This window comes from Scyliorhinus torazame, chromosome 29, assembly GCF_047496885.1.
Source record: "Scyliorhinus torazame isolate Kashiwa2021f chromosome 29, sScyTor2.1, whole genome shotgun sequence".
Taxonomy (NCBI): domain Eukaryota; kingdom Metazoa; phylum Chordata; class Chondrichthyes; order Carcharhiniformes; family Scyliorhinidae; genus Scyliorhinus; species Scyliorhinus torazame.
This window is the reverse complement of record NC_092735.1, coordinates 19,565,478-19,709,656: the sequence shown is the minus strand read 5'-3', so window position 1 is coordinate 19,709,656 and position 144,179 is coordinate 19,565,478. Positions and strand designations below refer to the sequence as shown.

General features: G+C 50.1%; 2 protein-coding genes across 2 annotated transcripts in view; both read left to right on the top strand.

Annotated features, from left to right (window-relative positions):
* The window catches only part of LOC140403737 (interleukin-2 receptor subunit beta-like), a 109,721-nt gene extending 75,564 nt beyond the window's left edge, over positions 1 to 34,157 (top strand). The window contains exons 5-11 of the mRNA XM_072491898.1: positions 549 to 666; positions 9,057 to 9,241; positions 12,637 to 12,782; positions 15,653 to 15,848; positions 17,481 to 17,565; positions 21,267 to 21,357; positions 31,594 to 34,157. Of these exons, the coding sequence (XP_072347999.1) occupies positions 549 to 666; positions 9,057 to 9,241; positions 12,637 to 12,782; positions 15,653 to 15,848; positions 17,481 to 17,565; positions 21,267 to 21,357; positions 31,594 to 32,466 (1,694 nt within the window). The 3' untranslated portion in view covers positions 32,467 to 34,157. The remainder of the gene's footprint in view (positions 1 to 548; positions 667 to 9,056; positions 9,242 to 12,636; positions 12,783 to 15,652; positions 15,849 to 17,480; positions 17,566 to 21,266; positions 21,358 to 31,593) is intronic.
* A 33,283-nt stretch (positions 34,158 to 67,440) lies between these two features.
* Positions 67,441 to 140,329, top strand: tmprss6 (transmembrane serine protease 6). Its single transcript, XM_072492157.1, has 18 exons — positions 67,441 to 67,865; positions 79,919 to 80,030; positions 94,160 to 94,302; positions 95,083 to 95,150; positions 96,122 to 96,279; positions 98,154 to 98,195; positions 105,241 to 105,445; positions 106,797 to 106,933; positions 109,552 to 109,664; positions 114,771 to 114,880; positions 120,053 to 120,195; positions 123,256 to 123,354; positions 127,921 to 128,034; positions 129,359 to 129,475; positions 132,968 to 133,133; positions 133,295 to 133,566; positions 136,550 to 136,686; positions 139,848 to 140,329. The coding sequence occupies exons 1-18, from the start codon at positions 67,782 to 67,784 to the stop codon at positions 140,004 to 140,006; spliced, it is 2,379 nt and encodes a 792-aa protein (XP_072348258.1). The 5' UTR covers positions 67,441 to 67,781; the 3' UTR covers positions 140,007 to 140,329.
* Positions 140,330 to 144,179: the final 3,850 nt, after the last annotated feature.

Genomic DNA, 144,179 nt, shown 5'->3' with positions numbered 1-144,179 from the left:
GAATTAGGCTGGTGAACCTTCGCTGGACACCCTCAATCGCAAGAATGTCCTTCCTCAAAGTAGGAGACCAAAACTGTACACAATACTCTAGGTGTAGATTCTTGGAAATGTTATGTGACTATCGGCCATCCATCGTTTGCCCGAGAAGGTGGCATTGGGTCTGTTCCTGGGGTTGTTGTAGTTAAGGTGGTGATCGGGCATTCTCTGCCCATTACCAAGCCCCGTGTGTTCGCCCATTACCATCCCAAAGCCATTGTTTACCTTTGCACTGACAGTGGCTCGCGAGCTGCCCGGGAGGGGGCGGGGGGCTGGGGGCTCCTACCACATTGGAATGAGGTGCAAAGCCCAATATCCTTGGCAACCAACGGCTCACCATTGGCGCATGGGGTCCGTTCCCAGCACAGGGGATGAGCTCTACCCCCGCCACCTCCCATCCCCACTCCCCCACCCCCCAACCCGCCCGCGCCACCTCCGTCTCAGATTGAAGTGACTTTGCAGCCCCTGGATAATTTTATTTTCTCCTCCCCCTGCACTCCGCTTCGGAATAGGGAAAGAAGATTTGAAGTGCATTGTGGATTACCTCTTTTCGATGACATGCTGCTGGTCGCACAAAGTTTCCCGCAGTGCTCCTCTCTGTGAAGTGTGGGTTGATGACCCGGACGCTGAGTAAGTGACCCTTTATTCTCTAAACTAATCACAGGTAACGGGGACTGACGCGCATCGCGCAGAGTGATGTCTTCGCAAAACCCTCCATCAGATCTTCCTTCGTTGTCGATGCCCTCGTCAAGTAATTATGGCCACATGGGTCCCTGAAAGGGTGGCGGAAGCAAAGTCAATGGGCGGGATTCTACGGCGGCGGGATCCTCCGCTTCCCCGGCAGCGCTCTCACGCCCGCGGATTTCACGACGGCTTGGGGGGGGGGGCGCCCACAATGGAAAAACCCCATTGGCCGGCTGCTGGGACGTCTGCCAGCGGGGGCGCACCGCACCAGCCAACGGGACGGACAATCCAGTCCAGTAACTATCAAAGGGAGATTGGATAAATACATAAAGTGAAAAAAATCTCAGGTCCCCTAGCAAAAGAATATTGGGGATAATTGGATATATCTTTCAAAGAGCTCGCACAAGCATAATGTGCTAATAGTATGTTAATTCTACTGTTAGGATTCACTGATCAAGGGCGCTGTTAAATTAAGCACTTGAGGCACACATAAACAAGGGAACTGGCACTATCGAAGCCTTCCGTGCTCAGTGAACCACAGGGACTGGGATACTTTATTGACCCCTTTAGTCACATTTTGGTTTGATGATTTAAGTTTCATTTGTGATTTGCTTTTGTTTAATGCAGTATCCCTTTCAGGGGCCACCCCTTTTAATTTATTCCTTAGTTTATTTGATTTAGTTTGATTCGTTCGCACGTAACAAACCAGCAACCTCCCTGTTCCTCTTCCGAATTGTGGGATGTTATTGAGGGGAAATGACTGTTGTGTTTGTCTGCAAGTGATTCCTTGGACAAAGGCTCCTCATTATAAGGTGCTGGCCAGAGATGTTGCCATGAAGTACTCATTTCAAAGCAGCGAGGGGGCATGGGACTTTAGAATCGTCCATCGGGAGTGTAAGCAAAGGAGGAGAGAACTGAGTGAGTGCAATGATGTACATAGAGGTGGTGAGCACAGATCACTAGTCCGGGTTGCCATGGTAACATCCACTTTTACATGCATGTCGTCATCTGGAGATATGGCTAGTCATAGTAGAGGCTCCGAATTCTCCCTGGCTTGAATTTCCCACTGGTGTGCGTTGGGAGGATTTACAAGTTGATACTCAACCTGTTTGGCCACGGGCGGTAAAGTGGCACAGTGGTTAGCACTGCTGCCTCACAGCTCCAGGAACGCTGAAATCGCGTTCGGCGATCGGCCAAAGAATCCACGTTGGTGCTAAAACCGGGGGCAGGGCCGCTTTTGCGATGCTCCGCGAACACCGACGAACACCTAGGAGTACGCCTCAGGCCGCATGGACAGCCTGAGGACGTTACCTGAGGCCCTACCCCGGATGCTCCGCTGCCCCCCCCCCCCCCCCCGATGGGCCGAGTTCCTGATGGCGTGTGTCTCTCATGGCTATTTCGTTTCGGGAACACGGCAAGGAGGCTGCGGACTCAGTCCAGCGCCCCCACGGTCGGGGGAGAGCCGATCCGCGGGCAGGGAGGGCATTTTCAGGGGCTGGGGGAACTGTTGGGGGGGGGGGGGTGGTCCGGGGCTGGCGAGCCTGGCCAAAGGGGGTCTCTATTTGGCGGGCTGGGTCCGCGCACGGCCGCCGCCATGTTGCACGGCGCAGCTGCTGCAGGCCACCGCCCTGCGCATGCGTGGCCACGGACCCAGCAATTCTCCGCCCGTATCAGCAGCAAGAGCTGGGGGCTCTACGCTGGGTGCCTGCTAGCCCCCCACCAGACGGGGGATCCGTGGCCATTTTGCGCCGTTTTTTCAGTCGTAAAAGACCACCGTTCCCACGCCGCCGTCAGCACCTAGTCCCAGGATCGGAGAATCCAGCCCAGGGACTCTGCCCACTGTTCCACAACACCTCCTATACATGATACCTCTGGAGGAAAGGTGATTTTAATTCCCTTAGGATTGAGACTACAATCCAAAATTGGTGAATTGGCCACGCTAAAATTGTCCCTTAAGGGTTGGGTGGGGGCCCAAAGATGTGTGGGGTTGCATGGATGGGGCAGGCAGGGAGTAGGCCTGGGTGGGGTGCAGAATCGATGGGCTGAATGGCCTCCTTCTGCACTGTAGGGATTCTCTGCATTCCATTCCATTCCATTCTGTAGAAAGTTCTTTCCCTCAAATGGCTGAATTTGCAGGTTGATACACAACCCGCGTGGCCACAGTATGAACGCACCTTCCTTGATTATCAAGTCCTGGGGTGGCACTTAACGCTGGAGCTTCTAGTTCAGAGTGAGAGATGCTACCCTCTTCAATGCAGGGACTTCATGAGTTGGTGCTTTAACTCAAGCCAATTGGAGTTTGAACAAAGAACAAAGAAATGTACAGCACAGGAACAGGCCCTTCGGCCCTCCAAGCCCGTGCCGACCATGCTGCCCGACTAAACTACAATCTTCTACACTTCCTGGGTCCGTATCCTTCTATTCCCATCCTATTCATGTATTTGTCAAGATGCCCCTTAAATGTCCCTATCGTCCCTGCTTCCACTACCTCCTCCGGTAGCGAGTTCCAGGCACCCACTACCCTCTGCGTAAAAAACTTGCCTCGTACATCTACTCTAAACCTTGCCCCTCTCACCTTAAACCTATGCCCCCTAGTAATTGACCCCTCTACCCTGGGGAAAAGCCTCTGACTATCCACTCTGTCTATGCCCCTCATAATTTTGTAGACCTCTATCAGGTCTCCCCTCAACCTCCTTCGTTCCAGTGAGAACAAACCGAGTTTATTCAATTGCTCCTCATAGCTTATGCCCTCCATACCAGGCAACATTCTGGTAAATCTCTTCTGCACCCTCTCTAAAGCCTCCACATCCTTCTGGTAGTGTGGCGACCAGAATTGAACACTATACTCCAAGTGTGGCCTAACTAAGGTTCTATACAGCACTACGGTTCTATACAGCTGGGTTTGGGTTGAAGCATTGTCTGTGACTTCAGACGATGGGTCAAATTGCAAAGAGACGGATCCACTGACTTACACATACTCATTAATCAGTGAATAAATTGATTGTTTCAAATCTCGAAAGGATTACCACGCCCCATTCAGTACACACACCCCCCACGTGCGCTCCAAAAACAAGAAGAAAAATATGTTTTTCAGGACATGAGGTGGTTTTTCTGGTGAACACATTTATTAAAATTAACCACTGGGAGAGGCACATTGACAAGTTCAGAAATACCCCAAATGGCATCAACATCTCACACACATCTTTCTAGCTCCCCAACAGTGTCAGAGAACTATCACAGCCCCCAAACCTCATATGCCACACAGACGTGACATTCACACGCATACAGACGTGAATCAGGACCGTTACACACTGATATTAATGCAGTCGAAAGAACGGCCGGACACAAACACAGCCGAACTCTGACAGAAAATACATTCCCACCTCCCGAATGCTGAGATGCAAATTCCAGAAACCAGCAATCTTTTGGAGGCATGCAGCAACTTCAGCCAACCGAGCAGCAAAGGAGGAGGAGTTAGACCCGGTATAAAGCAAGCCTGGTGATGAATAGGATGCTCCCTGCCCGGCCAGACTCGGGTTCCTCTTGGATCCATTGGAAGCTCTCTCAGATGGGCAGCATGGTAGCACAGTGGTTGGCACTGTTGCTCCACAGCGCCAGAGTCCCGGGTTCGATTCCCGGCTTGGGTCACTGTCTGTGCGGAGTCTGCACGTTCTCCCCGTGTCTGAGTGGGTTTCCTCCGGGCGCTCCGGTTTCCTCCCACAGGTCCCGAAAGACGTGCTTGTTAGGTGAATTGGACATTCTGAATTCTCCCTCTGTGTACCCGAACAGGCGCCGGAATGTGGCGACTACGTGATTTTCACAGTAACTTCATTGCTAGCAAATCATTATCATGCACATAACACACTTACATGCAATCGTACAGTTACGTGATTCCATATACTACCCAGAGACATGCCGCAGGAAACTGTATTCACTTGAGGTTTAAAACTATTGTCGGCCTTATCAATGTACTGGGCATGCCAGGGAGCTTATGTCAAGCAGCTAAGTTGGGATGTTGTAGCACGAGCATTCTGGACCACCGGACTAATCTTAAAATTCAAAACAGGCCAGTCAGGGTGATGTCAGCAAGCACTTTTCTCACAAAGATTATGACGTTGCTTCCTGCTCCCTGGCATCTGCTTCCCAGGTGAGACCTCTGCCTCACCTGACCTAGTAATCCAGAGATCCAGGTTCAAAGCCCACCATGGCAAATCCATAGAATGCCGATAGTGCAGAAGGAGGCCATTCGGCCACTCGAGTCGGCACCGACTCCACCAGGAGCACTCTACCTAGGCACACTCCCCCGGCCCATTCCCACAACTCCACCCATCTTTAGACTGCGGGAGGAAACCGGAGCTCCCGGAGGAAACCCACGCAGACACGGGGAGCACGTGCAGACTCCGCACAGACAGTGACCCGAGGCCGGAATTGAACCTGGGTTCCTGGCGCTGTGAAGCAGCAGTGCTAACCACTGTGCCCCCCCCCCCCCCCCCCCCCCATTTTGAAATTTTAAAAAATAAATAAATTTGGGATTGGAAGGTTGAGATTGTCGTCAGAACACGGCGTCAGGGTAGCACAGTGGTTACCACTGTTGCTTCACAGCTTCAGGGATCTGGGTTCGATTCCCGGCTTGGGTCACTGTCTGTGCGGAGTCTGCACGTTCTCCCCGCGTCTGCGTGGGTTTCCTCCGGGTGCTCCGGTTTCCTCCCACAAGTCCCGAACGACGTGCTGTCAGGTGAATTGGACTTTCTGAATTCTCCCTCTGTGTACCCAAACAGGCGCCGGAGGGTGGCGACTAGGGGCTTTTCACAGTAACTTCATTGCAGTGTTAATGTAAGCCTACTTGTGACAATAATAAAAACTATTATCAAAAAATCATCTCATTCACTAATACCCTTTTAGGGAAGGAAATCTGCCGTCCTTACCCAGTCTGGCCCACATATAGTTCCAGATCCACAGCAATGTGGCTGACTCTTAAATGCCCCTCCGATGGCAATTAGGGATGGGCAATAATTGCTGGGCCAGCCAGCGACACCCACACCCCATGAAGAAACTGCTCCGGTTGGCTAAAAGGTGGGGGGGGGGAGGTGCGCTAAAGGCAAAAAGGAGTCCACTGCCTTGAGAGTGTGGCAGAGGCCTATTTCATCAAGGCTTTCAACAGGGGATGGGCTAAAAATCTGAGGGGAAAGGATTTGCAGGGTCACGGAGAGGAGGCAGGGGAGGGGGACTGGGTGAGTATAGGGGGGGGGAGGCGTGACGGGCCAAATGGCCTCCTCCTGTGATTCAATGCTTCATTCACAATGCACAATGCACAATGGTGCACCTCATTGTGCACCAATGAGGTGCACAAAACCTCATTGCGCCAAGACAAGAGATTCGTTGGCGTACAAAACAGCGCATGTTTTTGTTTCGAGAGGCACGCCATATCTTCATGCATAAATATGGGGAGGGGGAGACATGACCTGGGTGCCCACCTCCAGCCACACACGACACAGATAAACACCACTGACGTCTTGAGGTGCTAAGTCTCTTCGCGATCGTAAATACATTTTAAGCCTCACTCGTCTATTTACCGGCTCAAAACTGTGAAGCCACTTCCTGACTTTAATAAAACAACAAAATGTTCTGAGCCAAAAGGTCGTTCGAAACCTCCACAAAGCTGCCTTTGGCTAAAGGCCAAAGAAAAATCATTGGTTATGCTTTGAATAGATCCTGGTTGGCGGATTGGCGTGACCAAGATTAAAATTGGCATTAAAACGACAACAACTTGCAATCAGGTAGTGCCTTTAATCTCTCGAGATACTTCACAAAAAGATTATCAAACAAAATTTGATGCCAAGCTCCGAAGATTTGTTGTTCTTCCGACTTCCCCTTACTAGTAGTGCACAAGACGGGCGTTGTCCGTTTCCATAGCGAGGTTTTTCACGGAACAGGTAGCTAGACTGTCGCCAGAGGCTTATAGCTTTGGGGGGGGGGGGGCACTCCGCATCAAGCATGGTCTCTCCCACTCTTACCACCAACCATTGGCGTGTTTGGGAGCTTGCAGACTCAACCTGGTTGCCGGGTTCCTTGGCCATCGACTCCTGGGGTGGGACGTGAGCCCAGAGTTCCTGGGCCAGAGGCAGGGATGCTATCCCCCGTGCCACTAGGCCTCCCGCCAAAGACGAATATGGTGACAAAAAGCTTGATCAAACAGGTAGGCTTCAAGCGCTGCCCTAAAGGAGGAAAGAAAGGTGTAGGGGGGAGTGAATTCCAGGGCTTAGGGAGTAGATAACTGATGGCAGGATGACTAATTGGTGTTGCAGTGAAAACCAAGGAAGGTCTAAAGGCTTGAATTAGAAGAACGCGGGTAGCTTAGAATCATAGAATTCCTACAGTGCAGAAGGAGGCCATTCAGCCCATCGAGTGTGCACTGATTCTCTGAAAGAGCACCCTAACTAGGCCCACCCTGTCGCCCTCTCCCGTAACCCAACCTAATCTGCACATCTTTGGACACTAAGGGCAATTTAGCACGGCCAATCCACCTAACTGGCATACTTTCGGACTGTGAGAGGAAACCGGAGCACCCGGAGGAAACCCATGCGGACACAGGGAAAACGTACGAACTCCACACCGAAAATCACCCAAGGCCAGAATTGAACCCGGGTCCCTGGCGCTGTGAGGCAGCAGTGCTGACCACCGTGTCGCCCACACGTAAATAGCAGTGGAGGGTTGGAGGACTACAGAAAGTTTCAAAGGAGGGGAGGGTTGAGTCCATGTGGGGATTTGAAGACAAAGAGCAGGCCAATGAGTACAGGGGCGATGGGGAAATGGGACCTAGTACAAGCTCAAATACAGGCCGCAGAAGTTTGGATGAGCTTTGTTTTATGTAGGGTGGAAGCTGGGAAGCTACCAGGAGGGCACTAGGATGAAGTTACACACATGGGTGGGTGTTTCAGATGAGCTGGGGTTGATGAGGATGAAAAGAGCAAGCGATGGATGAACACCAGGGTGGGGTTTACACATAGACTTATCCTGACGGCTCAGGAGAGAGGTGGATGCACCAGCTGGTGTTTTGAGCCAATGCGGAAGCCCCTACACATGCAAATTCCCTGGCGTTGCCAATATTGGTGGATGGACAATGGGGCACCCACTCAAGCATACATGGTTGCCCACTGCTGGGGGCACAGTTCGACTTGATCGTCCCCTCTGGCCGAATAGTTGGATGACCGATGAACCTTGCCGTACCTCCGTGAGGTGAATTCATGTCACCCTGGCGTTTATGTGCCATGCGACAGAACATTGAGGACCTCCAGTGTTCCGATGGCTGGCAGTAGCTGGCACATGTATCGTCCATCTCGACAAGCACCAATCCTATTTATCAGGCCCGAGGAGCCTGAAATGAAGATTAGCTTTGAGGCCAACTTCAAATCATGCAGCGCACAAGGAGGCCATTCACCCCACCATTGCTGTACTAATTCTTTATAGGGGCTATCCAATTAGCCCCATTCCCTTGGTCTTCTCCCCATCTTTCATCCGTCTACATCCTTCACCTCTAAATCCTTTTGAAAGGGTCCACCGCCTTTGCAGGTAACGCGCGCCAGGTCATGGGAATCCACTGCCCGGGGAAATAGTGCTTCCTCGTTGAGGCACGATCAATTTGGCTGGAGACGAAGTTGAATTCAAACTGAGGCTTTATTAGTATCAGAAGTGTGGCCTCGTACAGCAGCTGACGAAATGGCTGCGAGCTGAAGGTCACGCATATTTATAACCCGACTCCTGGGCGGAGCTAGCATGCAGGGGCCCAGGTGAACCTGTAGTGCAGGTTCTACCGTACAACCCTTAATATAAGGACACAGTGGTTTACCACACTCATCACCCTCTGGTCCTTTTACCATTTATCTTATGTCTGTCTCCCCCGGTTACTGACCCGGCTGCCAGCAGAGATAATGGCCGAGATTCTCCATTTCGAGTCCCGCCCCACCCCACTACCACTCCAGGCGAGGACGGAGAATTTGATACTCAGTCGAAACCGGTGAATAACGCTGCCGTGAGCCGACAGAGAATCCCGCCCGACATTTCCCAATCCTCCCTGATTTGGAACACCTCGATTAAATTTCCCCTCGACCTTCTCTGCCAGAGGTGCATCTGCCCCAGTCTCTCTGCCCGACCGAAGTCCATTCTTTCGAGGTGCCCCACCCCACCTTTGGCCACACACCCTCAGCATTCTCTGCGGGAGGCAGCATCGAAAGACCCATCCAAAGCCCTGGGCTAGTTCGAAAGGACAGTTGCAGTTTGTTGGTGTTTGATTTTTTGTCCCCCGCTCTTACCTTCTTAAACCCTTTTGTGTCTTGTAGTATTGGTTTCCCCAGAACCTGCAGCCCAAAGGGTGAATCGCGGTCAAAGAGACAAGACAGAAGGTGCAACCTCCACATTCCTTTCTTTGTTGCTGCACAGATCTTCAACGTCACTCTGACATGCCCAAGGCATAATGTTCCGATTCAAGTTGCGAGGATTCCAGATTTTAAACCACTGCACAACAGTAGGTGGAATTAAGCTTTCTACTCTAACAATTCATTCTCTTCTTACAAAACACACCAACTAGGCTGTATACGATATGTTTACGATATGTATGCTGGCTGGCACCAGGGTGCCAGGTTGGCACTGTCGGGGTGCCAAGGATGGCACTGCCAGGGTGCCAGGCTGACAGTACCAAGGTGTCTGGGTAGCACCAGCAGTGCCAGGGTGCAACCCTGCCCAAAGGCCGACCACCCAGGGACCTCCGATCACCTGGGAGACCCCCCCCCCCACCCCCCTCACCCCCCCCCCCCCACCACCCCCCCCCCCCCACCACCCCCCCACCCCACCAAATACCGTTCCATCTGTGGGGACCAGCGCTAAACGGTGCCTGGTTGGGGTCTCCTCAGCGAGGCCAGTAGAGGCTGCGTGGCCGTAAGATCCGGCTCAGTGGGTTTTTAAACTCCCTGAATCGTGCAAAACTGGGGCACGCCCATTGTGGGCGGGATCCAGGTCACGGCATCTCGTTAGATCTCTCACGAGACGTAACGGCCGTCGGGAATCCCAGCGGAGGCCTCTCCCAGGATCTACCAGCAGCGTCCCGCTCCGATTCCAGCAGGACGTAGCCGCTAAATCGCACCCTATGTTTCAATAAGACCATCTCTCAATAATCTAAGTTCCAATGGGTATAGGCCCAGCCTTTCCTCATAAAACGGCACCTTCATCCCAGAAATCAACCGAGTGAATATTCTCTGAACTGCCACCAACTCAATTACCACTCTGTTAACGTGGCCCCTTTAAGGAGCAAACCTCGACCACTTAAGGAGACTGACACTGTACACAGTGCTCCAGGGCCTGGTCTCACCAATGCTCTGTACAGTTGGAGCAAGACATCCTGATGTTTATGTCCTTTGCAATAAAGGCCGTAACTCCATTTGCTTTCCCAATCGCTTGCTGTACCTGCAGTCTAGCGCTTTGTGATCTATGTACCAGGACACCCAGATCCCTCTGCACTGCAGCATTCTGTAGTCTCTCACCATTTTAAATTACATTGGCCAGGATTTACCAGCGGGAGTGACAGGGAAAATTTGACGGCCATTGACTTTTAACGGCGCCCCAAATTCTCCGTTACGCCTGTAATATCCCGCTCGGGACCTACGGGGTGGGAATGATGATCTTCCCCGTGGTTCTCGCGGAGCACGGGCTCCCCCGCCCCCCCCCCCCCCCCCCCCCCCCCATTACTTAATACTAGAAGTCTCTAATTTGAAAGGTTGCAGTTTCAAATCCCACTTGGGGGGTTTGAGAGCACAATCGATGCTTACACTCTCATCCTCCAGCGCCTGAGGGGTCTCTGGGTGGATGTAAGAGGTTCCACAGTTTTATTTTGAAGAAGAGCAAGGGATCGTCTTCCCTGTCCCGGAGTCCAGGCCAATATTTATCACTTAATCAACGCCATAAAGACTCGGATCACACGGTTGTTATCACATTGCTGTTTGTGGGATCTTGCTGTGTACAAATTTAGCTGCCTACATTACGACAGTGACTACAGTTCCAAAGTACTTCATTGGCTACCAAATACCTTTTTGTTGTCACGAGGATGAGAAAGGTACTATATGAATGCACTTCCTTCATTACACTGAGTCATCTGAATGGACTATCATTCGTGAATTATATAGCGGGTTTCAGATCCCATGTTGGCCCATCGTACCTGCACGGACACTCTGAAAGAGCACCCTCCCTAAGCCCACTCCCCCACCCCATCCCCGCGACCCCTGAACCCCACCTAACCTTTTGGGCACCAATTTATCATGGCCAATCCACCTAACCTGCACATCTTTGGACTGTGGGAGGAAACCGGAGCACCCGGAGGAAACCCACGCACACACGGGGAGAACGTGCAGACTCCGCACAGACGGTGACCCAAGCCGGGAATCGAACCTGGGACCCTGGAGCTGTGAAGCAACTGTGCTAACCACTGCCGCTATCGTGCTTCCCCCTATCCCGAGTCCCTGGGGCGCTAACCGCTGTACAGCCCCGCCCCCTCCCCTTCTCTTTCCCCATGTCTTTTTACAACTTTCCTTTTCGAACGTTTAACCAATTCCTTTCCAAATGGGGTACTCGGGTAATAACTCCCTCTGTACAAAATTCAATCTTTTAACTTAACCATTTGGAATAGTCTGTGACTGATTCCCCCCCTCATTCCCAGTGCACCAACTGGTGTAAAAGATTTGTCACCATTTACCAACTCAAAGCCATTCAGAATTAGAAGCTCTTAACCTCTCTGCTCCAGCGAGAGAAAAAGCCCCGGGTTTTCAGAATGGCGTGCCGTGTTTTGACTGTGGCTCAACCACCATCAGGTACAAACTCAACATAATTTCCTTGCTTTCACCTTCAATGCAACAGCATTGAGAAAAACTGAAACCCTTTTGACTTTTGAAATGCCCTTTTCTACCTAGTAGTGCTATTTTCAAAGATCTACGTGTCGACGTAGTCATAGATTTCTCTCTGCTCCCTCCACCGCTCTGTTCCTCTTGCCCAGTTGGGCTAGTAACCCAGAGGCAAGGGCTAATGATCTTGATATTGAATTGATTGAACATCTGGAATTAAGCTCTAGTCTTGGTAAAGGTGACCATCCCTCCACATCCCCACCCCCACCAATATCAAGTTTGGAACTTGCTTTGTCAAACCGCCTCAGATTACCTCGACAGATTGCCTCAAAGACTGCCTCAGAAAGTGGCCTCCAAAAGAATTGCCTCAAAAACCACCTCCAAAAATAAAAGCCTCAGAAATGAGCTCAAATTGCTTCAAAGAAAATGCCTCAAATTGCCTCAAAGAATAGAATCATAGAATTTACAGGGCAGAAGGAGGCCATTCGGCCAATCAAGTCTGCACCAGCCCTTGAAAAGGGCACCCTACCCAAGCCCGCACCTCCACCCTCCCTGTAGCCCCACCCAACCTTTTTGGACAATAAGGGGCAATTTAGCGTGGCCAATCCACCTAACCTGCTCATCTTTGGACTGTGGGAGGAAACTGGAGCACCCGGAGGAAACCCACGCAGACACGGGGAGAATGTGCAGACTCCGCACAGACGGTGACCCAAGCCGGGAATCGAAACCTGGGACCCTGGAGCTGTGAAGCAACAGTGCTAACCACTATGCTACCGATTGCTGAGATGACATCCAAACATTGCCTCAGCTTCCACCACTGGGCTTCTTTTCCACCCTTTCAGTCTTCCTGATATCAATTTTTTACCTGATCCCAAATGGTGAGGGCGGTCGTGTGCCCCAGGCTTTTACCTGGCAGGGGCTAGGCCCAAGCCTATGGTGCTCCCTGTCAGCCTGCTCTCTATTCGCAAAGTGAAAGCGGATTTCAGCAACCCGTGAAAAGTGTACGTCTGATGTTCTTTATCCTTCCTTGTAGTCAAGCTGACGCCGCCCTACAACTTGACGGTCGTCAATAATTCCAGAATCAGGACAGATTTTGTTTGGCTGACGCACCATGAGGATGACTTTGCGGACAAACTGAAATTTGAAATGAGATACAAAACTGAGGATGAGCAGTGGCAGGTAGGTCGATTTTTGATTTTAACATACCGGGCACAATGGTCTGAAAACCTGGCCTATTTTTACACAATGACTGGTACTGACCTGGAACTCACCGCCAATGAGGGTGGTGGAATTAAGAATCAAAAGGGAAATGTGATGGCCACTTGAGGGTAATCCAGGGAAGGAGCCGGGGAACAGGACTGACTGGAAAGTGGGGTTAACGTGAGCTGCCAGTTTATTTTTTCCTCTTATTTTGGCTGGCGTAAAACGTGACGGACTGAGTGGCCGCTTTCTACACCATAGCGTTTCTATGGATTGCTCCAGCATGGGCATGAATGGGCCAAATGGCCTCCTCCTGTGCTGTAATCACTCTGCGTCTTTGTATTTGCATATTTCTTAGAAGCTCCATCGACCTCCTTATGCACTTCATTGATTTAAAGCATTGATTAGGTTACCGAAAGGGCAGGACTCTCGGTCAGCCAACGGCAAAATCAGGAAAGGAGATTGTGCGGAGAATCGGCTTTGACGCTGAAATCGCTGCGGGAGCCGGGTTCACGCCCAATCGCGATTCTCCGGTGCCCCAACAGCAGCGTCAATGCGCTCCACTCCACATGCACAGTAAACGCCGTCTGCAGCTCATTAGCGGGCCTGACCCGGTATTCTCCGGGCCTCCGCGATTCTCCGCCTCCGATGGGGCGAATTCCCACCGGTGCGGTTCACTTGTGCATTCAAAAATCCTGAAACCGGCGCCGTGGCTGCGGAGGGAGAGGGAAGGGGGGTGGGGGGGGGGGGGGGGTGTCCAACGGAAAGTGTCCAACATCGCCATAGTTTGCTGACAGTTGTGCCGCTGCCCGGGGGGGCTTCTACCAGGGCCAGGGCGCATAGCAGTGGGGTGGCCAGGAGGTGGACTGTGGATTCAGGGTGGACGGGCACGGAACACCATTGCTGACTGCCCGCTGTGAACTTAGGGCCATGGATGGTACGGGTGTCCCCCCCAGGCCACCACTTGTTGGCTGGGATGAGTGTGTGTGGGGAGTGCAATGTGTATGTGCGGCTGCAGCTTGTCAGCCTCCCGAGTGTCAATCACGGACCCGGCGAATCCCGCACCATTTCCCGTTGGAACTGATTGTGTTCCACGTGGTGCCGGTGCTAGCTCCTTGACGGTAGCTGAATCGGTGCAGGAGCGGCGCCAGTTTTGCTGTCAAGGAAGTCCACAAATCCTGCCCCGGCATCTCAGGAAGGGAGGATCCCGCCCATGTGATTTTAGCAAGCTGAGGGTGCAATACAGTGGGTTGCGCGCGGTGTGTGGAGGAAACAGGTTTTGTAAACATAACAAATAGGAGCAGGAATAAATCATTTGGCCCATCAACCCTGTGTACAATTCATTCTTTTGGGTGGGGGCAGGGTGGGTGGGGCAGGGAGGGTAATGTGGACCAAGTTAAGTTAACCATAAGAACACCTACCTTCGATATGATGGTGCAATATCTACCCCAGTCACAAAACAGTCCCGTTCCCTCTTTGAAGGCATGAGGCGGCACTTGACGCAAATGCTTCTAAAATTAAGTCATGTGATGTGGTTATCTTTTGGCCTTCAGCAATGGGATTTTAAAACACATTCCGTAAGATCATGGATGATCTGATTGTAACTTCTGATTTCCGATATCTACAAAATCGGGTGGAGACAAAGAACGTTCCCACACCCCTCCCAGTATTCTTTAGTGATAGAACACAGCTTATCGTTCAGCACCACTGTAGGCCTTACCACCAGTGACGCAATGGTATTGTTGCTGGACCAATAACCCAGAGACCCAGTGTGCTGCTCTGGGGACCCGGGTTCGAATCCCACCACGGCAGATGGTGAAATTTGAATTCAATAAAGAAAGTCTAAAGTTGACCATGAAACCATTGTCGATTGTTGTTAAAACCCATCTGGTTCACTAATGTCCTTTAGGGATGGAAATCTGGGCAGCACGGCGGTGCCGTGGTTAGCAGTGCTGCCTCATGGCGCCAAGGTCCCAGGTTCGATTCCGGCTCTAGATCACTGTCCGTGTGGAGTTTGCACATTCTCCCCATGTATGCGTGGGTTTCGCCCCCAACAACCCAAAGATGTGCAGGGGACGTCAATTGACCACGCTAATTTGTCCCTTAATTGCAAAAAAAATGAATTGGGCACTCTAAATTTTTAAAAAAGGGATGGAAATCGGGGCAGCACAGTGGTTAGCCTTCCTGCTTCACAGCGCCAGGGACCGGGGTTTGATTCCGACCTGCACATTCTCCCCGTGTCTGCGTGGGTTTCCTCCGGGTGCTCCGGTTTCCTCCCACTGTCCAAAGATGTACAGGTTAGGGTGGATTGGCAGTGCTAAATTGCCCCTTAGTGTCCAGGGGTGTGTAGGTTAGGTTAAGGGGTTAGGGCAGCCACAGCGGCACAGTGGTTAGCACTGCTGCCTCATGGCGCCAAGGTCCCAGGTTCGATCCCGACTCTGGGTCACTGTCCGTGTGGAGTTTGCACTTTCTCCCCGTGTTTGCATAGGTTTCGCCCCCACAACCCAAAAGATGTGCGGGATAGGTTGATTGGCTACGCTTAATTGCCCCTTAATTGGAAAAAATGAATTGGGTACTCTAAATGTATTTTTTAAAAAGGCTAAGGGGTTATAGGAATGGGGCGGGGTGGTGGGCTTGAAGTGGAGTGTTTTTTCAGAGGGTCGGTGCAGACTCAATGGGCCGAATGGCCTCCTTGTGCAATGTAGGGATTCTATGGTGACTCTTAAATACCCTCAGGGATGGGCAATAAATGCTGGTCTGGCCACAAGCCATGAACGAATCAAAAAATGTCTCTGTGGTCAGCTGCAGCCAGCGCAGAGTTGCTAACTCGCTACACTTTCACTTTCTAGAGCGCCGAGGGATTTCAGATTATGCAACACGAACGAAGGGTGTCGATCGATTCGGCTAATTTAAAGCCTGAGCGCATCTACAAGACGCAAATCCGCGTTAAGATCAGCGATGAGCCCCCGGTGTACTACCGGAGCACGTGGAGCGAATGGAGTCACCCGGTGAAATGGAAATCAGAAGTACCCTCTCCCTCTGTTGGTAAAGACTAGATTCCACCATAGATTCTGTAACGTGGCAATGATAATGTCGGAGGCGTGCTACTGATATTCAAACGATCAAATCTTGTTGGAACATTTCCAGTGCATTCACAACATGTTATTAGAATTTCCCAGCTCAGCCAGAGCCCAGGTCTAACCCTCCAGTGACAAGGGGTTCAAATCCCATGGTAGCTGGGAGAATGTCAACTCAATTGATCAGTAAATCTGGAATAAAAAAAAGTCATAGAATCATAGAATTTACAGTAAAGAAGGAAGCCATTCGGCACATCGAGTCAACATCGACTCTTGGAAACAGCACCCGACCCAGGCCCACATCTCCACCCTATCCTCATAACCCAGTAACCCCATCCAACACTAAGGGCAATTTTGGACACTAAGGGCAATTTATCATGGCCAATCCACCTAACCTGCACATCTTTGGACTGTGGGAGGAAACCGGAGCACCGGGAGGAAACCCACGCAGACACAGGGAGAACGTGCAGACTCCGCACAGACAGTGACCCAAGCCGGGAATCGAACCTGGGACCCTGGAGCTGTGAAGCAATTGTGCTAACCACTGTGCTACCCGGTAGCATAGCAGTGTTCATAAAAGTTTTGAACTTCCACCTGGGTCACTAATGTCCTTTAGGGGAGGGAATCTGCCTTCCTTACCCGGTCCGGCCTACAAGTGGCTCCAGATCCACAGCAAGTTGACTCTTAGCCACCCTCCGCAATGGCCTCGCAAGCCACACAAATCGAGGGCAAATAGGCCAACAAATGCTGGCCTCGCCGGCAACACCCACATCCCGGGAAAGAGCAGCCTCTCAAGCCCAAAGAGGGAACGGTGCAAGCCGTTGCTCTCATGCCCACATGTCAGTTCTTGGCCTGCTGCAATTCTGCAGTGAAGCTCAGAGCAAGTAGGAGGAGCAGCATCGCATCTTCTGGTCGGGCACATTGCAGCCTCGGGACTCGATGTTAAGTCCGGCAACTTGGGATTTTGACCATTTTCCTCCATCTTAAACCTCCCCTTTCCTATTTGTTTTTTCAGTATCCCATACATGCATTGTCTCAATGCGACACGCCCTCCCTCTCTCACACCGGGCCACCTGTCTTCTGTCCTTAAAGTTGCAACTTTTTGTTGCAATTTCTACAGCTCTAACGCAGTTCTGTCAGAGCGGGGGGGGGGGGGGCAATCTGTGAGCCCGTGTCAGGTATATCTAAAAAAATAAATCCCACGCTACTCTCTAAAGGAGATGGGAGAGGGGAGAGAGAATCTCCTGGTGACTTAACTGTTTAAAAAGTGTACATGAACTAATCTCTCCACCTTATCTACCATTGCTGCGACTTAGCTCTTCATCAATTGGATGGTGATTAAATGTGCTTTTAGAAGGTCATGAGAAAATGCTTAATAAATACATGGGCGGGATTCTCCGTCCCGCCAGCTGGGGTTTCCCATTGTGGGCACCTCCCCCCCACGCCGTCGGGAAATCCGCGGGCGTGAGTACGCTGCCGGCAAAGCGGAGGATCCCGCCGGCGGAGAATGCAACCCATGCCTCCTCTTGTCAAGATGTTATCAGCAAATGGCGCAACAGAAACTCTGACTTGTTAATCTACCTGCTTTCTCAATTTCCAGGTGTAATGAGACCCGTCCTGGTTAGCTCTCTTTTGTTTGCTGGAATCCTGGTTGCAGTTGGCATTGGGCAGTTCACCATCCAGAGGTAAGAATCTCAGAACCCCAGAACCCCCGCCAGTGCAGAAGGAGCATCCGAAAGAGCATCCGTCCTGGGCCCGCTCCCCCGCCTGTATCCCCACATAAACCTGCACATCTTTGGATGCGAAGGGGCGATTGTAGCATAGCCAATCCACCGAACCTGTACGTCTTTGGACTGTGGAAGGAAACCAGAGCACCCGAAGGAAACCCACGCAGACACGGGGTGGGGGGGGGGGGGGGGAAACGTGCAAATTCCACACAGGCAGTCACCCGAGGCCGGAATCGAACCCGCGTCCCTGGCGCCGTGAGGCAGTAGTGCCGCCCTCAATGTTTTTAACTAACTTCCCATTTGGCAGCGAAAATCCAGAACCCAGCATAGACCGAAGAGTCAACGTTTTGAGGCAAATTCCAGTTTAAAGGAACATTCCAACTCTCCATAGAAAAACAGGCCAAAGATTTAGCCCATTGCCCTTTCACCTCAATCTGCCTGAAGTCTGGAATGTTTTTAGTTATCTCCGTGGGTTTGGTAGAAGCTGTTGTGCTGCCACGGGTTAAGTTTCCTCTTTACCATTTACCACCGGGCCGTCAACTCTTCCTTCCTTCACGTGTTTGCGGGTGCCGCTGAAGAACACAGAGGATGAAAACCTCGCCCTGTGATTGGCAGCCTGACTCACGTGTCCAGCAACTAAGCTCCTCGGGGAGGAGAATGATCGCTTCATCCTAACCCACACACCTCTTAGCATCTCGCGCTGCCATTGGTACCAATTGTCAAGCTGTCATTCTGTGCATGATATTCCCACAGATCTTGGCGATAAACCTCACTTAAATCATGTTGCCATGGTCACCGAATGCCATGCAAGATCCCATCCTCACTTTTTTTTCTCCCATAAGCGATAGTCTCTTGACTCCTGAGCTTAACCATCAACTAATCATAGATTATCATAGAATTTACAGTGCAGAAGGAGGCCATTCGGCCCATCGAGTCTGCATCGGCTCTTGGAAGGAGCACCCTACCCAAGGTCAACACCTCCACCCTATCCCCATAACCCCATAACCCAGTAACCCCACCCAACACAAAGGGCAATTTTAGACACTAAGGGCAATTTATCATGGCCAACCCACCTAACCCGCACATCTTTGGACTGCGGGAGGAAACCGGAGGAAACCCACACAGACACGGGGAGGATGTGCAGACTCCGCACAGACAGTGACCCAAGCTGGAATCGAACCTGGGACCCTGGAGCTGTGAAGCAATTGTGCTAACCACAATGCTACCGTGCTGCCCTAATCCTTCCTTTCAACTTCCCTCATCACCTTGATAAAAAAGGAAATTATCCGTTCATGAGATGCGGGCTTCGCTGGCTAGGCCAGCATTTGTGGCCCATCCCGATTAGCCCTTGAAAAGGTATTGGTGAACCGGCATCTTGCGCCGCTGCAGTCCATTGGTGTAGGTAGACCCACAGTCTTAGGGTGGGAATTCCCAGATTATATTTCCAAATCAGGGGGGTGACTGACTTGGAGGGCGACTTGCATCCGTTGCCCTTGCCCTTCTAGGTGGTAGAGGCCGTGGGTCGGGGAGCCTTGGTGAGCTTCTGCGGTGCCTGCTGCGGGTGGTACACCCAGCTGCCACTGTGAGTCGGTGGTGGAGGGGGTAAATGTTTCAGGCGGTGGTTGGGGTGCTCATCAATCGGCTTCTTGGGCTGGTGTCAAGCCCCTTGAGTCAACTATCATGTCCGGTTGCTGGGCCTTGGCCCTCGACCTAGATTTGATGGAGGGAAGAAAAGAATAGTCACAGGTTTGGAATCCAGTATTGCCTCGCTTAAATTGACCTACCTCAGTTGAGTAGGCCTCACATGTTGTCAATTAGACTTCTTTATGAGGCAAGGGAACACTCAACATTGGGCGGTGGATAACGCAAGACCATTGGGAATTATTGTTCCTGCTTGTTGGGCAACAGTGTTGGTTGAACATTTATTTCGAGAGTTCTATGGAAAACCGATGGACCCGGTTCACCGCATTCCCGCCTCCCGCCCCCCCTTTCACAGCCTGTTTTCCTTCCCATATTGCTCAGGGAGATGCCAAAATAGGTGACCAATCTGATCCCATCAGTTCTTTGCCACGTGGGGTTAGGTTAAGTTTACCCCCTGTGGTTCAGACAGTGAAAACTGGCAGTGGGTCAGTGGTGATCAGTAACTTATCTTGTAGCGTAGGAAAAAAAATGTTTAAAAAAAGCCTCTCAAACTATAATAATAATCTTTATTGTCACAAGTAGGCTTACATTAACACTGCAATGAAGTTACTGTGAAAATCCCCTAGTCCCCACATTCCGACGCCTATTCGGGTACACGGAGGGAGAATTCAGAATGGGCAGTTTACCTAAAAGCACGTCTTTCGGGACTTGTGGGAGAAAACCGGAGCACCCGGAGGAAACCCACGCAGACACGGGGAGAACGTGCAGACGCCGCACAGGCAGTGACCCAAGCTGGGAATCAGAACCTGGGACCCTGGCGCTGTGAATCCATAGTGCTAACCACTGTGCTACCGTGCTGTCTCATTCATTCCAACCTTTCATTCTAACTCAAGGACATTTATTAATATTTTGTTCTGGGTCAGCCTAGGAATTGGCAACTGACCAACATCTCAAACTCACCATAGTTAACAACATATGCTTATATATTTTTATACTTTGCTATTTTCTCTTTTTATAAAGCATCTCTCTCTCTTTTTGTCTCTTTACTTCTCTCCCTCTCCTTTGCTCTCTTCCTCTTCTCCATGAAACTCTCTCTCTCTCTTTCATCCCCTTCTTTCCAGTGTCAGCTATAGTTAAGTTGGGAGCTTTCTCGTTTCCGAGCCAAAAGGTTGTAGGTTCGTGTCCCATTCCAGGGGATGGGATTTTCCTGTCCTGCCCACCCCAAGAAGGGAAATTCCCGCCCGAGGTCTGGTAAATTCTCCATCCCGGCCGCGACGATTCCACTGGCAGGCAGACGGGGCAGTGACCTCACAGACCTCACCCAGCCATTAGCACCTTGCTGTGTGCAAATTGGTTGCCGCGTTTATGACATTAAGACAGTAAGCACATGAGGTGTCCACTAAAGGTGCCATGTAAATGCAATTCGTTCTCAATTTAACCCTCTCTCCCTTTTATCCTTCTCTGTATCCAGGCCGGAATTGTCCGACCATTCGCTGGCGGAGGGATTCTGAGGTCCCACCGGAAGCACACGCTCTCCCGCGGGTTTCCCGCGGTGTGGGTCAGCTTCAATGGGAATCCCCATTGACATCGGCAGGAGCAGAGAATCCCACCGCCCAGACACCACCTTACTCTTCCTGGAGTGGAAGCAGGCACGTCGGCTCCTGTTGGGAGCACCGATAAAATTCCAAGTGTATCCCTTCGCCACTCACTTCCTCGATGTGCAGCTGCCGTGCGCTCCAGGACGTTTTTCATCCCCCTCTGCTGCTTACCAGCCCGCCTGCCCCCTGGCATATTGCTGTTATCCCTGCCATCGTGGCATATCTGCCAACGGAACAGTTGGGATGATTGTTACCACACACCATTGCAGCGGCAGGTTTCGTTAACCCCCCACCCCCACTCTCCCTGCAAAGTCTCTATCCACCCATTGAGGGTCCACAGATCCCGGTTTGAGAGTCACAGCCTGACAATGCTACTCCTCCAAGCGCAGCCCTAATCAAGAGGCTTGTTTGTTCCCCTAGGTCCAAAGTGAAGAAACTTCATTGGCTCTCGATACCAGACCCAGGAAAGTTCTTTTACGAGCTGAACTCAACCTATGGTGGTAATTTTCAGGTGAGTCAGAACATTTCAGCACAATGTCATCAGCCTATTTTCCTTCACAGGAATATAGAACATTCAGAGCGCAAGAGTGGCCATTCAGCCCACCTGGTCCCTGCCAGCCAAATAAGAGCTATCCCATCTAATCTCACTTTCCGTAAACCCTGTAGGCTACAGTGCCCGTCCAAGTGTTGTTTTTAATGTGATGAGGGTTTCTGCCTGTGCCACCCTTTCAAGGAGTGGCCTAGTGGCAATATCCCTGGATTAGTAGTTCGGAGGCCCAGGCTAATATTCTGACGGACATCATAGAACCATAGAATTTACAGTGCAGAAGGAGGCCATTTGGCCCATCGATGCTGCACCGGCTCTTGGAAAGAGCACCCTACCCAAGGTCAACACCTCCACCCTATCCCCTATGACATGGGTTCAAATCCCACCATGGAGGATGGTGAAATGCGATTTCAATTAGTAAAATATGGGGCGCGATTCTCCGATCGCGGGACAGCGTGCCCGCGCCGTCGTGAACGCCGTCGCATTTCACGACGACGTGAAACGGGCGCGGGCACTAGCGATTCTGGCCCCCACAGGGGGGCCAGCATGGCGCTGGAGCGGTTCACACTGCTCCAGCCTCACTTCCTGCCGCGCATTGGGGGCGGCGCCAACCCACGCATGCGCAGTGGCAACGCGCCAACTCGCGCATGCGCAGTGGCAACGCGCCAACCCGCGCATGCGCAGTGGCAACGCGCCAACCCGCGCATGCATGGTGGCTTTACGGAACGCACCGGCCCCGATGCAACATGGCGCGGGGGTTCTGGGGCCGGACGCGCAACAATGTAGGCCCGGGGGGGGGGGGGGCCATTGATCGGCGGGCCCCGGTCGTGGACCAGACCCCATCAGAGGCCCCACCCTACAGGCCGCCCCCCGACCCTTCGCGCAGAGTTCCCGCCGGCAGCGACCAGGTGTGGACGGATGCGGCGGGACTTTGCTTTTTCTGCGCGGCCGCTCAGCCCATCCGGACCGGAGAATCGGCGGTCCAGTCTCGTACAGCGGCCCGCGACCGGCGCCGCGCCCAAACGCGCCAGCGGAAATGGCGCCGATTCTCCGCACTTCAGAGAATTGCGCGCCGGCGTCGGGGCTGGGAGAATCACGCCCCATGGAATTAAAAGCTAGTCTCAGTAATGGTGACTGTGCATTTGTTATTTAAAAACCCATCAGGTTGACTAGCGTTTTTTAGGGAAGGAAATCTGCCATTCTTAGAGGTTTGAATCAAGGCTCCTCTTACTCTTCTAACCTCTCCAACCGTTCCTCAGAAGACAACCCACCCATTCTTTGATTTAGCCTCGTAGACTTTCTCTTAATTTCTTCAAATTCATTTACATCTTTCCTTAAAGAGGGAGACCAATGCTGTACACAGTATTCCAGATGTGGTCTACCTAATGCCCTGTACAGCTGAAGCATAACCGCCCTACCTTTGTAATCAAGTCCTCCCCCTTCCCAATAAACGATAGCTTTCCTAATTACTTGCTGCATCTGGATACTAGCTTTCTGCGATTCATGCACTCTTCTTCAGCGATCATTCTCTAACGGGTATGACTGTCCACCTAAGAAACTCCATGTCACTCGGCCAGGGGTTCTGTGGGTCCTTGCCAGGCTGATGTCCCCTGGAGCCTTATCTTTGACTGCACACTTGGCAGGTGTTTCCGGGAGGTAGGATTGATCCATGGACTCACGGTCCCTGGTATTCCTTTCTCAAGCTCCTTTTCCAGGCCTCCTCTTGCCATCGGGTGTCCTGGAAGAATTGTGATCCTTAGATCAGTAGGCCTCTTCTGGGCAAGGGTCTCCCAGGCGTTGATGTCTATGTTGCATTTCTTGAGGTAAGTCTTCAGGGTGTCTCTGGAGATTATTGCCCTAATTCATGCTCGAGGACACCCCACCCAGATCTTTCTTAATCTCAGAGCTCTGCAAACTCTCACCGTTTGCATGTTATAGGATGGCACAGTGGTTAGCACTGCTACCCCACAGCACCAGGGACCCGGGTTCAATTCTATAGATATGTCAGGAATAAACGAACGACTAGGGTAAGAGTAGGGCCAGTTAAGGACAGTAGTGGGAAGTTGTGCGTGGAGTCCGAGGAGGTAGGAGAGGTGCGAAATGAATATTTTTCGGCAGTTTTCACACAGGAAAAAGACAATGTTGTCGAGGAGAATACTGAGATTCAGGCTACTAGACTAGAAGGGCTTGAGGTTCATAAGGGAGAGGTGTTAGCAATTCTGGAAAGTGTGAAAATAGATAAGTCCCCAGGGCCAGATGGGATTTATCCTAGGATTCTCTGGGAAGCTAGGGAGAAAATTGCCTTTGGCTTTGATCTTTAAGTCATCTTTGTCTACAGGAATAGTGCCAGAAGACTGGAGGATAGCAAATGTTGTCCCCTTGTTCAAGAAGGGGAGTAGAGACAACCCTGGTAACTATAGACCAGTGAGCCTTACTTCTGTTGTGGGCAAAATCTTGGAAAGGTTTATAAGAGATAGGATGCATAATCATCTGGAAAGGAATAATTTGATTAGAGATAGTCAACACGGTTTTGTGAAGGGTAGGTCGTGCCTCACAAACCTTATTGAGTTATTTGAGAAGGTGACGTAACAGGTGGATGAGGGTAAAGCAGTTGATGTGGTGTATATGGATTTCAGTAAAGTGTTTGATAAGGTTCCCCACAGTAGTCTACTGCAGAAAATACGGAGGCATGGTTGTCAGGGTCATTTAGCAGTTTGGATCAGAAATTGGCTAGCTGGAAGACGACAAAGGGTGGTGGTTGATGGGAAATGTTCAGACTGGAGTCCAGTTACTAGTGGTGTACCACAAGGATCTGTTTTGGGGCCACTGCTGTTTGTCATGTTTATAAATGACCTGGAGGACGGTGTAGAAGGATGGGTGAGTAAATTTGCAGATGACACCAAAGTCGGTGGAGTTGTGGACAGTGCAGAAGGATGTTACAAGTTACAGAGGGACATAGATAAGCTGCAGAGCTGGGCTGAGAGGTGGCAAATGGAGTTTAATGCAGAAAAGTGTAAGGTGATTCATTTTGGAAGGAATAACAGGAAGACAGAGTACTGGGCTAATGGTAAGATTCTTGGCAGTGTGGATGAGCAGAGAGATCTCGGTGTCCATGTACATAGATCCCTGAACGTTGCCACCCAGGTTGAGAGGGTTGTTAAGATGGTGTACGGTGTGTTAGCTTTTATTGGTAGAGGGATTGAGTTTAGGAGCCATGAGGTCATGTTGCAGCTATACAAAACTCTGGTGCGGCCGCATTTGGAGTATTGCGTGCAATTCTGATCACCGCATTATAGGAAGGATGTGGAAGCATTGGAAAGGGTGCAGAGGAGATTTACCAGAATGTTGCCTGGTATGGAGGGAAGATCTTATGAGGAAAGGCTGAGGGACTTGAGGCTGTTTTCGTTAGAGAGAAGAAGGTTAAGAGGTGACCTAATTGAGGCATACAAGATGATCAGAGGATTGGATAGGGTGGACAGGGAGAGCCTTTTTCCTCAGATGGTGATGTCTAGCATGAGGGGACATAGCTTTAAATTGAGGGGAGATAGATATAGGACAGATGTCAGAGGTAGGTTCTTTACTCAGAGAGTAGTAAGGGCATGGAATGCCCTGCCTGCAACAGTAGTGGACTTTCCAACACTAAGGGCATTCAAATGGTCATTGGATAGACATATGGACGATAAGGGAATAGTGTAGATGGGCTTTAGAGTGGTTTCACAGGTCGGCGCAACATCGAGGGCCGAAGGACCTGTACTGCGCTGTAATGTTCTATGTTCTATGTTCTAATTCCAGCCTTGGGTGATTGTGTGGAGGTTGTACATTCTCCCCGTGTCCGCGTGGGTTTCCTCTGGGTGCTCCGGCTTCCTCCCACAGTCCAAAAATGTGCAGGTTATGTGGATTGGCCATGCTAAATTGCCCTTGAGTGAGATAGGGCAGGGAAGCCGGCCTAGATAGGTCTTTCAGAGGGTCGGTACAGGCTCGATGGGCCAAATGGCCTCCTTCTGCACTGTAAGAATCCTATGATATTCAATGAATAAGGGCAGCACGGTAGCACAGTGGATAGCACTGCTGCTTCACAGCTCTGGGGTCCCAGGTTCGATTCCCGGCTTGGGTCACTGTCTGTGCGGAGTCTGCACGTTCTCCCCGTGTCTGCGTGGGTTTCCTCCGGGCGCTCCGGTTTCCTCCCACAAATCCCGAAAGACGTGCTTGTTAGGTAATTTGGACATTCTGAATTCTCCCTCTGTGTACCTGAACAGGCGCCGGAGTTGGCGACTAGGGGCTTTTCACATTAGCTTCATTGCAGTGTAACAATGTAAGCCTACTTGTGACAATAAAGATTATTCTTATTATTATAAGTTTCTTTTCTATTCTTCCTGTCAAAATGGATCATTTCACATTTTCCCACATTGTACTTCCTTCGCCAGATCTTTGCCCCCTCACTTCACCTGTCTATGTCCCCTTGTAGCCCCCTTACGTCTGCTTCATGATTTACTTTCCCACCTATCTTTGTGGCATCAGCAAATTTCACAATCACCCCTTCAGTCTCTTCATCCAAGTCATTTATAAAAATTGTGAAAAGTTGAGGCCCTTGTGGCACACCACTCGTACATCCTGCCAACCAGAAAATGACCCAATTATACCTACTCTCTGTTTCCTGTTCCAATCTTCTATCCGTGCTATCCCTCCACCCATGAGCTCTTATCTTGCGTAATAATATTTTATGTGGCACCTTATCAAAAGCCTTCTGGGAAATCTAAGTACATTCGGCCCATCGAGTCTGCACTGACCCTATGAAGGAGTCCCCATACTCCCACAGGGTCCCCATAACCCAGAAACCCCACCTAATCTTTCGAACACTGTGGGATAATTTAGCATGGTCAATCCACCTAACTTGCACATCTTTGGACTGTGGGGGGAAACTGTAGCATCCGGAGGAAACCCACGCACACACAGGGAGAACGTGCAGACTTCATACATCACCAAGGCTGGAATTGGACCCGGATCCCTGGCGCTGTGAGGCTGCAGTGCTAACCACCGTGCCACCGTGCTGCCCTCTGTCACATGTGACCCCCATCAAAGAACTCCAATAAATTGGCCAATCATGATTTTCCTTTCACAGTTCCGTCGATTCCCTTCCTGGTGCTGTGGCAATGTTTGTTGCGTGGTAAGGGTTCAGGCAGGGGTCTTGGGGGTTGGTTTAGTCTCCCAAATGTATGCACCTTGAGTCCATTGTCTTTTTAACCAGAACTATTTATTCACAGCAAGTACTTACACATTTGGGCCTCCACAAGAGGTTGGAGCGTCTGCTCTCTTTAAGATCTCTCTTATTTCTCAGTCACGTCATCTGACATCATTATTGCATCAGCAACCCCTTACTCTACAGACCTTGGTGGGTCCCGCTCATTCAAGTAGCAGCTAGCTAGGAGCACAGAGCTCACAGCCTGCAACACAGACATTCACCATGTGCTGAGTGCATCAACTGGTTAGGACAAGGCAAAGGTCTTTAGTTAAAGCTAGTATCGTATTTACCCACAGTTCAAGTATGTTTAAATAGTTAACCTTTCAAGAAAATAGTGTTGCACTACTTCGAGTGTTGGTGACCTGTATGTGATCCAGAACACCCAACACATCAGGCAGCACCATACCCACCTCTGAACCAAGGTTGAAAAATGTCACCGACGCAGAAAATACTGGACAATCTTAGCAGGTCCGACAGCATCTGTGGAGAGAGAAGGGAGCTGATGTTTCCAGTCTGGATGACTCTTTGTCAAAGTTTTGAGAGCATTGAAAAAATAAAAGTCACCCAGACTCGAAACGTTACCTCTCTTCTCTCTGCACAGATGCTGTCAGACCCGCGGAGATTGTCCAGCATTTCCTGCTTCGGTTTCAGATTCCAGCATCGTAGCACAGTGGTTAGCACAGTTGCTGCACAGCTCCAGGGTCAATTCCCGGCTTGGGTCACTGGCTGCGTGGAGTCTGCACGTTCTCCCCGTGTCTGCGTGGGCTTCCTCCGGATGCTCCGATTTCCTCCCACAGTCCAAAGATGTGCAGGTTAGGTGGATTTGCCATGATAAATTGCCCTTAGTGTCCAAAACTAAAAGGATAGGTGGGGTTACTGGGTTACGGGGATAGGTGTGGGCTTAAGAAGGGTGCTCTTTCCAAGGGCCGATGCAGGCTCGATGGGCCGAATGGCGTCCTACTGCAATGTAAATTCTATGATTCTATGATCGGCAGGAATTTGCTTTTACCTTCTTCAGAAATATAATATTTGTTGGGCGGGTGGGTGTGAGGGGGGGGGGGGGGGAATAGAGAGCCACGTCTACCCCAGCTGAGGCAAGACACATTCTGCCTCTTTCCCTGCGAAGAAGCCTATAGAGGAAGGCCGGATAAAGATTTAACTGAAATCTTACTCTGACCTTTCGAAATGAGTGTGCTGATTGAGCAGCAAATTGAGTCATTGTTATACTGTGAGACGTTAGTCGATTAAAACCACATTTGTTTCAGAAAGGAAATATGAGTTTGATGGGCTTGGAGATGAAGCATATCTTCAAAATATTAATAAGTATGTTTTTTTTTCTTCTTTTGTGGTTCCATTTCAAATCTATGCAAAGTCACGTGAGCCGTGGGGGGTTCTTTTATTAAAAAATTTTGAAAACGACAGACCTGGCTCTGAGGTTAGATCAGTTCTGTTTCCTTCCTCTGCGAGTTTGTCAGTTAATTAGCTACCAGTTGTGACATCCGTCAGTCAGACACTGTACGAAGTGGAAAGCAGAACGAAACACGCTTCGTTCTCCATTTGTACCCATTTGTCACTCTCAATGTTGCCTTCATTGACACTTGACGCACTGGTGATGTCCCTCCCAGCCCCTGGATTCACCTCACAGGGCTACTTCACTGCAATGATGGCAAAAACCACAAACGCCTCTGGAACATTCATAGCTTTCAACCAAAGTGCAATCCTCTTTTGACGAAGCGGTGCATTTTACGAGAAAATGATACGAGCAAGAAAAGGTCATTGTGCTTGCTAGGTTCCTTAGATTCTCTGCCACAGGCAGCATGCACCAGGGGGGTCCCAAGCACTTTTGTTTATGAGGTCCTGCCTTTCATGTTATAAAAATTCCACAGAGCCCCTGCAATTTCCGTGTGCAAGCATCTTTTTAATGTGCAGGAATCAGTTGCACAGTGAAATATGTGTTCCAATCCTCTTCCCGCACCTAGTTTCCATTGCTAGTAATTCTCGGTACAGGTCGCTCGTCGCTCCACATCATGCGTGGCTGACCAGGAGTCTCTCCCGCTCTTACCACCAGCCAGTTACGTGTCTGCAAGGATCGCAGGTTGACATCTGCATTGGCCATGTTATGAAGGCACCTCCCTTGGCCATCAAGTCCTGGGGTGGGAATCGAACCCGGATCGTCCAGCTCAGAGACAGGAATGCCAACCCACTGCACCACAAGGCCTCCTGTTAAACAGACCTACTCATTCTTATTTCTCTTTTAATGTGAAACTTGCCCCTGCGTGGCACCAGATCAAGGCGCAGTTGATGGGCATCAAGATGCGGGGCGAGGGATGTAGGGGCACATTTCTGAGAACCCCTTCCGGAGCCCGCATTAGTGGGAAGCTCAGTCTCCTGCCCATTGGCTGAGTCAAGTATGGACGCAGCAAATAATTGGAACTGAATTTTTCACAATCGCCAGTTATATTTGGCAAACCCCTTGAAACCTTTGGACTATTTCTCCAGAGACCTCTGATATCGATTCATACGTTCTCAACAAGCTTCCCAGTTTTCTTCTTCCCCTCCCCTACCTCGTCCCTCACGCCCTACCCTCCAACCCCTACCCCACCCTCTGTCCTCTCCCCCAAATCCCCCCCCCCCGCCATAAACATTCAGAAAAACATGAATCAAGTCTGGTCTGTGGCAAGAATATGGTACAAGTACTGGATTCGAAGCAACAAACAGCAGCCACAAATTTAACGAGATGACTAGCAAGGCTTTTCTCTTGCGTACATGAGCACTTCCCCAAGGGTGGCGCAGTGGTTAGCACTGCTGCCTCACGGTGCCGAGGACCCGGGTTCGATCCTGGCCCCAGGTCACTGTCCGTGTGGAGTTTGCACATTCTCCCCGTGTCTGCGTGCGTCTCACCCCCACAACCCAAAGATGCGCAGGGTAGGTGGATTGGCCGCGCTAAATTGCCCCTTAATTTGAAAAAAATAATTGGGTACTTTAAATTTATTTTAAAAAACAAAGAGCACTTCCCCAGATTAGAGAGATTAACCTGACAGAAGCAGTATTGCCTGGTGCTGGGGGGAACAAGGGATGACTTGCAATTGTTACTTCCCATCTCACCATCTGGAATGTAGCATAGGGGAAATCCCATTGACAAGCGACGGGAAGAGAGAATCCCTTAGCGAATGGCGCGGCACCGAGAAACACGCAGCTGGGGGACACCAGAGAATCCCACCCCAAACTGTGATAAAAAATTATTTCCTGTGATGCGTGTGTCACTGGCAAGATCAGCATTTTTTAACCATCCCTAATTGCCTGTTGAACTGAGTGACTTGGCTCGGCCATTGTCAACCATATTGCTGTGGGTCTGGAGTCACATGTAGGCCAGACCAGGTAAGGACGGCAGATTTCCTTCTGTAAAGGGCATTAGTGAACAAGATGGGTTTTTATGACAATCGACACTGGTTTCATGGTCGCCATTAATGAGATAAACGTTTAAATTCCGGTTTAGAGTCACAGAGGTTTACAGCATGAAAACAGGCCCTTCGGCCCAACTTGTCCATGCCGCCCAGTTTTTACCACTAAGCTAGTTCTAATTGCCCGCATTTGGCCCATTTATACCCATCTTACCCATATAACTGTCTAAATGCCTCTACTACTGCCTCTGGCAGCTCGTTCCAGACACTCACCACCCTACCTGTGAAGAAATTGCCCCGCTAGACCTTTATGTATCTCTCCCTTCCCACCTTAAACCTCGGCCCTCTAGTTTTAGACTCCCCCTACCTTTCGGAAAAGATGTCGGCTAGCTACCTTATCTATGCCCCTCATTATTTTATAAGATCATCTCTAAGCCTCCTACGCTCCAGGGAAAAAAGCCCCAGCCTATCCAGCCACAACGGCCCTACCTGCTACAGTAGTGAACTCGCCAACATTGAGGGCATTTAAAAGTTTATTGGATAAACATATGGATGATAATGGCATAGTGTAGGTTAGATGGCTTTTATTTCGGTGCAACATCGTGGGCCGAAGGGCCTGTACTGCGCTGTATTGTTCTATGTTCTATGACTGTTAACTCCCTCTGAACTGGCCCAGCAAGCCACTCCGTTGTATTAAGCAAGGTTGCTCACCGCCTCCTTCTCAGAGGACATGTGGGATACGCAACAAATGTTGGACTTGCCTGCACCACTCTGATGGGCAAATTATTGGGAAGGAGTGACAACCCAGTCCAGGATAAAACTTTCTCCTTTCAGCAAGTCCACTAGTTGTACTTTCAAGAATAACCATTGAAAATGCATTCAGCCTATCAGGGGGCATCGTTTAACAGACAAACTGAGTTCATGGACCTGATTTTAACGCTGGGTCATTGAGTGGGTTTTTGAGTGAGTTAAAATCAGGCCCGACCTTACGGGTTGACCGATCTGGAACAGAACCATCGGAGCCAAGAGCGGAAATTCTATTCTATCGAGTCATTGTCGCACTCCTCTGTTTGTGGAGTCTTGCTGTGTACTCATCGATTGTTCCCTACAGTCCAACAGTGACTTCAAAACGCAGCTGTCAAGTATAAGGTGCTATATAAATGCAGGCTACCCTTTTCTTTTCTGAACTGTACGCATGTGGATGGCACAGTAGCACAGTGGGTAGCACTGTTGCTTCACAGCGCCAGGGTCCCAGGTTCGATTCCTGGCTTGGGTCACTGTCTGTGCAGAGTCTGCACGTTCTCCCCGTGTCTGCGTGGGTTTCCTCCGGGTGCTCCGGTTTCCTCCCACATGTCCCGAAAGACGTGCTTGTTAGGTGAATTGGACATTCTGAATTCTCCCTCCGTGTACCCGAACAGGCGCCGGGATGTAGCGATGAGGGGCTTTTCACAGTAACTTCATTGCAGTGTTAATGTAAGCCTACTTGTGACACTAAATATTATTATTATTACTTTAACCTCCTCTTGGGCTGAACATCTATTTTCTCCCTTGCCTCCGCAGAAATGGCTTGGGACAACATTCCCAACTTCGTTCAACAGCACCGAGGATCTGGCAACGGAAATCTCTTCGGTTGAGATCTCAGAAATAAAAGATTCCGAATCCTTCATCAAACAAGACTACGTGTCGGACAGCAGCGGCTTCAAGAGCATCGGAGACTCGTCCATGTCCAGCTTCGCTAACCAAGGCTACTTCTGGTTCAGCTATCCCAGCGCCTACGAGGTGGACTCTTGTAAAGTCTACTTCAGCTATGGCCGCAGTGGCGTTCAGTCCGGAAGCGAGCAAAGTGGATCGTACCGATGTCTCACCTCATCCAATGATTCGCTATACCACAGCAGCCTGCAGTATTCACCGGGTAGCGTCTTTGAAAAAGAGCTAGATCACGATCGCTCCTCAGCTCGCACTGGCGCTGGTGGAAACGCCTTGACTGGTGCAAGAATAGACGACCCAGCAGGGGAACCCGAGGACCCAAGGAACGGAAAACCTCTCCAGTTCTCACACGAACTGGGAAACATCGGACAGTTGCTGAGAAGTAACACCCCCCCCAAGGGAAGCAACGGGTGTCCCAATTCCATCGCCCAAGGCCCTCTCTTCGAAGCCTTACGTTACCCCTTTGTTTCCTTGGAGGACACTATGTTTAAAAGAAAAGAGGAAGGGGTGAGCAGATGCGGCTCCGATAGCTTAGTGTTTGAGGAGGGCCAAATGGAACCCCTGCCAGCCACAGGAACTCTATTGAGTACGCAGGGTCCTCAAGATGGGTTTAGGCAGGAAAGTACCAGTATTTTTAAGACTGCATCTCTAAATCTACAGCAGTCTAGTGATGCATATCTCTCCCTCAAGGAGGTCCAGAGCAAATACAGTAATCAGTCAATATAGAGTAGATTTCAACAAGGATTCGGTGATGGAAGCCCAAATGTCTGCACTATTGAGATATGGTGTGCTGTCCACCTTCAGCCATCAATGTATCTCACCAAGGACTACCAACACAATGGAAGAAAACAATGTACTCGACAGCATGCTGTCAGTCTTACTGCACATTTCTGCTGATATTTTGAAGTGAATGCCTTCGAATTGTTTCCTCCAGCTTAAGATTCCACCACGCATCCTTTCTCACCTAGGCCGCAAGCTGAAATTGCACACCTTCACAACTACTTACAACGCGGGTTATCCGAAGATATGAGGGGGGGTGGTGAGAAGGACAATATTCTTCCTCATCTGAAGGATTGATTCTCATTGCCGTACGCCTCCCACACAATGCCTCCCAAAAAAAGACTTTTCTTTCTTTGTTGAGGAACGAATTAACTCCTGGCGGAGGAGTCAGTGGAATTTGTCGAGATGAAGGTTTGGGGGCGAGTCAGAGAGCCTGTCATGACCTCAGGATGTCACTGTGCCCTTAATCGCCGATGGAGTACTTTCAATGCGTAATTTAAGAAATGCCAATGTAAGCACAGCAAGATCCCACAGACAGTGATGAAAAAATATCCAGATCGCCTGCTCTACTGACAGAGTTTGAGGGATAAAATATTAGCCAGAATACAGGGCAGCATTCCCCCCGTCGCCCCCCCCCCCCACCCCACCCCCCACCCTCCCCTCCCTCATACTATCGCCCGGGGATCTGTTACATCCATCAGACAGGACTGAGAGAGCCTTAATTTAATGTCTCATCCATTGGCAGTGCAGTGCTCCCCCAGTACTGCCCTGAAGTGACAGCCTGGGGAGTAGGATTTAAACCCGCAACTTTCTGACTCAAGGTGCACGTGCGCTACCCGCACAGCCAAGGCTGGCACACCAATTTGGTGCAGCCGTACAATTTGGATTTTGAGGGCCCAGGCCTCACCTGTCTCAAGCTGACCAGTTACTTGTCCATTTGCAGTAGACAGCGGCCCCTAGCCTGGGGCCGGGCAAAGGCCAGGCAACCCAGAGCCCGCCACATCTCAGCATTGAAACAAAAACCAGAGGCGGCATCACCAAAATATTAACGCATCATTCGAAAATGTAAATAGGTTTTTACCTCCACGCCCAGAACAGTGAATGTCGCTCTGTAAAATTACAGACGGTACAATGGCTATCAGTTTTGGAGGGGGCACCAGCAGTTTCAATTCGCTGGGGCGGAGGGCGGCATGGTGGCGCAGTGGTCAGCACTGCTGCCTCACGGCGCTAAGGACCCGGGTTCAATCCCGGTCCCTGGTGGTCGTCAATGTGGAGTTTGCATATTCTCCACGTGTCTGCGTGGGTCTTACCCTAAAGATGTGCAGGGTAGGTGAATTGGCCACGCTTAATTGGAAAAAATGAATTGGGTATTCTGAAAAAAAATGTTTTCAGTACTCTGGGGCAGCATGAGATACAAGCGATACAATCGCCTCAACCGTGCCACGATGCCCCGACGCCGGCGCGTGGTTCTCTGAGGTGCGGAGAATCGGCGCCACTTGCGCCGGCGCGTTTGAAGCGGCGCCGGCCGCGGGCCGCTGGAATTCTCAGGCCCGGATGGGCCGAGCGGATACGGCAGAGTCCCACAGGCGCCGTTCACCCCTGGTCACTGCCGCCGGGACCTCTGCACAAAGGGTCGGGGGGGGGGGCGGCCTGTTGGGTGGGGAAAACCGCCCCTTCACCGGGGGGGGGGGGCCTCCGATCGGGTCTGGCCCACGATCGGGGCCCACCAATCGGCGGGCCAACCTCTCCGCGCCCCCCCCCCCCCCCTCCCCGGGCCTACTTTGTCACGCGGCCGGCCCCTTGGTTGGCGGAGACACCATATTGAGTCGGGGTTGGCGCGCTGGAGAAGTCCCCCACGCATGCGCAGGTTGGCACGGCACCCATTTGGCGCCGGAAAGGGAGGCTGGAGCGGCGTGAACTGCTCCAGTGTCGTGCTGGCCCCCTGTGGGGCCAGAATCGGTCGTCCCCGTGCCCGTTTCACACTGTCACGACGGCACGAACATTTGGTCTCCATTTTGAACAATCACCCCCCCAATGAAAATAAAACTAGTCTCAGTAATGGTGAGCATGGAACAATTTTTTAAAAACCATCTGGTTTATTAATGCCCCTTTAGAAAACGAAATCTGCTGTCCTTACCCTGTCTGTCCTGCAGGTGACTCCAGATCAATGGCAATGGGGCTGACCCCTGACTGCCCCCTGAAATGGCTGAGCAAACCATTCAGTTCTGGGGCAATTTGGGGATGGGGGGAACAAATGCCAGCCTTGCCAGCGATGCCCAGAGCCCATGAGAGAATTGGCTGCCTTGTTTCCTACATTACGACAGTGGCTGCACATCAAAAACAATCCTTCATTTGCTTTAGAAGATTCTGAGGTGGCTGTACGATGTTACGAGAGGAGGATATTGGGAACTTGGGTCCAGAAATGGGATCGAATATGTAGCTGGCAATTTAGGGGTTAACAGACTAAGGGAAACTCTGCTATCTGCTAGCAAAAAGTCAGAGGGATAGGCCCACAGCTGGCCTCAGTTACATTGTCCCATTCAGGCTTAAACTTGTTAGTGAGAATACATAGGATGACCGGTTCAGCCCAGTTTATCCACTCAAAATCCATTGTCCTTCGGGACACTCTTGTTTGACCAGTCGTTGGCCCAATACAGAGTCTGGTGCCCTCTTTTGTCCATAAATGGGAGGTTAGTCGCATATCAACAGCATGTCCTTTTGTATAAACGGGAGTGGGAAATCAGACAGTCAAGATAACGATAATGGGTTCAAGTCTGGACACCCCAGGAGAGAACTTTTGATTGAGGGGCTGGGCGAAGCTCAGAGAGCGAGAGAAATAATCCTGTTTGAACAGGTGGGGAGAAGGATTTGAAAAGCCACAGAGAGAGGTCTTGGAAAGCTCCCAGAGACAGGCCTTCGGAAAGGGTCTAAAGGAAACCCACAACAGCAGAAAAGTTATTTTGTAAATGCAAGGATCACCTTTGCCCCCCTGTGTCAGTGGAAAAGGAGCTCTATGTTCATTTGAAATGCTGTTTAATCTGTTATTGTTGAGGTTGACGTTTAAAAGTATAAACATTGTTTTTCGTTTGTTTTAATAAAGTTTGATTATAAAATAACTAAGTCATATTTCTTATATTACCACTCTTGGAATAAATCGATCTTTCCACATCGCCTTAAAATTTTAAAATGTTACAGCTCTGGTCCAGTATCTCAGCCACTACTGATGGCTGACAATGCGTCCGTAACAATGAATATAAGCCTTTTCAATGTTTCATCCGAGCACTTTGATGAACCCAGCCTCCTCAACTTGTCACTCTTAAGAGTACTTTTTAAAAATATTTTTATTCAGGAAACTTTTTCAAATATAACACCACCGCAACCATATTCAAACAACAATATTTCACCCCCAATCCCCCAAAGCCAAACCCAAAAAGAACAAAACCCAATCCCCCCCATTCCCCCCCCCCCCCCCCCCAACCCCAACATCTGACAGTGAAGTAGGAAATGAATGGCAGCCACCTCAGATAGATCCTTTCCGTCAGCCCTCTCAAGATATACTTCATTCTTTCTCCGTGTAAGAACTCCGTCGGGTCACTTAACCACATTGCGGCACTGGGCGGGAATGAAGACTTTCATCCAATCAGCCGTCGCCTTCGGGCTCTTAGCGAGGCAAAGGCCGCAGCATCTGCCTTCGCTTCCCGTCTGCGGCCCCAATAAATCTGAAATCTCAAAGATAGCCCCAAAGGGCAAGGCTCCAACTCAACCTTGAGAATTTCCGACATGGCGCTGAAGAAGGAGGCCCAAAAGCTCAAGGGCAAGAGCAGATTGTCTGCGTCGGACCCCTAGAACACCAATCATCTACTTCCAAGAAGAACACACTTATCCATGCTTTGGTCAGATATGCCCAATGAACCACTTTAAACTGTATCAGGCTGAGCCTAGTGAACGAGGAGGTGGGGTTGACACTGTGTTGAGCCTCGCTTCACTCCCCCCCCCCCCCCCCCCCCACCTTCAAATACCTGGCCTAGCTCCGCCTCCCACTTCCTCTTAATCTCACCCAGTGGAAACTGCTCTAGCGACATGAGATGATTATAAATGTCCCACATCTTCCCTTCCCCTACATCCACCATCGAAAGAACCCTATCCATCAACAAGGGCAGAGATGCCAAGGGGAAGGAAGAGATCTCCTTGCCCACGAAGGCTCGTTCCTGACAAAACTGAAACACCTTGGCTCTCGAGAGCCGGCACCTGCCCACCTTCTCCTCAAAATCAGCGAACCTTCCATCTATTAACAAAACTCCAAACCTCTCCGACCCCTCCTCTCTCCAGGTCCCAAACACTGACTCCAAGGCCGCTGGTTTAACAGTGGCATAGAACCCAGCTTTCCAAAGCGCTGCCTAAACTGTCTCCATACTCTCAACATCTTTCAATAATTTTTACAAAACACTCCAAAAAGGAAAGAAAATATACAAAAGAAAAGAAAAAAAGGGCAACTCGCCAACAAACAAAGCAACGTAATCCTCTAACCCTTAAACAATTTAACTAATTAAGAACAAAATGGGGCAAACGCCCCTTACATAAACCAAAACAAGAACACCCCCCCCCCCCCCCACCCCACCGGGTTGCTGCAGCTATTGACCTCCACCTAACGTTCCGCGAGAAAGTCAAGGAACGGTTGCCACCGCCCGGAGAACCCCTGCACAGACCCTCGCAAGGCAAACTTTATCTTCTCCGACCTGAGAAACCCCACCATGTCATTGATCCAAGCCTCCACGCTTGGGGGCTTCGCGTCCCTCCACATTAGTAGGATCCTTCTCCGGGCTACCAAAGAGGCAAAGGCGAGAACTCCAGCCTCTTTCGGCTCTTGCACTTCTGGCTCGTCTGACACCCCAAATATTGCTATCCTCCAGCTCGGCTTTACCCGAGTATCCAATGTCGTGTTGGGTGTTCCGATACACAAATGAACCAACACGGTTGTAGATGGTACAACTCTGTTTTATTGTCTTGAACAATAACAACTAATAACTGCTGGCTGAGGTTCGTGCTTCACCAGCTAACCTGTGGACCCAGTCCTTTCACTATCTTAGTGAGGCACTCAGCACATGGTGTATGTCTGAGTGCACGCTGTGAGCTCTGTGCTCTGAGCTATCTCCTGGTAGAATGAGCGGGAACTGTGGTGTTCCCTGTTTTATAGTGCGTGTGCTCTCACTGGTGATTGGCTGCGATGTTGTGTGTGTGTTGGTTGGTCCAACTACCTGTCCATCAGTGTGTGTGTGTGTGATTGCACCATGATATGTTAATGTGGATATCACGACATCCCCCCTTTTCACAAGGACATGTGCCTACATGTGAATAAATATTGGTGTGTACTGAGTGCATCTGAGTATGTGTGTGCAATATTTACAACATGTACATGAGACTAAACTATATACAGAGGAAGGTGTCAGGTGCAACAGAGCAACGAGGTTGTACCAATAACAAAACAAGTGCAATCATCAAACGATGAGAGAGAACTCCTGGAACGACAAGAAAGAAACACGTTAACAGTATTGCAAAACAATTCAGTGAGTCCAATGTGCAAACAGACTCAGAAGTCAAGTCTATCAGGTGGGCGTCGAATTCGGGTTGATCGCCTCAAGGGTGGGTCAGGATCCACCGGCTGAGAAATGGGCCTGGCCACGGGCGAGAGAGGAATGGGCAGAGTGGCAGGAAGCTCAACGAAGTCGACATCGGGGACAACAGGAGGGCGTGGCACCGGTGCATGATCTCGTAGCGAGCGCGGAACCAGCCGAAGGGCCCGCCGATTACGTCGGCGAATGGAGCCATCAGGTAAGCGGACCAGGAACGAGCGGGGAGCCACACGGCGGAGAACCTCGGCGGTTGCCGACCAGCCACCCTCCGGTAGATGTATGCGGACGTTGACTCCAGCCACCAGGGCAGGAGATCAGTTGCCCGAGCGTCATGTGCCACCTTCTGCTGAGCACGCTGTTGTTGCATCCTTCGCAATACTGGAGCATGGTCGGGTTCAGGAACATGAATGGGCGACACAGTGGTCCTGAGGGTGCGACCCATCAACAGCTGGGCTGGTGAGAGGCCCGTGGACAGTAGGGCCGAGAGATAAGGCCAGCAGGGCTAAACAGAAGTCAGATCCGGCATCAGCAGCCTTGCAGAGGAGCCGCTTCACGATGTGGACGCCTTTCTCCGTCTTGCCATTCGACTGGGGATTCAAGGGACTGGACGTCACGTGCGTGAAGTTGTATGAAGTGGCAAAGGAAGACCATTCTTGGCTGGCAAAACAAGGCCCGTTGTCAGACATGACGGTGAGCGGAATTCCATGGCGAGCGAAGGTTTCTTTGCATATCCTGATGACAGCTGATGACGTTGTGTCGTGCAGGCGTATGACCTCCAGATAATTTGAAAAATAGTCAATCAGAATGATGTAGTCCCTGCCGAGCGCATGAAAAAGGTCCACACCCACCTTTGCCCAGGGGGACGTGACCAACTCATGGGGCTGAAGCGTCTCAGGGGGTTGCGAAGGCTGAAACCTTTGGCAGGTGGGGCAGTTGAGCACCATGTTGGCGATGTCGTCGCTGATGCCCGGCCAGTATACAGCTTCTCGGGCCCTCCGCCTGCACTTTTCAACTCCGAGATGGCCTCCGTGCAGTTGCTTGAGGACAAGCTGGTGCATACTGTGTGGGATCACAATCCGGTCCAATTTCGGGAGGACACCATCAATGACGGCCAAGTCGTCCCGGACATTGTAGAATTGTGGGCACTGCCCCTTGAGCCACCCTTCCGTCATGTGGCGCATTACACGCTGTAGAAGGGTTGTCAGCCGCTGTCTCACGGCGAATGTGGGCCAGACGTGCGTCAGTAGCCGGCAGATTGGCTGATGTGAATTCTACTTGTGCATCGACCTGACAAACGAACCCCTCCAATTCGGGCGGTGTGTTCACTGCCCTGGACAGAGCATCTGCGATGATGAGGTCCTTCCCCGGGGTGTAGACAAGTTGGAAGTCGTACCTACGGAGCTTGAGCAGAATGCGCTGGAGGCGAGGGGTCATATCGTTGAGGTCCTTCTGAATGATGCCGACCAGGGGGCGATGGTTTGTCTCCACAGTGAACTGCGGAAGACCATAATCGTGGAATTTGTCGATGCCGGTCAACAGGCATAGGCACTCCTTTTCAATCTGCGCATAGCGCTGTTCTGTGGGGGTCATGGCCCGCGACGCATAGGCGACCGGAGCCCATGATGCGGTGTCGTCCCGTTGCAGGAGTACCGCCCCAATGCCGGACTGGCTGGCGTCAGTTGAGATCTTCGTGTCCCATGTGGTATCGAAAAGCGGCAGTACCGGGGTGGTGGTGAGCTTGATCATGAGCTCCTCCCATTCACTCTGGTGGGCGGGCAGCCACTTGAATTCCGTTGTCTTCTTGACCAGGTGGCAAAGAGCCGTTGTGTGCGAGGCCAGGTTGGGAATAAACTTCCCTAGTAAGTTGACCATCCCGAGAAAGCGCAGCACTGCCTTCTTGTCTGACGGCTGCTGCATGGCTGCAATGGCTGCCACTTTGTCGGCATCCGGCCGCACCCCTGACCGGGATATGTGGTCACCCAAAAACTTTAGCTCAGTCTGGCCAAAAGAGCACTTGGCTCGGTTGAGGCGCAGGCCCTGATCTCGTATCCGTGCAAAGACACGCTGGAGACGACTGATGTGCTCCCGTGGTGTGGTGGACCAGATGATAACGTCGTCTACATAGACGCGTACCCCTTCAATGCCCTCCATCATCTGTTCCATGATGCGATGAAACACCTCGGAGGCCGAGATGATGCCAAATGGCATCCTATTGTAGCAGTATCTGCCAAAGGGAGTGTTGAAAGTGCACAGCTTCCTGCTGGACTGATCCAGTTGAATCTGCCAAAAGCCCTTCGAGGCATCAAGCTTGGTTAATATTTTTGCCCGAAACATTTCACTCGTGATTTCTTCTCGTTTGGGTATGGTGTAGTGTTCCCTCATAATGTTGTTGTTCAGATCTTTTGGGTCGATGCAGATCCAGAGCTCGCCGGAGGGCTTCTTGACGCACACCATGGAGCTGACCCATGGCGTTGGCTCCGTGACCCGGGAAAGCACTCCTTGGTCCTGCAGGTCCTGCAGCTGCTGCTTGAGGCGGTCCTTGAGTGGTGCTGGGACCCTACAAGGTGCGTGAATGACCGGGGTGGCGTCCGGTTTGAGCCATATTCTGTAAGTGTAGGGCAGTGTGCCCATGCCCTCGAAAACCTCCTGGTTGTGCGCGAGGAGTGAGTGGAGCTGCGCCCTAAAGTCTGCATCCGGGAAATCGGTCGTGCCTTCTGGAGACAGAGTGTGTACCCGCTGAACGAGGTGGAGGATCTTGCACGCCTGTGCGCCTAGCAGAGAGTCCTTCGAGGAGCCAACTATTTCAAAAGACAATGTGGCTTTATGTGAATTGTGTGTAACCTCGAGCTGGCAGGACCCCGTGGCCGGGATGACGTTTCCGTTATAGTCAACCAGCTGACAGTGGGATGGCAGAATCGGTGGTTTATCCTTCAAGGTCTGGAAGGCTGATCATGCAAGGAGATTGGCGGAGGCACCAGTGTCCAAGCGAAATGTGATTGGTGATCGGTTGACCGTTAGGGTGGCACACCACTCATCGCCCGGATCAGCGGCTGGTGGTTCCGACTTGGGGACATCCGGTTTTTGTTTTTCACCGCAATGCGGAAGGGTTCCCTGTCGTCGGTATCACTGGTCTCCATGTTGTCAGGATATGACTCAGTGTATGGGAGCTGAATGGCCCGCACGTCCCTGCGAGTTTGTCGGAATTGGGGAGCGTTGGCAGGTTGAGCTGCTCGACAGCAGGCAGCGTAGTGGCCCATCCTGCCACAGCGGAGGCATTGTCGCGCTTTGGCCGGACATTGCCGCTTTGAGTGGGCGGAGCCACAGTTGCCGCACGTCGTGACGTCATGGCGTTCGTTGCGCCACCGCGCATGTGCGGTGCGGTCCTGCGTAGAGCGCGCCTGCGCATCCCGTCCCACTGCGTTGACGTCCCCTCTTTTGGCGCATACAAGCGCGCGGAAATGGCCGCCCTCGTCCGGGCCGTGGGCCGGGAGGAACTCGATCGACTGGACCCGCTCGGCCTCGTAGGACCCCTGCTGTGCCGATTCGGCTGCCTGGATTTGGGAGTACCGGCTGGTCGCGTTGTAGCCATGTAAAATGGCTGCGTTCCGATTAATCTGGCCAAAACCCAGTTTAAAACGGCTAACCCGAAAGACTGCTGGGAAAAGCAGCCAAGAAGACACAAGCAGGCAGCTGCAGACAGTTTTGCATATTCGGCTCTGGGGAAGTTGGCCCAGATCGATACTCAGGGCTATCAACAGCCCATCAACCCAGGTATTTGCAGTTACATTCAGGACTGTTTGCAGCTAATCTATTCAGACATCCACAGTTAAATCGGCTATCCCCGGGAACAATTGCAACATATTAGCAATTGAATACCGGGCCAGTCCTGTCGGCGCCTGCAGTGGCCGAAACAAAGACAGGTGAGCGACCACCCCCCGATCGAGGAATCGCCTCACCATTGGACATATCGACCCCAGAGATTGGGGACAGAATCCAATCACTTGGGACTCAGGGTCAAGGGCCGCCCCGGGAGGCGGGAAGCCCCTGGGCCCTATAAAAGTGAAGGTCCAAGTTCAGATCTCGCTCTCTCTCATCTTCGCCTGCTCGAGATCTTCGCAAGACCAGCCACCGGCAACTGTAAGTTTGAATCCAACGATCGCTATCCGGTAGAGACACCTAGCCACCGACCTGTAGCAGCCTTTTGAATCCCGCGGGCCAGATTTGATTGGACAAGCCATTCGTTTCCCTGACCTGGTGGGCTCTTCCTAAAGTTAAGTATTGGCCAGTAGTGATAGGTTTATTATATAAATAGTAGTATTAGGGTATTAATATTGCTTGTTGTATATAATAAATGACTGTTGTTTTAATCCTTACTAAGCGGTGTGCTGTATTATTAATCATAACCTGAACTTGAACCACGTGGCGGTATCAGAAAGATACCTGGCGACACATGAGCAAAGGTGACGTAAACAGAGCAAATAGACTAAGGTTCAAAAGAGCAACAGCATTCTCGTGGAGGACGCAGATCTCGGTGGCAGTCGCTACGGTGAGGCGCTTTATTTTGAGGAGCTGCTGGCGTAGGGTACCAAGGTGACCCCAAAAACTATCTGATCCTGAATCATGGAGTCGGAGGTGGCCTCATAGCCGCAGGACTGCAAGAGGATACGGAGGTGTGTCAAATAAGATTGAAAAGGCTCATCCTTACCCTGCAGGCGCTGCTGGAAGAGGTACCTCTTGAAGCTCTCATTAACTTCCACGCTGAAGTGTTCCTTGAACTTTAGAAGCACCGTCTTGTATTTTGTCTTGTCCTCGCCTTCCGTGAATGCCAGGGAGTTGTAGATATGGATGGCGTGTTGCCCCGCCGTAGAGAGGAGGAGGGCGATCTTCCTGGTGTCCGATGCATTCTCCCTGTCTGTGGCTTCTAGGAAGAGCTGGAAGCGCTGTTTAAACAGCTTCCAGTTGACGCCGAGATTTCCAGCGATTCGGAGCGGCTGCGGCGGGCTGATGTTCTCCATGGAGCAGGGTGGCGGATTCGTGAAAAGGTGCGGGTATGTCTCACAGTCACTGGCTAGTTTCCACTCCTGGTATCATGTCGTGTTGGGTGTTCCGATACACAAATGAACCAACATGGTTGTAGATGGTACAACTCTGTTTTATTGTCTTGAACAATAACAACTAATAACTGCTGGCTGAGGTTCGTGCTTCACCAGCTAACCTGTGGACCCAGCCCTTTCACTATCTTAGTGAGGCACTCAGCACATGGTGTATGTCTGAGTGGCACGCTGTGAGCTCTGTGCTCTGAGCTATCTCCTGGTAGAATGAGCGGGAACTGTGGTGTTCCCTGTTTTATAGTGCGTTATGAGAGTTAATGAGAGCTTCGAGAGATACCTCTTCCAGCAGCTCTCACTGGTGATTGGCTGCGATGTTGTGTGTGTGTTGGTTGGTCCAACTACCTGTCCATCAGTGTGTGTGTGATTGCACCATGATATGTTAATATGGATATCATGACATCCAAGACCTTGAACATAGCCTTTGCGAAGCCCCTCCAAAACCCCGCAAGCGCCGGACACGCCCACAACATGTGGGCGTGGTTTCCTGGGCTCCCCGAACACCTCACACACCTGTCCTCTACCTCAAAAAACTGACATACCCTCGCACCTATCATATGTGCCCTGTGCACCACTTTAAACTGGATCAGGCTGAGCCTGGCACAAGACAAGGAGGAATTAAGCCTGCCCAGGGCGTCAGCCCACAGGCCCTCATCCAGCTCCTCCTCCCACTTGCCCTTCAGCTCCTCCACCGAGGCTTCCTCCGCCTCCTGCAGCTCCTGGTATATCGCCGAGACTTTACCCTCTCCGACCCACACGCCCGAAATCACCCTGTCCTGTATCCTCCAGGCAGGTAGCCGTGGGAATTACCCTACCTGCCTCCTCACAAACGCCCTAACCTGCATATACCTGAAGACATTTCCCAGGGGTAACCCAAATTTCTCCTCCAGCGCCCTCAGACTGGTCCCCACTGCCCCCAGATCCTCAATGTCGCCGCCACCACCGGGCTTATGGTGTACCGCGTCGGCGGTAGCGGCAACAGTGCCTTTACCAGTGCCCCAGGCTAGTACCTACACATGACCCCCGCGCCGCCCCCCCCCCCCCCCCCCCCCGACTGCGCTCCAAGAACAGTCTCTTAACCCTCGGGGTCTTACTTGCCCACACAAACCCCATAAAGCTCTTGCTCACTCGCTTGAAAAAGGCCTTAAGGATGAGAATAGGCATGCACTGGAACACAAACAAGAACCATCTTAACGGACTGCACCCTGCCCGCCAGGGGGAGTGGCAACACGTCCCATCTCTTAAAGTCCTCCTCCATCTGGTCCACCAACCGCGCCAAGTTGAGCTTATGCAGGACCCCCCAACTCTTGGCCACCTGGATACCCAAATACCGGAAACTCCTCTCCACCCTCTTGAGCGGCAGCTCCTCCAGCCTCCTCGCCTGACCCCTTGCATGCACCACAAAGAGCTCGCTCTTCCCAACATTGATCTTGTATCCCGAGAAGTCTCCAAACTCCCCAAGGGTCTGCATGACCTCTGCCATCCCCTCCACTGGATCCGCGATATACAAAAGCAGGTCACCTGCAAAAACGAGACCCGATGCTCCTCCCCTCCCCGGACCCCCCCCCCCCCCCCCCCAGTTTCTAGACTCCCTTAGTGCCATGGCCAGCGGCTCAATTACCAGGGCAAACAACAGGGGGGACAGGGGGCACCCCTGTCTCGTCCCACGGTACAGTCTGAAGTGCTCTGACCTCAGCCGATTTGTCGATACGCTCGCCACCGGGGCCTGGTAAAACTATTTGACCCACCCTATGAACCCCTCCCCGAACCCAAACCTGCCCAGCACTTCCCACAGGTACTCCCACTCCACCCGATCAAAGGCCTTCTCCACGTCCATTGCCGCCACCACTTCCGCCTCCCCCCCCTCCGAGGGCATCATGATCACATTCAGGAGCCTCCGCACATTTGCATTCAGTTGCCCGCCCTTCACAAACCCCGTCTGGTCCTCGTGTATCACTCCCGAGACACAATCCTCAATCCTAGTGGCCAGGACCTTCGCCAGCAACTTAGCGTCCACATTGAGGAGCGAAATCGGCCTATACGAGCCACACTGCAATGGGTCCTTGTCCCGCTTGAAGATAAATGAGATCAGTGCCCGAGACATCGTCGGGGGAAGAATCCCTTCTTCCTTCGCCTCGTTGAAAGTTCTCACCAGCAACAGACCCAACAGTTCCACAAACTTCCTACAGAACTCGACCAGGAACCCATCCGGCCCCGGGGCCTTGCCCGCCTGCATGCTCCCCAACCCCTTAACCAGCTCCTCCATCCCGATCGGGGCCCCCAAACCTTCGACCTGTCCCTCCTCCACCCTCGGGAACCTCAATTGGTCCAGGAACCGCCGCATCACCTCCCCCCCCTCCGGGGGTTCTGGCTTGTACAGGGTCCCGTAGAAATCCCTAAAGACCTCATTTATTTCGGCTGGACTCCGCACCGTGTTCCCCCCTCTGTCCCTGATTCCTCCAATTTCCCTAGCCGCCTCCTTCCTACGTAGCTGATGCGCCAGCATCCAACTCGCCTTCTCCCCATACGCGTACGCTGCCCCCTGCACCTTCCTCCACTGGGCCTCAGCTTTCCCCGTAGTCAGCAAATCAAACTCCATTTGGAGGCTCCGGCGCTCCTTCAGCAGCCCCTCTTCAGGGGATTCCGCGTATCTCCTATCCACCCTCAGTATCCCCCCCCACCAACCTCTCCCTCTCCATCCTCTCCCTCTTCTCCCTGTGAGCCCTGATTGAGATTAGCTCTCCCCTGACCACCGCCTTCAGCGCCTCCCAGACCACACTCACCGGTACCTCCCCATTATCATTGGCCTCTATGTACCTTTGAATGCAGTCCCGGACCCGCCCACAGACCTCCTCATCCGCCAGCAGTCCCACATCCATTCGCCACAGCGGGCGCTGGCCCCTCTCCTTCCCCAACTCCAGCTCCACCCAGTGCGGGGCGTGGTCCGAAATCGCTGTGGCCGAGTACTCCGTCCCCTCCACTCTTGGGATCAGCGCCCTACTCACCACGAAGAAGTCTATCCGTGAATAGGCCTTGTGCACATGGGAAAAGAATCTTCGCATCCAGCCCAGAGTGAAAGACCTGCCCCACCCACCCCACCCATCCCTTCCTCAGCCTGATCTGATCCGCCACCTTCAGGTGCGTCTCCTGCAACATAGCGACGTCTGCCCTCAGTCCCTTTAAGTGCACAAACACCCGGGCCCTCTTGACCGGCCCGTTCAGGCATCTCACGTTCCAATTGATCAGCCGGATCGGGGGACTATCCACAGCCGCCCCCGCCCCCCCCCCCCCCCAACGCCCGCCCCCCCCCCCCCCCCCCCCCACTGCCGACGAGCCATCTCCTTTCTGAGGCCAGCCACGTGCCCACGCCTCCCGCACTCTCCAGCCCCCCAGACGGGGGCCCCCCGCCCCGACACTCCCTCTTACCTCCAGCTCCCCCTCAGTCGGTACAGAAGCAATCCCCCCCCCCCCCCCCGAACCCTCCGCTCCCCCAGCCAGGCAATTGCTTAGCCCCCCTGCTCCCCCCATTGCACTCCCGTAAGTCAGCTGACTCCTGCTGACCCCCGGCCGCTCCCGCCTCTGCCGACGATCCCCCGATTAAATTCCCCCTCGAAGTCCATTCCGTCCCCCCCCCCTCCCCCCATACAAACCCAGTGCGAGCTCCCGTCCGGTACCGCCCCCCGTGTCGGGCCACGCCCCCCCCTTTTGCGCGGGAATAAGCCCGCGTTCCCTGCCTGGGCCGGCCCCGCCCCCTGTGGCGCAGCTCCTTTCTCCTGCAGCCTCTCCCCGATCCCCAAAGGCCCAGGGCCTCCGGCCCCCACTCCCCCCTTCAAACGTGGGGAACAGCCCCTCCCAAATCAATACACATACCCAGAAAGCACACATATCAAATCAACTTGCCCCTTCCCACTCCCCAGCATCCCCATAACCTGCCGCAAACCACTAATTTGAGTCCAGCTTTTCATTTTGGTTAAAGGTCCACGCCTCGCCCGGCGTATCAAAATAGTGGCGTCGGTCCTGATGCGTGACCCACAGTCACGCTGGCTGCAACAGCCCAAACTTCACCCCCTTTCGATGGAGAACCGCCTTGGCCCAGTTGAACCCTGCTCACTTCTTGGCCAGCTCTGCACTCCAGTCCTGGTAGATGCGGATTTCAGCGTTCTCCCACCTGCTGCTCCGCTCCTTACTCGCCCACCTCAGGACACACTCCGTCGGTGAAACGGTGAAACCGCACAACCACAGCCCTCGGCGGCTCATTCGCCCTCGGCCTCCTCGCCAGGACTCTGTGTGCCCCATCCAGCTCCAGGGGCCTCGGGAAGGCTCCCCCGCCCATCAGCGTGCCCAGCATCGTAGCCACGTACGCCCCAGCATCCGACCCCTCCACGCCTTCAGGGAGACCCAGAATCCGCAGATTCTTCCTCCTCGACCTGTTTTCCAGGGCCTTGAACTTCTCCTGCCATTTTTTGTGCAGCGCCTCCACTTTCACCGCCAGGCCCAGGATCTCATCCTCGTTATCCGAGGCTTTCTGCTGCACCTCCTTAATTGCCGTCCCCTGCACCCTCTGGGTCTCCACCAGCCTCTCAATCAACGCCTTCATAGGGGCCAACATCTCCGCCTTCAGCTCCGCAAAGCAGCTTTTCAGAAACTCCTGCTGCTCCCGCGACCACTGAGCCCACGCTGCCTGGTCTCCACCCGCCGCCATCTTGCTTTTCCGCACCCGCTCTCCTCTCTTTTCCAGTGCCGCTTTTTTGACCGGTCCTGGAGCAGCGAGCTAAGTCGGGAGCGACACCCCGGATGTGGACTTCCTGGGGAAGGTAAAAACACGTTCATGGGGTGTGTTATTAGTGGCGGTGCACAATAGTGACCGGATGGAGCGCAGAGCGAGGAGGAGCGGGAGGAGAAAACCAGACATGGAGACATAAAGAGAAGAGACAGACATGAGGAAGGATCACAGAGGAAAGAGAACACAGCTTCCTGAATCAAGAGTGTACAATGCCGCTCAGCTTTTCTGGGCAAGGAGGTGATTTTCTCAGTCTGACACCAGTTGATTTGGCAAGTGGTATTTTACATTTGCAGTTGTTGTAACAATGAACCTGTTTACGTTTCAGTTCTTACTGGTCCGTAGCAAATCAGTTCAAACCAGATTTTGCTCAGTCTGAGGATCTGCAACCTCTGTCGTAGGTGAGGTGCCATCTAGTGGCGGAGATGTGGGGTGAAGTGTCACCAAAGCCACCATTCCTGAGGAACTTGCATTTCTGTAGCGCCTTTGACGACTCCAGGGCTTTTCTTTTTCATTATTTCACAGGATGTGGATGTCGCTGGCTAGGCCAGCATTTATTACCCATCCCTATTTGCCCTTTCAAGGTGGTGAGCTGCCTTCTTGAACCGCTGCAGTCTATGTGATGTAGGTACACCCACAGTGCTGTCGTAGCCTTGTACGCTTTGGCGTTTCAAGCGCTCATCTCAATGCTTCTTAAATGTTGTAAGGCTCCCGCCTCTACCGCCTTTTGAGGCAACAAGTTCCAGATTCCCACCACCCACTGGGCGAAAAAGGTTCTCCTCAAATCCCTTCTAAACCTCCTGCCCGTTACCTTAAATCTTTGCCCCTGCGTTATTGACCCTTCCACTTGCCTGTGTTATGTATCAGGGTTTAGAGAACCCCAAAGTGTATCAAGGAGTTCACCTGACCCACAACTTGTAATAGATTGTGGTATGGGGAGCACACGGCCCACTCTACAGGTGAGGGACAGCAGACATGGAAAAGTATTTTTTAAAGCAAAACAATGTTTTTTCTATGAACTCAAGTTAACCTTTTTAAAACATACAGTGAACATCTTAGCAACCATCAATTCAAATACAACCCCCAAAGAATACAACACTAAGTAATCCTTAATAACTTCCCAAACAACATCCAGAAGACAGAAGAAACACCTTTTAACAGAAGCACATTAGGTTTACATTCACTACTGAGAATATTTATAATTCTGAATTCACCAAATGATCAAGAGATAGTCTTTTGATGGCAGAGAGATCAACAGTACACCCGCTCTGTCTGGCTTCAGCTCCAACACTTAAAACAAAACTAAAACCACCCTGCAGCAAATAGCCTAAAATGAAAGTAAAAAGCTGACAGACAGCCCAGCTCCACCCCTCTCTGACATCACTGCAGTAATAAACACCCATTTCTTAAAGGTACTCTCACTACAGATATTTATATACACACCCATTTATAAACACCCATTTCTTAAAGGTACTCTCACATGACACCTGGTTCTGATATTGCGACTATGAAGGACTGGTTATATGGATGATATGCGCTCTGGAGGGGGGGGCGTCCAGGTTGTGCTCCTCCCGTGGTCGCGGAAGGTCTCCAGGGTACCAGTGGGCACTGCATGCTCCCTATTGAGGGACACCCGGATACTCGGGTGCTAATGTCGTCCCGGGACAGGGGCAGACGGTCGGCTGGACGACTAACTCAACCGCCCACTGACAACATCAGTCTGGCCTTCTGGAGTACGAGCCCAGAGACATTCCCACCATGCCACCATTTTGTCCAACTTTCTCTGCTCCATAGATCTGTGCCCTAACCTTTCTCCAATTCTTACCAGCTGCTCTACCTCACAACTTTGGCCTGGACTCAGCTGTCACAGCGTTTGCAACATTAACAAAGAGTTCATGCTGACTGCATCGGTGTGGTAGTCATCACTGTTGTATTATATTGTGCATATGGGTATTACGGTAAGGCCCCTGTACTACAGGTACGGGGGTAGATCCCTGCCTGCTGGCTCTGCCCAGTCGGAAAGAATAGTGCGGGTTAGTCACACATCGCCATGACCCCCCCCACCCCATTCCATTTTAAACGGTGCACTTCATGGACTCTCTGTAATTCTTATATCCAGGCCACAAGATGGAGTTTCGGACAGAAAGCTGAGGTACGAGGTGTCTCGCTCTGTGCCCGAAGTTAACGAAGAACAAGAATTGCTCAAAGCTGTCAACAATGGAAACGTTTATTTTCATGACTTCAGGATGTTCCAAAGCAATTCGTGGGCAATGAGGTGTTTTTTTCAAGTGCAGTCTCTTGTTATAATGGAGCGATTGGTTCACACACAACCAACTCCAACACGCACAGGAATGAGCTAAAATTCAGGTAATCTGTTTATGTGATGTTGAGTGAAGGATAAATATCGGCCGGGACACTGGGGAGATGTTTGTTCTTCAGAAGGGTCCCCTGAGATGTTTCACTTCACCAGTGGCTAGCACTGCTGCCTCACAGCGCCAGGGATCCGGGTTTGATTCCAGCCAATGGGCCGAATGGCCTCCTTCTTGCATGGTAACGATTCTATGAAATCCCCTCTCAACCGTCTTCTCTCCAAGGAGAACAGTCCCAAGCTCTCCAGTAGCCTCATAATAGAAGTTTCTCATCACTGTAACCATTCTTGTAAACCGCTTCCGCGCTCTCTCTCTCCAATGTGTTCACATCCTTCCTATAGTTTGGCACCCAGAACTGTACACAGGATTCCAGCTGAGGCCTAACTAGTGACGTGTATAAGCTCAGCATAACCTCTTTGCTCTTGTGCATCATTCCCCTATTAATAAAGCCCATGATAGGGGGAAAAAAACGTGCGAGAACACGAGGTAGGCCGAATGGAGGCGCCGAGCCCAGAGTGAGGGTCAACTGGAGCACTGGGGCTGGGTCCAGAGGCAGCCAAAGGTGGCATGTAGAGGGTAGGTCAAACGTTGGGTGGCTCCTGCTCGAGGTGCATTTTTTGAAATTTTAATGCCTGGTCCTGGGGCTAATTCATGAATGATTCAGGTGGAAGAAGCAAAAAGAAGGCGAAAAATGTTAAAAAATTAAAGGCAAACAGCAGCGAAGAAGGGGGTTATAACCTGCCTGCTTACCATTGGCTGGGGACTAATGACAATCCCATCTTCGTCGCCAGTTTTGTGAGGGCCACGAAGAATCCGGCACGAGTATCAAGGATACAAAGAAATAACATTTATTTGCAATAACACATATACACACATAACAGCAGCAACCTCACTTGCTGCTTACTCCTTCCTGCTAATTCCAAACTGGCCAGCTTTATTTATACAGGGAGTCTGCTAATGATTTATCCGCCCCCCTCATTGGGGAAGCTCATACTCCCACAGGATTGTGGGATTGTCATTAGTCCCCAGCCAATGGCAAGCAGGCAGGTTATAACAAAGGGAGGGAATGAGGGCTCACCGTCGAGTGTGCGGACCAGCCCGGGGGCTGACAAGATGGTGGAGGCCGGGCCGCTGGGTGGGGCCGCACCGCTTACAGCAGAGAAGATGGCGGAGGTGATGTCCTTGGAGCTGGAGAAGCAGTTCGCGAAACATATGGAGGTGCTGAGAAAGGAGATGGCATTGAAAATCGCTTATTGTCACAAGTCGGCTTCAAATGAAGTTACTGTGAAAAGCCCCTAGTCGCCACATTCCGGCGCCTGTTCAGGGAGGCTGGCACGGGAATTGAACCCGCATTGCTGGCCTGCCGTGGTCTGCTTTAAAAGCCAACTATTTAACCCTGTGCTAAACCAGCCCCTAAAGGCGTTGGTGGAGGAGGCAATTGCCCCGGTGAGGGTGTTTTTTTTTGCGAAGACATCGGCTGAGGTGAGGGAGCAGAGTGAGAAGATGAAGGGAGTGGAGGAGGCCATGTCGCGACACAGCGATCAGCTCAATGGGGGAGGAGCTGCAGACGGTGGTCGAGGCCAATAAGGACTGCGAGCAAAGCTGGAAGACCGCTCGAGATGGCAAAGTGTGAGAGCTGCGGACCTGCCCGAGGTGGTGGAGGGCCCGAGGCCGGTGGAGTACTTTGCCAAGATGTTGGCGGAACTGATGGGTGTAGCACAATCAATCACTCACGAGGCGAGATGAGATGAAGTCAATCGATGGCTTTATTACGCAGACTTGTTCCCCAGCAGCTTGGTTACAGAATGCGGCTGCTGGGAGAACCCGGGTTCTTATACTCCACCTTACTGGGTGGAGCCAGTAGGCGGCAGATCCAATCAGGGCCCAGTGTTTGTCCATCAATAGTCTCTCGGCATCACTGGGTACCGTACTACCCCTAATACATACCACCACATTCACCCCTTGTTAAAAAAGAACCCAGCGGGGTGGTGGGTCGCATGGTGGTAGGGGTTTACAAGGTCAGTACTGGGATTCCATTAACACAGTGGCTATGCATCGATATCAACGGTTAACTATTTACAATGCCGCTTTTACTGGGCTACTGAATTATTTACAGATCTTGCTTTGTCACGCAGATTCAATGAGTTGAGTGGGTGCCCTGGTCGTCCTTGCCGATCGTCTCAGCTCCGGTGGTGGTGCAGGCACTGACTCGGGCACTATCGTCTCTGGGAGCGTTGCGATGTTTGTTCCTGTTTCACTACTCCTGGGCGGGCACAGGAGGAGGATCGATCCACGCGGGAAGGGAGCGCTGTGGGTGCGCTGGCGGGAGGGAGGGGGTGATTGGTGTTGGGGGGGGGGGAGCTCCGGCGGGCGCCAGGTCCCGCAGGGAGACCGTGTCCTGTCAGCTGTCGGGATATGCCACCGTCTGCTCCTAGTGGCGACGGGTTTGCAATCCGGGGTGAGGTTCGCAAACTAGGAAGGCGGTTCAACCTTGAGGGTCGCGAGGCTGCAGATAGTGAGTGGGGGTATAGGGCCGCCGAATTGGAACGTTAAACTCTGAAGGTTACATTGAAAATCTAACCCAGGAGAGTGGGAGCGCAGAGGTGGGGGAGGACATAAAGTCGGTAATTCTTAAACTCTCTCCCCTGCACCGTTAGATTCGCGATGCAGAACCCTTTGATTTCTACGGAATGGGATCCCGCTGCCAGAAAAATCTTTTGGGTGGATTGAAAGAAAACAGCGTCTTACCGTATCCGGATGGATAAAACTTTCCGTGCTCCCAGAGTCGATCAGACATGGCATTTCGTACCCGTTAACCAGCACAGTCGTTGTTGCCGTTTGGAGCGTCCGGGGCGCGACTGGTCCAGGGTCACCGAAGCCAGTCGCGGTTGCTGCATCGGGGCGTTTTCTTCAGACCCCGTGGGGCCGTCCATGCTGGGGTCCTTGGCTGTCAGCCAAGATGGCGGCGGCCGCGGATCGCACGCGGTCGGGGGCGGACAAAATGGCGGCGCCCATGAATCGTACGTGGCCGGCGGGGGCACAAGATGGCGGCACCCATCTTGGAGTCCGGGACCCAAAATGGCGGCGCCCGTTGGCCTCACATGGATCGTTGGGGGGGGGGTTGAGTCTGTGATCCCAGTTCTCCCCCGGAGATTGCGGCGACCCCCCAGGACTGGCACACCGCTGAATAATGCCCCTTCTTGCCGCAACTTTTACAGATGGCCGAGCGGGCCGGGCAGCGCTGCCGGGGGTGTTTCGATTTCCCGCAAAAGTAGCAGCGGGGCCCCCTCGGATGGTCTGGTGCTCTGGCTGCGCAAGCTTGCGGGGGGATGGGGGGTGCCGGGGAATCGGTCGCGGCGGGGGTCCACGGAGCCCAAGGGGTATCCCTCAAAGCACGCTAGCCAGTGTTTAAAAGTGGCCGCTGAGTTTGCCGCGTGGGGGCTGATTCGCAGACACTCCGGGGCGATCCGGAGCTCCATAGTCTTTTAAAGTGTGCGTAATAAATTGTAGCATCACTGGGTACCGTACTACCACCCCTAATACATACCACCACAATGGGGGAGGGAGTTGGACCGAGCTCATCGGTCACTGAGGCCGAAGCCAAAGTTGAACGGGCCGCCAAGATATCACACGAAGGAGAAAGTCTTGAACTGGGCAAAGCAGAAGCGGGAGGTGCCGTGGGCTGGTGCTAGGATTGGCATTTATCAGGAATTGACGGTGGAACTGGCAAAGCGGCGAAGCTGAGGGTGACCTACAACTCTAGAGGCATTTATTTTGAGGCGGCGGAGGCGTTTGTGAAGGTGAAAGGTTTTGGGTGGAAGTGAAGAATGGGACTGAGGTTTTGTAGACTGTGGAAGGGGAGTTGGGAGAATGTATATATGTAGTTTGAATTATGCTGTTATAGAGGTTAAAGTTTTTTGTTGCTGTTCTTTGTAGCAATGTTTTTTTTTCTGAAACGTGTATGTTTGATTGTTTTGCCTGGGACTGGGCAGGAGGGTAGGGAAGGCCTAGGAGGGGCCCCTGCACTAGCTAACTTAAGTCGGCTAGTGAACGGAGGAGTTGTGGGGGAAGGGGCTGCGGACATTGGAGTCTGGAGAGCAGGTTTCAAAGGGCCTAGGAGGTGAGAAAAGAGGGGGGGGGGGAGGCAAGGATCAATACTGGATGAGGTTTCTTTGAGATGGAGTGTAGAAGGGGATTCTGGGAGGGGAGGGATGGGGCTCGATGTCAACAATGAATAGGGGCGGGTCAGGCTCAATAGGTAGGGCCCAAAATGATGATGATGGTTGAATAAGAAGGGAGGGGAGGGGGGGAGAGACCCCCTGTTCGGATAGTTATGCGGAACGTGAGGGGGTTGGGAGGCCCAGTGAAGAGATCGAGGGTGCTTGCGCACTTGAAAAGTTTGAAAGCTGATGTGGCGATGCTGCAGGAGACTCACTTGAGGGTGAAGGATCAGGGGAGGCTGAGAAAGGGCTGGGTTACTCAGATGTTTCACTCGGATTTTGATAGTAGGGCTCAGGGGGTTTGCGGTCCTGATGAATAAAAGAGTGAGGTTCAAAATGGAGAAAGTGGTGGCAGATCAGGGAGGTAGATACATAACAGTGACAGGGGCATTGGAGTTGGTAAGCGTGTATGGTCCCAACTGGGATGATGCAGGGTTTGTAAAGAAGGTGTGTGGCAATCCCCATTTTGGATTCACATGAATTGATAGCGGGTGGAGACTGGAACTTGGTGCAGGAGCCAAAATTGGGCAGGTCACAGCCACAATCGCTCACCCAGTCAGGGGGAGCGAAGGCATTGGCTGGGCAACTGGTGGAAATGGGAAGAGTGGACCCTTGGAGGTTTTTGCACCCTGGGGTGCGGGAGTATTGTTTTTTCTCTTCGGTTCATAAGGTCTATTCGCGGATAGATTTTTTTGTGGTGGGGAAGGCGCTGTTGGCCGGGGTCAAGGGGTCGGAATATTCGGCAATTGCGATATCGGATCATGCGCCACACTGGATGGACATGGTGTTGGAGAAGGAAACAGTGTAGAGGCCGGGATGGAGATTAGATGTGGGGCTGTTGGGGGACCGAGGGTTTTGTGATAATATTGGAAAAGTGATTGAGGAATATGTGGGGTTTAATTGTACGGGGGAGGTTTCGCAGGTGTTGGTAGGGGAATCTCTGAAGGCGGTGGTGAGCGGGGAGGTGATATAATTTAACGCAAAGGTGGATAAGGAGAGGGTGGAGCTGCAAAGGTTAATAGACAAGGCGTTAAGACCATAAGACCATAAGACATAGGAGCGGAAGTAAGGCCATTCGGCCCATCGAGTCCACTCCACCATTCAATCATGGCTGATTTCAACTCCATTTACCCGCTCTCTCTCCATAGCCCTTAATTCCTCGAGAAATCAAGAATTTATCAACTTCTGTCTTAAAGACACTCAACGTCCCGGCCTCCACCGCCCTCTGTGGCAATGAATTCCACAGACCCACCACTCTCTGGCTGAAGAAATTTCTCCTTATCTCTGTTCTAAAACAACTCCCTTTTATTCTAAGGCTGTGCCCCCGGGTCCTAGTCTCCCCTGCTAATGGAAACAACTTCCCTACGTCCACCCTATCTAAGCCATTCATTATCTTGTAAGGTTCTATTAGATCTCCCCTCAACCTCCTAAACTCCAATGAATATAATCCCAGGATCCTCAGACGTTCATCGTATGTTAGGCCTACCATTCCTGGGATCATCCGTGTGAATCTCTGTTGGACCCGCGTTGGAGGTAGACAGGAGGTATGCAGAGGATGCGGATCTAGCATGGTTGGAAAAGAGGAAGGAGCTACAGACGAGTTTTGACCCGCTGGCCACAAGGAAGGCGGTGTGATAATTGAGGCGGTCGAGGGGAGCAGTCTGCGAGTATGGGGAGAAGGCGCATGCTGGCAAGCCAGCTTCGGAGGGAGGCAGCGGCGAGGAAAATTGTTCAGGTGAGCGATAGGGCAGGGAAGTTGGTGGTGGTGGCTACGGACTAGATTAATAGGGTGTTTGAGGAGTTCTATGAGAGGTTTATAGGTTGGACGATCGGGGTATGCAGGAATTCCTGGATGGTTTGGAATATCCGAGGTTGGAGGAGGAGGATAGGGCCACATTGGAGGTGCTGATAGGGGAGCAGGAGATAAAGGACGCGATTGGGAACGTGCAATCAGGGAAGGCAGCAGAGTCGGATGGGTTTCCGGTGGCGTACGATAAGAAATTTAGGGATACATTAGCGCCGCTGATGGTGGGGATGTTTGAGGAGGCGATAGGGGAGGGGGTATTGCCACAGACTTTGAGGCAAGTATCGATCTCCTTGCTGCTCAAGAAAAATAAGGATCTGACAGAGTGTGGGTCGTATAGGCCCATATCATTCTTGAATGTGGATGCAAAGGTACTGGCGAAGGTGATAGCGGGTAGGTTGGAGACGTGCCTCCCGAAAGTGATAGGTGAAGATCAGACGGGGTTTGGGAGGGGGAGGCAGCTTTTTTTGAACATTAAGAGGGTACTGATTGTAGTTGTGGCACCAGCAGAGGGGAGGGAGACAGAGGTAGTGGTGGCGTTGGACGCCGAGAAGGCGTTTGACCGGATAGGCTGGGGGATATGTGGGGCGTAATTCTCCCCCAACGGCGTGATGTCCGCCGACTGGTGCCAAAAACGGCGCCAATCAGACGGCCATCGCGCTGGCCCAAAGGTGCGGAATACTCCGCATCTTTGGGGGCCGAGCCCCAACATTGAGGGGCTAGGCTGGCGCCGGAGGGATTTCCGCCCCGCCAGCTGGCGGAAATGGCGTTTGATGCCCCGCCAGCTGGCGGAAATGGCGTTTGTTGCCCCGCCAGCTGGCACGGAAATGCGGCGCATGCGCGGGAGCGTCAGCGGCCGCCGACAGTTTCCCGTGCATGCGCAGTGGAGAGAGTCTCTTCCGCCTCCGCCATGGTGGAGGCGGAAGGGAAAGAGTGCCCCCACGGCACAGGCCCGCCCGCGGATCGGTGGGCCCCGATCGCGGGCCAGGCCACCGTGGGGGCACCCCCCAGGGTCAGATCGCCCCGAGCCCCCCCCAGGACCCCGGAGCCCGCCCACGCCGCCTGGTCCTGCCGGTAAATACCAGGTTTAATTTACGCCGGCGGGACAGGCAATTTCTGGGCGGGACTTCGGCCTATCCGGGCCGGAGAATTGAGCGGGGGGTCCCACCAACCGGCGCGGCCCGATTCCCGCCCCCGCCCAATCTCCGGTACCGGAGACTTTGGCGGGGGCAGGGGCGGGATTCACGGCGGCCAACGGCGATTCTCCGACCCGGCGGGGGGTCGGAGAATGACGCCCGTGATGGCTGTTTTGGAGCGGTTTGGGATTGGACCTCGATTTGTGGAGTGGGTAAGAATACTTCACAGGGAGCCGAGGGCGAGTGTCCACACGAATAATATTCGGAGCACAGCTCCTTCATCAGGAGCTGCACTCCGAAAGCGAGTGATTCGAAACCTGTTGGACTTTAACCTGGTGTTGTAAGACTTCTAAATGTGCTCACCCCAGTCCAACGCCAGCATCTCCACATAACAAATAATATGAATTCTGAGTATTTTGCTCTACATCGAGTAACCAGGCAGGGCTGTCCTATGTCCCCACTGTTGAGACCACATTTGGAGTATTGCGTGCAGTTCTGGTCACCTCACTATAGGAGGGATGTGGAAGCATTGGAAAGGGTGCAAAGGAGATTTACCAGGATGCTGCCTGGTTTGGAGGGTAGGTCTTATGAGGAAAGGTCGAGGGAGCTAGGGCTTTACTCGTTGGAGTAAAGGAGGATGAGAGGCGACTTAATAGAGGTTTATAAGATAATGAGGGGGATAGATAGAGTGAACGTTCAGAGACTATTTCCTCGGGTGGATGTAGCTGTTACAAGGGGGCATAACTATAAGGTTCGGGGTGGGAGATATAGGAGGGATGTCCGAGGTAGGTTCTTTACTCAGAGGCTGGTTAGGGAGTGGAATGGACTGCCTGCTGTGATAGCGGAGTCGGACACGTTATTGGATAGGCACATGGAGCACACCAGAATGACAGGGAGTGGGATAGCTTGATCTTGGTTTCGGACAAAGCTCGGCACAACATCGAGGGCCGAAGGGCCTGTTCTGTGCTATACTGTTCTATGTTCTGTGTTGTTTGCGCTTGCGATTGAGCCTTTCGCTATTGCGTTGAGAATTTGGGGGTGTGGAGGGGGTAGTGCAGGGGGGTGGAACATAGTATCTTTGGGTGGAGCATAGAGCAGTATGGTAGCATAGTGGTTAGCGCTATGGCTTCACAGCTCCAGGGTGTCGGGTTCGATTCCCGGCTTGGGTCACTGTCTGTGCGGAGTCTGCACATTCTCCCCGTGTCTGCGTGGGTTTTCTCCGGGCGCTCCGGTTTCCTCCCACAAGTCCCGAAAGACGTGCTGGTTAGGGGAATTGGACTTTCTGAATTCTCCCTCAGTATACCCGAACAGGCGCCGGAGTGTGGTGACTGGGGGATTTTCACAGTAACCTCATTGCAGTGTTAATGAAAGCCTACTTGTGGCAGTAAACATAGAACATTGAACATAGAAAAATACAGCACAGAACATGCCCTTCGGCCCACGATGTTGTGCCGAACCTTTGTCCTAGATTAATCATAGATTATCATTGAATTTACAGTGCAGAAGGAGGCCATTCGGCCCACTGAGTTTGCACCGGCTCTTGGAAAGAGCACCCTACCCAAGGTCAACACCTCCACCCAACACTAAGGGCAATTTTGGACACGAAGGGCAATTTATCATGGCCAATCCACCTAACCTGCACATCTTTGGACTGTGGGAGGAAACCGGAGCACCCGGAGGAAACCCACGCAGACACGGGGAGGATGTGCAGACTCCACACAGACAGTGACCCAAGCCGGAATCGAACCTGGGACCCTGGAGCTGTGAAGCAATTGTGCTATCCACAATGCTACCGTGCTGCCCTTAAGAACAAATAAATCTACACTAATCATTTTACTGTAATCCATGTACCTAGCCAATAGCTGCTTGAAGGTCCCTAATGTTTCCGACTCAACTACTTCCACAGGCAGTGCATTCCATGCCCCCACTACTCTCTGGGTAAAGAACCTACCTCTGACATCCCCCCTATATCTTCCACCATTCACCTTAAATTTATGTCCCCTTGTAATGGTTTGTTCCACCCGGGGAAAAAGTCTCTGACTGTCTACTCTATCTATTCCCCTGATCATCTTTTAAACCTCTATCAAGTCGCCCCTCATCCTTCTCCGTTCTAATGAGAAAAGGCCTGGCACCCTCAACCTTTCCTCGTAAGACCTACTCTCCATTCCAGGCAACATCCTGGTAAATCTCCTTTGCACCTTATGCAAAGCTTCCATATCCTTCCTAAAATGAGGCGACCAGAACTGTACACAGTTCTCCAAATGTGGCCGTACCAAGGTTTTGTACAGCTGCATCATCACCTCACGGCTCTTAAATTCAATCCCTCTGTTAATGAACGCTAGCACACCATAGGCCTTCTTCACAGCTCTATCCACTTGAGTGGCAACTTTCAAAGATGTATGAACATAGACCCCAAGATCTTTTTTATCTATGTCTCTTTGCAGCCGACAACAGCCCTCCTTACTATCCACAACTCCACCAATCTTCGTATCGTCTGCAAATTTACTGACCCACCCTTCAACTCCCTCATCCACGTCATTAATGAAAATCACAAACAGCAGAGGACCCAGAACTGATCCCTGCGGTACGCCACTGGGATCCAGGCTGAATATTTGCCATCCACCACCACTCTCTGACTTCTATCGGTTAGCCAGTTCGTTATCCAACTGGCCCGGGGGACTTGTCTATCCTCAAGTTTTTCAAAATGTTTTTCACATTTCACTTGTGTCCTTCCCTGCCAGCCTATGTTCCCAACTTATGCACTTCAATTCTTGTCTGACAACATCGTATTTACCCTTCCCCCAATTGTAAACCTTGCCCTGTTGCACGCACCTATCCCTCTCCTTTACTAAAGTGAAAGTCACAGAATTGTGGTCAAGATTATTATTATTGTACACAGACGACTTGCTTTTATATGTGTCGGAACTAAGTGCGTCAATGGGTGGTATATTGAAGCTGCTTCGAATGTTTGGGTCTTTTTCGGGGCAAAAGCCAAATTTGGACAAAAGCAAATATTTTTATGGTGTCCTGACCGGGGGTGGAGGCAGGGGGGGCGGGGGGGGGCTGCCGTTCCGTAGGGCGGTAACCCACTTTCGGGATGCAGGTGGCATGGGATTAGGGGGAACTCCGGAGGCATAATATTACCCTTTTGGTGGGGAGGGGTGAAAGCGGATTTGGAAAGATGGGATTGTCTTCCTCTGTCGTTGTCGGGTCGGATACACGAAATTAAGATGAATATATTGCTGAGGTTTTTGCTCATTTTTCTGTGCCTGTCAATCTTTCTGCCAAAGGTATTTTTTAAGGAAGTTGAAAAGGTGATTACCTGGGGTAGTCGGTGGGGGAAGATGGCTAAGATTAGGAAGGTACTGTTGCAGAGAGGCCGGCAGTCAGGGGGGGTTGTATTATTGTGTTATTACTGGGCGGCGAATGCTGAGAAGGCGAGGGGCTTGTTTAGAAGGGGGGGACTCCCAGTCAGTTAGAATGGAGGAGAGAGTCTGTGCAGGGGGTTGGTGTTGAGGGCTTTGGAAACAACGCCGCTCCCGATGGCCCCGGGGAAATATTCGGGGAATACGGTGCTGGGGGCAATGTTGAAAATCTGGAGGCAGTTGCGCCTGCACTTTAGGTTGTGGACGGGATCACGGGAAGTGCCGATTCGAAGGAATCAAAGATTTGAGCCAGGGGAGTGGGATGGGAGTTTTCGGAGATGGGAGGAGAGGGGAGTTAGGATATTAAAGGATTTGTTTCTGGGGGTGCCGGTTTGCGAAGTTGGAGGAGCTGGGGGGAAATATGGGTTGGGGCAGGAGGAGATGTTTAGGTGTATGCAGGTCGGAGATTCCGCTAGGAAGGAGGGACAGAGCTTTCTGGTGGTGCCGGCCCCCACACTGTTGGACGAGATACTGACGACAGGGGGAATGGAGAAGGGGGTGGTGTCGGCGATTTATGGGGTGATTCTGGGAGAAGATAAGGTATCACTGGAGGAGATTGAGGAATAAGTGGGAGGAAGAGTTGGGGGAGGGGATGGAGGAGGGGTTGTGGTGTGAGGGGCTCCTCACACCACAGGGTGAATGCGTCAACTTCATGCGCGAGGTTGGGGCTGATACAGCTGAAGATGGTGTATTGGGCGCACCTCACAAGGGTGAGGATGAGCCAACTTTTTGAGGGAGTGGATGATGTTTGTGAACGGTGTGGGGGGGGGGGGGGGGTTCGCAAATCACATTCAGATGTTTTGGTCCTGTCCAAAATTGGAGGGGTATTGGAGGGAGGTCTTCAGGGTAATCGCAAAGGTGGTGCACATGGGACTCGAACCAGGTCTCCTAGAAGCCACATTCGGGGTGTCGGATTGGCCGGGGTTGGAGGCGGGTACGGAGGAAGATGTCTTAGCCTTCGCCTCGCTGAGTACCTCAAAGGCAGATTCTGTTGGGGTGGAGGATGCCTTCTCTGCCCTGTGCCTCAGCGTGGCGAGGGGGGGGTCCTGCTAGAGTCCTCAACACTCGAGAAAGTAAAGTTCGAGTTGAGGTGGGGGGGGGGATGGAAAGGTTCTGCAACTCATGGGTCTCATTTATGATGCATTTTCAAGAATTGGATGACATTGAACATTAGGGGGGAGGGGTTGGGGATGAGTTTGGAATGTAGAAGTTATTGATGATTATGTATGGATTGATGGTGGATTCCTGATTCTTTTTTATTGGTGTTCTGTATTCAGAATGTTGGGAGCTGTTTGAGGGTGGGTCGGATAAGGGGATTGTTGGCCAGGGGATTGCCATTGTATTTATTATTGCTGATTATTTGTTGATGTAAATTTGATGAAAATGTAAAAAAGGAGGAGAATATAATATTTTTTTTTAAATAAAGCCCAGGATACTATTTGCTTTATTGACTGTTCTCTCCACCTGCCCTGCCACATTCAATGATCTACGCACAGATACATCCAGGTTCCTCTGCTCCTGCACCCCCTTCAGAATTGTACCCCTTATTTTATATTGTCTCCCCATGTACTTCCTACCAAAATGCATCATCTCCCACTTCTCCGCATCTAACTTCATCTGCCACCTATCTGCCCACTCCACCACCCTACCTAAGCCCACTCCCCGACGCTATGGCCATAACGTCGCCTAACCTGCATGTCTTTGGGCACTAAGGGCAATTTAGCATGGCCAATCCACCTACCTTGCACACCTTTGGACTGTGGGAGGAAACCAGAGAACCCGGAGGAAACGCACGCAGACACGGGGAGAGCGTGCAAACTCCACACTGACAGTTAATCATAGAAAATCATAGAATTTTCCATGGAATATAGTGCAACAGGAGGCCATTCGGCCCATCGAGTCTGCACCGGCTCTTGGAAAGAGCATCCTACTTCAGCCCACACCTCCATCCCATCCCCGTAACCCAGTAACCCCACCTAACCTAAGGGCAATTTAGCACGGCCAATCCATCTAACCTGCACATCTTTGGATTGTGGGAGGAAACCGGAGCACCCGGAGGAGACCCATGCAGACACGGGGAGAATGGCAAGACTCCGCACAGACAGTGACCCAAGGCTGGAATCGAACCTGGGACCCTGAAGCTGTGAAGCAGCAGTGCTAACCACTGTGCCAATGTTCCCTTAGGCAGCACCTTCCAAACCGACAACTGCTACCATCTAGAAGGACAAGGCTAGCAGACACAAGGGAACACCACCACCTGGGAGTTCCCCTCCTAGCCACTCACCGTCCTGACTTAGAAATATATCGGCCATTCCTTCATTGCCACTAGGTCAAAATCCTGGAACTCCCTCCCTAACAGCATTGTGAGTGTGCCTAAGCCAAAGGGACTGCATCAGTTCAAGAGGGCAGCTCACCACCACCTTCTCAAGGGCAAGTAATGATCGGCGATAAATGCTGGCCTAGCCAGCGATGTTCGCATGAATCAAAAAAAGAATCGAGGGTGCTATATAAATGCAAGTTGCTGTTGCAGGTGGCTTATAACATTTCCACACAGATTTACAATGTGAAATATTGTACGTAAGTTTTTATTTTATTTATTTTTCATGGGGCAAGGCCAGCATTGGATGCCCATCCATAACTCACCTTTTTAAATGAGTATAATTTTAAAGGGTCGACCCTTCAGTGCCTCTGGTTCTAGTTTCTCCTACTAGTGGAAACATCCTCTCCACATCCACTCTGTCCAGACCTCTCAGTATCCTGTAAGTTTCAATATGATTCCCCCTTATCCTTCTGATCTCCAACGAGTACCGACCCAAAATCCTCAACCGCTCCTCTTGCGACAAGCTCTTCATTTCCAGGATCATTCTTGTGAACCTCCTCTGGACCCTTTCCACGGCCAGCACATCCTTCCTTAGGGGAGGCCCAAAACTGCTCACAATACTCCAAATGGGGTCTGACCACAGTCTTATACAGACTCAGAGGTGTCATGATATTCAGGTGAACATCATAGCTCATACATACATACATAATGATGGACAGATCAACGGACCAATCAACACACACAACACAACAGCCAATCACAGACAAGAGCATACACAGTACAAAACAGGGAACACGACACTTCCTGGGCACTCGAGCAGGAGACGGCTCAGGGCACAGACCTCATTGCCAGCCACTCAGACAGTCACCATGTGCTGAGTACCAGAGTTTACTATGTTAATAGTTGATTGAAATAAAACTGCGTTGTACCATTCGCAACCGTGTTGGTTCGTCTGTGTATCAGAGTACCCAACACTTCAAGAGGTACATCCCTGCTCTTGTATTCTAGTCCTCTCGACATGAATGCTAACACTGCATTTGCCGACTGAACCTGCACGTTAACCTTAAAGTGTCGACGACAGGTTGGTTCTTGAGGATTCCGTGGGACTACGATGTGTTAAGCTGGAGAAACGTGCACCCACCACATCAGAGATAGAAGGCGGGATTCTCCGTGCCCCCAGCCGCGTGTTTCCTGGGGGCGCGCCATTTGCTGGCGACGCGATTCTCCCTTCCCGCCGCTTGTCCATGGGATTTCCCATTCAATCCACCCCATGCCGCCGGGAAACCCACGGGCGGGAATGGAAAATCCCAGCGGTCAGAGAATTCCGGCCAGAGGCAGCAAGTGCCGCGGGGGGCAGGGCCAGGACTTGCCCCGCCGAGCCTGGAGTCTCCAGAAATCAAAGATGGCGCTGCTGTCAACAGCAGGGAGGTGGAAGGGCATAGTGACCATTAAAATAAAAGGTGCTCTTAAAAAAAATCTTTGTGTGTTAGTTATTAAAAGTATTGGACGTAAGAAAGAAAAGGCAATTGGACTGGCAGGGAGTCACGAATCATCCAATCAGTGATGAGAATCTAATCAACATGTTGGGCCAATGAGAGAGTGAGGTGAGGGGTTTGGTGATTTGGGGTGGGAGGTCATGTGATGCCACCTCCAGGAAAGTGTCCAACCGGAATTGAAAACTCTGCGACAACTTGCATTTATTTATAGAGCACCTTTAGCCTCGCGAAATATCCCAAGGTGCTATGTTAATGCAAACCCCCATCATAAATATGATCACAGTGCTTGGGAATGGGGGAGGCAGTGGCATAATGATATTGTCAGTTGACTAGTAATTCATAGTGCCAGGGTAATGCTCTGGTTGCCTGTTGAAAAAACCCATCTGGTTCACTAATGCCTCTTAAGGGAAGGAAATCTGCCGTCCTTACCCGGTCTGGCCTACATGTGACTCCAGACCCACAGCAATGTGGTTGACTCTTAATTGCCCCTCTGACATGACTCAGCAAGCCACTCAGTTCGAGAGCAATTAGGGATGGGCAATAAACGACTTACGTTCATAAAACGTGGGAGCAGGAGTAGCCCACTCGGCCCATCGAGTCTGCTCCGCCATTCAATGAGATCATGATTGATCTGATATAATCGACAACTCCACTTTCCCGCCTTATCCCCACATAACCCTTGATTCCCTTACCGATTAAAAATCTGTCTCAGCCATTAACATACTTAACGACCCAGGCCACTGCGGTAAAGAGTTCCACAGATTTACTACCCGTCGAGTGAAGAAATTCCTCCTCATCTCTGTTTTAAATGGGCGTCCCCTTACTCTGAGATTCTGCCCTCTGGTTCCAGACTCTCCCACAAGGGGAAATAGCCTCTCAGCATCGACCCTGTCAAACCCCCCTGAGAATCCTTCATGTCACAGCGTCTTGACCAAAGCAAACATTCCAAAGCACTTTGCACCCAATGAAGTTCTTTTGAAGTGTAGTCGCCATTGGAATGTGCAGCCAATGTGTGCACAGCAAGCTCCCACAAAAAACAATGTGCAAATGACCCAGATAATCTTTTTCACGATGTTGATTGAAGGATAAATATTCGGCAAGACCTCCAGAGAGAACTCCCTTGCTCTTCTTCAAAATGGTACCATTTGCGGCTGCAGAAGGAGCTAAATGGGGCCTTTGGCAGGGTCAAGAATTGTGATTAAACGTATTCCTGGAGGTTTCATCACATGACTCGCCCCTACTCCCCAATCATTAGGCGGCCAACACACTGTGAGCACTGCCTTCCTATGCCAATCAGAAAGCAAGAAGATTTATTACCAAATTGGATGATGCTCCACTGTCAACCAAACAGCTTTTCTTTTTCCCCCATTTTCAATATTTTTACATCTTTAAAGAGAAATGTTCAAAGAAAATAAAAAGAAAGGCAACATTTTTTTAATATCCCAATGCTTTTTCTCCAGGATCCCACACACACAGCAGGGTCCTGGAGTTTGATCCTCAGTTCCTGGAGACTGCAGTCCAGCCCTGGAGGGTTGCCAACCTGGGGCCTTGGTTTAATATGTCACCCGATAGGGGGCACCAGCAAGGGTGAGGCCCTTCCTCAACCCTGCACTGGAGTATCAGCCTGAATTTTGATCGCCTGCGTACGGTGGGACTTGAACCTAGAGCCCCGACTCAGAGGTGAGAAGGAAGCACGGTTGACACTCAAATAGAATTTATTTCTGCATGCTGAGTGAAAATCCATTCGGGCCTGTTTCCAATCCCCGTCTCGCCTTCAAATAACTTGCCAGTTAATCCTCAGACATGAACGGTACCCTAGTGATTCCAGGATACTGCTGAGAAGCGTATTGATCTGGGGCAGCACGGTAGCACAGTGGTTAGTACTGTGACTCCACAGCACCAGGGTCCCAGGTTCGATTCCCGGCTTGGGTCACTGTCTGTGCGGAGTCTGCACGTTCTCCCCGTGTGTGCGTGGGTTTCCTCCGGGTGCTCCGGTTTCCTCACACAAGTCCCGAAAGACGCGCTTGTTAGGTGAATTAGATATTCTGAATTCTCCCTCTGTGTACCCGAACAGGCGCTGGAGTGTGGCGACTAGGGGATTTTCACAGTAACTTCATTGCAGTGTTTTTTTTTTTACTATGAATTTAGAGTAGCCAATTATTTTTCTTTTCCAATTAAGGGGCAATTTAGCGTGGCCAATCCACCTGCAATATTTGGGTTGTGGGGGTGAAACCCACGCAGGCAAGGGGAGAATGTGCAAACTCCACATGGACAGTGACCCAGGGCCGGGATTCGAACTCTTGTCCTCAGCACCATAGGCTGCGGTGCTAACCACTGCACCTCATTCCGCCCTCTCCATGCAGTGTTAATGTAAGTCTACTTGTGACAATAATAAAGATTACTATTATTATTATCATTGGTGAAGAATGTGGCAGATGCGGGGTTAGGGGGAGGGAGGGAGGGGGGGGGGATAAATAATTCTTCCTGCACTCAGAAAAGAGATGAAAGATTGGGATTGAAGGTGAATAGTCACGTGGATGTGCTGCACAGTCGTGTTCCAGACCCCACCCACAAGTCACTGGTCTCTGCTTTTAACGGTGGATGGCAGGTGGGGCAATAGGACCCAGTGGCATCCAACCAGTGCAACTCTTTATCCCTTGCAGGGATTTGGGCACAGGTGTGCTCGCTGATCCTTACCTGTGAGAAAACCTTCAGTCCCTCAGACGGCAGCTAAAAATTTCCCTCCCTCGAAATCCTGCCAACGGAATCTGGACTGTGGCCGAAACGGCAAGTGACCTGACCTCAGGGCATTGATCCCAACTGCTGCCTGATAGCACAAATAGATGTGTGTGTGTTTTTTAACTCCCAAAAAGTCTTCTGTCAGTTTTCGCCCCAAAAAGGTCTCTCAACACGGACCGCACTTCAGGTGCCGAGGAGAAAACAGCTGGAGGATAACTAAGTGGTTTTTCGATCATGGACGAACAAGAAGCTTGCAATTTTAACCCAGCAACGACAATTGTGAAGACTGATGTGTCATGGAACTCCAACATACATTTCGTAAGTTTACTTAACGGGTTTCCTGAGGGTGGCTTTACTGCTGCATTTTTTATTGCTAGTTCGTTCACTTAACCATCCCTCCCGGTTTCAACTGAGCAGCTTGAATCCAGGGTTGAAGTGTGATTCAGATTTATTGAAGTTCCTGGGTGTTGCGTGAATGGTTCTTCGAATTCCCTCCCGTGCAGAAGGAGGCCATTCGGCCCATTGAGACTGCGCCGATCCTCCGAAAGAGCCCTCTACCCGGGTCCACTCCACCACCCTATCTCCGTAACCCTGTAACCTAATCCCCGGATACCACGGGGTCATCTTAGCATGGCCAATCCGCCTAACATTTTTGGACTGTGGGAGGAATCCGCAGCACCCGGAGAAAACCCACGCAGACACGGGGGAGAACGTGCAAACTCCACACAGACAGCCACCCGAGGCCGGAATCGAACCAGGGTCCCTAGTGCTGTGAGGCAACAATGCGTGCCACCCTGCCACCCAGTCGGGTGTCTGTATCTCGGTCACACCTCTGCGTCAGAAAGCGGTGGGCTCAGGACCCCTCCGCAGAGGTTCGCGCACGGATTGGGGGCTGGCGTTCCGGCGCCAGTACTGGAAGAGTGCTGCACTGTCGGAAGTGCAGGGCTGGGAATTTCCGACACTTCCCGCCAGAGGGGTCTTCCAGTCCCACAAAAAGCGACACCCCCCCCCCCCCCCCCATGGGGGGGGGGGGGGGGTTCCCTGACAACGCAGCCAGCCAATCAGTGCCACGTCCACCACTAGAAAATCTGCCGTGGGGTTGGCGGGAAATTGGGGGGGGGGGGGGGGGTGGAATATCCTGGCCATTGTCTTTTGGATAAGATATTAAACTGAAGGCCTGTCTTCCCTCTCGTGGACATACTAGATCTTTCTGCGACAATATTTATCCCTCACCCAACATCAATCACTAAAAACAGATTATCGGATCATTATCACTGTGGGCAGATTAACTACTGCTTGCTCCGACAGCAGTGGCTACAATGTTTTTTTAAAGGTTTTTTTTTGTCGACTGTAAAGTCCGTTGGGGTCGGGGAGGGTGCTACGTAAATGCAACGCTGTCTTTTGCTGCTGCCTGCTCACCCGCTGGGTGCGGTTTCTCAATCCCGAGAAGTGAGGCGCCATCAATTCTGCTTTGAGAAATGCGATTTATTCCAACATATTTCCATTTAAACACAATACTGGGCCTGTGCGACTTTGCTGCTCTATTCCTCCCCCCCCGGGAGTTCAAAGCTCTGGTGAATTTGCCGTGTTGATGAGCTAATGTTTTCAGAATCGACAGATTGCGGGTGTTGTTGTCCCGAAGACTGCGGGGAAAGGAGTGGGCGGAAACGTCCGCCTCCCCCGAATCCCGGCCTTGGGCGCGCGGTACCCGTACCAGTCTGAAGCCCGGAAGGTGTTCCTTCCGTCTCCCAACGCGGCAGGTGCAGCGCTAACTCTGCTACTTCCCCTCGGAGCTCTCAACCTTAATCGTTGGGCCCCGCCGCCCCCTTAAACCTTCGGGATTAATTAGACACTCCTTCCCGCCTTTACTCAACCGGTCTGAGCAGAACATATCCAAAATGTCACTTCCAGTTGAATTGTGACTTTGCAGGAGGAACTTTAGATTCAATAACAGCCAATTTCGGGACTGAAATCAGAAGCTTTTTTCTTTTGAACATAAAGAGCAATCAACATGCAAAATGGATTTGCGTTGAGCATTGGGTTGCCAACCCTCCAGGACTGTTCTGGAGTCTCCGGGAGATCAAGAAAATTAAACTGAACACCCATTTTTTTTCCTTTGCACCGGGGCTTTTCACAGTAACTTCATTGAAGCCTACTTGCGACAATACGCGATTTTCATATTTTTGAACACTTCTATTTATTACCTTGCGGAGTCAAAAAAGTCTGTTTGACTGGGTGAGGCAGGAATTCTTGCAATCAAAAACTCCAGAAATGCATCCAACCAGAGTTGGCAACTGTACTGGGAGAGTTTTGAAGAATCACGGAATTGTTGCGGTGCGCAAGCAGGCCGTTCGGCCCATCGTGTCTGCACCAACTCTCCGAATGAGCAATTCGTCAAGTGCCATTCCCCCGCCCCCGCAATCCTGCACATTCCTCTTCGGATAACAATCTAACTCCCTTCCGAAAGTCGCAATTGAACCGGCCTCCACCACACGCTCAGACAGTCGCAATTGAACCGGCCTCCACCACACGCTCAGAGAGTCGCAATTGAACCGGCCTCCACCACACGCTCAGAGAGTGTGCTCCAGACCCGAACCAGTCGCTGCGTGAAAGAGCTTTTCCTCATATCACTTTTGCTTCCTTTGCTAATTACTTTAAATCTGTGCCCTCTCGTTCTCAATCCTTTCACAAATTACAGTGTTGCTATGGCGCAAGACGAGGCCATTCGGCCCATCGTGTTGGCCCCTGCTCTCCAAACGAGCATCGTGACTTAGTGCCGTTTCCCCTGCCTTTTCCCCGTAACCCCTGCTCATTGTTTCCATTCAAATAATCATCCAACGCCCCCTCGAACACCTCGATTTAACCTGCCTCCCCCACACTCCCAGGCAGTTCATTCCAGACCCGAGCCACTCGCATCACATTTGCTTCTTTTGCGAACCACTTTAAATCTGCGCCCTCTCGTTCTCGATCCTTTTACCGGCGGGAACTGTTTCTCCCCGTCTACTCTGCCCAGCCCCCTCTTGATTTTGAGCTTCTCTATTAAATCTCCTCTCAGCCTCCTTCTCTCCAAGGAGAACAGTCCCAACCTCTCCAATAACTGAAGCTCCTCATCCCTGCAACCATTCCCGGGAAACTTTCCCGCATCCTCTCCAATGCCTTCACATCCTCCCTAAAGTGCGACCCCCAGAGCAGAATGCAATATTCCAGCTGAGGGCGAAGTCGTCACTTACACAGATTCAGCATAACGTCTTTGCTCTCCGCATCCCTATTACTAAAGCCCAGGATACTATCTGCTTTATTAAGCACTCTCTCAACCTGTCGAGTCACCTTCAATGATTTATGCACAAATACACCCAGGTCCCTCTGCTCCTGCACCCCTTTAAGAGATGTATTCTCTATTTTATATTGTCTTTCCATGTTCCTCCAACCAAACCTCACATTTCGGGCGGCACAGTGGTCAGCACTGTCGCTTCACAGCTCCGGGTCCCAGGTTCGATTCCCGGCTTGGATCGCTGTCTGTGCGGAGTCTGCACGTTCTACCCCGTGTCTGCGTGGGTTTCCTCCGGGTGCTCCGGTTTCCTCCCACAGTCCAGAGATGTGCAGGTTAGGTGGATTGGCCTTGCTAAATTGCCCCTTAGTGTCCAAAGGGGTTGGGTGAGGTTGCTGGGTTGCGGGGATGGGATGGAGGGGTGGGCTTAGGTGGGGTGCTCTTTCCAAGGGCCGATGCAGACGCGATGGGCCGAATGGGCTCCTTCTGCACTGTAAATTCTATGTTCTTTGTTCTCCGCATTAAACTTCATCCGCTACCTGTCCGCCCACTCTGCCAACCTGTCTATGTCACTTTGAAGTTCTCCACTGTCCTCTTCGCAGTTCACAATGCTTTTTTTTAAGAGTATCCAATTCTTTTGTTTCCCAATTAAGGGGAAATTTAGCGTGGCCAATTCACCTACCCTGCACATCTTTTTGGGTTGTGGGGGATGAGGCCCACGCAGACACGGGGAGAATGTGCAAAGTCCACACGGACAGTGACCCAGGGCCAGCACGGGCGCCGCCGACTTTTCCATCGTAAAACTAGACACTTTCTCCGGACATAGACTCGAAATCGGAGAATCCAGCCCATAGTCTTTCATCTGGACAATATCAATGTTTCAAAAGTTTAGAGTATTGGCCTTAATCTCCAGAGGTCTGAAACACAAAAGGATGAAGAGATACTGCAGTTGGATAAATCTCTGGGTTAGTCTATATCAGGAGTCTTGCATCAGTTCTGGGCCCCGTGCCTCAGGAAGGATATACTGGCCTTGGAATAGCACACAGTTGAGATTCACCTGGACGTACTGAGGCTAAAAGAATTCAATTACCAGGACAGGTTGCATAGAGGCAACCTCTATCCCCTCGAGCATGGAAGATTAAGATGGGGTGACGGTGATGTGGTGTATTGTCACTACACCTGTAAACCAAAGGTAAACTCAGAAAATGCTGGAAAAACTCAACAGGTCTGGCAGCGTCTGTGGAGATAGAAACAGAGTTAACATTTCGAGTCCTGATGGTTCTTCTTCAGAACACTGAAGTGAGTAAAATTCTTCCCAACCTCCTTTACTACACTGAAAAAGCATTATTTTAAAAATAAATTTAGAGTACCCAAGTTAGCGCGGCCAATCCGCCTACTCTGCACATCTTCAGGTTGCGGGGGTGAAACCCGCGCAGACACGGGGGAGAATGTGCAAACTCCACACGGACAGTGACCCAGGGCCGGGATTGAATCCGGGTCCTCAGTGCCGGAGGCAGCAGTGCTAACCACTGCACCACCGTGGCGCCCCACAGAAGAAGGGTCATGCGGACTTGAAACGGTAACAGATTCTCTCTCCACAGATGCTGCCAGACCTGTTGAGTACTTCCAGCGTTTCCTGTTTTTATTGCAGATTTCCAGCATCTGCAGTACTTTGCTTTTATATTCCTCATCCAGAGGCCCAGGCGCATGTCCTGAGCACAAGGGTTCAAATCCTACCACGGCAGCTGGTGGAATTTGAACTTGCTCAATAAATCAGGAATTAATAAACCTGGGGCGGGATTCTCCGCCGGCGGGATGCTCCGTTTTGCCGACAGCCCGGGGGTTTCCCGACGGCGTGGGGCTGCCCCACAATGGGAAACCCCATTGACCGGCCGGCGTAACGGAGAATCCCGCCGGCGGGGTGAAACAGAAATGTGGTGCGGCGGGGAGCAGAATCCAGCCCACGGTCTCAGTAAAGGTTACCATGGCAACTATCATCGATTATGGGGGGGGGGGGGAGGGCGGGGCCCCTGGGTCAGTAATGTACTTTAGGGAAGGAAATCTGCCATCCTTACCTGGTCTGGCCCGACATGTTACTCCAGACCCACAGCAATGTTATTGTTTCTTAACCGCCCCTCGGCCTAGCAAACCATTCAGTTCAAGGGCAATTAGGGATGGGCAGTAAATGATGCTGCCCCTCCCAGAATTAAGAAGAAAAAAAATTAGGGGGTGAACTAATTAAAGTGCTGAAGATGATCAAAGGAGTTGATGGGGGACATTGAGAGAAACTGTGCCCTTCGATGGGAGACTCCAAACAAGGGGAAATTGCCTTAAACTTAGGACTAGACTGTTTTTGGTTGATGGCAGGAAGCATTTCTTCACACAGAGGGTGGTGGCATTTTAGTACTTTCTCTCACCAAAGAAGTTGTCAAGGCATGGGGGTCAATTGAAAATGGCAAAACTGAGATTAGGCAAAGGTTATGGGGGTCATTAGGCAAAGGTTAGGGGGGTCATGAAACCAAGGCGCATAGACGAAGTTAAGATCGGTCATTTTCGAAATTGTTTTTCGAGTATCCAATTCTTTTTTTTCCAATGACGGGACAATTTAGCGTAGCCAATCCACCCACCCACTCTGCACATCCTTGGGTTGTGGGAGGTGAGACCCACGCAGACATGGGAAGAATGTGCAAACTCCCCACGGACAGTGACCCAGAGCCGGGATCGAACCCGGGACCTCGACGCCGTGAGCCAGCAGTGCTAACCCCTGTTCCCCCCACCGTGCCGCCCAATACAGGTCAGCCATGATCGAACTGAATAGCAGAACTGACTCGCGGGATCAAGCAGGGGTGGGGCAGATGGGGGAGGAATGTTGCCTGCTATCTGCACGTACAGCTAAGCAAATCCTGTGGTCATGGCGCCCTGACCACCAGCAGGTATATCGTGAATCAAAAGAGGAGTCATCCGCCAAATTGATCAACATGAGGGATTTCACCCACCCCACCCCCATTCCTCAGCCCTGTAGTAAATCATTACTCAAGCAGTTTACTGATAGCACAAAAACAACAGTGCTCACTTTAAAGGTCAGTCCATTCAGAGCAGGAATGTGTAATTAGATTATAAGGGCCATTTGAAGATAAACCAGTTCAGACTCTGTCAGCTAAGTGACCTGATTCTGCACTCTAATATCGCACACGAGTCCAGAAAGACTTGCATTTATTTGTTTACAATCTGTTTTGGGACCTGTAACATTTTTCGTAAAGTGTACAAAATTTGAAATCTCAGTGGCTAAAGGCTAAAGCCACAAGACGCCACAGTTTTAAACCAGCAGATGAATTTTGCCTATACAAGGGTGAAGAAAGCAAACTGGCAACGCTGTCTAGCTTATATTCCAACATCCAAAATTAACACAAGGTAAGCATTAATTAACAGGCAAACTATGGTCAGATACACCACGCACTGCACATTAAACAGCAGAAGGGGCGGTACCGGACCTGGTATTGGGGAATGAGCCCGGCCAGGTGGTAGAAGTTTCAGTAGGGGAGCATTTCGGGAACAGTGACCACAATTCAGTAAGTTTTAAAGTGCTGGTGGACAAGGATAAGAGTGGTCCTCGGGTGAATGTGCTAAATTGGGGGAAGGCTAATTATAATAATATTAGGCGGGAACTGAAGAACCTAGATTGGGGGCGGATGTTTGAAGGCAAATCAACATCTGACATGTGGGAGGCTTTCAAGTGTCAGTTGAAAGGAATTCAGGACCGGCATGTTCCTGTGAGGAAGAAGGATAAATACGGCAATTTTCGGGAACCTTGGATAACGAGAGATATTGTAGGCCTCGTCAAAAAGAAAAAGGAGGCATTTGTCAGGGCTAAAAGGCTGGGAACAGACGAAGCCTGTGTGGTATATAAGGAAAGTAGGAAGGAACTTAAGCAAGGAGTCAGGAGGGCTAGAAGGGGTCACGAAAAGTCATTGGCAAATAGTGTTAAGGAAAATCCCAAGGCTTTTTACACATACATATAAAGCAAGAGGGTAGCTAGGGAAAGGGTTGGCCCACTGAAGGATAGGCAAGGGAATCTATGTGTGGAGCCAGAGGAAATGGGCGAGGTACTAAATGAATACTTTGCATCAGTATTCACCAAAGAGAAGGAATTGGTAGATGTTGAGTCTGGAGAAGGGTGTGTAGATAGCCTGGGTCACATTGAGATCCAAAAAGACAAGGTGTTGGGCGTCTTAAAAAATATTAAGGTAGATAAGTCCCCAAGGCCTGAAGGGATCTAGCCTAGGATACTGAAGGAGGCTGGAGAGGAAATTGCTGAGGCCTTGACAGAAATCTTTGGATCCTCACTGTCTTCAGGTGATGTCCCGGAGGACTGGAGAATAGCCAATGTTGTTCCTCTGTTTAAGAAGGGTAGCAAGGATAATCCAGGGAACTACAGGCCGGTGAGCCTTACTTCAGTGGTAGGGAAATTACTGGAGAGAATTCTTCGAGATAGGATCTACTCCCATTTGGAAGCAAATGGACGTATTAGTGAGAGGCAGCATGGTTTTGTGAAGTGGAGGTCGTGTCTCACTAACTTGATAGAGTTTTTCGAGGCGGTCACAAAGATGATTGATGCAGGTAGGGCAGTGGATGTTGTCTATATGGACTTCAGTAAGGCCTTTGACAAGGTCCCTCATGGTAGACTAGTACAAAAGGTGAAGTCACACAGGATCAGGGGTGAGCTGGCAAGGTGGATACAGAACTGGCTAGGTCATAGAAGGCAGAGAGTAGCAATGGAAGGATGCTTTTCTAGTTGGAGGACGGTGACCAGTGGTGTTCCACAGGGATCAGTGCTGGGACCTTTGCTGTTTATAGTATATATAAATGATTTGGAGGAAAATGTAACTGGTCTGATTAGTAAGTTTGCAGATGACACAAAGGTTAGTGGAATTGCGGATAGCGATGAGGACTGTCAGAGGATACAGCAGGATTTAGATTGTTTGGAGGCTTGGGCGGAGAGATGGCAGATGGAGTTTAATCCGGACAAATGTGAGGTAATGCATTTTGGAAGGTCTAATGCAGGTAGGGAATATACAGTGAATGGTAGAACCCTCAAGAGTATTGAAAGTCAGAGAGATCTAGGAGTACAGATCCACAGGTCACTGAAAGGGGCAACACAGGTGGAGAAGGCAGTCAAGAAGGCATACGGCATGCTTGCCTTCATTGGCCGGGGCATTGAGTATAAGAATTGGCAAGTCATGTTGCAGCTGTATAGAACCTTAGTTAGGCCACACTTGGAGTATAGTGTTCAATTCTGGTCGCCACACTACCAGAAGGATGTGGAGGCTTTAGAGAGGGTGCAGAAGAGATTTACCAGAATGTGGCCTGGTATGGAGGGCATTAGCTATGAGGAGCGGTTGAGTAAACTCGGTTTGTTCTCACTGGAACGACGGAGGTTGAGGGGCGACCTGATAGAGGTCTACAAAATTATGAGGGGCATAGACAGAGTGGATAGTCAGAGGCTTTTGCCCAGGGTAGAGGGGTCAATTACTAGGGGGCATAGGTTTAAGGTGAGAGGGGCAAGGTTTAGAGTAGATGTACGAGGCAAGTTTTTTACGCAGAGGGTAGTGGGTGCCTGGAACTCGCTACCGGAGGAGGTGGTGGAAGCAGGGACGATAGTGACATTTAAGGGGCATCTTGACAAATACATGAATAGGATGGGATAGATGGATACGGACCCAGGAAGTGTAGAAGATTGTAGTTTAATCGGGCAGCATGGTCGGCACGGGCTTGGAGGGCCGAAGTACCTGTTCCTGTGCTGTACATTTCTTTGTTCTTTGTTCAGACACAACCGAGACAGATCCACCACATTTCCACAGCAACCCACCCAGACATCAGTGATCGCTATGAGTCACACAAAAAAAATCCTTCAAACTCTGCCTTCCTTCTGAGGGATTCCAGCTGCTCTCCTTTGAAGGTTTAGCCTCTGATCCCCCCTCCAGCGGCTGCTGAAACTCAGATTGTCCCATCGCCCGGTTGTTCAATCTCTTCTCCTGAGATTGTGTCCCACGGGATTCACAAGGCTGTGCTCCAGTGTCCAATCACTGGCACGATCCAAGCTCTTGAGCTCTGTGTACAATACCACTGCCCATCGGCTTTTCTTTGTCCTGGCTGCTTGGAGCAGATACCTCTTTGGCTGCACTGAGCTAATGACAACTGCTGCTCCTGGGCTTCTTTGACCCTCCCCCCACTTTGCCCCCTCACCCCCCCCACCTCCCCCACACTTTGCCTGTTAAAGGGGCCTTGGCGAGCTACAGAAGTGAAGCTCGTCTGCTATGTTGTGCAGATGGTGCAGGGAATTTAAGGTGGTAAATGGGATGTTGATCAAGAAGGTTGCTTTAATGGGCGGCACATGGCACAGTAGTTAGCACTGGGACTGTGGTGCTGAGGACCCGGGTTCGAATCCTGGCCCTGGATCACTATCCGTGTGGAGTTTGCACATTCTCCCCGTGTCTGCGGGGATTTCGCCCCCACAACCCAAAGATGTGTAGGTTAGGTGGATTGGCCACGCTAAATTGACCCTTAATTGGATAAAAATATATCATTGGGTGCTCTAAATTTTTTTTAAAAGAAGCTTGAGTGCCGCTGGAGTTGCACTCATCCGGGCTGAGTGGAGAATATCCCTTCCGATCCTTGGCATGTGCCATCTTCCTTTGTGCCAGGAATGACTCCAACCAGCGGAGCGCTCTCCACCAACTGATTCCAATTTTGCTAGGGCCCCTTGATGCCGCACTCGATCAAATGCTGCCTTGATGTCAAGGGCAGTCACTCTCCCCCCCCACCTCCTTCAGCTCTTTCCTCCATGTTTGAAGCAAGGCTGTAATGAGGTCAGGAGCTGAGTCACCCCAGCGGAACCCAAACTGAGCGTCCGTCAGCAGCTTATTGCTGAGTAAGTGCCGCGTGATAGCACTGTTTTGACCTCTTTCCTCACTTTATGGATGATTGAGAGTCGACTGATAGGACGGTAATTGGCCGGGCTGGATTTGTCCTGCTTTTTGTGCACAGGACATAGCTGGGCAATTTTCTACATTGTCAGATAGATGCCATTGTTGGCTTGGCTAGGAGCACAGCGAGTTCTGAGCCAAATTCTTCATTACTATTGATGGAATATTGTCAGGGCCCATAGCCTTTGCGATATCCAGTGCCTTCAGCCATTTCTTTGGATCATGAGGTGTGAATTGAATTGGCTGACGACTGGCACCTGTGATGCTGGGGATCTCTGAATGGCGGAGCAGGATTGAAGGGCCGAATGGCCTCCTCCTGCTTCTATTTCCTATATATGTTTCTCTATATGAGGCCGAGATGGATCATCCGCTCGGCCCCTCTCACTGAAGATGGTTGAAAATGCCTCAGCCTCGTCTTTTGCCCGGATGTGCTGTGCTCCTCCGTCACTGAGGATGAGGATATCTGTGGAGCCTCCTCCTCCAGTGGGTTGTTTAATTATCCACCATTCACCACTGGATGTGGCAGGACTGCAGGACTTAGATTTGATCCATTGGTAGCGCAATTGCTTAGCTCGGTCTACCTCGGGCTGCTTTTGTAGTTTGACATGTACGTGTTGTAGCCTCACCAAGTTGACACCTCTTTTTGAACCAGGGTCGATCCCCTGGCTTGGTGGCAATGGGGGACATGCCAGACTGTGAAGTTACAGATTGCGGTTGAACACAATTCTGCTGCTGCTGATGGTTCACAGTTGCTAGATTGGTTATGCATCTATCCCATTTGGCAGCTGATTTAGCTGCACCATATGATGGAGGATATCCTCAATGTGAAAGCTGGACTTTGTCTCCACAAAAACCATACAATACCCACTCCTACCAATACTGTCAGTATCGGATACATCAGCGGCTGTTTGATTGGCGAGGGCGAGGTCGGGTTGCGTAGGTCAGGGGTGGCGTGGTAGCACAGTGGTTAGCACTGTTGCTTCACAGCGCCAGGGACCGGGGTTCGATTCCCGGCTTGGGTCGCTGTCTGTGCGGAGTCTGCACGTTCTCCCCGTGTCTGCATTTCCTCCGGGCGCTCCGGTTTGCTCCCACACGTCCCGAAAGACGTGCTTGTTAGGTGAATTGGACATTCTGAATTCTCCCTCAGTGTGCCCGAACAGGCGGCGGAATGTGGTGGCTAGGAGATTTTCACAGTAACTTCATTGCAGTGTTAAATGTAAGCCTACTTGTGACAATAATAAAGATTATATTTATTATTATACCCCCTTGTTGGTTCCCTCGTCACCTGCTGTAGGCCCGGTCACATGGATATGCCCTTCAGGACGTGGCCAGTTTAGTAGTGCTGCGAGCAAACCATTCTTAATGACCATTGATGTACATTCCATGCCTTTCCCACCATCGCTGCCTCTCCCCAGTGGTGTTCAACATGGAGGAGTACTGATTCACCAGCTGAAGGAGGGTGGAAAGTGGAAATCAGCAAGACGTTTCCTTGCCCAAGTGTCACTTGATGCCATGAAACTTTGGAGAGTCCATAGTCTGCCCGCTATCTACAAGGCACAAGTCAGGAGTGTGATGGAATACTCTCCACTTGCCTGGATGAGCGCGGCTCCAACTCTCAAGGTGCTCGACACCCATCCAGGACAAGGCAGCCCCGCTTGATTGGCACCACGCCCACCACCTCAAACATTCACTCCCTCTGCCACCGCCGCGCAGTGGCAGCCGTGGGTGACATTTACAGGACGCACTGCAGCAACTCACGGGGGAATGCATCAGGAACAAAACTTATGACTAGAAAGACACCTTGAAATTGTCTAAGGCCGTTGGGTATTAGTCCATCATTGTGGCCAGCTGAACTAGCGCACCCCCCCCCCCCCCCTCCATCTGCAAAATGTTCCAATAACCCAAGGAAAGTGGGTGAAAAGAAATTGGCAAACAAAACGTCGTTTGACCTTCCCTCCTCGAGCTTTCTCCTGGGTGTTGCTCACGCGAGTGCCCTCGTGTTAATTTTCAGATACTGGAGACTTCATGGTTGCTTGGCAACCGACCGTAGGGCGAACTCAAAGGAAGTGAAGAAATGTAAACGTTGCTCTGCTGGTGATGGCTCTTTTCTTTTCCTCCAGGTGGCTCTGCCCTTTCACCCTCCAAAGAAGAAGAGGACAATGACAATTGTTTCCATTATACTCGCCGCTATTCTTCTGGCCATTGTTGGGGTTGCCCTCTGGTACTTCCTGAGTAAGTGATCCTCCTGTGTGTGTCTGTCCGCAGAAAAGAGTTAATTTCCAATTTACTTCTTCAAAACTGTCATGGGTGAAATATTCACAACTTTTGCACAATTTGGTACACACCCCCCTCAATTCTTTGCCTCTCCCTCCCCAAAGGTAATGGCACACACTAGGAAACGTACCCCACACTGAGGCATACTCTACTGGTGGAGTACACACACTGGGATATACTCGCACTGGTAGAGTACACACACTGGGATATACTCGCACTGGTAGAGTACACACACTGGGATATACTCGCACTGGTAGAGTACACACACTGGAATATACTCGCACTGGTAGAGTACACACACTGGGATATACTCGCACTGGTAGAGTACACACTCTGGGATATACTCGCACTGGTAGAGTACACACACTGGGATATACTCACACTGGTGGAGTTCACACACTGGAATATACTCGCACTGGTGGAGTACACACACTGGGACATACACATACTGATAGAGTAAACACACTGGGATATACTCGCACTGGTAGAGTACACACACTGGGATATACTCGCACTGGTAGAGTACACACACTGGGATATACTCGCACTGGTAGAGTACACACTCTGGGATATACTCGCACTGGTGGAGTACACACACTGGGATATACTCGCACTGGTAGAGTACACACACTGGGATATACTCGCACTGGTAGAGTGCACACACTGGGATATACTCGCACTGGTAGAGTACACACACTGGGATATACTCGCACTGGTAGAGTACACACACTGGGATATCCTCGCACTGGTAGAGTACACACACTGGGATATACTCGCACTGGTAGAGTACACACTCTGGGATATACTCGCACTGGTGGAGTACACACTCTGGGATATACTCGCACTGGTGGAGTACACACACTGGGATATACTCGCACTGGTGGAGTACACACACTGGGATATACTCGCACTGGTAGAGTACACACTCTGGGATATACTCGCACTGGTGGAGTACACACACTGGGATATATTTGCACTGGTGGAGTACACACACTGGGATATACTCGCACTGGTCGAGTACACACACTGGGATATACTCGTACTGGTTTAGTACACACACTGGGATATACTCGCACTGGTGGAGTTCACACTCTGGGATATACTAGCACTGGTGGAGTACTCACAATTGGACATACCCACATTGGTAGGGTACACACACCGAGACATGGTCACAGTGATGAAGGACACACACGCGCTGGTGGAGTACACGTACTTGGACATGTACACTGGTGGAGGTCACACACTGGGACACACACACTCGGAAACACTTCTTCATGCAATGGTGCAGAAAAAGCAGTGGGTGCGAGCTCAGTTTTAAACTTTTAATATGAGACTGATAGATTTTCCTAGCTAAGGGCTGATGGAGTATGAACTCCCACAGTGTCCACCATGCCAAATTGGAGAAGGCATCGCAAGGGCGAATAAAATAGACTCTGTGGCTGAGTTTAGGAGGAGTAAATTCAGGTGAGCGGGACATGTTCCTCCTTCACACATTTGTTTCTTTCTCAGCCTTCACGGCTACAGGGAACTTTGAGGACTTCAGCGTGGCGCCTGGTGCTCACTGCCTTCCTGTGGGCATAGTGTGCACTGGAGGAGGCTCCTCCTCCAATGAGGAGAGAAGGAGAGGGAGCCCGAGGAAGGCAGCTGTGCAGAGAAAGGCAGGCGGTGTGGTCCAGGCAGGTGGAGGACCTCCCACTGCACAGAGACCTGCACAACAGAGGCAGGAGGTGCCGGCACCCAAAGGAACTATCCTGCCCACAGCACGCTCAGGGCAAGGTTGACAAACATGCAGATCAGAGGGCAAGTGCCTGGGTAGACTGCATCTCTCCAGGGAGACAGTGACATTGCTGTGTGATGTGTTGACTGGACAGATAGCTTCCTATGGTGTTGGTGGCCATTGTCGCTTGGAAGGTAACGGTGCCCCTTGCAATATTTTGAGCCTAAGTCCTTCCAAGCATCAGCTGGTGACATTTGTGGTATCTCACAACAGCAACCCATCAGTACATCAAGGTTGGCGCAGATGCAATCTTCAGATTGGGCCACCGAATTCATCACATTCAGCATCGACCTAGCACGTCGATCCACGAGGGATCCTCACGTTTTGCATAAGACCGTAAGAAATAGGAACAGGAGGAGGCCATTCAACCCCTCGAGCCTGCTCCGCCATTTAATAAGATCATGGCTGATCGAACACTCAAGGGGCGGCACGGTAGCACAGTGGGTAGCACTGTTGCTTCACAGCTCCAGGGTCCCAGGGTCCGATTCCTGGCTTGGGTCACTGTCTGTGCGGAGTCTGCACGTTCTCCCCGTGTCTGCGTGGGTTTCCTCCGGGCGCTCCGGTTTCCAACCCATGTCCCGAAAGATGATGAATTGCCCTTGTTGACCAAAAACGTTTAGGTGGGGTTATGGGTGGAGGGTGGAGGGGTGGGCTTAAGTGGGGTGCTCTTTCCTAAGAGCCGGTGCAGACTCGATGGGCCAAATGGCCTCCTTCTGCACTGTAAATTCTATAAATCTATTAACGTGCTTGTTAGGTGAATTGGACATTGTGAATTCTCCCTCAGTATACCCGAATAGGTGCCGGAATGTGACCACGAGGGGATTTTCGCAGTAACTTCATTGCAGCGTCAATGTAAGCCTACTTGTGACAATGATAAGGATTATTATTATTAAGTCCACTTTATTGCCTTCTCTCCATAACCCTTAATTCTCCCACTGATTAAAAACCCATCGATCTCGGCTTGGAAAATGTCCGAGGACTCGACCACCACAGCTTCCTGGGGTGAAGAATTCCAAAGATTCACCACGCTCTGAGGGAAGAAATTCTTCCTCAAATCCATCTGAAATGAGTTCCCCCTTATTCTGCCACTTTCCCCTCCGGTCCCATGAGTGGAAACATCCTCCCAACATTGACCCTGTCGAACCACCGAAGAATCTTATATATTTTCAGGCATTTCCAGATGTGGAAGGGATTGGTAACTGCACCCATGCCGCTATCAATACACCATCGGGATAGCCAGGGGCCTTTCTCAGTCGTAAAGCATTCCATTCAACTAAAGTCCAACATGTCTGTGCCGCTCTCCTAGGCGCGGGTTTGACTGCAGGAGTAGGCCTCGGGCCTACTCTGTCTGTCAATGGCTGATCCGATTGTGGTTGTGATAACCCTCACGAGGACCCACTGATTGATCTCCGCTTGGTCTTCGGGGAATACGAGTTCCTGCAGTGAGCGGGAGGCCCACCCAGCTGCGGCTCATTAGCGGGACCTTAAAATAAAGCTCCCACACCCAGATCGCCAGTTCCCAGTATTCCTGGGCCGGGACCTTTGTATTGTGAGCCGGACCTCTGAGACTATCACATTGACTACAAGGATGGGATGACAGGCGTAAAGTAATCCCTGCTTTCCTCAGGGGACCCTTGACCTGGATGTGACATGCTCTTGGATGAATGTCGCGCCTCGTCCCCTCTCACCTGGGCACTGGGCATGAGGCCCGAAACAAGGCGACGGGGTATAAGTCAGAGCGTGTATCCCATAATCCAGCTGTGAGCTCCGCAGCCGCCCAATGGAAGGAGTCACATGTTCCGAGGAGTGGGTGATTGAAGCGGTTATGACCTGGTTGGACTGCCCTGCTGTCTGTGTCAATGCACATAACCCCCTACACCCCCCCCCCTTCCCACCCCCCACCAGTCCCCAGGAGCTCTGCCATATCTCTATGTGCCTCACACTCTACTTCCAGCCACCTGACGGACAGCTCCAGAGGCCCATTTCCAGCCTGGGGCTCAGTTTCTAGGTCGCCTCCAGCAGTCCTCCGAGCGCTGGAGGTCTTGCACCCTCTCCGTCTCTGACAGCTGCCCTGGCGAGCGTGATGTGCTCAGACCAGCGAGTGGATCTCTCCCAGCCTCCGCGGATAGCCACCATGTACCCACACTGGAACTAGGTGCTGTGCCGGCAGTGCAATCACCCACTCCTCAGAACGTGTGACTCCTTCCAGTGGGAGGTGCTTTCTATTTTCCCCTTGAGGCTTCCTCCTCCTTGTGGGTGCCGCTACCGAGGTTTCACCGCTCGTGTAAACAAACAGGGATTATGAAGGGCATCATCACCATTTGAGATAGCGTGACAGACACATACCTCGTACGCAGACACCCACGGACGCACACCCTCTCTCTCTTTCTAAAAACAGAAAATGCTGGATTAACTCACCAGGTCTGGCAGCATCTGAGGAGAGAGAAACAGAGTTAATGTTTCAAGTCTGTCTGGCTTCTTCAGAGCAGCCAGAGTTAAGTTTAAACCAGGACAAAAGTAACATAATAGTCACGTGGGCAGCACGGTAGCACTGTGGATAGCACAATTGCTTGACAGCTCCAGGGTCCCAGGTTCGATTCCCGGCTTGGGTCACTGTCTGTGCGGAGTCTGCACGTCCTCCCCGTGTGTGCGTGGGTTTCCTCGGGCCGCTCCGGTTTCCTCCCACAGTCCAAAGATGTGCAGGTTAGGTGGATTGGCCATGATAAATTGTACCTTTGTGTGCAAAAAAAAGGTTAGATGGGGTTATTGGGTTACAGGAATAGGGTGGAAGTGAGGGCTTAAATGGGTCGGTGCAGACTCGATGGGCCGAATGGCCTCCTTCTGCACTATGATCTATGTTCATAAAATCCCTGAAAGGAGTGTTGTGGTAGGGGAGGCTCGGCGGTTAGCACAGCTGCCTCACAGCTCCGGGGTACCGGGTTCAATTCTGGCCTCGGGTGACTGTGTGTTTACAATTTCTTCCCGTGTCTCCGGTTTCCCCTCTCAGTCCGAAGATGTGCAGGTTAGGTGGATTGGCCGTGCTATAATTGCCCCTTAGTGTTGGGTGGGGTTACTGGGTTATTGGGATAGGGTGGAGATGTGGGCCTGGATAGGGTGCTCTTTCCAAGAGCTGGTGCAGACTCGATGGGCCGAATGGCCTCCTTCTGTACTGTAAATTCTATGATAATAATCTTTATTGTCACAAGTAGGCTTACATAAAAACTGCAATGAAGTTACTGTGAAAATCCCCTAATTGCCACACTCCGGCGCCTGATCGGGTTCACAGAGGGAGAATTCAGAATGTCCAATTCACCTAACAGCACGTCTTTCGGGACTTGTGGGAGGAAACCGGAGCACCCGGAGGAAACCCACGCAGACACGGGGAGAACGTGCAGACTCCGCACAGACAGAGACCCAAGCCGGGAATCGAACCTGGGACCCTGGCGCTGTGAACCACAGTGCTGACCACATGCACCAATGTTTCTCCCCCCCCCCCCCACCGCTGCCTCATCGAACATACAGACCATTTACAGTTCAGTTCGACCTCGGGTTCCTGTCAGTGGGGAGTTTGCATATTCTCCCCGTGTCTGTGTGGGTTTCCTCCCACATGTGCAGTCTAAGTGGATTGACCACGCTAAAAGTGCCCCTTAGTGTCCAAAAGGTTGGGGGGGGGGGGGGGGGGGGGGGTTACAGGGATAGGGTGGGGGTTGATTGGCCGCGGGGAGGGTGATCTTTCGAAGGGTCGATGCAGACTTGATGGGCCGAATGGCCTCCTTCGGCACTGTAGGGATTCTATGATTCCAGCCAAGGGCACAATGCGGGAAGTCGACCGGGAGTGCGTTTGGATAGTCGAATGTGCAGCGAACTGGGGCAGAGGCAACATTAGGGAGATGAAATTACAACATACTTACTTCCCCTAAGATACTGGGTACGTTTTATTTCAGTTACGGTCAATAAATATTTTCACTCTGACTCTCGATAAATGCCAGAGATGCTGATGATGTGTTACTTGTTTTTGATGTCAATGCGCTTTTGTTTGTAAGGCTTTTCGGGTAGACAGCAGCGGTGCAGTAAACAGCCTCTGTTATCCCTTTGGGTGTAGAGAGCAGGTGTGAGCGACTGAGCACTGATTACACTCGCCTTAAGTAAATCAAAAGGGCCCATTCGGACTTGCATTGCTCTAGTAACCAACAAGCAAAAGAGACTATGCAACCAATCGGCAGCAAGATAACAAAGTGGCTTGTTGTGACTACTCCCAGCTGCTTGATTGTTGTCCATTAGACAAGGAGTGGGGGAAGGCCAGAGGTTCTCTCCAGTGCATAGGGTTTGTGAAACCCATCTGTCTGGGTTTCCTCCGGGTGCTCCGGTTTCCTCCCATAGACGTGCAGGTTAGGTGGATTGGCCGTGCTAAATTGCCCTTAGTGTCCAAAAAGGTTAGGAGGGGTTATTGGGTTACGGGGATAGGGTGGAGGTGAGGGCTTAAGTGGGTCGGTGCAGACTCGATGGGCCGAATGGCCTTCTTCTGCACTGTATGTTCTATGTGCAGAAGGAGGCCATTCGGCCCATTGAGTCTGCACCGACCTTTCGAAAGAGCCATATGGTAGAATCTCCAGGGTCGGGATTCCTCATCGGCTGACCCCAGAATCGGGAACGCGATTGGGCAGAGAATCGGTTTTGACATTGAAATCATGGCAGGCACCGGTTTCACACTGAATTGCGACTCTCCGGTGCCCCGACAACAGGGTCAATGCGTTCCACTCTGCATGTACAGTAAACACCATTGGCATTTCAATAGCGGGCCCGACCGGGGCGAATTCCGGATGGCGCGGTTCACTTGTGCTTTTGAAAATCGTGAAACTGGTGCCGTGGCTGCGGAGGGAGAGGGAGGGGGTGTGTGGGGAGTGAAGTGTGTATGTGCGGCTGCAGCTTGTCAGCCTCCCGAGTGTGAATCACGGACCCGCAAATCCCGCACCGTTTCTCATTGGAATCGATTGCGTTCGACGTGGCCTCAGTGCTAGCCCCTTAACGATTGCTGAATCGGTCCAGGTGACACCAGTCCCTGGAGAATCACCGTGAATCACGTGCCCGCAGTCTACGCGGCGCGGGCGAGAGGCCATTGACACAGGCCCCCGCGATTCTCCGCCGAAAACTGGCCGAGTTCCCGACGGCATGGTTCTAACCATGTTTTGCCTGTCGGGAACGGCCAGTGGCGGCTGCGGAGCCCGCCTGCGGCCGCCCTGGTGGGGGGGGCGGAGGGGGGGGGGGGGGGGAAATCCTTCACGGACGGCCAGGCTAGCGATCGGGGGCCACGATCTCAGGGGGGGCCTATATTTCCGGGGCCGCTCCGGGGTGCGAGTCCGCCATGTTGCAAAGGGCGGTCGCCAAATGCCGCCGCCATGCGCATGTGCGGACACCCGACTGGAAGTGCAGCCCGTATCGGCAGCCAGAGTTGTGAGGAGCACTCCGGGGCCCTGCAAGCCCTCTCCAGGTAGGAGAATCACTCTGGACTTTCTCCAGGAAAGTCCAGAGTGAAACGCCCGTGTTTTGACGCTGGAGCGGGGTCATAGCCCCATGATTGGAGGATCCCACCCCAGGTGCTTCAAACAATTCTGGTCTCCATATTATAAAGGTATACAAGCATATTCTTTATCGAAATAATGTAGCGATAGCGGAAAGCAGAGGTTATATCTATCAGGGAAGATTGAACAGACTGGAATTCTATTATCTGGAGAAGAGAAGACTGGGGAATGAACTCTTAGAGATTTTCAAGGTCATGAAAGATTTTAATAGGGTAGATATGGGAATGCTTCTATTTGTGGCCGAGTCCAGAGCTAAAAGACATGAATATGATGATCATTAATAAATCCACTGGGTATTTCAGGAGAAACTTCCAGAACTAGTTACCACAGGACCTAGTTTTTTAAAATAAATTTAAAATATCCAATTATTTTTATCCAATTAAGGGGCAATTTAGCGTGGCCCGTCCACCTACCCTACACATCTTTGTGTTGTGGGGGTGACACCCACGCAAACACGGGGAGAATGTGCAAACTCCACACGGACAGTGACCCGGGGCCGAGATCAAGCCCGGGTCCTCACCGCCATAGAACATAGAACATAGAACAATACAGCGCAGTACAGGCCCTTCGGCCCACGATGTTGCACCGAAACAAAAGCCATCTAACCTACACTATGCCATTATCATCCATATGTTTATCCAATAAACTTTTAAATGCCCTCAATGTTGGCGAGTTCACTACTGTAGCAGGTAGGGCATTCCACGGCCTCACTACTCTTTGCGTAAAGAACCTACCTCTGACCTCTGTCCTATATCTATTACCCCTCAGTTTAAAGTTATGTCCCCTCGTGCCAGCCATATCCATCCGCGGGAGAAGGCTCTCACTGTCCACCCTATCCAACCCCCTGATCATTTTGTATGCCTCTATTAAGTCTCCTCTTAACCTTCTTCTCTCCAACGAAAACAACCTCAAGTCCATCAGCCTTTCCTCATAAGATTTTCCCTCCATACCAGGCAACATCCTGGTAAATCTCCTCTGCACCCGCTCCAAAGCCTCCACGTCCTTCCTATAATGCGGTGACCAGAACTGTACGCAATACTCCAAATGCGGCCGTACCAGAGTTCTGTACAGCTGCAACATGACCTCCCGACTCCGGAACTCAATACCTCTACCAATAAAGGCCAACACTCCATAGGCCTTCTTCACAACCCTATCAACCTGGGTGGCAACTTTCAGGGATCTATGTACATGGACACCTAGATCCCTCTGCTCATCCACACTTTCAAGAACTTTACCATTAGCCAAATATTCCGCATTCCTGTTATTCCTTCCAAAGTGAATCACCTCACACTTCTCTACATTAAACTCCATTTGCCACCTCTCAGCCCAGCTCTGCAGCTTATCTATATCCCTCTGTAACCTGCTACATCCTTCCACACTATCGACAACACCACCGACTTTAGTATCGTCTGCAAATTTACTCACCCACCCTTCTGCGCCTTCCTCTAGGTCATTGATAAAAATGACAAACAGCAACGGCCCCAGAACAGATCCTTGTGGTACTCCACTTGTGACTGTACTCCATTCTGAACATTTCCCATCAACCACCACCCTCTGTCTTCTTTCAGCTAGCCAATTTCTGATCCACATCTCTAAATCACCCTCAATCCCCAGCCTCCGTATTTTTTGCAATAGCCTACCGTGGGGAACCTTATCAAACGCTTTGCTGAAATCCATATACACCACATCAACTGCTCTACCCTCGTCTACCTGTTCAGTCACCTTCTCAAAGAACTCAATAAGGTTTGTGAGGCATGACCTAACCACTGTGCCACCGTGTCGCCTACCACTCTGCTGCGCTATTCAGTAGGATCATGGCTGATCTGATCTTGGCCGCAACGCCATGTCCCTGTCCATTTCCCATTCCCTATCGTTCAGGAATCTGTCTTGACTTGAGTTGAGGCGAACAGTATTGATGTATTTAACGAGATACCAGATAAGTGGATGAAGGAGAAACAGTAGCACAGTGGTTAGCACTGTTGCTTCACAGTTCTTGGGTCCCAGGTTCGATTCCCGGCTTGGGTCACTGTCTGTGCGGAGTCTGCACGTTCTCCCCATGGCTGCGTGGGTTTCCTCCGGGTGCTCCGGTCTCCTCCCACAGTCCAAAGATGTGCAGGTTAGGTGAATTGGCCACGCTAAATTGCCCTTCGTGTCCAAAAAGGTCAGATAGGGTTACTGGGTTATGGGGATGGGGTGGAGGTGTGGGCTTAGGTGGGGTGCTCTTTCCAAGGGCCAGTGCAGACCCGATGTGTTGAATGGCCTCCTTCTGCACTCATATAGTCTATGAATGAAAAGATATACTGATGGGGCTTGCTGAATAAGTAGAGGAGGATGTTCATATCAAGTGTAAACACCAACATAGACAAGTTGAGCTGAATGGGAATATATTCCGAATGGTCTAGTAGAGTTTATGTGGATAAACCACTCGACACTGAAGATCCTTGACCATTAGGATATTCTGAGCCTTTATTCCCATTTATCCCCCCTTTTGTCTCAACCCTTCCTCCCTCTCCTATCCTGAAACTGGTGACTTATACCGGGGGCAAGTGTGGGTGCCAACCCTCCAGGATTGCTCTTGAGTCTCCAGGAATTGAAGAATAATGTTCAGTACACCAATTGCTTGATTATTGCTTCAAAACTCATGGGAGCATTAAAACAATTGTGAGTATTCTCCATTTTAGTTAATAGTACTATGATTTCACTTGATGTTACCACTGGACAAGTCAGATCTTAGAATGAAAATTGGCTTGATAGATCCTATATTGTTTTTAGGAACCGTGGAGGAAAGTTACTGAACAAATTCACAGGAGTCTGCTGATGAACTTTTAGCATAAATAATAAAATATTTATTAAACAAGCATAATAAATTATAATATACAGGACAAAAGGTTGGAAAGATCTCAAAAGAAACACAAGAGGATGATTGAATTTCCCAAATTTCCTTTACCCAGCAATTCCTTTGCCGATGCATAAAGCAGTGAAGTGTTACCACTAGCTTGACACATATGCTCCTTGCTTGGGACTGGAACATGTGCAAATTATATTCTGCTGGTGGATATTTGATGCTACTCACCCAACTCGTCTCTCTCCCAAAGGCACACAAAACTACACATTAATCGCGCCATTGCTTCAACTACAGAGCTAACATGAGTACCCTAAACTCATTCTCCCAGTAGCCATGTAGTATTATTTATGTCAGAGAGCTGAAAGTCCCTGGGCGTGATTCTCCGCTCCCACGCTGGTTTGGAGAATCGCCTGTGTCGCCAAATTTTCCAGCCACGCCGGTCCAACGCCCTCCCGCGATTCACGGAAGCGGCCAGATCGGCACAATCGCGTTTTGCGCGGCGCGGTCCAGTGAATCGCCTGAGACAGCTAAAATGGCGATTCACCGGTACCCCCGCGATTCTCAGTGCCGGATGGGCCGAGCGACCTGCCCAAAACGGCGGGTTCCCCCCGGCGCCGTCCACACCTGGTCGCTGCCGGCGGGAACAGCGCAGGAACGCTGGGGGGGGGGGGGATCTTGCACCGGGGGGGGGGCCTCAAATGGGGTCTGGCCCGCGATCAGTGCCCACCGATCATCGAGCTGGCCTCTCTGAAGGAGGACTTCCTTTCTTCCGCAGCCCCGCAAGATCCGTCAGACATCTTCTTGCGGAGCGGACTCAGAGAGGACGGCAACCACGCATGCCAGTTATGTGGTGCCGGCCGCATCATGTATGCGGCGCCGCCTTTAAGCGGCGGCAAGGCCTGGCGCGCGTGAATGACGCGGCGCCGCTCCTAGCCCATTATCGTACCCTGAATTGGTCGGGATAGGGGCCGTTTCGCGCCGTCGTGAACCTCGACGGCGTTCACGATGGCGCGAACACTCTGCCTCCATTTCGGAGAATCCCGCCCCCTGTCTTCACTCGCTGATACACACTGAACTCTTCCCTGTCTTTCTCTGTGTCTTTGTCACCGTCACTGGACAACTGCCCAGTTTCTTCTCCTTTGTGTTTTTCTTTCCCAAAATCACTAAATTTCTATCCCCCCTTTAACTCATCTCTTTAACTTCAGGGGTTGTAAAACCTCATTGAAATGTATATTTTTAGATATGTATAATCTTATGGGCCAGGGCTTAGAAACTCCTAAATGTATTATGAAGCTCACCTGACCTATAACTTTTATGGTGAATTTGGCTAGGATGGGTACAAGAGACTTCACTTCATGTGTGATTCATCAGACTTCCTGGGCACTATTATCAAAACAAAGTTTATTATGAGAATGTAGTCAACATATATAAAGCACTTAGCAACAATTTGTTATCAATTACAAACATGAAAAAAGTACAACAGCTACAGTACTCCATGAATATAACTCTTAATGAACTGTTCCAATTCAATAACAAAATCCAATTAAACCAAAACCCCTTTTCAAGGGCGTGGCCCAGCACACTGTATTCTCACATGAATGGGACTGGTCCTTTCCCTGAGATTCTGGTCCAGTTTCCAAAAGTCCCTCAGGAAAACAACTCTAGCTTTAAGGTTACCAAGGCAGTTTGCCACACCCAATGTGCTTTCAGTTCCCTGGAACAGCTTTAAAATAAAACAGGGAAAACTTCCTGCAGCTTAACACGGCGCTTTCCAACACTGCTTCTTCTCCTGCAGTCCAAAAGAACCAACTGAAACTGAAACCAAAAGAACTAAGCCCCCTCTCACCTGACAGCCACAGCCCAGCTCCACCCATAAATGACATCACTGAAGCCGTGCGACGAGCCATGTGGTAAAACAAATCCTTTCTTAAAGGGACACTCACATGGCAATAAACAAACCCAAAAGAATGACCTTTCAGCCATTGCTCCACCCAGACTTCCAGGCACCAAGGGCCATACCAAACCTACACAAAACTGAAACCCTTTTTACCATACTTAACACACAAATATATATTCAACTTAAAAATTATACATTGCTCCTTACATTAGTTAGAAAATATTGGAGAAGGATAAAAAGAAATAAGTGCCAGGGTCCCAGGTTCGATTCCCGGCTTGGGTCACCGTCTGTGCGGAGTCTGCACGTTCTCCCCGTGTCTGCGTGGGTTTCCTCCGGGTGCTCCGGTTTCCTCCCACAAGTCTCGAAAGACGTGCTGTCAGGTGAATTGGACATTCCGAATTCTCCCTCTGTGTACCCGAACGGGCACCGGAGTGTGGCGACTAGGGCCTTTTCACAGTGACTTCATTGCACTGTTAATGTAAGCCTACTTGTCACAATAATAAACGATTATAGATTCCTCCGGGTGCTCCGGTTTCCTCCCACAGTCCAAAGATGTGCAGGTTAGGTGGATTGGTCACGCTAAATTTCCCCTCAGTGTCCAATCACTGTCCTCCAGTTCCAAGTGCTCCTGCGACTAGAAACATTTCCCCCCCCCCATCTACTCCATCAACCCCCCCCCCCCTCAAATTGTTAAAGTCCTCCATCAAATTTCCCCTCAAATATGGTATCATTTTAAAGGGGGGATTTTGTGCTTCCGTTTTCGGGATCGAGATCTGCGGCATGAGCGGGAAATCCCGCCGGAGTCCCAAAATGCGATTGTTGCTGGCGGAGTTTCCCATTACTATTAAAACATTAAGTAGCTGGTGATCATGGTACCAGCCCCTTCATATTTTTTTCTCTGTGAACCAAATAATATGGCAGAGAAAACCGTTTCTGTGACTGCCGGCATTCTCGCCGTTTTCTCCACCCGCAACCTATTTTTGAGAAAATTCCACCCTAAGACCGTTGAGAATTTATATCGCAAGAGAACGCATGTGGGGACATTGGCCTGTGGCAAGGCTCGAGAGCTGGCCTGTCGCTAGCCAAGCTGTTCCAAGCTGCAACACTGGCATGATTGCACAGTGGTTAGCACTGTTTCCTCACAGCGCCAGTGTCCCGGGTTCGATTCCCGGCTTGGGTCACCATCTGTGCGAAGTCTGCATGTTCTCTCCGTGCCTGCGCGGGTTTCCTCCGGGTGCTCCGGTTTCCTCCCCACAAGTCTCGAAAGACGTGCTGTTAGGTGAATTGGACATTCTGAATGTGTACCCGAACAGGCGTCGGAGTGTGGCGACTAGGGGATTTGCACAGTAACTTCATTGCACTGTTAAGCCTACTTGTCACAATAATAAAAGATTATTTTTCCCACAGTCCAAAGATGTGCAGGTTAGATGGATTGGTCATACTAAATTGCCCTTCAGTGTCCAAAAGGTTAGGTGGGGTTACGGAGATAGGGTGGGGGCTTGGTCCTGGATAGGGTGCTCTTTCGGAGGGTCGGTACAGACTCAATGGGCCGAATGGCCTCCTTCTGCACTGTAGGGATTCTATGAGTCTATCTCCCTGGCAATGTGGACAATTGACTAAGTATGTCCTGTCCACAAAATTCGAACTGGCCAATAACTGCCCTACCACATCAGTCTCCTCACGACCATCAGCAAAGTGATGGAAGGTGTCATCGCGAACACGATCAGCTGGCACTTAGCAATAACCTGCTCACCAGTTCTCAGTCTGGTTTTCACCAGAGTCACTGGGCTCCAGGCGTCAATAGAATTTTGGACAAAAGAGCTGACCTCCTGAGGTGAGGTGACATCGAGGCAGCACTTGACCGAGTGTGACATCACACTTGGCAAAACATTGAAGTCATCAACATGGTGGGACATGTTGATTAACTAGGACATCTGGCCACGCCCGATGGAATCCTAACAAAAGCTTTCTCTTTAATCTTCCTCTCAGTTGAAAAGCCTAAAATCGACACACCTAAAGTTCCGATGAGTTTCGTAGGTAACCTGCACATATTGAACAAAGATTTTAACAGCGATTACGGCGACAAAGCATCTGAGGTGTTTGAATCTGGGATGAAGGATATCGGAGCACAGGTGAGATTATTAAAAAATGTGTTGCTTTGGTTATTTTCTAAGTGTTGGACGAAACCCACCTGCTTTAAACCTTGGAGGGAAATGTCACTTTGTTGTTTCTGCCAAAGTTGGCTGAATGGAATTGGGGTGGGGTAGATTATGAGATCGATAGAACATGTAAAGAGTTCCGTATCAGGAAAATAGGGCAGCACGGTGGCACAGTGGTTAGCACTGCTGCCTCACGGCGCCGGGGACCCGGGTTCGATCCCGGACCCGGGTTCGATCCCGGCCCCGGGTCACTATCCGTGTGGAGTACGCACATTCTACGTGGGTTTCACCCCCACAACCCACGAATGTCTGCAGGGTAGGTGAATAGGCCACATCTAATCGCCCTTCAATAGGGAAAAAGAAAAGAATTGGGTACTCTAAGTTTAAAAAAAAGGAAAATGGCCGTTGATCTGATACATCAGAGTTTAGGCTAGTTGGTCTCCCAGGAGTAGCAGTCAGTTAATGATATTAAAATAAGACCTCACACACATCGTCTGTGTAATTTCTTGGGATCTTAGGACAGTGTAACACTCCTCCTGCCCACATACATTGACGCCTGGGCCCTCGAAGGCCTGCCAATCGCCCCATTATTTATTAGGAGCTCATTGGCCTCAATATTAATCTCTTGGCTATCAATCTATCCAGCACATGTCAGCTAGTCGAGAGTGACTGGGGACCGGTCTGTCAGTGCTGACATCGGGATGGCTTGCAACATGAAATTGGCTAAGTTGGGCGGAAATGTTTCTCTTTTAGGTCAAAGAAGCTTTCACCTCTTCAGACATTAGTTCGGAGTACAATGAATCGAAGGTCTTCACTTTTGGGTAAGAAAATGTTTGTTTCTTACATTTTTTAAATCTTCCAACCGTTAAATATACGAGACACTAGTTAGACTTCAGCTGGAGTATTGCGCACAGTTCTGGGCGCCGCACTATAGGAAGGATGTGAACGCATTGGAGAGAGAGCGCGGAAGAGGTTTACAAGAATGAGGGAGGAGATCTTCAGTTGAAGAATGGTTCCAGGGATGAGGAACTTCAGTTGCGAGGATGGATTGGAGAGGTTGGGGCTGTTCCCCTCGGAGAGAAGGAGGCTGAGAGGAGATTTGATAGAGATGTTCAAAATCATGAAGGGGCTGGATGGGGGAAGAAACTGTTCCCGCTCGCAGGGGGCTCGAGAACGAGAGGACGCGGATTTAAAGGGATTTCCAAAAGAAGCAAATGTAATGTGAGAAAAAACCCTTTCCACGCACAGCGAGTGGTTGGAATCTGGAATGTGCGGCCTGGAAGTTTGAGGGAGACAGGTTCAATCGAGGAGTTCAAGAGGGCGTTGGATGATTATTTGAATAGAAACAATGTGCAGGGTGATGCACAATCAATTACTCTCGAGACAAGGCGAGTCATAACTAATAGGCTTTAATCAGCTAGAACTGTACCCAGCAGCTTCGATGCAGAAAGTGAAGGCTGCTGGGACGGCATTGGTTCTTATACCCCGTCTCTCAGGGCGGAGCTATGTACGTTAGCCAATGGTAGACTCCTAGGTCTAGCCAATGGTCATCCACCTCTCAGGTACTGCAATACCTGGTATTACCACACAGGGTTACAGGGAAAAGACAGCTGAATGGCACAGCGGAATACCAAGTTCTTGTTGGTATTAAATCAATACAATCTTTTTCTTCCTTAAAAGTCCGTGTCCCAGTGGCATTACACCCAGAGCAGGGAATCCACAGGACTAGATATTTACTATTAAATGTTGCCCGGAAGTCAAGTCTCTCTTAAATGAGCTTCTGTTCCAACAGGGAAGGCAGCCTGGTGCCATATTTCTGGATGGATTTTCGAGTAACGGAAAAGCAAATGAAAAACCTGACCACGGATTTAGTGAAGTCAACTCTCAACAAACATTTTCAGACTGAATCGTCTGACTTCCAGATCCAGCCGGCCTCGACCTCCATAACAAGTCAGTAGTTCCACATTATTGTCTCAAAATATGGGGCGGGATTCTGCCTTGGCGGACGGCAGTCTCGCGAAATGCAATTGGGAGGAGAATCGTTTCCGACGGCAAAACCGCGGTCGATTTGAGGCCGAATCGCAATTCTCTGTCACCTAGACAGAGGCGTCAATGCGGTGCGGAACGTATGTACAGTAAACACCGTTTGCATGTCATTAGCGGGGCCCGACCCGGTATTCTCCGGAGCCTACTCGATTCTCCGCCTCCGATGGGCCGAGCTCCCGACGCGCGGTTAAAAATCATGAAACGGGCATCGTGGCTGCTGTGGGAGAGAGAGGGGCGTACGGAAAGTATCCAACCGCCATAGTTTGCTGACAGTTGTGCCGCTGGCCGGGGGGGCAGTAGCGGGAGGGGTGGCTGGGAGGTGGGCTGTGGGGTCGGGGGGGGACGGGCACAGAGCACCAATGCCGCAGCCTGCAACGCAAGCATGCAGCTGCGCACACCGCTAGCAATCATATAGGTCAGTGTTTTTCAAACTTTTCTTCTGGGGACCCATTTTTATCAACCGGCCAACCTTCGGGACCCAACCCGGCTGACCTTCGCGACCCACGCCGGCCGACCTTCGCGACCTACGCCGGCCGACCTTCGCGACCCACGCCGGCCGACGTTCGCGACCCACGCCGGCCGACCTTCGCGACCCACGCTGGCCAACCTTCGCGACCCACGCCTGCCGACCTTCGCGACGCACGCCGGCTGACCTTCGCGACCCATGCCGGCCGACCTTCGCGACCCACGCCGGCCGACCTTCGCGACCCACGCCGGCCGACCTTCGCGATCCACGCCGGCCGACCTTCGCGATCCACGCCGGCCGACCTTCGCGACCCACGCCGGCCGACCTTCGCGAACCACGCCGGCCGACCTTCGCGAACCACGCCGGCCGACCTTTGTGGCCCACGCCGGCCGACCTTCGGGACCCACGCTGGCCGATCTTTGCGGCCCACGCCGGCCGACCTTCGCGGCCCACGCCGACCGATCTTCGCGACCCACCATTTTCTCTTACCTTGTTTGTTGCTGACAAAAATGGAGGAAATGGTTTTGGGTCCCTTTGGCCCCAATGATCCCTTTGTCCCATTGGTCCCTTTGGCCCCCTGAACTTGAAAAAAAAGTTGCAGCAACCATATTTTAAAAAATGCGGCCGCATAAGAGAAAAGAGATCCCATAGCAATACTTTGACGAACAATGGAGGAATAATCCCCAATGTTCTAGACAATGTTTAAGCCTCAATCAAGATGTTAAAAACAGATTATCTGGTCATAATTGCATTTCTAGTTATGCGAGCTTACGGTGTTCAAATTGGTTGCTAGTTTTTATTTTTGGTTTTAGAGCACTTCCAGACATAGCGTAACCAGCCTCGCCTCCCCCACCAGCCCCCCCAGCCCCCGCTAAAGCCCCCCCCCCCCCCCCCCCCCCCCCTGTGAGCAGAAGGGCTCCTCCCTGACTGTGGCACCGCTGGACACAGTTCGCAGCCCGCAAGGCGAGGTCCCCGAATGTTGTGAGCACAGGCGAGCGACACCGTCTGGGACTCGGCCCATCGGGGGCGGAGCATCGGGGAGGGCATTAGGTGATGTCCTGAGCCATCCTGATGGCATATGCCGTTTTTGAGGAGCCAGGGCAGAGCAAACACGGCGCGCCCCCAATTCCGGCCGATCGCCAAACGCGATTTCAGCGACATTATTAGCAATGCCTTAAAGGTGCTACATAAGTGCAAGTTGTTCCTATTTAGATGTCTCTTTTAAAACTGAAACAAAATCACTCTCACGAATTATCCTCTGTAACTAAATATCACCGAGTTTAATTACTTATGTCTTTATTTTACTTTTCAGAGCTATCGTGGGGGGATTTGAAAACCTTGACAGCAGCAATAGGTAATGGCTTCAAGAGTCCATTTTGTGTCCGTTTGAAAGCTGGTGCTGAGCTGCAATGCAGCGAATCAACTTCTAGAAAGTTCTTTGCAACAGTTATGTCCTCTTCCCCCCCCCCCGGGGTGGTTGAGGCTGAGCTAAGGTTCGAGTGGCCTCCCCTGTCGTAGTAACTTCCTGGGTGGCGATACTATTTCCTGGGGGTTGTGTTAGCTTTGGCACAGCAGGCTGTACCCTCACCTTTGAGTGAGACGGCTGAGGGTATAGGTCGCACCCCCACAAAACCCAACTCCGGCGCCGTACCGAAGGGAGAGCTCCAGTGTTTGGGGTGCTGTTTATCAGGTGACATGTTAACCCGAGACCCTGCTCTCCCTCTCTGGGCCCAGCATCGTACTTTCCAGAATGCTGCATGACTGCGCTCCAACGCAGCTTAGAGGAAACATTGGGCTGGATTCCATAATGGGCCTGTTTCCTTGATCTGTTACTGGGCCCTGACTAAACCCAGACTAACTTACTGAGAGCGTACCCACCAGGTGCAATTGAACTGATTAATTTCCCTTTAAAGAAGGGTGACCTGTTGGCGGTATTAAAGATTATGAAAGGGGGTTGACAGCATAGATATGAAGGTATTTCCACTTGGTTGTGGGGGAGGAGGGGCTCATAAATATAAGATATTCATGGACAATCCAATTGAAAAAAAGGGACAGCAAGTGGTGAAAATGTGGAGCTCACGAGGAGTATTTGAGGCACGGAGCTCACGAGGAGTAGTTGAGGCGTGGAGCTCGCGAGGTGTATTTGAGGCGTGGAGCTCACGAGGAGTAGTTGAGGCGTGGAGCTCACGAGGAGTAGTTGAGGCGTGGAGCTCACGAGGAGTATTTGAGGCACAGAGCTCGCGAGGTGTATTTGAGGCACGGAGCTCACGAGGAGTATTTGAGGCACGGAGCTCACGAGGAGTAGTTGAGGCGTGGAGCTCACGAGGAGTAGTTGAGGCGTGGAGCTCACGAAGAGTATTTGAGGCACGGAGCTCACGAGGAGTAGTTGAGGCGTGGAGCTCACGAGGAGTAGTTGAGGCGTGGAGCTCACGAGGAGTAGGTAGTTGAGGCACGGAGCTCGCGAGGTGTATTTGAGGCGTGGAGCTCACGAGGAGTAGTTGAGGCGTGGAGCTCACGAGGAGTAGTTGAGGCGTGGAGCTCACGAGGAGTATTTGAGGCACAGAGCTCGCGAGGTGTATTTGAGGCACGGAGCTCACGAGGAGTAGTTGAGGCGTGGAGCTCACGAAGAGTATTTGAGGCACGGAGCTCACGAGGAGTAGTTGAGGCGTGGAGCTCATGAGGAGTAGTTGAGGCACGGAGCTCACGAGGAGTATTTGAGGCGTGGAGCTCACGAGGAGTAGTTGAGGCACAGAGCTCACGAGGAGTAGTTGAGGCATGGAGCTCACGAGGAGTATTTGAGGCGGGGAGCTAACGAGGAATATTTGAGGTGGGGAGGACACAAGGAGTATTTGAGGTGAAAAACATAAGTGCATTCAAAATATGGTGCATTTAAAAATGTAAAATAGATGCATAGAGGATAGATGCGCCAGAAAGGATTAGGAGGTAATGTTGATGGGATTAGGTAAAGAGGGTGAGAGGAGGTTTGTGTGGTAAAGAATCCCAAGGTAAACCTGCAGGGCTGAAAGGTCTATTTCTGTGCGTTCTATGTAAGTCATCACATTCACATTGGGTTTATTTTAAGCAGTGGCTGGGAGAACATGCACAGGGTAAAGCAGTCTGATCGCTACCGATTTAGAGGATTGGCAAATATTTTGAGTGGCAGGGTAGATTTTCTGATCTGAGCAAAGAGGTTGGATATTTGCTGAGCTCCCTGTGTCAGCAGTTGCTACTTTGCAGAGCTGGACAGTTTAAATCTGATTACCTGACTTAACATGTACCTGCAGTCAGATCTCGCTCTCGCAAGACGGAGAGGCAATGGCGTAGTGGTATTGTCACTGGACTGGTAATCCCGAGATCCAGGGGTAGTGCTCTGGGGAACCCTCCCTCAGGTGGTGAAACCTGAATCCAGTAAATATCTTGAATTAAAAGTCTAATGATGACCATGAAACTGTCGCCAATTGTTGTAAAAACCCATCTGTCCTTCAGAGAAGGAAATCTGCCATCCTTACCCGAGTCTGGCCTACATGAGGATGAGAGGCGACTTAACAGAGGTTTATAAGATAATGAGTGGGATAGTTAGAGTGGACATTCAGAGACTTTTTCCTCGGGCCGATGTAGCTGTTACAAGGGGGCATAACTATAAGATTCAGGGTGGGAGATATAGGAGGGATGTCCAAGGTAAGTTCTTTACTCAGAGAGTGGTTAGGGTGTGGAATGGACTGCCTGCTGTGATAGTGGAGTCGGACACTTTAGGAACTTTCAAGCGGTTATTGGATAGGCACATGGAGCACACCAGAATGACAGGGAGTGGGATAGCTTGATCTCGGTTTCGGACAATGCTCGGCACAACATCGAGGGCCGAAGGGCCTGTTCTGTGCTGTATGGTTCTATGTTCCATGACTGTCACTCTGGATGTACTTCTGCAGCCGTAAGTATTCTCTACTTAAATGACACATAATAGAATAGACCCAAACTGGACAAAGGCCCAGGAATCTAGAAACATGTTAATGTTTGTTTTTTGGAAAACTATCACAAGACATCTTGGCATCAAAGAGCATGAAGAAATTATGGGTGGACAAAGCCAAAGGACCAGCCTTGTTGTTTTACCACTGACTCACTCCCAGAGGAACAAATATCGTGAGCAGTGTCTCGCAGAGTAACCCCTGTTTGAGGGAGGCCTCTTTCTCCTTATTGTTGTGGCATCTTTCCCTTTTGTCGAAGTACAGCCTGCGGCGCAATGTGTTCCCCAGAGAAAGTCCAGGCAGCACAGCACCGCATACCCCTTCTCATTGACAACCAAACACAAGGACAGGTAAAGAAGCCCCAGAAAAAGCTTGAGGAGTGCATCAAAGGCAACAAAGAACCCGTATGACAATCAAGACTTCTGTTGCTCGTTTGAAATCCAATTAAAGTGCAAATGTACAATCCTGGCATCAAAAAGCTGACAAGTTGTGTCAAGGCTTACTCAACATTAGTTTGTTGTTCTTCGTGCAATGTGCGTGTCGCTGGCTAGGCCAGTATTTAATGCCCGTCCCTAATCACCCTTGAGAAGGATGCGGACTCGCATCGCGCAAATAAATTCCAGAGAGAGATGGGCATTAACTGCTTAGTATTGGGAAATCGCAGTAGAAATCAGGCCCAAAATAAGCCTGAGACCTAGCTACTGTGGTGATATACATCACTGTAAGTACACAAAGGGTTGATGTACATACACTACACCTAGCTAGATACGAGAGGGAACACCAGAGACATGACACACAGGCAGTCAACCAATAGGTCAGTAAGATAGGACACGACCAATGGGCAGTCACGATACACACAGAGGTGACACTACTACAGGAGGGCATTACACCAACTCATATAAAAGGACACATCACACATGCTCAGTCTCTTTCCAGTGGAGACACTCAGTGAGTACACAGGGTTGATTGAAACTCATCACTCCCACACCTGGATTGTAGCAGACTAGTTAGTCAGTCTGAGTAGCTATAGCAGGATTAACAGTAGCGTCGAATCCAAGTAGGAGAATTGTTGATAGTTTAATAAACATGTTAAAGCTATCTCCAAGTCTGAACCTTCCTTTGTCAGAGTGTACATCAAGGAAGCAGCTTATGCTATGTCAAGAGCATAACAAGACATGGTTCCAGGAGTGAACTGTTTCAATCCATTTAGTTAAAACTCAGCAAACAATGACTACCAGCAACAGCAGCCAGGCAAGATGATGTTCGAGATTCCGGTCCCACAGCAGCTCAGGTACAAAGGCAATCTCAGTGAAAACTGGCGTTGGTTCAGGCAGAGATTTGAGATCTACCTGGTAGTGTCCGACCTAGATGGCGTGGCGGATACAGTAAAGCTTCTACTTACCATCGTGGGCCCAGAAGCAGCTGAAATCTTCCAGACCTTCAAATACACAAAGGGGCAAAACAAGAGCGATTTCCAGGCAGTCCTGGGCAAATTCCAAGAATTCTGCGAGGAACATACAAGAAGAAAAGGTAAAAGAGGCGCCAAAACTCACCGCGAGGCAGGCTTGCAGCAACGAACAGCAGTTTTGAATTGCAGCCATCTTGGAAAAGGTGCTGCACATGTGCAGTTGCGCGAAGAGCGCACAGTGCGGGAAGGTCCATTTGCGCATGCACGAGAAGCCGCGCATGCGCAATCGCTTCCTACGCTCTACGTCACAAGCGTCATGACGTCAGAGGCCCCCCCCGGACCACGCCCATTTAAAGGGGAAATGTCCCAAAACACGGAAATTTTAAAAAAACCGTCAAACCTGATTCTTTCACCTGGAACGGCAACACAATGCCTGAAGTTCGACCACCACTGAAAGTAACCTCCGCAGAACCCTGCAATAAGCAGTTAGCACCGCCCAAAGAGATGATACAGTCCTTGAAGACTATGACTCAGAACTTGAATTCTTCTTTGGACATCGCAAGCCCAATGCCAGCTCCGACACAAAACGTGATGATATGGTCTTGGACGACAACGACTCAGACGAACATTTCACCTTGGGAGGTGGCTACCCCAGTGCCAAATCCGAACCGCAACTAGACGTATTGTACATTGACGACCCCGACGATGAGTTCTTCGGATTTGAGGATCTTCAGCCCAGCAGATATGACATCCCGACTCGTGAGTGCAGGATTATGCTGCGGCCTGACACCAAGAGACAGAGAGCGGTACAAGCACACAGAGAGCGGCCTGCTGCCACACAGAGAGTGGTCCACGCACCGCAAAGGGTCCCCGACTCCACACAGAGAGTGGTCCACGCACCACAAAGGGTTCCAGCCTCCACACAGAAAGCGATGAAAGACTCCACTGCGAGCTCGTGGACAGACTCCACGATAGAAGCAACGCAAGACTCCACAGCGCAGTCCTTGCATGAACAAGAAGTGACTCTAGTGACACAAGCCTCCACAGCGAGCTCGTGGACAGACTCCATGATAGAAGCAACACAAGACTCCAGAGCGCAGTCCTTACATGAACAAGAAGTGATGACAGTTTCCACAGAGAGACCAATGCACGATTCCACTCAAGGAACGCTGCAAGACTCCACAGAGGGAGTGACACAAGCCTCCACCGCGAGCTCATGGACAGCCTCCACGATAAAAGCAATGCAAGACTCCAAAGCACGGTCCTTGCATGAACAAGACCATGAGGGGCTATCAACCTCCTCTGAGCAACCAGCAGCAGACAATGCAAGTCTGCCACGCTCAAGTGTACAGCAAGCAGACTATGACAGTCTACCACGCTCCAATGAACAAGAAGAAGACTCTGACAGTCTACCCAGCTCAAGTGAACGACCAGAAGACAAGTGAGGCTCTACCCACTGTATGTGCGACCAGTGACGACGGCATCCCACTTCCCATACCAGATGTGCAACGTGACAGACCTCAGCTAGAATGTACAGGGGCACTCGACAATCACAGTGAGACTACTGGTGACTCCGGTGACACCACGTTACTTCAAACCAAAGCTGATTCAGGTGAACCAGAAAGGGCTCCAGACGGGGAGCATCGACAAACCAAAACTTACTCAGGTGAAACAGTCCAGACTCCAGACGGGGAGCATCGACAAGCCAAAGCTGATTCAAGTAAGCCGGACATGACTCCAGACGGGGAGCGCCGCAAACTCAGTGACGGCACGCTCAAGGAGATAGCAGATGCCACAAAGCACGCTAACACGAGTAACTGTATGACGGACACGTATTATCCACAGAGTGTGGTCCTTGAGCGCAGCAAACACGGCAACAAAACCAACCACAACAACAACATCAAAGACAATAGCAAGAAGCGTACCAAAGGCAACAACGTCGACAACAAGCACGACAAACACAACGCCACTGGAACTACGACTGCTCCAACTCTGCAAATGAGGGACACTGTTACTGCTCAGCTCAGTACAATGACATGCCATGGCAGGACGATGCATCTTACCAATTCACGTTTGCTGCACTACCAACAGGCAACCTGGCTTTCAGGACAGATGCAATCAAGAATTACCACCACAAGCATCGAAAGAAAAGAGTCCAAATCCGACAACGAAGTGATCTGACCATTTCTTGGTTCCTTCAGCACAGGGACACTGATGGCGTTTACAATGCAACGCCACCATCAACATCACCAACTCACCAACCAAACAAGAAAGCCACTTGACCATAATAATTAATGAACTTTGGACTCATGCATATGCTTTGGACTTATTATTTAATGATCACTGTTATCATAACTTGCACGGAGTATCACTCATCTACCTAGTTTGTTCAATTTTCTTTAACACGGTTCAGAAAATATGTAACACGAAAAAGGTGGGATGTGGTGATATACATCACTGTAAGTACACAAAGGGTTAATGTACACTAATGTACACAAAGGGTTAATGTACACTACAGCTAGCTAGACACTAGAGGGAACACCAGAGACATGACACACAGACTGTCAACCAATAGGTCAGTAAGATAGGACACGACCAATGGGCAGTCACGATACACACAGAGGTGACACTACCACAGGAGGGCATTACACCAACCCATATAAAAGGACACATCGCACATGCACAGTCTCTTTTCAGTGAGTACACAGGGTTGATTGAAACACATCACTCCCACCACCTGGATTGTAGCAGACTGGTTAGTCAGTCTGAGTAGATATAGCAGGATTAACAGTAGCGTCGAATCCAAGTAGGAGAAATGTTGATAGTTTAATAAACGTGTTAAAGCGTGTTAAAGCTATCTCCAAGTCTGAACTTTCCTTTGTCAGAGTGCACATCAAGGAAGCAACTTATGCTACGTCACGAGCATTAAAAAAAACAGCTATTCCCTCAGTTTCCTACACCCACTGGGACATCATTGGATTAGTATGCTCTCCAGGACTCACGGTTCCTTTCTGCTTTCTTTCCTGTAGACTGCCACAGTTATCACTATGTCCAGTCTGACCGAAGCATCATACTGAATGGACCGGATTCGGACTCCAAGAGTTGCTTCTGGCACCTCCAGGGCCCCAGCGGCCTGTTAATCAAACTGCGGGTGGAATGGTTGCTCGTTGGCTGTCGTGACCGGATTGTAATCTATAACGACATTGCAACCGCTTTCAACACACTGTTAACTTCGTGAGTCGTCCAGCTTTGTTCACACATTCACCTTCCTGTTGTCATGGGAGCGAAAACAAACCATCTGATTACTCCCTTCTGATATACCAGGGATAAAAGGATTCAGTTATGAGGACAAGGATTGCACAAGCCTAGACTTAGAGAAGATTAAGGGGCGATCTGTAAAATTAGAATTAAAATTGAAGTCAGGGAAGAACTTCTTCACAGCAAAGACAGTGACAATCTGGAATATTCTCCTCCTCAAAGGCTGGAGAGGTCAAATGAATTTTCAAATCTAAAATTGTTTATTGTGAGCTAAAGTTATTAAGGGTTACGGAACCAAGGCACGTTGCTGGAGTTAAGAGATTGGTTTGGATCTTATTGAATTAGTAAACTTATGCTGCGCCTGGATCAAACCTTGGTGAGACCACAAAGGTATCGTAGAATCCCTCCAGCGCAGAAGGACGCCATTTGGCCCATTGAGTCTGTACTGACCCTCTGAAAGAGCACTCTACCTAGGCCCACTCCCCCACCCCATCCCCGTAATCCCACCCAGCATGCACATCCGTAGACACTAAGGGGCAATTTAGCGTGCCCAATCAACCTAACCTGCACATCTTTGGACTGTGGGGGGAAACCGGAGCACCCGGAGGAAACCCACGCGGGGAGAGCGCGCAGACTCCGCACACAGTCACCCAAGGCCGGAATTGAACCCGGGTCCCTGGTACTGCGAGGCAGGAGTGCTGATCACAGTGCCACCATGCGGTCCACAGTCAACAGCAGTGATGTATGCAGCTCTGGTCACCACATTATAAAAGGGATATAGAGGCACTAGAGGGTGCGCAGAGAGGACTTACAAGAACATAATAAATAGGGGGAATAGGTCCCTCAAGCTTGCTCTGCAGTCTATAAGATAATGGATGTTCTTAACTCCATTTTCCTGCACATCCCCCATAATCCTTTGCTCCAAAAATGGCTGTTGCACTCAGCCATGAATCTCTCCATTTACCTAGCCTCTCCTGCTCACTGGCGGAGAGGATTGCAAACACTAACGACCACCCTCAGAAAGTAAATTCCTCCTCAGCTTTTATTCTAAAATTGTGTCCCCTAGTAGTAGGTTCCGCCACAAGGGGAAACATTGGGCGGGATTCTCCGACCCCCCGCCGGGTCGGAGAATCGCCGGGGGCTGGCGTAAATCCCGCCCCCGCCGGTTGCCGAATTCTCCGGCACAGAAATGTGGCGCGGCGGGGCGGAGAATCCAGCCCCTTATGTAAGTCATATGACTGAGCAGAACAGTCATGCCATGTCTTTTCCTGCCCTAATGGTTTTCCGTCTGCCCAGCCTTATCTCTATTCTCTCTCTCTCGGTTCAGGATCTACAAATGCAGCTGGCAAGAACCAGTGGTGGAATTATTCTCATCGGCCAACCTGATGGCAGTCATTTGGAAGCAGGGCCAGTACAGTTACTACGATCCATTCAGGCTATCTGCACAGGCCGTGCCAATGCCCGGTAAGAAAGTCTGTGTGCGTCCAATTGACACCCAGCCAAGCATTCACATTCTGATCCTTCCACCCTGCTGGAGGGAGGAGGGTTACGGGAAGGGGGGAATTTGCAAGGTGGAAAGGGAGAGGCAGTTCCTTGAGGGCAGCTAGAGTTCAATGGCACTCGCTTGCCTCAGGATTAATTAATCGATGGGATGATAACTGAAACAGGCCTCGAATATGCAAAAAATGCTGGTTCAGGCCTTTGTAAAGGATTCTTCTTGTGTAAAGTTACCCAATAAAATGATCATACCAAACTTGATGGAAAGGTAAGCTGTGGGGAGGACACAAGGGAACTGCAAAAGATAGAGACAGTTAGGTGAGTGGGCAACAAGATGGTGGATGGTGTATAATTTAGGGAAGTATGAAGGTATTCACTTTGGCCATAAAAATAAAAAAGCTAAATACCTTTAAAAGGTAAATATTGATGTTGAGAGAGACTTGGGTGTTCTTTATGTAAGGAATCCGGAAAATTAGCATGCATGTGCAGCAAGCAAATAGGAAGGAAAGCGACATGTTGGCCTTTATTACGAGGGGAATGGTTACTCGAATCAGGAAGTCTTGGTGGAGTTGTGCAGGGTTTTGGTGACACCACATCTAGAATAGTGGGTGCAGATTTGTCCCTACATTCAAGGAAGGATATATTTGCATTGGAGTACAGCAAAGGTTCACTACATTGGTCCCTGGGATGAGGGGGTTGTCCTGCGTCGAGAAGCTGAGTAAATTGGGCTTATATTAATGATAGTTTGGAAGAATGAGAGGCGATCTCATTGAAACCTTCCAACATTCTGAAGGGGCTTGATAGGGCAGACACCGAAAGATTGGGTGAGATTTTCCAGTCCCACCAGGGGTAAACCCCCCCCCCCCACCCCACCCCCCCTCACCCACCGCAGTGGGTTTACCCGTCAGCAGGACGGGCGAGCCACGCAAAACACCACAGCCATCGACAGGACCGGAAAATCCCACTGACAGCCAATGGGAAGCTGCATACGCCACTGGAAAACCCGTTGTTGGGGGGTCAGAGGTTGCGACCCATTGTTTCAATGGACCGCGGAACCTAAACACTGTGTGGGGGGGGCAGTCTCGGGGTAAGGGCGGCCGGTCATTTAGGATGATTATGAGGAGAAATCTCTTCACTCGGAGTGTTGTGTAGCTTTGGATTTCTCTACCCCAGAGGATAATGGACGTTTCCATCATTGAATTTGTGTATGGTTAAGATAGACAGATTTTTGGTCTCTCGGCAAATTAAGGGATGGGGGGAACAGGCGGGAAAATGGAGTTAAAGCCCGAAATCAGCCATGATTGTATTGAATGGCGGAGCGGGCTCAATGGGCCAATACTCCTGCTCCTATTTCTTATATTCTCAACATGGCGGCCATCACTCTTCCAGTTTGCCTCATAGCTGCCATTTTGGGGTGAGAGTGCGTCAAACGCATTTGATGTGGAGTGGCGCCCCTCAAGCAATAAGTCCCAGGAGATGGACTAGCGACCTGTTCCAGAAATTATGAGCTATGGAAAGTGATGAAATTCTGCCTTATTGTGGCACAAGATGCCGGAAGAGAATTGGAAAGGGAATGAAGTGAAGAGTCAACAATAATTTGCATTTATATATCCCACAAAGCTCCCACATATTTTTTTTTATAAATGTTTTTTATTGGGTTTTTGAACAAAGTATATTTACCGTTATGTACACAGGATAAGAAACATATATATATATATACACATATATAGAAGAGAAGGGCACACCCAAACATACCAGAGAAAAGAAAATAGTTTAAAAAAAATTAAAATACAATAAAAAATAAAATAGGATAACTGGTAGGGTATTGTGCACCAGCTCAGCAACAGCAACTCTATACAACTGGCAAGATTATTCACAACACATAAGTAGGTGACTGTTTGCGGGAGTGGTGGGGGTGGGGGGGTGAAGACCGGGGAGGTAAATATACATTCGGGTGCCGGAGAGACAATTACAGTGGGCAATACTCGAATGGGTTTGGTGTTGGTGTTGTCGCTTGCTTCTCCTGGACGGATCTCGCCGCTGTCTCGCGCTCACCGCCGCTTCTGCCGTTCCTCCTGTCTTTCGTCTTCATTCTCCGCGTTCCCTACTCCTGGAGATGCGATGTTCGTTATTGTAAAGCTCCCACATATAACACACCTAGAGCATCTGTTCCAGCGATGCTAAGAGAGGAATGAGTGTGGTCCAAGACACTGAGGAGAAATATTACCACGAGACTATAAGAAGCCAAGATTGGGGTAGCTCAGGTATTTCAAAGGATTGCTGGGCTGGAGAAGATTATCGAGAGGGCTGAGGGCATGAAGGGACTTGAAGACCGGGCTGAAGATGTTAGAGTCAAAGCATTGCTGGACTGGAAGCCAATGTGCATCAAGAATGAGGAGTGAACAGGACTTTGTGTGTTAGGATACAGGTAGAAGAGTTTTGGACATGGGAAGTTTGTGGAGTAAGTTGGAAGGTCAGGCAGAGGAGCATTGTAATAGTTGAATCTAGAGGTGCCCTAAACGTTTAGTCCTTATCCAATTAGAAAAAGCGATGTGCAATTTAAATTCTTGTTACGTTCATTCCAGATTGTTCTGCTAATATCACACTGATGGAAGGATTGGAAATCCAAGGAAATGCGAGCACTCCATTCTTTCCCAGCTACTACCCACCCAACGCAGAGTGCACCTGGCATTTTACTGTGAGTACAGAATGTGGCAGGAACTGCTAATTTTGGTTTGCATGATATCAGCACGGTAGCATTGTGGATAGCGCAATTGCTTCACAGCTCCAGGGTCCCAGGTTCGATTCCTGCTTGGGTCAATGTCTGTGCGGAGTCTGCACATCCTCCCCGTGTCTGCGTGGGTTTCCTCCGGGTGCTCCGGTTTCCTCCCACAGTCCAAAGATGTGCAGGTTAGGTTGATTGGGCACGCTAAATTGCCCTTAGTGTCCAAAATTGCCCTTAGTGTTGGGTTGGGTGGGGTTACTGGGTTATGGGGATAGGTTGGGGGTGTGGGCTTGGGTAGGGTGCTCTGTCCAAGAGCCGGCGCAGACTTGATGGGCCGAATGGCCTCCTTCTGCACTGTAAATTCTATGAATATTCTAGACAAGTTTGATGCTGATGTAGTGATATCATGGTTGTGTTGTAATTCACTGACTGACCACTAGGAGTCTCACTAGTATATAAGTGAATGTTAGTCAGGTGACAGCAGACTGGCTGGAGGGAGCTGGAGAGAGAGGTTGCTTCTGTATGATCATACTGTTATTCATCTGTTGTTTTGTATATAATTTACCCACAGTTAACATTAATGTTTATAGCTTTAGCTACAAGTGTTCTTGTAATAGAAATCAGGCCATCCGACAAGACCATTACAGATAAGAGCATGGATCAGCCTTGGTCAGTGAGTAGCACTCTCGCCTTTGAATTCTACTGGGTTCAAGTGCTACTCCAGAAACACGAGCGCAGAATCAAGGCTGAGGACCCCAGCGCAGTACTGAGGGAGAGCTGCTCTGTCAAAGGTACCTTCTTCCTGATAAGACATTAAACCAAGGCCTTAATTGTCTGCCCTCTGTCGGACATGCAAAGCCTCATGGCTTTATTTCTCCCCAGTGACCTGGACAACATTTATCCCTCAATTAGCATCGCGCTTCAAAGATGTTTCATTGGCTTCAAAGGGCTTTCGGGAAACTTTAGGTTATGAAAGGGCTAAAAAACTGCAGGTTTTTCTATCTTTCTGATTGCGTAGAAGGCACTAAGATTAGAAATGTAGAGAAAAATAATTCTGTACACGCGGGGGGGGTTTAAGGCTAAGTGAGAGGAGAGGTTTGGGCCGGTGTTGAAGGATGGGGTGTGGAGTGAGGCTCTGCGGAGGGTGATCTACACGTCCTCGTGTGCAAGGCTTGGCTTAATACAGCTTAAAGTTGTGTATAGGGCTGATCTGACTAGGTCCAGGATGAGTCGGCTTTTTGCGGGTGTGGGGTACAAGTGCGGCGCTGTGGAAGGGTCCGGCCAGCCCTGTGCGCATGTTCTGGTTGTGTTTTCTAAGCTCGGGCGGTCCCGGTCTCCTTATTTGGCACCATTTTGGCGATTCTGAAAATTGAACAGGAGCCCTGTCCCTTGGTGAGCCTGTTTGGGGTGCCAGACTTGCCGGAGCTGCAGAGGGGAGCGGGGGCAGATGTCCAGGCCTTCGCCTCGCTGGTTACTCGGAGGCGCGTGCCGATGAAGGTCACCTTCTCCACCCGGTGCCTCAGTGTGGATGAGAGATCTGATGGAGTTCCCTATACCTGGACAAAGTCAAGTACAACGTGAGGGGAGCTGGTCACCGTTAGTTCCTGATGCCCGGGTGGGAGGGGAGCAGGGGTGAGGGGGTCTAGGGGGATTTGTTTTTTCAGTTGTGCGGAGGGTTGTGGTTCGGGTGTTGTTTGTTTTTTTAAAAATTCATTTGTGGGATGTGGGCGTCGCTGGTTAGGCCAGCATTTATTGACCATCCCTAGTTGCCTTCTTGAACTACTGCAGTTCTTGAGGTGTAGGTACACACACTATGCTGTTAGGGAGGATTTTGCCCCAGCGACAGTGTAGGAACGGCCGATATATTTCCAAGTCGGGGTGGTGAGTGACTTGGAGGGGAACCTCCAGGTGATGGGGTTGCCAGGTATCTGCTGCTCTTGCCTTCTAGATGGTAGTGGTTGTAGGTTTGGAAGGTGCAGCCTAAGGAACTTTGGTGAGTTACTGCAGTGCATCTTGTAGATGGTACACACGGCTGCCACTGTTCATCGGTGGTGGAGGGTTTGAATGTTTGTGGAAGGGGGAGCAATTAAGTGGGCTGCTTTGTCCTGGATGGTGTTGAGCTTCTTGAGTGTTGTTGGAGCTGCACTCGTCCAGGCAAGTGGAGAGTATTTCATTACACTCCTGACTTGTGCCTTGTGGATGGTGTACAGGCTTTGAGGGGTCAGGAGGTGGGTTATTTGCTGTAGGATTCCTAGCCTTTGACCTACCCTGGAAGCCACAGTATTAATATGGCTCGTCCAGTTCAGTTTCTGATCAATGATAAGCCCCAGGATGTTGATTGTGGGGGATTCAGCTATTGAATATCAAGGGGCGATGGTTAGATCCTCTCTTGTTGGAGATGGTCATTGTCTGGCACTTGTGTGGCGTGAATGTAACTTGCCACTTGTCAGCCCAAGCCTGAATATTGTCCAGGTCTTGCTGCATTTGGACATGGACTGCTTCAGTATTTGAGGAGTCACAAATGGTGCTGAACATTGTGCAGTCATCCGCAAACATCCCCACTTCTGACCTTATGATGGAAGGGAGGTCATTAGTGAAGCAGCTGAAGACGGTTGGGCCTAGGACACCAGCCTGAGGAACTCCTGCAGTGATGTCCTGGAGCTGAGTTGACTTCCAACCACCACAACCATCCTTTGTGTCAGGTATGACTCCAACCAGCGGAGAGTTTTCCCCGATTCCCATTGACTCCAGTGTAGCTAGGGCTCCTTGAAGCCACACTCACTCAAGGGCTGACTTGATGTCAAGGGCAGTCACTCTCACCTCACCTGGGTGAGATGTGTTGTTTTGGTGTTATGTATAAAATAGAATTTTTTGAATAAAAATATATCTTTTATAAGTAATAATTTTCTACACATAGATTTTGACTTTTATTTGTGACACCTTTCATGATCTCAGGGATTCCCAAAGCGCTGTTACCGCCACAATGTCCCAGTAGGAGATCAGCTTATTTTAGAAATCTACAATTACATTATGTATTAAACTGGAAAGGGATTTTGGATTATTTATTTAAACGTTCCACCCAGTGGAAGCATTGCAACAAAAGAGTTAGGCTAGAAATCAAAACAGGTGATGTTATTGCTATCTGAAACATTGGTTAGATCCCATCTGGAATGATACTTGAAGCATTGGTAACATGTTATTGCAAGGATCTATTACGCTTCAGAGAGTGTAGCAAAGGCCAACTTATGTGAGGAAGGAGAGTTGATTTGGGGCGTGGATGTGTGGTTGCTGGATGAAACAAGACTCGAAAAATGACCGAATTCTCAAGGTCATTTGTGGGCAGCACAGTGGTTAGCACTGTTGCTTCGCAGCGCCAGGGTCCCAGGTTCGATTCCCGGCTTGGGTCACTGTCTGGGCGGAGTCTGTACGTTCTCCTCGTGTCTGCGTGGGTTTCCTCCGGGTGCTCCGGTTTCCTCCCACAAGTCCTGAAAGACGTGCTGTTGGGTGAATTGGACATTCTGAATTCTCCCTCTGTGTACCCAAACAGGTGCCTGAGTGTGGCGACTAGGGGATTTTCACAGTAACCTCATTGCAGCGTTAATGTAAGCCTACTTGTGACAATAAAGATTATTATTATTACTATTAATGAGGATTATCTTTTGACCCATCTCGGTTGCCATCGAATAGCCTCAAGTCCATCCTTTACTGCATCCGACTTGTTTTTTTAATGACTCCCTTTCCTGCTCTATCCGGGGGGATACTCAAACAAAAAAGTTATGTTCCAAATTTTCCGTGCCATTCTCAATCTTACCCAACCCGAGAAGATCATCTCTCGGAGGCCTCCTCTCAAGATTGAGCAGATCAACTTCCCCACCGCAATTGTCTCGTTAACCAGGACTGGGAGCGTAATTGAAGTTTTCAGAATGAAGAAGGAGATGGACATTAGCTGGTCCGAATGGATAGTTCAAAGGTTTCATAAACCAGGACACGCCTTTTAAAAAAGGATAGGATCAAAGGTAATTCTGGCACAGACAAGAGTCAACAGACATAAGGAGTACTTTAGTCAAAAGGTCCACTGTGATATCAAAGGGCACCTTTTGTAAAGAAGGGTTGAATGATAAGATGAGAAAGTGGGGTTATACCAAAACAGAATAGACTTATTGGGCCAAATGTTAATACTCAATCTGATAGCCATGAGATGGGTCTACTTTCTTATACTCTGTAGTTTAGGGTCTGACCCCAATGCGGGAATGTGGGATTGAGGTTCCAAACAGTTCAGCCATTATCCTAATGAATGGCGGAGTGGGCTCGAAGGACAATCTTGGGCTTGTCCGTGATGAGTGGATGGTGAAATGCTGTTGCTGTTATGATTTATGATTCCAGTCGTGCCAACTTCTGCAGGTAAATAGTCAGTTTTGAGATTCCGGCGTTCTGCAGTTTAGCCGAGGAACTGCCCTGTTTCCTTTTCAGCTGTGCCTTTGCTGACTTGGCTTGCTTCAGAAATCAGAGCGAGGGTTACCTGCAAAAACTTTGCAGGGGTCTGATGTGTCCTTCCTCCTCTACGGCACACTGGTGAACCCAGAACTATTCGGCCATGACCAAGGTTGTCAGCTGGCTTTTATACCAGTCTTTGTACATTCCTAGAAGGCAGAAATCCACAAACACATCTGGGACATTTCTCACAAGATATTATTCCTGCTGAGATGATTAGCAGCTCCCATTATCTCCACAGGAGATGGCAGTTATTTTCTGTATGGCTTTTGCACTTTTCAGGAATCCTTGTCTGGAGACAGAGTCCGGTTTCATTGCCTCCATCTTCCTATCACCCACCAGAATTCAAGCAGTGGTGGAATTTACATCCTTAGCCACCTTTGGCTCGTATGTCCATTTTTAAAACTACAGGTCTTATTTAAGAGTTCAGTATGTCCGTATGTTATTTGGGGTTTTCTCGATCGTCATGACAGCAGTTTCCCAGGTGTGGCCTAACTAAGCCTTTGAATAGTTGGAGCATACACTCTATATTTAAACCTGAAGTGCTCCGATTTACCTTGTCTGCAATGTTTCCGATCTCACACACAGGTACCATCCCTGGACTATGGTATCACTCTGTGGTTTGATGGTTATGAGCTAGACACACCATCCTTCACAAAACCCTGCCGGCAAGGTCAATGGAGGATACAGAACAGGAAGTAAGTTGAACATCTTTTCCAATTGCCTTTTTTTTTGCTTTTTCCTTGTAAGTTCTCCTTCCTCTACCTCCTCCTTCCTTAATCACTTCCAAGATCTGAATAAGTTACAATTTCAAACTATGGGCATCAGAGAAATCTCTGTGTTTCTACAGCACCTGTCCGGAAGTCTAAAGGTGCCTTACGGCCGATTAGATGACATGTAATTGCTGTTGCTGTAATGGAGGAATCAAAAACACCAGTCATAGGGCACGATCGAACAGCCACGCTGAGCCCGAAAAGCAGCTCGCTGTGGCGCAGCATGATCAATAGAAGCCAGGAGAACCCGCTCCCTGGATCTACCCGGCTCGCAACACCTCGTGAGATCTAACGCAGTCTCACGAGACGTTTTAATGTACATCCCACCCATTGTGGGCGGGATACCTTTTAAGCAAGTCTGCATATTAAAATAAGACAGCTATGCTCACTTTAATGTGTAGATTCCCAAGGTCCCCTTTGCCTCGGAGACCTCGGGCGAGAGGCGTTCAGCTCTGGCCTCCACAAACAGGGACCAGAAGGAACAGCACTCCTGGAGGTCTCCCAAGGGATCGGAGGCCCCCAGGTGCATGCCTTTGGGAAGGTGATAGCCTGGCACTGCTGGTCCTCAGGATATCCTAAGTGCTTCACAGTGAATGAAATACTTTTTGAATTGTAGTAACTGTCGGAAGATAGAAAACGCAGGAGCCAATTTGCACGCAGCAAGCTCCCGGCAGCGAGCAATGTAATAATGGCTAGATAATCTGTTTCAGCGATGTTGATTGAGGGGCAAATATTGGTCGGGACATTAGGGGTATCTTCACCGCCCCCCCCCTCATGGAATCTTTAATGTCTACCTGAGAGGGCAGATAGGAAGTTGATTCAACTATTCATTCAAAAGACTGCGCCTCTAACAGTACAACATTCCCATAGCATTACAATGGAGTGTGTTATGGGCCAGGGTGTAGAAAACTGCAAAGTATATCATGGAGTTCACCTGACACACGACTATTAATAGATTTTAGTTATGGGAAGCACAAGGGTCCACTCTCCAGGTGTTATGCAACAGAGACCTTAAGTATTTTAAAAACAAAACAATGTTTATTCTATGAATCCAGTTAACATTTTATAAACACACAGTAAACATCTTATCAAACATCAACACACGTAATCCCACAGATACAATACTCTATAGGTAACCCTTAATACCTTTCTTAGGCATAGGGAGGCAAGAATAAGGGAAGTTAACACGTGGCTGAAAGAGTGGTGTGGGAATGAGGGGTTCCTTTTCATGAGACACTGGCATCAGTTTTGGGACGGGGGGACCCATACCCTTGGGATGGTCTCCACCTGAACCGAGCTGGGACCAGTGTTCTGGCGAAAAGAGTAAATAGGGTGGTCAATAGGACTTTAAACTAAAGATTGGGGGAGAAGGGAAAGTCAGGGAACCAAGAGGTGAAGTAATCAGTGGGAAGCGTAGCTGCATAGGAATACAAAAAAACACGAACAGACAAAACTCAAGAGTGCTTACGATTGTCCCCATCCCACAAAATATGACACAGTGTATGGAAAGGCTCAGTAAATCAAGGTCCACCACACTAAGAAAACAAAAAGGGACGGTCAATAGAGAATTAAAGGTGCTATATTTAAATGCGCGCAGTGTACGGAACAAGGTAGATGAGCTTGTGGCCCAGATTGTGACTGGCAGGTATGATGTGGTAGGCATCACAGAGACATGGTTGCAGGGGGTTCAGGACTGGCATTTAAACATCCAGGGATTCACAACCTATCGAAAAGACAGAGAGGTGGGCAGAGGGGGCGGGGTTGCCTTGTTAATTAGGAATTAAATTAAATCAATAGCACTAAACGACATAGGGTCAGATGATGTGGAGTCTGTGTGGGTAGAGTTGAGGAACCACAAAGGCAAAAAAACCATAATGGGAGTTATGTACAGGCCTCCTAACAGTGGTCAGGACATGGGGCACAAAATGCACCACGAAATAGAAAGTGCATGTCAGAAAGGCAAGGTCACAGCGATCATGGGGGACTTCAATATGCAGGTGGACTGGGTAAATAATGCTGCCAGTGGACCCAAGGAAAGGGAATTCATTGAAAGTTTACAGGAGGGCTTTTTGGAACAGCTTGTGATGGAGCCCACGAGGGAACAGGCCATTCTGGACTTAGTGTTATGTAATGAGCCAGACTTGATTAAAGATCTTAAAGTAAGGGAACACTTAGGAGGCAGTGATCATAATATGGTAGAATTCAATCTCCAATTTGAAAGAAAGAAGGGAGAATCAGATGTAAAGGTGTTACACTGAAATAAAGGTAACTACAGGGGCATGAGGGAGGAACTGACGAAAATCGACTGGGAGCAGAGCCTAGTGGGAAAGGCAGTAGGACAGCAATGGCAGGAGTTTCTGGGAGTAATTGAGGACACAGTACAGAGGTTCATCCCAAAGAAAAGAAAGGTTATCAGAGGGGGGATTAGGCAGCCATGGCTGACAAAGGAAATTAGGGAATGCATCAAAGCAAAAGAGAAAGCCTATAATGTGGCAAAGAGTAGTGGGAAGTCAGAAGATTGGGAAGACTACAAAAACAAACAGAGGATAACAAAGAGAGAAATAAGGAAAAAGAGGATCAAATTTGAAGGTAGGCTAGCCAGTAACATTAGGAATGATAGTAAAAGTTTCTTTAAATACATTAAAAACAAACGGGAGGCAAAAGTTGACATTGGGCCGCTCCAAAATTACGCTGGTAATTTTGTGATGGGAGACTAGGAAATAGCTGAGGAACTGAATAAGTACTTTGCGTCAGTCTTCACAGTAGAAGACATGAGTAATATCCCAACAATTCCGGAGAGTCAGGGAGCAGAGTTGAATATGGTAGCCATCACAAAGGAGAAAGTGCTAGAGAAACTAAGAGGTCTAAAAATTGATAAATCTCCGGGCCCAGATGGGCTACATCCTAGAGTTCTAAAGGAGATAGCTGAAGAAATAGTGGAGGCGTTAGTTATGATCTTTCAAAAGTCACTGGAGTCAGGGAAAGTCCCAGAGGATTGGAAAATCGCTGTTGTAACCCCCCTGTTCAAGAAGGGAACAAGGAAAAAGATGGAAAATTATAGGCCAATTAGCCTAACCTCGGTTGTTGGCAAGATTCTAGAATCCATTGTTAAGGATGAGATTTCTAAATTCTTGGATGTGCAGGGTCGGATTAGGACAAGTCAGCATGGATTTAGTAAGGGGAGGTCGTGCCTGACAAACCTGTTAGAGTTCTTTGAAGAGATAACAAATAGGTTAGACCAAGGAGAGCCAATGGATGTTATCTATCTTGACTTCCAAAAGACCTTTGATAAGGTGCCTCACGGGAGACTGCTGAGTAAAATAAGGGCCCATGGTATTCGAGGCAAGGTACTAACATGGATTGACGATTGGCTGTCAGGCAGAAGGCAGAGAGTTTGGATAAAAGGTTCTTTTTCGGAATGGCAACCGGTGACGAGTGGTGTCCCGCAGGGTTCAGTGTTGGGGCCACAGCTGTTCTCTTTATATATTAACGATCTAGATGACGGGACTGGGGGCATTCTGGCTAAGTTTGCCGATGATACAAAGATAGGTGGAGGGGCAGGTAGTATGGAGGAGGTGGGGAGGCTGCAGAAAGATTTAGACAGTTTAGGAGAGTGGTCCAAGAAATGGCTGATGAAATTCAACGTGGGCAAGTGCGAGGTCTTGCACTTTGGAAAAAAGAATAGAGGCATGGACTATTTTCTAAACGGTGACAAAATTCATAATGCTGAAGTGCAAAGGGACTTGGGAGTCCTAGTCCAGGATTCTCTAAAGGTAAACTTGCAGGTTGAGTCCGTAATTAAGAAAGCAAATACAATGTTGTCATTCATCTCAAGAGGCTTGGAATATAAAAGCAGGGTTGTACTTCTGAAGCTTTATAAAGCATTAGTTAGGCCCCATTTAGAATACTGTGAGCAATCTTGGGTCCCACACCTCAGGAAGGACATACTGGCACTGGAGCGGGTCCAGCGGAGATTCACACGGATGATCCCAGGAATGGTAGGCCTAACATACGATGAACGTCTGAGGATCCTGGGATTATATTCATTGGAGTTTAGGAGGTTGAGGGGAGATCTAATAGAAACTTACAAGATAATGAATGGCTTAGATAGGGTGGATGTAGGGAAGTTGTTTCCATTAGCAGGGGAGACTAGGACCCAGGGGCACAACCTTAGAATAAAAGGGAGTCACTTTAGAACAGAGATGAGGAGAAATTTTTTCAGCCAGACTGGTGGGTCTGTGGAATTCATTGCCACAGAGGGCGGTGGAGGCCGGGACGTTGAGTGTCTTTAAGACAGAAGTTGATAAATTCTTGATTTCTCAAGGAATTAAGGGCTATGGAGAGAGAGCGGGTAAATGGAGTTGAAATCAGCCATGATTGAATGGTGGAGTGGACTCGATGGGCCAAATGGCCTTACTTCCGCTCCTATGTATTATGGTCTTATGGTCTTAGCAACATCCATAAGTTAAACACTTTTTTAACAAAGACAGCAGGTTTAAATTCTCTACAGAAACAGGTATTACTTTGAAATCATCAATGAGCTGAAGACATTCTTTAGCCCGTAGAGAGAAAGATCATTTTACACATCTGCTTGCTTTGAATACAGCTCTCCAACACTTAAAACAAAACCAGAAACAGAGCCACAAAGCAGCTTTTCAGCTCAAAACGAAAGTAAAAACAGACAGACAGCCCTGCTCCACCCACACTCTGACATCACTGCAGCTATTTGATAAACACCCATTTCTTAAAGGTACATCCACATGACAAGTGTCAGCTTTGGTTATTGGTGCACGATATCCTGAATTGAACAAAATGGAGAAGGTTAGCTCAGCTTGCAACAGCTATTGGTCGGTCTTGGGCCATGCGCACTATTGGAAGAGAATCAAGCTCGTGTACTCCCTTGGTTGAACCATCTGCTCATAATCGCATGAAGGATGGACACTTTGATCAGGGTGGAGGGTAATGCCAGTGCACATGGAATGTTCCATACGCCACTGCCTTCAAACAAGGGAGGCCCACAATTGCCGGCCTACGTGAGGCCTATACTCCAGGTGTGCTGCAAACCCACCTTCCTCACTGCATCTCCTCTCTTCTCAGGCTGTGTGGGAAGAGAGTGCTGCAGCCGTACGCGGAGAGGATCTTTGTCGTGTCGCTGACCACAACGGTGACCTTTACCTCCGAAGTGACCCTCACAGGGCCTGGAATCCAGTTCTCCTACAGCCTCTTCAACCAATCGGACCGTAAGTCTGAACCTTCCCTGTTTCAGGGGGTAGGGGAGGGGGTGCCTGATTACGCTGTGATACGTCTTGGAAAGCATTCCTGATAAATAGGGGAAGAATCCCCAAAACACTTCTGGCAAATCTTCTGACCACCCTCCTCCCCCTCCCCTCGCCAACTCCCTGCTGGCTATTTTGTTAATCACCAGAAATCTGCGTCCTCTGGTTCCCGATCCGCTGCTATTTTAAATAATTTCTCCTTATGAAAGCTGCTTATGATTTCAAATGCCTCAATTAAATCTCCCCTTCACATTCTCTGCTCGAAGGAGAACTGTCTAGCTTCCCCATTCTCTCCACATGAACTGAAATCCTTCATCCCTGTTCCGTTCTAGTCACAGGGAGAACGTGCAGACTCCGCACAGACAGTGACCCAAGCTGGGAATCGAACCTGGGACCCTGGAGCTGTGAAGCAATAGTGCTAACCACTTTGCTACCGTGCCACCCACAAGCCCATAAGGGTAGGAGCTTGGCAAGAGGTTGATGTGAAACAATAGAATTGATTCTTACTTCCGGATGGGGGCCAAGGCTCAGCAAGTATCCAGATCCCTCCCTGGAGCGGGATTAGGGAGGTCCTGGCAGATTTTAAGTCTCTTGAGGGCGGCATGGTGGCACAGTGGTTAGCATTGCTGCCCCACCCGGGTTCGATTCCGACTTTGGGTCACTGTCTGCGAGGAGACTGCACTTTCTCCCCGTGTCTGCGTGGGTTTCCTCCGGATGCTCCGGTTTCCTCCCACAGTCCAAAGATGTGCGGGTTAGGTGGATAGGCCATGATCAATTGCCCCTTGGTTTCCAAAGGTTGGGTGGGGTTACGAGGATGGGGCAGGGGAGTGGGTCTAGGTCAGGCTCTTTCAGAGGGTCGGTGCAGACTCGATGTGCCGAATGGCCTCCTTCTGCACCGTAGGGATTCTATGATGAGGGAGGTGTTGGCTTGGTTGTATTGTCACTGGAGATCCAGGGTAATGTTCTGGGGCTCCGGGTTCAAATGGTGAGATTTGAATTCAATGAAGATCTGGAATTAAAAGTCTAACGATGAGCAGGAAACAATTGTCATTAAAAACCCATCTGCTTCACTGATGCCAACATGTAACTCCAGGACCGCTGTAATGTGGTACACTGCCCTAGGCCTAGTAAGCCACTCAGTTCAAGGAAAACCAGGGACGGATGGGCAATAAACGCTGGCCCAGTGACGCCCACACCAATGTGTCGCTTATTGACTATCCGACCAAAGAATTCCAGCTCTCCGGGGAGTCACCGGGAATTGAAAAGAAATCTCTTGGACGCTCACTGCGAACAAAACCTGCGAGTGAAAACATAAGGCCAGTAAAAAATTGTGTTTTGCTACATTTTTCGTTACTCGTTAGAAAAACATTGGACATGAGGAAAGAAAAAAGCATGAACCAATCCGGTAGTGAAGGCGGGGCATCGAGAGGATGGACATGTCAGGCAGCCAATGGTGGGAGTGTGGGGGAAGGGGATGGGGGCAGTGGGAGGAAGATTGTCATGTGATTCCAACTCTGGAGGTACCTCGAAATAGAGTTGGTAACTCTCTTCCAGCTAAATACCAGGTAGTCCTGGATGAGGCAAGTGGATTGGGTTGGGTTGTTGGGGCGATTTTTTTTTAAAAACCTCAAAATTTATTTAACTCGTTCTTGTGATGTGGGCATCGCTTGCTGGGCCAGCGTTGTCGCCCATCCCCAATTGTCCTTGAACTGAGTGGCTTGCTGGACCATTTCACTCTGGGGGGGGTGGGGGCAATTAAGAGTCAGCCGCATCGCTGTGTGGGTCTGGAGTCACATTTAGGCCAGACCCGATAAGGACGGCAGATTTCCTTCTGTTCTTGAAGGACACTAGCAAACCAGATGGGTTATTACGACAATCGGCAAAGGGAATTATAGGCCGGTTTGCCTGACATCGGTGGTAGGGAGAATGCTGGAGTCAATTATTAAGGATGAAATGAAAAATGAAATGAAATGAAAATCGCTTATTGTCACAAGTAGGCTTCAAATGAAGTTACTGCGAAAAGCCCCTAGTCGCCACATTCCGGTGCCTGTTCGGGGAGGCTGTTACGGGAATCGAACCGTGCTGCTGGCTTGCCTTGGTCTGCTTTCAAAGCCAGCGATTTAGCCCTGTGCTAAACAGCCCCTGAAATAACAGAAATAACTGAGCATTTGGAAAGCGGGGACGGGATCGGTCCAAGTCAGTATGGATTCACTAAAGGGAAATCATGCTTTACAAATTTTCTGGAATTGTTTGAAGATGTGACCAATAGAGTGGACAAGGGTGAACCAGTGGATGTTGTGTATCTAGACTTTCAAAAGACCTTTGACAAGGTCCCACACAAGAGATTAATGAGCAAAATTAAAGCTCATGGTATTGGGAGTAATGTATTGACGTGGACAGAGAACTGGTTGGCAGGAAGGAAGTAGTGAGTGGGAATAAATGGGTCCTTTTCAGAGTGGTTGGCAGTGACTAGTGGGGTACCACAGGGTTCAGTACTGGGATCCCAGCTGTTCACAATATACATTAATGATTTGGATGAAGGAATTGCATGCAATATCTCCAAATTTGCAGACGACACTAAGCTGGGATGCAGTGTGTGCTGTGAGGACGATGCAGAGAGACTTGGACAGGCTGGCTGAGTGGGCAAATACTTGGCAAATGCAATATAATGTGGGTAAATGTGAGGTTATCCACTTTGGTGGCAAAAGCAGGAAGGCTGATTATTATGTGAATGATGGTAGTTTAGGAAAAGGGAAGTGCAACGAGACCTGGGTGCATTGTGGAACAGTCGCTGAAGGTTGGCGTGCAGGTACAGCAGGCAGTGAGGAAAGCTAATGGTATGCTGGCCTCCATAGCGAGAGGATTTGAGTATAGGAGTAGGGATGTCTTGCTGCAGTTATACAGGGCCTTGGTGAGGCTGCACCTTGAGTATTGTGTGCAGTTTTGGCGGGTGTTAATCAGCCAGTTGACTTTGTATACATGCACAGTATCATCCCACTGTCTGCTTTACTCCCTCTGTTACAGCCTGCCCCGAGAAGGTCTTGTGTTCTGTATCTGGCCAGTGCGTCACAGAGTGTGATGGTTTGAAGGACTGCAGCAATGGAGTGGACGAGAATAATTGCGGTAAAAAAAATTTTAACTTTCTGTTGTTAAGTATGGGAAGTCACCATTGAATCAATCTGCAACACTCTCAGATAAAGTACACATACCTGATTTTAGTGCCCCACCATCGGTGCCTCAACTTCATCTCACTTGGCCTTTGACTCCAAAATTCTCTCCCTAAACCTCTCCATCAATCTCTCTCTCCCTCCCTCGCTTGCTCCTCCTTGCGAAGGCTCTTTGAAAACCTACCTCTTGATCCAAACCTTTTCGTCACCTGCCCCAAAGTGTCACTGGATCAGATTTTGTCTGCTAATGTTCCTGTCAAGCGTCTTGTAATATTTTACTACTGGAAAGGTGCTACATAAAGTTGTTCAGTAAAAGATTAGCTTGGATTTCCATTAATGTAAGCAACACAGCTTACAGTAATGCTTCTTTGCTCTGTTTTATATTTTTAACAAACAAAGAACAATCCAGAACGGGCCCTTCGGCCCTCCAAGCCTGTGCTGACTATGGCACCTGCCTAAACTAAAACCGCATGCACTTACGGAGTCCGTATCCTTCCATTCCCACCCTATTCATATATTTGTCTAGATGCCCGTTAAATGCCGCTATCGTACCTGCTCCCATCACCTCCCCAGCAGCACGTTCCATATATTTACCACCCTCTGTGTAAAAAGCGTGCCTCGCACATCTGTTCTAAACTTTTCCCCACGCACTTTAAACCTAGTACTTGACTCTCCTACCCTAGGAAAAAGCATCTGACTATCCACTCTGTCCATGCCACTCATAATCTTGTAGACCTCTATCAGGTCGCCTCTCAACCTCCGTCGTTACAGTGAGAAAAGACTGGGTTTATTTAACCTCTCCACATAGCTAATGCCCTCCATACCAAGCAACATCCTAATAAACCGCTTCTGTACCCTCTCCAAAGCATCTACATCCTTCTGGTAGTGTGGTGACCAGAATTGTACACAATATTCCAAATGAGGTCTAAGTAAGGTTTTGTACAGCTGCAACATGACTTGGCAATTTTTATATTCAATGCCCCGACCGATGAAGGCCAGCATCCCTCTTGACCACCTTATCCACATGCGTTGCCACTTTCAGTGATCGGTGGACATGCACGCCCAGATCCCACTGCCTGTCAATACTCGCAAGAGTTCTACAATTTACTGTGTAGTTCCTACATGCATTGGACCTTCCAAAGTGCATTACCTCACACTTGTCCGGATTAAACTCCATCTGCCATTTTTCCGCCTAAGACTCCAACCAGTTTATATCCTGCTGTATCCTCTGACAATCCTCTTCACTATCCGCAACTCCACTAATTGTTGTGTCGTCTGTGAACTTACTCATCAGACCAGCTACATTTTCTTCCAAATCATTTAACCTCAAAATATCTCTCGGTTCTTTGCACAATCAATTATTTCTTGACTAGTGGAGGCTCCGGTTTAGTATAACATGGGGGGGGGCGTCCTGTCCTGGGATTGTCGCGCAGACAGTGAGATGAATGGCCCGTTAATGTGGGTGTTTTATAGTCTCATTGGCAGCCAGAGCTATAATGGGTCACTGCTCTTTTACAAACTGATTTCATCCCCATTTGCTTGTTCAAGGTGATGATCAGTTCTCTCATCTTTTCCAAGACAGCAAATGTTTAATGGAGAAATATCAAACGTGTGTTTATCTCGTGACTTAGCCACAGTCGTGGGAACTTTACCATCAGATGTGTGAGCAAGGGAAGAATGAATGATTATTGGTTCACAAAAAATTATCAATTTCAGGTTTAAAATGAACAACTGACCCAGCCTCAATTGGCATTTTCTGAAGAGATTTCCAAACTTCTGCCACCTAGTGTGTAAATTGACGGCAAGGCGGCACAGTGCCTTAGAGTGCCAGGGACCCAGGTTCAATTCCGGCCTCGGGTGACTGTGCGGAGTCTGCACGTTCTCCCCATACGTTTCCTCTGGGTCCTCCGCTTTCCTCCCTGTGGTAGTCACCACTGTTGTATTATATTGTATATACTGCACTGCATACGAGGGTATTACGGTAAGGCCCCTGTACTACAGGTACGGGGGAAGATCCCTGCCTGCTGGCTCCGCCCAGTAGGCGGAGTATAAATGTGTGTGCTCTCCGAACTGCAGCCATTTCGGCAGCAGCTGTAGGAGGCCACACATCTCTGTGTAATAAAGCCTCGATTACTCTCTACCCTCGTCTCGTCGTAATTGATAGTGCATCACTCCCACAGTCCAAAGATGTGCAGGTTAGGTGGATTGGCTGTGCTAAATTGCCCCTTCATGTCCAAAAGATTAGGTGGGGTTACGGGGATGGGGTGGGGCTGTGGGCCTAGGTAGGGTGCTCTTTCGGAGGGTTGGTGCAGACTTGATGGGCCGAACGGCCTCCTGCGCTGGAGGGATTCTATGGATTGTTTCCAAATTTCACTCCCGAAAAGACGGACTCTAATTTTTGGACTATGCCCCTGAGTTCTAGACTCTACATCAGTGAGAATAGTTTCTCTATATGTACCCCAGTCCCACAGCAATTTGTTTCTGCCAATCGGTTGTCTTTCAGTATCATGAACACTTCGATCAAGTCGCCCCTTAACTTTCCCAATTTCAGGGAATACAACAATAATTTGTATAATCATGTAGCCTTGGAGCTCACCAACGTTCCAGCAAAACCAGTGAGGTACTCTGAACTTTGGTTCCACGCTGCAGATTATCTTATATTTATTTAGTTGTCTGTAAATATTGGGACGTTACAAAGGACACGTAACAAGAGTAAGGGGAGACTGAAAGCCAGAGGCCAATGGTTGTTGTCCATTTCCCAAGCTGTGCCTTTTGTGCACAGTATAGTGACGTTTGCTGATTCTTTCACGGGATGTGGGTGTGGCTGGCCAGGCCAGCATGTGTTGCCCATCCCTAATTGCCCATTGAGAAGGTATCGGTGAGCCGCCTTCTTGAACCGCTGCAGTCCCTGAGCCGTGAGGTGTAGGTGGTGCAAGCACACCCACAGTGCTGTTCGGGAGGGAGTTCCAACATTTTGGGTGAGCAACATTGGAGGAACGGCTGATATATTATCAAGTTGGGCTTGGAGTTGGGCTTTGTGGTTTAGAAAGTAGAGAAGGCAAGAACATGAAGCACAATCTTACTGGACCTTCCAGCTCACAGAAAGAGCCAGGTCGATTTTTCCCTCCATCTCCCCATCTCTACCCCCAACCCCCAGCACTATTTCATTCTTCACCCTGATTCAATTCAGCCGAGGCTCCTACAACAGGCCCTGTGTGTTAATCAGGGTTAGACTTGGAAAGGAGGTATGGTTCCTTCCTCCGACATTTCCTCAATCCTACAAGGAGAGACGCTGCCTCCGCCCGGATAGTTCCTGTAATGTTCTCTGCACGCACGGATGGCGAGGTCTTTGTACAGAGAACATACGGCTTTGTAAATGAACAAAACTGTTTATTATTTAACTAAATCACTAAAGGGTTTCTATGATGTAAGATTGCAGTTGGATATTATGGCTTAATACAAACAACAATGGTTAACTCTTATTAATAACTATTGACTCAGGAGCTGCTCGATATGCGACTGTGTTCTCTGCTTGTTGTCCAGATTCTTTGTCCCTGTGCTGTCCAGGCGATTACCTTGTATCTCCATGAGGCCTGTCTTCTAGTGACCTACTCCTGCCACTACGCCACCTGTGGTCGGATGCTAGAATCACAGTGGATGCACACGGCACCTATCCTAACTTGCAGTTCGGTTATTAAATCATACACAAATGATATTCTGCATATCATTACAGTTCCCACTTGGCAAAATTCAAATCATGCATTGAGCACTGTTGGAATTGATTCCGAACCATTGCCTCTGGCTCTCAGGGCCACGGTACTGCTGCACCTCGCCATCAAATAGTTCACTCGCTGCAAGGCCTCATCCAACTCCCAGGGTGACCCCGATCGCAGAGTCCTGGAGCTCAACTTGGCGAAAGAACTTTTCAGTTCAACTCAACTGCAGTGATTCAGAGCGATTAATTGTACTCACGAGGTCGGTGGGCCCGGGGTCATTTCAGGTTGTCATGGAAACCATAACCAGGCCTCGGCCTCACCTGATTTGCTGATGGCAGGCAGGTACACAAAAGCATTCCACAGATTTGTGTCGTCCTGTCTTACTTGATTACGTCAGCGTATCATTCTCTATACATTACCACAAACCAACGTGTTTAGCAGATCTGTTCTCTAAAAAAAACCAGGGCAACTATTTCAAATAAAAGATTATTGTGTATTCCCCCCAACCTGTGTTGATAAATTATTATTTAAAAGTATTGCTGGTTTGTACCTTTGTGTGATGTTATCTTCTCACTCTCCAACCCTGCCTTCTGGATTCCATTCTTTCTCACACTCCCCCCTTTTCAACCATCTTCGTTGGCTGATTTCACTTTTTCTTTTCATCTTTCTTCGGTCCATCTTTCTGCTGCACCCGTAGTTGGGGTCTCGTTCCTGAGCTTCTTTCCTCTCCCTCTCTCTACCCCTCATGATCTGTCTTTCTCCCTTGTACTTGTTTCTTCTTTCATCCTCTCTCTCTCCTTCCCTAGTTTGTCCTGTACAGTTTCACTGCGCTGAGGGGAACACCTGCCTATCCTTGCTCAACGTCTGTGATCAGAACAAAGACTGCGAAACAGGGGACGATGAACAGAACTGTGATGAAGGTACGTGAAGAACAAACTTCAGCTCCCAACATTAGCGCAGTTGAACCATCCGTTTTCTAAAGAACCTCGTTTTCTTTGGCATCATTGCTTCAAAAATTCACTTAAGATAATTGACGAATCGAGATCAAAATCCATGGCTCATCGAACTGGTTGCTCAGTTTGTGTTTTGTTATGTTTGTGTTCAGTGTGTCTTTTGCATCTGATCTATACATGTGCGAATGTGGCGTGTTTTTCCTTCATTGTGTGTGTGTGTGTGTATGTGCCCCGTGTATGTGTGGATTCCATATATGTGAGTACCCTGGGCTGGATTGTCCGGTTCTGAGGCTATGTCTCCACGCCGGCGCGGGAACGGTGGCGTTTTACGACAGAGAAAATGGCGTAAAACGGCAACCGATCTTCCGTTTGGCTGGGGGCTAGCACGGCGGCACGGGTAGAGCACCCGACTCTAGCTGTCGATACTGCCGGAGAATTGCCGGGTACGTGGCCGCGCATGCGCACGGCGACGGCCAGCAGCGGCCTCGCCGTGCTACATGACGGAGGCCGCTCGCAGACCCGGCCCAGCGAAATAGTATCCCCTCCTTTGGCCGGCTCGCGCGCCCCGGACCAACCAACCCCCCCCCCCCCTCCACAGTGCCCCCAGCCCCTGATAAAGTCCCCGGATCGGCCGTCCCCTGACTGTGATGGCGCTGGACTGAGCCACAGCTGCCACGCTGAGTTGCTGACAGATGAGACCACACACGACCAACACCGACGGGAACTCAGCCGGTCAAGGGAGGAGCATCGCAGGGCGGGCCTCGGGCAATGCCCTGAGGCCATCAACACATCGCGCGCGCTGTACTCTCAAGAGTACTCCGCTTTGGAGGAGGCAGAGCATCGCGAAAGCAGCGTCGCCCCGATTTGGTGGCGCATTTGTTAGCACTGCTGCCTCACGCCGCCAAGGACCTGGCCCCAGTTCACCGTCCGTAAAAAGTTTGCTTATTCACCCCATGTCTGCGTGGGTCTCACCCCCACAACCCAAAAAGTAGGTGGATTGACCACGCTAAAATTGCCCCTTAATTGGGGAAAAAAATAATTGGGTACTCTAAAAAAAATTCCATCCCGCATGCGACGATTCCCACAGTGGGCGAGACTGGAAGACTTGCCCCCCTGTGTATGTACCTTGCGTGTGTTCGTGTGGGTGTGCATCCCATGTTTCTGTGTACATTTTGTACGTGAGTACCCTGTGTGTGTGTTCAGCGTGTCGTACGTTCACTGTGTGTGTGTGTGTACGCGCGTGCAAGGATGCATGGTCAGCTGTGGTTTAATATTATTCTGCCTTCTGTAGCTGTGCCATGTGACCTGTTCACCTACATGTGCGCTGATGGTTCTTGTGTGAAGAAAGCAAACCCTCTGTGTGACTATGTGACAGACTGTCCAGATGGAACTGATGAGAAAAATTGTGGTAAGACGCTGAAATGATGGAGCAATTTCCGCTGGCAACCGAAGCCCAAAAGATTAAATAAACAATGGTGGCCCTCGAATAAAGGTCTAGATCTCGCGTTCAAATGTTAAGGCATTCGGAACCGAGGGGCATTCCTAGGTGTTGTGGAATCAGAAAAGATTGCAAATGTTAGTCATCCAACAGTGGAGGCCTAAACGTATTAGCTGTGGAGAGTCAAGCACGGGCCTAGTGGGTGAAGGAAACGCCTGATGTATACAGAGGGCCTACGTTTGATTCTTGGCTTTGTTCTCTTGATTTATTATCCGTCCCGAGTTGCTTTGAAGATGTCTTGCTATGACACCCTGGGCCAGTGCACAGTCAATTCCAGCCCCACTTGACCTGGAGTCGCAACTCAGTTGAAATTTTACAATGCCCGAGTTCTTCAGCTGCCCCATAACTACAGTCACCAGGTTTGTAAATTTAAGCACAATTAACTTTTTATTATTAACAGGAACCATAATTAAACAGGCAACAAGAAATAGCAGGCAGCCAGCATTTGAGAGAGAAACTGCTTCTTCTTTCAGGGTCTAGAGGCTTCTGCCTACAGACAGGAGGCGGCAGAGCAGAGAGGGAGAGCTGCTTCCACCTTGAGGGTCCAGTGGCTCCTCCTGGGTTCTCTCCAAAAAACCTCACCTGACAGGAACCAATCATTTTCTGTTGTCGGGCAGAATACTGTCCCTAGGCACTCCATTGACCACCAGCCAACCAATCGAAACAAATCCCTCCAATCTCTTGAGGGCCATAAAGTCTGGGTTCGTCCACCCAAATCCTCACAATACGGTGAACTATGTTGACACTTTATTCATTCCTTACTTCCTCTGCTCGACTTAAAGGTATGTCTCTGTTAATGACTCATGGCCCAAAACGGATAAAGACAAAATAAACAAAATAGGAGCTCAGGGAATCAACAGGATGGGTCCTTACAGTCTTTCTCTTGAACGCTGCAGTTATTTTAAATGCGACTAAGGGGCCACATGGCTACTTCACAGGCAGTTAACAATGTTGATGTGAGCCTGGAGTCACATATAGGAATGGTCAACCTCCCGAAAAGGGGTATTAGTGAACCAGTCAATCTTCTGACATTCCCAGTTCTATGATCCCAGCTTTTTCATTCCAATTCTCAAACTGCCTTGTTGAGGGTTATGAATTTATATTCTCTGGATTAAGAGTCCCGGAATGTAACCACTGCACACTACCACACCTCTCTGCAGAGCAAATCAATTGCTGTTAATATGCCAGTTGGGTCACGACAAAAGATTTGGTGGGGGGGGAAATTCAACCAAGGCAGCAGGTACTGATCATGGGGACATCATGGAGCTGTCTGGAAGCAGTTAATTAAAGCCCAGTAAAACCCATTTCTCTTTGAAGTGGGCGGCACAATGGCACAGTGGTTAGCACTGCTGCCTCACAGCACCAGGGACTCAGGTTCGATTCCAGCCTTGGGTCACTGTCTGGGTGGAGTTTGTACATTCTCCCCGTATATGCGTGGGTTTCCTCTGATTTCCTCCCACAGTGCAAAGATGTACGGGTTAGATGGATTGGCCCTGCTAAATTGTCCAGATTAGGGTATGGGGTTACGGAGGTAGGCATGGGTGGGTGGGTGAGTGGACATGGGTAGAGTGTTCATTCAAAGGTCTGGATGGGCCGAATGGCGTCCCTCTGCACTATAGGGATGCTATGAGTCAAAGCCTTGCAGATCAAAGGATCTGACGGGGTGTAAACCCTGGTGAAATGGTTTTAGCTTTCTATGTAGTTAAAGCGGCTGCTTTCTCTGCCTGAGGCAGCAAGGGAACGGGTGAGATTTAAAGCCTTGATTTTTTTCACTGTTTCTGTTTGGACTGCTCATTAGCTTCCAAAAAGGGGCGACTGAGCGGGGTCTCTGAAAAGGGGGGTGGGGAGAGGGGGGGGAGTCGCTGTTAGAGGGCGGTCTCTGATATGGGTTGTTTCGGTTATGGGAGGGTCTCCGATGGGGGCGGGTCAGGTCACTCATGGTGCCAGTAATTTTCATGGTGTGGTGGTGGGGGGGGGGGGGGGGGAGCCGCGGGCAGCCGCCAGATCTCGCTATCAGGCCGCCCATTCAAAATGGCAGCCCTCAGCCAAACATTGCTCCCTCTACACTGGCTCAAAACGGTGTCTGAACCCAATAAGCTCAAGCTCCCCAAGTGTGATGTTTGACAATAAAATAAGCCAAATACTGCGGATGCTGAAACAAGAACAGAGGATGCTGGAAAAAAATTCAGCAGGTCTGGCAACATCTGTAAGGAGTGAAAGCAGAGTAAAGGTTTTGAGCCCTTTGGCTCTCCATCAGAACTGAAAGGAGGGAGAATGTGTCAGAGCTGTAGAAACTGCAACAAAATGTAGCAACTTTAAGAACAAAAGACAGATGGTCTGGTGTGACAGGGGGAGGCGGTGTTTGCATTGAGGCAATTCCCCACCTTCCGAAGGGTAACTAGGGATGGGCAATAAATGCTGACCTAACCAGCGACGCCCACGCCCCATAAGTGAATTTGGAAAGAAAATATGTGTCAGGGATATTTTTTTTAAAGGGCTGCCATGCGCCTAATCGGAAGATGAGGTTCTGGTCCTCCAGCTTGCGCTGGGCTTCACTGGAGCATTGCAGCAGGCCAAGGATGGACATGCGAGCATGGGAGCAACGTGTTGAGTTAAAATGGCGAGCGACAGGAGGTTGGGGTTCTGCTCGCAAACTGAGTGAAGGTGTTCCGCAAAGCGGTCGCCCAGTCTGCATTTAGTCTCCGCAGTGGAGTGGGGACCACGTTCGGAGCAGCGAATAAAATTAGGTAAATAGTAGGAGGTGCAAGTTGAAGGAACTGCTTAATCTGAAAGGAGTGTTTGGGGCCTTGAATGGTGAGAGGGGAGGAGATAAAGGGGCAGGTGTTGCACCTTCTGCAATTGCAAGGGAAGGAGTTGTGGGAAACGGATGGGGAGATAGGCGTAATGGAGTAGACTAGGGTGTCGCGGAGGGAATACTGATGGGGCCGGGGGGTGAGGGGGAAGATGTGTGTTTCATGGTAGCATCATGCTGGAGTTGGCAGAAATGGCAAAGGACGATCCTTTGAATGTAGAGGCTGGTGAGGTGCAAAAGTGAGTACAAGTGGGGACCCTGTTATGGCTCTGGGAGGGAGGGAAGAGGGCAGAGGTGCGTGAAGTTTTATCTCTTACATGAGGCACCTCGAAGCGAGATTACCAGTTTGTGCCAAATTGTGAGCAGGGTGCTGTAGTTTAATTGATGCCCAGGGACCAGGATCAAGGTTGCTCCTGAACTCATTTTGTTCTAGATCTTTCCATCGATCAGAACTAAAATGGGTGCAGCATACCCCCACCATCTGGGCCAGCTAAAATCTACACCCAACATGTGAGGTTTGATCTACTCTAGTTTCTCACTCGCTGCAAATAAGACACTTCAGACTAACAACTTACCCTTTTCTCCCTCAGACTGTGGCCTACAGACCCCCATGAGCCGAATTGTCGGGGGAACCAATTCCACAGAGGGAGAGTGGCCATGGCAGGCCAGTATACAAATTAGCGGTCAGCACGTTTGCGGGGGAATTCTCATCAATCAGAATTGGATTCTCTCTGCTGCTCATTGCTTCACTAGCAGGTAGATACAAAAGAAAATCAAATTGTTATTCAAGATTGTTTTTGTGGTTTGCCTTAATCCCCAGTTTATTGACAGGAGACAGAAATTCTTTGATAGGGCCCTGGAATACACGCTGGGTGCAAAGAATTTCTTAATGTAAAATCCCTTTGTCTCCCTTGCAGACATACCCCGCCAGACCGATGGACAGTCATCCTCGGCAAGTTCAAGCTTAATTTAATTAGCTACCACGAGCTCAGCTTCAAGGTACAGAAAATCATCTCTCACCGGTACTATGATGGTGACACCTCTGACCACGACATCGCTCTGCTCCTACTGGACCAACCTGTGCCCATTGTGCCATTCACGTATCCCGTCTGCCTGCCCGCCAAGACGCAAGTGTTTGAGACGGACACAACATGTTGGGTCACAGGCTGGGGGACAACGGAAGAGGATGGTGAGTGACCCATGGAGGCTGGTTAGGGTTAGGGAGATGGGACTTTCTCTACAGCCTTACAGATGTATGTGGGCTTTCCTGCCCCATTGGAAGGGCACGGGTTGCACCTCTGTCAGTATAACCGTTTACACCGTGTTGCAGGTTGTAAGATTATGCCTCTTCATTCTGGAGTCTCCCAATCATGGGAAATACTTTAATTGTATTAATTGGGTCTATTATAGTCAAATTAATACAAGCCCAGTCTCTGCAACCTGTTCTATAATAATAGAATAATAATCTTTATTGTCACAAGTAGGCTTACATTAACACTGGAAGGAAGTTACTGTGAAAATCCCCTAGCCGCCACACTCCAGCGCCTGTTCGGGTACACAGAGGGAGAATTCAGAATGTTCAATTCACCTAACAAGCACATCTTTCGGGACTTGTGGGAGGAAACCGGAGCACCCGGAGGAAACCCACGCAGACACGGGGAGAACGTGCAAACTCCGCACAGAAAGTGACCCAAGCCGGGAATCGAACCTGGGACCCTGGAGCTGTGAAGCAATTGTGCTACCCACAATGCTTCCATGCTGCCCTTTAGTAGAGAAGATGCGTGGAGAGATCAGTTCAGTCCATAAGAGGGTCATTTAGGAGTCCGGTAACAGCTGGGAAGAAGCTAATCCGGAGATCCAAGCCAATGCTCTGAGGACCTGGGTTCAAATCCCACCATGGCAGCTGGTGGAGATTGATTTCAATTAATTAAATCTGGAATTGAAAGCAAATTTTGGAATGATGACCACTAAACTATCAGTCGTAAGTTCCTTTCTCTCCCTGCTCCATCGAAAACCCACGAGGCACACGCCTGTCAGCAGAACCTAAATCAGAGTTGGGCCATTGAGGGTTAATGTCAGAAATCACTCCTTCACCAACGGTTAATGGAAATCTGGAACTCGCTCCCACAAAAAGCTGATGAAGTGAGAGTCAATTGCAAATTTAAATTGGAATATGTTACTTAGACAAGAGTTTTAAGAGATTATGGAACCGACAGCGCCCAAGAAGCTTGACATCATCCAGGACATAGCAGGCTCACTTCATTAGTATTCCATCCACCATCTTTCAGAGTAAAGAGGTAGAGAATCTAGTGGAGTGGTTGTAGCGCACAATGACTTACGAGAGAGACGAGAAGTGATGAAGTCGATTCAGGCTTTATTAAGCGAGACTTGTCCCCAGCAGTTCAGCAACAGAATGAAGCGGCGGGGAGAAGCTCGGGTTCTTATACTCCACCTTCAGGGTGGAGCCAGGAGTCAGCAGCCAACCAGGACCCGGGATCTGTCAGCCAATAGCATCACGGCTTCACAGTCCCACATGACCCCTAATACATACCACCACAGTGGTGTAACGCCAACTATCTCTCCCTCAATGTCAGCGAAACTAAAGAGCTGGTCACTGACTTCAGGAAGCAAAGTATCGTCTATATTTTCTCAGGAAACTAAGGAAATTCGGCATGTCCACATTGACTCTTCCCAATTTTTACAGATGCACCATAGAAAGCATCTTTCTGGCTGCATCACAGTCTGGTATGGCAATTGCTTGGCCCAAGACTGTAAGAAATTACAGAGTCGTGACCACCGTCCAGTCCATCACGCAAACCCGACTTGACCCTGTGTACACCTCCCACTGCCTTGGGAAAGCGGGCAGCATAATCAAAGCCCCTCCCACGCGGGTTATTCACTCTTCCAACTTCTTCCATTGGGCAAGAGATACAGGAGTCTGAGAACACGCACTAACAGATTCAAAAACAGCTTCTTCCCCACTGTTAACAGACTCCTAAACCACCCTCTTAAGGACTGAACTGATCTGTTCACACATCTTCTCCACTGAGCAGTACTGCACTCCTGTATGTTTCACCCGATGCCGGTGTCTATGTATTTACATTGTGTATTTATGTATGCCCTATGGTTTTTTTCATGTATGGAGCAATCTGTCTGGACTGTACACAGAACAATACTTTTCACTGTACCTCAGTACACGTGACAATCAAAATCCAATCCAATCTTCAACATTCACTCCGTCCACATCGACGCACAGTGGCAGCAGTGTGTACCATCTATAACAGCACACCAAGCCTCCTTTGAGACACCTTCCAAACCTGTGACCTCTACCACCTTGAGGGACAAGGGTAGAAGATACAGGGGAACACCACCACCTGCAGCTTCCCTTCCAAGCCCCACACCAACCTGACATGCAACGATATCGCCGTTCCTCCACTGTTGCTGGGTCAAAATCCTGGGACTCTCTTCCTAACAGCACTGTGGGTGTACCTACACCACATGGAGTGCAGCGGTTTGAGGCGGCTCCCTGCCACCTTCCCAAGGGTGATTAGGGATGGGCAACAAATGCTGACCTTGCTAGTGACACCAGCATCCCATGAATTTAAAAAACAGGTAGGTAAAGTCAAATACACTCCAGACATGATCTCATTGAATGGTGGACCAAGCTCAATGGATTAAACATCCTTGGGCAGCACGGTAGCATTGTGGATAGAACAATTGCTTCACAGCTCCAGGGTCCCAGGTTCGATTCCAGCTTGGGTCACTGTCTGTGCGGAGTCTGCACATCCTCCCCGTGTGTGCGTGGGTTTCCTCCGGGTACTCCGGTTTCCTCCCACGGTCCAAAGATGTGCAGGTTAGGTGGATTGGCCATGATAAAAATTGCCCTTAGCGTCCAAAATTGCCCTTCGTGTTGGGTGGGGTTACTGGGTTATGGGGATAGGGTGGCGGTGTGGACCTTGGGTAGGGTGCTCTTTCCAAGAGCCGGTGCAGACTCGATGGGCCGAATGGCCTCCTTCTGCACTGTAAATTCTATGATCCCTTATTCAAACTTTAAAAAAAATTATTATAGTATTGGCCACAATGCAGGATCGTTATAAAGATGAGAAAGACAGGATTCTGCACTGAACAATAGGTGCAGAAGGAATCAATGACCATTTCTCCATTTCCTTTAGGTTCCGTTGCAAATGTTCTCCAGAAAGTAGATGTCAAACTGGTTGATCAGGATACTTGCAATAAAGCATATTCCTATGGCATTACTCCCAGGATGCTCTGTGCTGGTTACCCTGAGGGAAAGAAGGATTCCTGTCAGGTACTGTGCCTTGTTTCTGTCTTTCCACGGAATCAAAATGTTGACATGGCTTTCTGGCTTCAATGAAGACCGAGTTGTTGAAGTCATTGGGTTTAATTTTCTTGGCCTGTTGGGAGTTGGTGGCTGTGGAGGGGCGTGCAGAGTAGGGGGAGCCGGATTCCAGTGGCAACAGAGCCAATAAGAATCGGCAACCGTGGGGACATAGATTTAAGAGGGGAGATTGTTCACAGAGTGAGTTGCTGTGATCTGGAATGTGCTGCCTGAATTGGGCAGTGGAGGCAGATTTAATTGTAACTCCCAAAATTGAATCAGTTGAATGTGTAGTGTTGCTCTTTTTAACCTTAGTCTATTTGCTCTGATTACGTCACCTTTGCTCATGAGTCGCCAGGTATCTTTATGATACCGCCACGTGGTTCAAGTTCAGGTTATGATTAATAATACAGCACACCGCTTAGTAAGGATTAAAACAACGGTCATTTATTATATACAAGCAATATTAATACACTAATACTATCTATATAATAAACCTATCACTACTGGCCAATACTTAACTTAGGAAGAGCCCACCAGGTCAGGGAAACAAATGGCTTGTCCAATCAGATCTGGCCCGCGGGATTCAATAGGCTGCTGCAGGTCGGTGGCTAGGTGTCTCTAGCGATCGCTGGATTCAAACATACAGTTGCCGGTTGCTGGTCTTGCGAAGGTCTTGAGCAGGCGAAGAGGAGAGAGAGAGAGATCTGAACTTGGCCCCTCACTTTTATAGGGCCCAGGGGCTTCCCGCCTCCCGGGGCGGCCCTTGACCCTGAGTCCCAAGTGATTGGATTTGTTCCCAATCCCTGGGGTCGATGTGTCCAATGGTGAGGTGATTCCTCGATCGGGGGGTGGTCGTTCACCTGTCTTTGTTTCGGCCACTGCAGGCGCCGACAGGTCTGGCCCGGTATTCAATTGCTAATATGTTGCAATTGTTCCCGGGGATAGCCGATTTAACTGCAGATGTCTGAATAGATGGGCTGCAAACAGTCCTGAATGTAACTGCAAATACCTGGGTTGATGGGCTGTTGATAGCCCTGAGTATCGATCTGGGCTAACTTCCCCAGAGCCGAATATGCAATATTGTCTGCAGCTGCCTGCTTGTGTCTTGTTAGCTGCTTTTCCCAGCAGTCTTTTGGGTTAGCCATTTCAAACTGGGTTTTGGCCAGATTAATCGGACGCAGCCATTTTACGTGGCTACAGTAGAGAGGAACAATTTGCAGGGCTAGGGACAAAGAGTAAGGTGGTAGGACTATATGGATAGCCCTTTCACAATAGGGCAAATAGCCACCTTTTGTTCTGTATGAATCTAACCTCACCAAATTCACTGATCCATAGAATCACTACAGTGCAGAAAGAGGCCATTTGTTCCATCAGGTCTGCACCGACCCGCCGAAAGATCACCCTACCCTAGGCTCACTCCCCTGCGCTATCCCCGCAACCCCGTGCATTGGTCATGGCCAATCCACCTAACCTGCACATCTTTGGGCTGTGGGAGGAAACCAGAGCACCCGGAGGAAACCCACAGACACGGGAGAACGTGTCAGTCACCCAAGTTTGGAATGGAAACCGGGTCCCTGGTGCTGAAGCAGCAGTGTGAACTCTCAGCATTGCAGCATGGCACTGGGTCTCAATCTAACAGGTTAGGGAGAAGATAACAGACAGGTTTCTTGTTACTAATCACCATGCACTAATCGCTGCTGGGAAATATGGACATTAGGCAAGACCAGTATTGGGCTGCCTGACACTCACCACCTAAGCTCGTACACGAAAGGTGCCCACTTCGAGAAAGGACTGGAGGCCACCTGGTACTTGAGGAACCAATCTACCCACAGATAATAATCTGCCTTCTCGCTTTTGCTACCAAATGGATGGGTGAATGGGACTTGGTATGAATTAGGCACTGCGATACAGTATCCCAGAATCAGTCGGGTTGGCAGAGAAGAGAAAGCGCATCAGAAATACTTACCAACACTTGTTAAATATCAATAATGTATGTGACCTGGTCTATCACTTCTTTCAAATCGCTCCCTCTTTTTTGGGGGAGGTCTGGTTAATTTTGACCTTTGTGGACTGTGTCATCAAGCCAAGGGATGTTAGTGGAACCCTTTCCATTTCAGGTAGATCATCCCAATTGAGTGCAAGGCAGAGCTCCTTTATGACAACAATGTGCCCTAACCTCACACGTACAGTTCATACACCAGCAATGTGACATTGTCCCACACACAGGCTGTCCTATGTCTTCTGAGTGAGATTGTTGAGTTACCCTGAACGATGGGCAGGTTTATGGTATGGGCTCCCACCCACTGGTCTGAGATTTCCCTCGACATGCAGGACTCGCATAGCCAATAGAGTTTAGACTGAATGGTAAACCTTTATACACGTCACTGGTTAAGCCTCAGTTGGAGTATTCTAACTAGATTATAGGAAGGATGTCAAGGCCTTGGAGTGGATGTGGAGATTCACTCGAATAGTACCAGACTTGAGGGCCTTGTGTGGAAAGATTAGAGGAGCAAGGATTGTTTTCCTTCGAGCAGATTACACGGAGAGTTAAAAATTATGCTACAAGTAGAGGGGGAAGCAGTTTCCAGTCAGTAACTAGAGGACAACGGGTAAAAGAACCAGAGGAATAATAGAGATTTTGTTTAAGCAGCAGGTTGTTGTAATCTGGAATGTACAGTCTGCAAAAAATGACAGAAGCAGATTCATCATAACTGCCAAAAGTGGTATTGGATAAATCGTGCTTGGGGACAATTTTCAGAGCTATGGGGAAAGGACAGAGGAGTGGGGCTAATTCAGCCCTGACGAAGGGTCACAGTGGAAAGCATGCAGGCAAGGCGATCAGGTATGGCAGAAGTAGACTCAACAGTGATGAGGTACAGGGTACAGATTTAGGTGGCCTTATATCTCATCCTTGAAGAGACTCGGATGAGATGCCTGGAAGAATAAAAGGATAAAGGCAAGAAAACGTGTTGTAGGACGTACAATACAAAATCAGGCCAGTTGGCCCAATGGGTGACATTGTTCCATATGAGCCTTCTCCCACCATGCTTCATCTGATCCCATCAACATATATTTCTGTTTACAATATGAACGCAACAATATTTCCACCTTTCCCTCTTTATTTACAGGGTGACTCGGGAGGGCCGCTCGTCTGTCAGCAGCACAATGGGCGGTGGTTCCTAGCCGGAATCGTGAGCTTCGGTTACGGCTGTGCTCGGCCAGAATTATACGGCGTCTACACACGGGTGACTAGGTTCATCGATTGGATTAACACCCATGTTTCATAACCAAAGGGAATCCCCACATCCATCAGAGCCGAATGGTTTGGATGTGAAAGACTGCCAGTGGTAGTGACCCCCTGCTCCCAAAGAACCACCAATAGGAACCTGGATCTTCGGCACCTTTTGACGATGTCAGCCTAGCAGTCAACCATTGAGATGTCAATGCGGTCTCCTCTGTAAATAAGCTATGCAACCAATGAGCCAACCAAGCTGACTGGTTGGGCGTTTAAAAGCATTGAGGAGGGTGGGGAATTTAGCAATGCTCTGCTGTATTTTTGAAATGTTTGTGCTATTCGGGGCAAAGAACATTAGAAACTATTTCTATATCAGACAGCCAAGTGAGGATTTTAATAGCCGAATTGGGAAGTGGGCGCGTGGTACACAAAACTCAGCCAAAGATAACGGCCTGACCTAGTTATTGGCCCACCAGCCAAAACCTGGGCTGAAACATCCTGGAAGCCAATGGGGAAACTCAAGCAGCATTTAGACCGCCCACCTTTCTAGGGTAAGTGCGGTGACGGTCTGACGAAAGGCGGGGGGGGGGGGGGGGGGGGGGTGTAGGTTCAAAGGCCGTCGTCAGTAGTAGAGGAATAACGTCATGCCTCACCTGTATCATAGGGCAGCAAGGTGGCGCAGTGGTTAGCACTGCTGCTTCACGGCATCGAGGTCCCAGGTTTTGCTAGCTCCCACTCCTGTTTTTAAATTATTTTGTCTCGGTTAATGTGGGTTATTGAACATGCTGGCACCATACATTGATGTTCCAAGACGTTCTGCTACTGGCCCCCTTTTATTTCAATTCTAGTTAACTTCCAGAATTGTGGTAACCACACAGGTGTTCCTTCAGCCCATTGTCCCCCGAGCTCTTTGAAAGAGCTATCCAGTTAATCTCACGCCCTAGCCTTCTGACCATACCCTGCAAATTATTCCGATTCACAAATTTACCCAATTCACTTTTGAAAGTTACAACTGAATCTGCTGCCAACCTTGCGTTGTAGTTAACAAGTCAACGTTTATCAGAAAAACAATTCTCCTTGGCTCCCCTCTGAAAAATCACCTTGAATCTGCAACCTCAGGTCACCAACCTTCCTGCTACTGGAAATAGCTTATTTATTCCATCAAAAACTTTCATAACTTTGAAACTCTAATAGACCTCTCCTTAACTTTCTCGGTTGGCAAGGAGAACAATCCCAGCGTCTCCAGTCTCTCCACATCATCTGACATTTGCTCATCCCAGGTGCCTTTTGTTATCAAAGAATAAAAACGATATAATAATAATAATCACTTATTGTCACAAGTAGGCTTCATTGAAGTTACTGTGAAAAGCCCCTAGTTGCCACATTCCAGCGCCTGTTCGGGGAGGCCGGTACGGGAATTGAACCCACGCTGCTGGCATTGTTTTGCATTACAAGCCAGCTGTTTAGCCCGCTGTGCTAAACCAGTCCCTGGTTTGGGATATGGGATCATCTCAAATGATTGTGTTTTGTAACATGTTTGGAACGGTCCAAGTCCTGTGTCAATTTGAATTGGAGGGACTTAAATTAAATTATATAATGCTCCAACCTATTGATGCCGAGCAAGGAATCCTTATGAAATTATTATTTAGCACTACCGCAACCTCAAACCAGAGGTTCAAGGTCCAGCTTGGAACAGCTAAATGCACAATTGTTAAATTACTTAGGAACACAGGACCTGGCAGGATTAAGCCATTCGGTCCCTTCAAGCCTGCTAAAATCATGGCTGATCTCAATGTAGTCTCAACTCCACTTTGATGTCTGCCCAACCCCCATCCCCTAGAACCGTTCATTCCCTTGTCTATCAAAGATCTATTCAACTCAATGACCCAGCCTCCAACGCTCTGTGGGGAAGAGAATTCCACAGACTAACGGCCCTCAAAGAAAAAATAAATTCTCCTCATCAGTTTTATTTTTAATCTGTGTCCCCGAGCTCCCCCACACGAGGAAATATTCTCCCCCATACCCGGCCTGTCAAGTCCCCCCCAGGATCCCAAGTTTCAATAAGGTCACCTCCCAACAGGGCAGCACGAAAAGCACTGCTGCCTCACGGCGCCGAGACCCGGGTTCAATCCCAGCCCCGGGTCACTGTCCGTGTGGTTTGCACATTCTCCCCATGTCTGTGTGGGTTTCACCCCCACAACCCAAAGATGTGCTGGGTAGGTGAATTGGCCACGCTAAATTTCCCCTTACTTGGGAAAAAGAAATTGGGTACTCTACATTTATATATATTTTAAAATCAACTCTAAACTTCAATGGACACATCCCCGACGTGCTGAATCTTCCTTCACAAGGTAAGCCATTCATCCCAGGTATACCTTCTACACTTTGCGGAGGTGGTGAGAGTGCAGAACAGATCATAAGGGGAAAGCTTATCAATAAATTCAAGGGGAGGGCAGCACGGTGGCATAGTGGTTAGCACTGGGACTACGGCCCTGAGGTCCCAGGTTCAATCCCGGCCCTGGGTCACTGTCCTTGTGGAGTTTGCACGTTCTCCCCGTGTCTACGCGGCTTTCACCCCCACAACCTAAAAAGATATGCAGGTTAGGTGGATTGGCCATGCTAAATTGCCCCTTAATTGGGAAAAAAAAATAATTGGGTACTCTAAAATTTAAAAATATATAAATAAATTCAAGGGGAACTTGGAAAGTGATTGTGGTTATGAGATCTATTCTGGTAATTATTAAGAGGCAGATAACTCAGTGGTATTATCAGGTTCCATTCCTATGTTCCAAAAAATTGATTTTGGCAATAAATCGGTTTTGCTGATGTTTCCTAAACCCTTTGCACGTCAATGATGTGCCCGATGTTTGGTATTCCTCAGAAAACTCTCCAACTTAATCCCATCAACACAGTGATTGTTTGCTGTGTATTTATAGGAGTATTACACCTGTAATGCACACAAATCAACAAAAGACGTAGAAGTAGGCCATTCGGCCCATCAGGTCTGTTACGCCATTCAATGAGATCATGACTGATCTGATATGATCATCCTCAACTCCACTTTCCTGCTTGTTCTCCTCAATTCCCCGAGTAAAAATGCATCAGCCCAGACCAATGGAGGATGAGCTGGTCTGGAAATCTTGGTTGGCCTTCTCCCCTCCCCAATTCAGGGTATATGGAAACGAACTGTTGAAATAGTTCAGTTGAGGTCTGCTAACCAAGAACCTTGCTGAGCCGACATTGAATTCAACGTAGGTTCATTCAATTTATTTAATCATTTCATTTTTTGTCAAGCTAATTTATTTTGAACATTAAGGAAGCCCATCATTTCAATGGGCCAATTCCAAAGTTCACTTCCTTGGTGTAATACAAAAGAAAATCACAAAGAACCACTGACCTGGTGTTTAGTGCTCTTTTCACAATGCTCTCCGGTTCCCAGTCGTGACGCTAGAAAGATGAAATAACGTGATCTCTCTATTTCCTCCCAAAGATGTTGGGCGGAATTCTCCCCCTCCACGCCGGGTGGGAGAATCGCCCGGGCGCCACGCGAGTCCCCCCCCCCCCAAACCGGCGCGGCGCAAATCACGACTGGCCGCTGGGAGAATCGCCGCTTGCCGTTGGTAATGGCCGAGTGGCGATTCTCCGGCCCGGATGGGCCAAGCGGCCTGCCCAACACGACAGGTTCCCGCTGGCGCCATCCACACCTGGTCGCTGCTGGCGGGAACGCTGGGGGGGGTGGCCTGTGGGGGGGGGGGGGGGGTTCCTGCACCGGGGGGGCTCAAAAGGAGTCTGGCCCGCAATCGGTGCCCACTGATCGGCGGGCCGGCCTCTCTGAAGGAGGACCTCCTTTCCTCCGCTGCCCCGCAAGATCAATCCGCCATCTTCTTGCAGGGCGGCCGCGGGGAGGACGGCAACCGCGCGTGCGCGGGTGGCATCATTTACGCGGCGCCGCTTTTACGCGGTGCCACTGCCCGGCGCGCGTTAATGACGCGGCGCCACTCCTAGCCCCCCGGGGGCGGGAGAATAGGGGGCTGGGAACGGCCTCCAATGCCGGAGTGAAACACTCCGGTTTTCACTCCGGCATCGGGACTTAGTCTCCCGATGGGAGAATTGCGCCCATAGACTTTAGGAAATGTTGGTGACAGGAGGGGAAGGTTTCGCGTGGGCCCTCCTATCTTCCAACTGTAGCTTTTGGTGCATTCTCTGGAATGTGCACCCATCTTCC

Coding starts and splice junctions, on each gene's coding strand:
- tmprss6 (XM_072492157.1), top strand. CDS start 67,782: ATGGACGAACAAGAAGCTTGCAATTTTAACCCAGCAACGACAATTGTG. Junction 96,280..98,153: donor GGCCTCGACCTCCATAACAA/GTCAGTAGTTCC, acceptor TTTACTTTTCAG/AGCTATCGTGGGGGGATTTG. Junction 114,881..120,052: donor TGGAGGATACAGAACAGGAA/GTAAGTTGAACA, acceptor CTCTCTTCTCAG/GCTGTGTGGGAAGAGAGTGC.